This window comes from Salvelinus namaycush, chromosome 9, assembly GCF_016432855.1.
Source record: "Salvelinus namaycush isolate Seneca chromosome 9, SaNama_1.0, whole genome shotgun sequence".
NCBI classification, from domain to species: domain Eukaryota; kingdom Metazoa; phylum Chordata; class Actinopteri; order Salmoniformes; family Salmonidae; genus Salvelinus; species Salvelinus namaycush.
This window is the reverse complement of record NC_052315.1, coordinates 47,264,587-47,370,623: the sequence shown is the minus strand read 5'-3', so window position 1 is coordinate 47,370,623 and position 106,037 is coordinate 47,264,587. Positions and strand designations below refer to the sequence as shown.

Sequence of the window (106,037 nt, the reverse complement as noted above, 5' to 3'; positions counted from 1 at the left end):
GTAAGGAAATCTGGCATAGTGGATGTTTTATATCCGTTCATCTTGTAGTACCAGCTACGTCCTCTGGATGGCGACTTTTTCAAAGGATGGCTGTATCAACGTTTGCTTGGCTGTCTATAGCTACATTGTTGGCAGCAGTCAATCAGTATCATTTGGTTCAAAGTGTTTTCTTCAGGTTTGTTTCGGGATCTTAATACGCAACAACAACAAAAAACTAAACAAATTAAGACAATGCATTATACATGGCCGGGAATGTTTTTGTTTTGCAAATGAGAATTAATGCACATGGATGTCTTGACAGTTAAATTGTTTTGGTGACAGTGCCATCATGACTCCCCCTCACTTGCATAGTGTATATTTTTTTTATAAATGACATCATTCAAAGAAAAGTGGATATCCACTCTATTTTATAGAATACAAAAGACAGGTACGAGAACGCCATATATACAGTACCAGTCAAAAGTTTTAGAACACCTATTCATTGAAGGGTTTTTCTTTATTTTTACTATTTTCTACATTGTAGAATAATAGTGAAGACATCAAAACTATGAAATAACACTACATGGAATCATGTAGTAACTAAAACAGTGTTAAACAAATGAAAATATATTTTAGATTTTAGATTCTTCAAAGTAACCACCCTTTGCCATGATGACAGCTTTGGACACTCTTGGCGTTCTCTCAACCACCTTCACCTGTAATGCTTTTCCAGTAGTCTTGAAGGCATTCCCACATATGCTGAGAACTTGTTGACTGCTTTTCCTTCACTCTGCGGTCCAACTCATCCCAAACCATCTCAATTGGGTGGAGGTCGGGTAACTGTGGAGGCCAGGTCATCTGATGCAGCACTCCATCACTTTCCTTCTTGGTAAAATAGCCCTTACACAGCCTGAAGGTGTGTTGGGTCATTGTCTTGTTGAAAAACAAATGATAGTCCCACTAAGCGCAAACCAGATGAGTTGGCGTATCGCTGCTGAATGCTGTGGTAGCCATGCTGGTTAAGTGTGCCTTGAATTCTAAATAAATCACTGACAGTGTCACCAGCAAAGCACCCCCACACCATCACACCTCCTCCTCCATGCTTCACGGTGTGTACCACACATGCAGAGATCATCCGTTTACTTACTCTGCATCTCACAAAGACACAGCGGTTGGAACCAAAAATGGCAAATTTGGACTCATCAGACCAAAGGACTGATTTCCACCGGTCTAATGTCCATTGCTCGTGTTTCTTGGAAGAGCAAGTCTCTTCTTATTATTGGTGTCCTTTGGTATTGGTTTCTTTGCAGAAATTTGACTATGAAGGCCTGATTCACACAGTCTCCTCTGAACAGTTGATGTTGAGATGTGTCTGTCACTTGAACTCTGTGAAGCATATGTGACCCGTTTCAGGAAACTGTGCATATGGAGAGCCGTTTGAACGTTATTTTATTTTTATAAAAAAATTATTGGGGGGGGGGCAGAAATGCCTGCTCAAACATGTGAACATTCATGTCCTTAATAACAAACTTGTAAGCCATCTGTAAATACAAATACAATTGTTAAATTACGAGCCTTAATTAAGCCACAGAAAAGGACAGCAACTTTCCCGCTAGCCATGATTGGCTGAGATAATGAGTAGGCTGGACATGCTGAGAGAAGAGTTTGGATTGGTCTGCCACATAGCACGTTTCTGTCTATTTGAGCTGGTCAGTATGTGTAGGGTAATCTTGTCTAACGCAGCTTTAAAAAACATGTATCACGTATTAAAACTTAACAAAAATGCAAGTATCAATTTCAATAGAGTGTCACTGCAACAACACCAACACTCTGGATAACATGAAAACAGAATAACCGGCTCTGCTTGGGCTGCAATTTCTGAGGCTGGTAACTCTAATGAACTTATCCTCAGAGGTAGAGGTAACTCTGGGTCTTCCTTTCATGTGGCGGTCCTCATGAGAGCCAGTTTCATCATAGCGCTTGATGGTTTTTGCGAATGCACTTGAAGAAACTTTCACAGTTCTTGAAATGTTCCGGATTGACTGACCTTCATGTCTTAAAGTAATGATGGACTGTCGTTTCGCTATGCTTATTTGAGCTTTTCTTGCCATGATATGGAATTGGTCTTTTACCAAATAGGGCTATCTTCTCTATACCTTGTCACAACACAACTGAGAAATTTCACAAATTTACTTTCAACAAGGCACACCTGTTAATTGAAATGCATTCCAGGTGACAACCTTATGAAGCTGGTTGAGAGAATGCCAAGAGTGTGCAAAGCTGTCATCAAGGGAAAGGGTGGCTACTTTGAAGAATGTAAAATATAAAATATATTTTGATTTGTTTAACACTTTTTGTCTTACTACATGATTCCATATGTGTTATTTCATAGTTATTCTACAATGTAGAAAATAGTAAGAATAAAGAAAAACTCTGGAATTAGTAGGTGTGTCCAAACTTTTTACTGGTACTGTACGTTACACAAGGTTTTGTGTGTACTGAGCAGCAAGTTGTAACATCGGATCTATCTCACGCTCAGACATGAGCCACAGTTCCAGCTAGTGTATAACTGTGAGACTGATGCAGATGAGAGCTTTGTCCTTTAAACACCAACCAGCATCCCTTTATGAAACAGTCCAGTGTCTGTCTATCTAGTACAGCCATAAGCAGATAAATGAACGCTTGTGAGGAAAAACAATGGCATTTCATCAGAGCCCATTGTTTTACCAACCGAGCTGGGACGCTATGCATTTATTTCTTAGATTTGGTGATACATTTCTCTCTGTTTGTACCAGTGACTGAGCATAATTCCGTGTTTGTTCTGAGGCCTGTGTGTACAGTGTGCTAGAGCAACAGCTGCGAGAGATGAGTCTGTCTCATTGTGATTGTTAGCCTGCTAGCTGAGCTACTAATGCAAGCTGCCATTTGAAATCTGCTATAAGGAATGGGTCATTGTTACACGTAAGTGGTGAGCAGTGAGAAATACTCTAAACGGTTGCAATCAATAACAGCTTTTATAGCTCTATTTCTCCCAATTAACCTGTCAAGAAAATGTCAGATGTGATATAGATGATAACGTTCTTGAAAGCCTTAACTTCATGTTTAGCTACCTGTCTGTTGAGAGATCCTAATAAATGGTAATAAACTATTTGTTATGTCAGAGTGGGATTATTTTACATGACAGTTATCAGCTTCTGCCAACTGATTGAGTTAAACCTCTCTAGTCAATAAAATCTAATCTCCGAAGTGATGAGGTGACAATCACTTATAACTCAAAGTACATGTTGAAATGTCAGACCCATTTTGAAATTGATTGGTGTTAAATAAAATACATTTCAGGTTTATGAAGGCTATAGGCCTGTTGCTAATTTATAAGGCGTTGTTCACAGACATTTGCTAATATTTTTTCTAAATAATTCTCCCTTTTTTCCTGACTTTAATACCTTTTTGATACTTTTTGCTGCCATCTTAGGGCTGGATTCAATCTGTATCAACGAAGTATCGCAGAAGATCTGCATTACAGGGCATTTCCACAGAACACGTTTTGGAGCCCCATTCATTTTCAATGGAGGGAAGTGAAGTGGGCAGGGACCGTTGGCTGATGCAAGCATGGGTGAGGAACCGTGAACATGGCGGGACCAACGTTTGGGAAAGCTGAACTTCCTGCAAACACTCTGTGACATTGTGGTGCTACTGACCAATCGAAGCTCACTATAGCTTCCAGACCCTACTGGATTGGCTGTTGATAACGAGCACTACCTAGCCTGCTTGCTTGCACCCACATGAGGGCGAAGCTACTGTGGCTATCGGAATGATATTGTTATGTGGAAATTGGGCATTGCGGTTCGTATTCAAATAGAGCGGCATTGCGCAGTGAAACATCGGAAGCCATTCAAATTCATTGGAAGGAAATCAAAGATAAGCAGAGTAGGCTGGGAACCGTTGAGCGAAGTGAGCATGGAAGTGAGCATGGACGAGGAAGCTGAACAGGGAAGGACTAAAGTTGGGAAATGCTGAACTATATGCACATCCTATCGCAACGGGAGTGTCCAATCGATGCTCACCATAGCTTCCAGCCCGACTAGATTGTCTGACAATGGCTGTTGATACATACTGTAGCACTACCTAGCTTGCTTGCTAGCTTTTTAGCACCCACATGAGGGCGAAGCTAGCGTGGCTAGGCGAATGCTGCTTGTGTAGTATAACAGAGCAGTTATATCTCGATTGAAATTGAAAGGCAATGTTCCCGCGTTTCGCGGAGACTGCATTCACGGTAAACGCTGCATGTCATGTCAGCTCAATCGGAAATTCGGATTGAATCCAGCCCTTAATGCTGTGATTCACTACAAGCCATGCTAGCTTCTCCCTCATGTTGATGCTAACAAACTAGCAAGCAAGCTAGGTAATGCTAGGTAGGAACAGCCATTGTCAGCTAATCCAATTAGGGCTGGAAGCTAAGGTGAGCTTCGATTGGTCACCCGCACCGCCATATTGCGGGGGATTTGCATAGAGTTCCGTTATACCCCAACTTTAGTCTTGCCCTGTTTAGCTCCCTTGCCCATGCTTGCGTCGCTCAACGGTCCTTCCAATAAAAATGAACGGGAAGCCGCTACTTCACCGCGCGATGCCGCTGTATATTCATACAAGCCATTAGTCTTTTCAATTTGGTTTAAATATAACTTTACAGACATCTTTTGTGCTTGTTGTCCATTCAGATGCAGTGATATGCAAAAGCAAAGCCTAACTTCTCCAGTGAAAATCACCTTATAACTCCCTCTCTCTGCCTCAAGGCCTGATGGCCAGATTTAGTTAAATAACACAATGTTTATCAACGGAGAGGAATTTGAAGAAAAAAACCTTGTAAGAAAAACTTGGACATCTTGGCAAGACAATAAGAGATGAGGTTTTGACAGCTCTACCTTTCAGTGGAATAAGGGGACAGAAACCTTGCTTTTTGAAAAGCAGTGAAGCCAGAGGAATCTGCCAGTCATAACTGAAGGAGGGAAAATATGGGGGAAAATACAATCAAATTATAGAATACTTCAGGCACCCAGTCTTCAAAATGAATGTGTTGTCCCCATAGGTTTAAATGTATCTAGAGGCAGATTTCATGGATAAATTAGATTTTGGGATGTCTATTGGTACAGTGTTGACCACCAAGGAATGTTACCTTAGTATTGAGGTGTCTTTGCAAGGAAAACTCAAAAAAAGGGAAAGAACCTAGGCCTACATTACATCCTTTAAAAAAAGCAGAATGAATCAAGACATTGTTGTCTGATGTTTCTAATATTAATTCATACACTGGCTCATAAGTAAGTAGGCTGTAGAAATACATAACTGTCTGGACTGCCTCTTTAAGGTAGCTAAGGTGGGCAAGAAACTGTGTTTTTTTATGTTTACACGCCTCACTGTTCTGCAACCGTTTGGCCCCTGAGTCTGTTTCTAAGGCCCTGCAGGCCTGGGACTGGGATGTTTATGTGCCATCAGGCCCCTTCATATCTAATGACGGTAGGCAGGTGAGTCATAGGATGTAGCATGGAGCACCTGGCGCGCTCCCTGTCAGCCCTTACCTGTGAAAGAGGCAGGCCAGACAGATATGTATTTCAGCCTCGAAATGAGTCAGCCATGAATCAAAGGATTTGGTGGACAGTAGTTGTCATGTTCATTGAGCTTCAAAGGGGGAGGCGAATTCCAAACCTCTAAGGTAGTTGGTTGACTGACTCAGGTCACCCAAGTTTTTGTTCATGAGAACACTGAAAAGGTGCCAGTTAATGATATTGTATGGAAACAGTGGGCTAGAAGTCTTTAATCTACTGTAAGATAAAACGAAAACATACTTAATTGTCATTTTAAGATGAATGAGTAACCAATAGCCTTATTCGCGGAAACTGTTTCAGCCAAATGATTGCACAGATTTGTGACATTGCACCAGCAGATACACAATTCCACACAGATAGGTAGCCTACAAACACTCACAATCCATCTCTCCCCCCCCCCCCCCCCTGTCTGTTTTGATACAATAGCTTGGTTGCCAATAGCAGTGCTGGCCAGCATTGAGGACTTCAAGTCATGCTGAATACTAGAAACAGACTACAATATCAAAAACTTAACAATGAGCACAATAACAAATAGCCTATTTTGAATGCACTTCCTAAGGACTTTTCAGTGATTTAATTGAATGCAAGATCTGAATTGTAATATTGTCAAAAACAATTCAATAAAACCGTGAAGTTTGTTGAATTTCACCTTTAGATTATGTGTACTTTTTCAAGTATAGGACAATTGGTTGGGATATCAACACTACCCAGCGGCTTGACTATTATTGATAGATGGGTTGTTCCAAAGAGCACACAAGAAAACAAGTATTCCCATTTCAAGAGGTAAAATGTAAAAGAATTCTATAGTAAGTGCTGATTAAGTGCCAAATAAAGTAACAGGGTTGACCAGAACAGGGTTGACCAGAACAGGGTTGACCGTAACAGGGTTGACCGTAACAGGGTTGACTGTAACAGGGTTGACCGTAACAGGGTTGACCGTAACAGGGTTGACCGTAACAGGGTTGACCGTAACAGGGTTGACTGTAACAGGGTTGACCGTAACAGGGTTGACCGTAACAGGGTTGACCGTAACAGGGTTGACTGTAACAGGGTTGACCGTAACAGGGTTGACTGTAACAGGGTTGACCGTAACAGGGTTGACTGTAACAGGGTTGACCGTAACAGGGTTGACCGTAACAGGGTTGACTGTAACAGGGTTGACCGTAACAGGGTTGACCGTAACAGGGTTGACTGTAACAGGGTTGACCGTAACAGGGTTGACTGTAACAGGGTTGACCGTAACAGGGTTGACCGTAACAGGGTTGACTGTAACAGGGTTGACCGTAACAGGGTTGACCGTAACAGGGTTGACCGTAACAGGGTTGACTGTAACAAGGTTGACCGTAACAGGGTTGACTGTAACAGGGTTGACCGTAACAGGGTTGACTGTAACAGGGTTGACTGTAACAGGGTTGACCGTAACAGGGTTGACCGTAACAGGGTTGACTGTAACAGGGTTGACTGTAACAGGGTTGACCGTAACAGGGTTGACTGTAACAGGGTTGACCGTAACAGGGTTGACCGTAACAGGGCTGACGATTTCTGCCCTGGTCAACTACAGTGCATTCAGAAAGTATTCAGACCCCTTCACTTTTCCCACGTTTTCTTACGCTACAGCCTTATTCTAAAATGGATTCAATTGTATTTTTTCCCTCATCAAGCTATTTTCAGGTCTCTCCAGAGATGTTCGATCGGGTTCAAGTCGAAGCCGCTCCTGCGTTGTCTTGGCTGTGTGCTTAGGGTCGTTGTCCTGTTGGAAGGGGAACCTTCGACCCAGTCTGAAGTCCTGAGCGCTCTGGAGTAGGTTTTCATCAACAATCTCCCTGTACTTTGCTGACCAGTCTCCTAGTCCCTGCCGCTGAAAAACATATATTTAATAAATTTTAGAATAAGGCTGTAACGTGACAAAATGTGGAAAAAGTCAAGGAGTCTGATTACTTTCCAAATGCACTGTATAAGTGCTGTTATTGTGTTGTGGAAATGTGCAGGAGCAACAACGGCTCACCCGTGAAGTGGTTGGCCACACAAGCTCACAGAATGGGAACGCCAAGTTCTGAAGCGCATAGCTCGTAAAAATCATCTGTCCTCGTTTGCAACACTCCCTATCGAGTTCTAAACTGCCTCTGGAAGCAACGTCAGCACAAAAACTGTTTGTGAGGGTCTTCATGAAATGGGTTTCCCTGGCTGAACAGTCGCACAGAAGACTAAGATCACCATGCGCAATGCCAAGCGTTGGCTAGAGTGGTGTAAAGCTCGCCACCATTGGACTCTGGAGCAGTGGAAACGTGCTGTCTGGAGTAATGAATCTGGGTTTGGCGGATGCCAGGAGAACACTACCTGCTCAAATGCATAGTGACAACTGTAAAGCATGGTGGAGGAGGAATAATGGTCTAGGCCTCTTACTTCCAAAGAAGGGAAATCTTAACGCTACAGTATAAAATGACATTCAACATTTTGTGGCAACAGTTTGGGGAAGGCCCTTTGCTGTTCCAGAATGACAATGCCCCTGTGCATAAAGCGAGGTCCATACAGAAATGGCTAGTTGACATCATTGTGGAAGAACTTGACTGGCCTGCACTGAGCCCTGACCTCAACTCCATCAAGCACCTTTGCGATGAATTGGAATGCCGACTGTGAGCCAGGCCAATTCCCCAACATCAGTGCCTGACCTCACTAATGCTCTTGTGGCTGAATGGAAGCAAGTCCTAGCAGTAATGTTCCAAGTAGAGCACAGTATTTACAGTAAAGTAAGTAAAAGTAGAGTATAGTTCAGTACAGTAGAGTACAGTATACTGAACTGTGTTGCATGCTACTGTACTCTACTGAATTAAACTCAACTGTACTGTACTCTTCTTTGCTCTACTAAATTCAACTGTACTGTACAGTACTCTGACACACTGTAAAAAAAAACATTTTTTAAATAAATACAAATAAATTCCTCTCACCTCAATGTTTTGTAATCCTGACCTGAATTGACCACATGAATGCCCTCTCCTATAGAGGACAAACATTTTTATCTTTAAATTATTACACTGTGACAACCAAACCCGTGAGACAACCAACCCCGGTCTCCCCTACTGCGTGTGGTCAAGTGCAGACTGCTCCTTGAAAGAGAAACTGGCGGTGCACGCTCAGTCAGCTGGCAGTTAGCCTACAACTACAGAGTTCATGGGACACAAACTGGGTGGGTGGATTCAGATTCCGTAACTGATGACAATTTTTTTGTTGTTGAAGTTTTCTCTTCTGTCTGAATTGATGTTTGCGCCTTGGACATCATGTCGCGCAGGAAGCAAGCTAAGCCTCAACATGTACAGTCGGATCATAATTCGTCTTTATTGGAAACCATCGGTAAGTTTGGGACAAGACTGTAGGTTAAATGTTATTAAGGGAAACTACTGTGCAATTGAAAATGAAATGTATGTCATTTAATAGTTGTGTGCAATTCTGTACTGAGTTCGGGCAATGTTAGCCTGACATTAGAAGTTGAAATTATAATTGTTTCATTGAGTGATGACTTACAATAGAGCCTTCACATGCAACTTTTCTTTCATGAGTTTTACCATGATAAATATGATTGTTAGTCCAATTGTCTGTATATTTCATTGTTGTAGGTCTATTTATTAATGTAGACCTAATGATGCCTAAATAAAGTTTGAACAATGATCACGATTCAGTTTTCATGTCAGACAGACATTGTGTTTATGCCCCTTTTAATTGAACAGAAATGATGTATTCTGAAAAGTCATTAGAGTTCATATTTTGCACGCAAATACATCAAAATTAAATGACATTTTCAATATTTTACATAGGCAATAAGTTATTTGGCTACATTCAATTATATTGAATATATTAACTGAATTTCAAATTGATGAAAAAGCTGGGCAATTAGGCTACTTTAGGCTACATGACCAACATTATTATTCATTGTATCACTGTCCTTGTGATACTCCTAACTGAAATAATATTTATAGAGGAAAACGTGTCATTACGGGCAGAGGTTTATCATAGAGTGGGGAGGGATCTGAACAAAATATCAGAGCTACTCCTCCCTCCCCTTAGACAGGCAGTGTCTCTTGTGGCTCAGTACCTGACACCTTTCTGAGTGTAATCTCTCCTAAGCTTGTAGATTTGGAAAAGCCTTGAGCTCTGAGACTAAAGGGTTCCCTTACATTATTTTATTACTGTTGATCGTAGGCAATCGCTGTATAACATACAGTTTAATAAGTGATTACCCAATGTCACTACAAGGGGTACAAGTGCATACAATAGCTGCTTTTCTCTTCCTTTCTTTTTCGCTCTGGGTCCGTCAACGAGGTGGTGCTCTACAGAATATAGTAAATAAAGTCATAGAGTAGAGTGGGGTAAGTTAAGACATTTTTTACATTCAGCATCACTCAGTCAAGGGAAATATAATATTCTTTCTAACAAAGATATTTACATATACACTATTTCAGGATGTTGTGTATTCATGTAAACATTGTAAACATAGCTTGTCCAAAAATAGTGGTCTCTTGGCATGGGGAAGGGGTGAGTTGAGCCGCGGGACAGGGTAAGTTAAGCCGCCTACAAATTTCTGTACTGAATGAAATATTACCACTACCTTTTTATAACCATGTCTATCTTTATTTCGCAAACACTATTCAACACAATCACAATTGCTTTTTTGTCCTTTAATAATTTTCATCATCTTTTAACACAAGCGTAAAACCTAACAAACACTTTATACTTATTGTTTTTACACTTTTAACATAGACCAGGCCTGTTGTTACCTCATATCCCAGCGATAATGCCTTGCATTACACCTGGGAAGAAAACACTTATATTTGGTGAACTTGCCATTGGCTCAACCATTGGCTCAACTTACCCCATGGCCATTGGCTCAACCATTGGCTCAACTTACCCCATGGCCATTGGCTCAACCATTGGCTCAACTTACCCCATGGCCATTGGCTCAACTTACCTCAAAAGGCAAACATTTTGACTACATTAGCCCACACAGCTACAAGGATGCACTTTCACGCAAGGTTTAGGACCTCATATTGAAGCTTATAGAGAACAATCTTAAAATACATGTATCCACTCCGGGTTTAGATACAAGCATCATGAAACCTCTAACACAATAAATTAATTTGACTTGGTGAAAATCCATTTTTTGGACTTAACTTGCTTGTCACTTTTTCCTTGTGGTTTATTCCTTCACAGACTCCATGAATTTATCATCTCTTCCTAAGTACTTGGTCAAATGATTAATTTGGTGTATGGTTTCCTAGAAACAAGGGTGGCTCAACTTACCCCTTTGGCTCAACTTACCCCACGCTCCCCTAATATAAATGCTATATATAGTCATAGCTGCGGGATGTAGGGGTGCTGAGGATTCTGCAGCACCCCCTAAAAAATCCCAATAAAAAAACTTTTTTCAGCATCTCTGCTTTGGCAAAAAAAGGTGGTTGTATAATTAAGAACAGTATCTGGCAGGATTCAACAGTTGGAATTGTAAGAGTTGTTTCCCTGTCCTTTCTCTGTGATTGTCATTCTAATGGAATCCAGAAAGAACAAAACTCTGTCCTCAAACATTTACATCAAAAGATGCAAAGTCATGGGCAAAGACACAAAACATCCACATCAAATAAAATATTTTTCTTGATCAAATAACATGGAAAACAACCTCTTTTTCTGCAGTATTCACTATCCTTACAAACCACTTAATGCAAGTGTACAGTACCAGTCAAGGGTTTTTCTTTATTTTTTTCTTTACAAAAAATATTTTAGATTTTAGATTCTTCAAAGTAGCCACCCTTTGCCTTGATGACAGCTTTGCACACTCTTGGCATTATCTCAACCAGCTTCACCTAGAATGCTTTTCCAACAGTCTTGAAGGAGTTCCCACATATGCTGAGCACTTGTTGGCTGCTTTTCCTTCACTCTGCGGTCCAACTCATCCCAAACCATCTCAATTGGGTTGAGGATGGGTGATTGTGGAGGCCAGGTCATCTGATGCAGCACTCCATCACTCTCATGCTTGGTTAAAAAGCCCTTACATAGCCTGTAGGTGTGTTGGGTCATTGTTCTGTTGAAAAACGAATGATAGTCCCACTAAGCGCAAACCAGACGGGTTGGAGTGTCACTGCAGAATGCTGTGGTAGCCATGCTGGTTAAGTGTGCCTTAAATTCTAAATAAATCCCACACAGTCACCAGCAAAGCACCCCCACACCATAACACCTCCTCCTCCATGCTTTACAGTGGGAAATACACACGAGGAGATCATCCTTTCAAACCCACACAGTGTATCACAAAGACACGGTGGTTCAACCACACATGTGGAGATCATCCGTTCACCTACTCTACTTGGCCCAAGCTAGTCTCTTCTTATTATTGGTGTCCTTTAGTAGTGATTTCTTTGCAGCAATTTGACCATGAAGGCCTGATTCACGCAGTCTCCTCTGAACACTTAATGTTGAGATGTGTCTGTTACTTGAACTCTGTGAAGTCTGTTAACTGCAATTTCTGAGGTGCAGTTAACTCTAATTAACTTATCCTCTGCAGCAGAGGTAACTCTGGGTCTTTCTTTCCTGTGGCGGTTGTCATGAGAGCCAGGTTCATCATAGCGGGTTTTTGCAAATGCACTTGAAGAAACTTTCAAAGTTCTTGAAGTTTTCCGGATTGACTGACCTTCATGTCTTAAAATAATGATGGACTGTCGTTTCTCTTTGCTTATTTGAGCTGTTCTTACCATAATATGGATTGGTCTTTTACCAAATAGGGCTATCTTCTGTATACCACCCCTACATTGTCACAACACATTAAGAAGGAAAGAAATTCTGCAAATTCACTTTAACAAGGCACACCTGTTAATTTAAATGCATTCCAGGTGAGAGAATGCCAAGAGTGTACAAAGCTGTCATCAAGGCAAAGGGTGGCTACTTTGAAGATTCTCAAATATAAATATTTTTTGATTTGTTTAACTCTTTTTTTGGTTACTACATGATTCCATATGTGTTATTTCATAGTTTTGGTTTCTTCACTATTATTCTACAATGTAGAAAATAGTAAAAATTTGAAAAACTCTTGAATGAGTAGGTGTGTCCAAACTTTTGACTGGTACTGTACATTACTGTATTCTACATAGGCTGGTCATCTACGCTTATACCTGTAGACTTTCCATCACCGTGAAGAAAAACAATGCACAATACAGTACTTGAGTACATTGAGACATCAAGTGGTTTGTGATGATGTGATGATGAGGCTCAGTTGGTAGAGCATGGCACTTGCAATTCTAAATTCTAGAGTTGTGGGTTCATTTCCCACGGGGGACCAGCACGAAAATGTATGCACTCACTACCGTAAGTTGCTTTGGATAAGAATGTCTACAAAAATGGATAAAGAATGAAAAGACCATTTCAGTTTTCACAGAAAGAAGTTGCATTTGCAAAGTATTTCAAGAAACTGAAAAACATATGAAGCAAGTATTTTTATACTCCACAAGTATTATCAGATTAACTTTTTTGTACAGGCTCAAGTTACAAATGCTGGTAAACACTGAAATCCATTAAATGTTTTTTTTTCCACAAAAGTAGTACACTGGGCCTTTACTAGTCCTGTATTAGCAGACCAATATAGACTCTTCAGTGTGGGGGACTTACCCCCCCCCCCCCCCCCCCCCCCCCCTCTCTTTGGCATTTCTTTTTTTGCAGCATCCCTCCCCCCAAATACTTCCCGCCACTATGTATAACCCTTGCTTCCTTCTTGTCTGTTTCAGGGGGCACACACCAGAGTTTAGGGACTCCCCCCACCTTGGACTATTGTGCTCATGTCTGCAGTAGATGCTGTGCTGAGTTTGTTGAACTATCAGATCTGGAACTACATGTCAGGGATTGCTTTTCCAATCAGTTAGTCCTGATTGTCAATGACAATGAAGACCCTGCTGAAATGTTCCCTCTAGCCTTGTCGCCCAGTACACCAGGGGAACCAGGCGAAACAGTCAACAACTCTGAAATGGAAGAGTGCAGTGATCTGTTGGAGGAGAAACCAGAGGGGAATCAAAACTCTATGGATGTTTCCAGAAGTAAGAGAAGCAATGGCCGACTCGATAGCACCAGTAGCAGCCGGAGCAGCAGTACTGACAGCCTGACTGATATTGTCTCATGTATCTCAGTTCTCCCAATTTCACTACCTCAACCTGGCAACAACCTGTCGGAACAGCAGGGGACATTATCATGGTTCAACAGCAACGTCATCATTGAAAACCTAGAGAGCACTAAAGTGGCCGTGGCCCAGTTTTGCCAGCAGAGCCGATCGGACACCGGCAACAGTGGCAGCAGTAAGATGGCTGTCTCATCTCTGATGGAGAAACTCCTGGCTCTGCAGCTGCAACAGATCCACCAGCTGCAGCTGATGGATCAGATTTGTCACCAGGTCTTACTGTTTGCCTCCCAGAGGTCTGAGGTAGCAGAGTCTCCAACACAGACACCCACCAGCTGCCCTCAGGGTAGTCTAGCATCAACGCATGCCAGCCAGCTGACAACTCTCAGTTCTCATCTATCCCAGCAGCTAGCTGCAGCCACTGGGTTAGCCCACAGTCTCGCCACTCAGTCTGCCAGCATCAGTCACTTTAAACAATTAACAGCAACAGTACAGTTACCGCAGAGCCCCCTTAGTAGCAGCCTTGTGCACTCTAGCACCGAACCCTTACAAAGCATGGGTAAACTCATAGCTTCAGCAGTTAGCAAGCACCACTCTAGAAAGAAGTACACTCATGCTAATGGTCTGTACCCTCAACTAAATGTTTCAGCCCATAGCAAAATGAACTCACCAGCACTTGGCACAGGTATCTTGCTAAACCCATCGAATAAACCATGTCTACCTCAGCCACCATCCAGCAATCAAACACTCTCTAGCGCTGGACCAAGCATTGGTGCAATTGTGGAGGATGTGAATGCTTTGACGGCATTAGCCCAACAAAGGAAAGGCAAACCAACCAACGTGACTTCTTTAGAACGCAAAATGTCTTCTGAACAGGCTTACTTTAAACACAAATGCAGGTTTTGCGCTAAGGTATTTGGGAGTGACAGTGCCATGCAGATCCATTTGCGATCCCACACTGGGGAAAGGCCATATAAGTGCAACATCTGCGGGAATCGTTTCTCCACCCGTGGGAACTTGAAGGTACACTTCCAGCGGCACAAAGAGAGGTACCCCCACATCCAGATGAACCCTTACCCTGTTCCAGAACACCTTGACAATATCCCAACCAGCACAGGAATCCCTTATGGCATGTCTATGCCACCACAAAAACCAGTCACATGCTGGCTGGAGAGTAAATCATCCCTAGCCACCTTGACTACTTCTGTTGGCCGGTTGCTCCCAACTGTATCACCCAACTTACCCTTTCTTATCAAGAAAGAGGAGCAGCCTGTCTCAATAACCACGCTTTCCAGTCCAGGCGTACGTGAATCATCTAGTGCGGTAAAGTCTACCAAGAGTGTTAACCTTGTAGAGCCTGGAAAAGTCCCCACCATCCCCACATTGAATCTGAAAAGAGAAGATGTTAAACCCCCTTTGACCTTTGTCTCAAAGATGAGCTCGAGAAAAGAAGGATCAGCTGACTATATATCCGCCAACATCACTTCCATTAGCACAAATCCCATCAAGTCGGAGCAGTTCAAGACCAAACAACCCTTTGGAGGAGGAGTCCATGATCCCCTGCAGACATCAGAGACCTCAAAACTCCAGCAGCTAGTGGAGAACATTGACAAGAAGATGACGGACCTCAATGAGTGCATCATTTGCCACCGCATACTTAGTTGCCAGAGCGCCCTCAGGATGCACTACCGCACCCACACAGGAGAGCGGCCCTTCAGATGTAAAGTGTGCGGACGGGCGTTCTCTACCAAAGGGAATCTGAAGACGCACCATGCAGTTCATCGTGCCACGCCGCCACTGAGGGTCCAGCACTCCTGCCCCATCTGCCAGAGGAAGTTCACCAACGCTGTTGTCCTACAGCAGCATATTCATATGCACATGGGTGGCCAGATTCCCAACACCCCTCTCTCTGAACAGAGCTACGCAAAGTCAATGGAGTCTGGCGGAGGTTCAGTGGATGAAAGGAAATTAGAAGAGTTAGAGAACCTTTCTGATGATGATATGGACTTCAATGACTGTGGGATTGCAGGCATGTCCAGGTTTATTAACTCCTTATCTGTCAGCTTGTCTCCTTCTGATAGTACAGGAGCAGGCTCCTTTGATGCCCAGAAGAAACTCAACTATCTTAGGCCAGTGGAGGAGACGCAGGTCAGCTGGTTTAAGACAAAGGGACTGGCTAAAGAGGATCAACATGCCTATGACTCATCATCTCTTTGCGGTGACCAAAGTGATGGGAGACTTGCTGTTTCTGAGAATACAGCTGCAAAGCACTTTTTTTCCCCAAGCGAGAGTGTTCCAGTATGTTCTAGCCCCACAAGATGTGAGGAAAGGTACCAGAATGCTTTATCCCAGGCACATATCAATGCAAGCCCTCTGCAATTCACTGACACTGGCATGGCATCTCTTCACCACCTAACATCTTTAAACCCACTAAAGGATCCCACTAATATGGTCCACACATTCTGTGAACAACGAGGCACTGCATGCAATATTTGCAGCAAGACCTTTGCCTGCCAAAGTGCCTTGGACATCCATTATCGAAGCCATACCAAGGAGAGACCCTTCCTTTGCACAGGGTGCAACAGAGGGTTCTCCACTAAGGGGAACCTCAAGCAGCACATGCTAACCCATCAGATGAGGGACCTGCCATCCCAGTTGTTTGAGCCCTCCATTCCCAGCCTTGCTTCCAGCCCCAATTCCTCTGTACATCCTCTGGCCTCCCAAATGATCAAGCCAGAAGTTAACAGTTTCCTGGGTAGCGTCCCCTATGGGGAACCAAGGGATCTTCAAGGCAGTTTGAGTTTGAGGATGTCCTCAGCCTCCTCCTCCCCAGTGCTCGCTGCCCTGCCACCTCGACGAACTCCCAAGCAGCATTACTGCCACACTTGTGGGAAAACCTTCTCTTCCTCCAGCGCCCTGCAAATCCACGAGAGGACTCACACTGGGGAGAAGCCGTTCGCGTGCACTGTCTGTGGTCGGGCATTCACCACCAAAGGAAATCTGAAGGTACGTTCCACTTTTGCGTTTACGAGATAGGATTTAGACTGATTGACTAGCAACAAAATGTAAAAACTGTGAAAGGGATGGGCATGGATATATTGGAGGGATATATTGTTTTTTGGGCATCGTTTCATTCATTAGTGCTGCAAAATGTAGGTTATTTTTAAGTTTTTAAACAACTAATTGACTGACATCGGTTCAATTATTTGAATTCCATTCAATTCATATTTGCTCTGTGAGCTCCGTGTGCGGTTTCTGTAGAGATAAATCAGATCAAGCCTGAACTGTGCGATGTAGTAGGGAGTTTTAGTTTCCAACAGGCCAATATTCCACATAGTTTAGCTCAGAAAACGTGGTAATTAACTACAATGACCATATTCCATAGTCTATGCAGAGCAAGACATGGAGACTGAGAGAAGAGAAAATGAGCGATTGAGAGGGATAGAAAGCAGTTGCTTCACAAGACTGAAAATACATGATCTAAAGGCTTGTTCACACTTCAGGCCTTAATGTTCAAATCAGTTGTGTTTTCAAAACCATTTTGGAATACTGTCTGTCCAAATAGCAAGAGACAAGCAGCCGTTTGCTGACATGACTATGCTCGTTGTCATAGTAATGGCAGGTGTGTGCACAGAGGTGTAAGCTGATTGGTGGTTGTGCTCAGGCTTCCTATCACATTCACTCATTTGTTTGTAAATCATGAACAAGCTAAATAGGTACCACATGTTCTTGTCAAACTGTCAACAGAGCAGTTAGCAAGCAATGACATGTGCCAAATAACAGTCTAAAAACCACTCGAGGGCAAACAAATTAGATTTGACTGTTACAGACAAGTCACATGGCCAGGAATAAGATTTGTATCTGACTTCAAATCACCTACGAAGGTCTCAACATCCCAGAATAAAAATCTCGCGCCAGCTCCTCAATTAAGTTTTTGGGGAGATGTATGAGAAAATATACTAAAACGGGGAGCGGAAGCAGGGCGGTTGCTCCACCCCCCTCGCTCTGCAAGTTTTGGTCAGTGCTATGGGCCAAATGTCCCCTCCCCTTCCCAATTTCAAAAGGTGCTCACACCTGCTAAATCGTGGGAGATGATGTATATCGAATCATTACACTGTGATATTTGTCTTCATAAAAGGAGTGTAACTCACCATTGCTCTCTTCCTCATGTAGGTCCATATGGGAACTCACATGTGGAGTAGTGCCCCCACCAGACGAGGACGCAGACTGTCTGTGGACGGACCATTGATGTTTATGGGAACCCATCCTGTGAAACTATCAGAGCCACTTCAGAGGCCAGACATTAGGTCCAGTAATGGAGACTCCTTTAGTCTCTGGAACCACTGTACAGACTCCTTCTCTAAGAATTTGGCCATTAAGACCAATGATATCTCAGTCATCCAGAACGGAGGCGGGCCTTACCTCTCTGGACCATTGGGACATGGGGCCAGCTCACCCAAAGGGAGTGTAAATGTTGGTCTAGACAAATTTCCCCGTACAGAACACAATGCTTCTTTGACGCTGCCTGGGGAAAATGATACAGAAAGAGCGACTTACTTCCGTTTCACTCATTTGATGGAGGAGAGGAAGGAAATGATTGCCAATTAAAGAGACTGTGTATTATTTAAGGGAGAGGGAAGGCTGCTGTTGTTGATGGACTACAGCTTTCTTTTTTGAAGGAAATGAACTGCGATGTTGGAATAGACTGAGTTTCTTTGAGTTTGTGTATAAATGATAATAACCTTACTTGGAGTCAAGTGTCTAGTAAAGTCTCCCTGCTTTTTAGTGTGCTTATTAGAGTTTGACTATTTTTTATGACCTGGGTAAATTAGCCTATTGGTTGTGTAATTATGCTTAATGTTCCGGTTTTTATCATTCTAATATGATTTTGAGGTGTTGATTATGTTATTGAAGAGGAATTCACTTGTAGCATACTTTGTCATATCTTTGTGAAACACATGGATATATAATTGATGTGTCAATATCAATGTACTAATATACTTTATACATCGGGTGGGTCTAATCCTGAATGCTGATTGGTTAAAACCGTATTCCAGCCGGTGTCTATTCCACAAGTTACCACTGACTAAATCTATGGTGTTAAAATGCCTATTTACTCTCTTCCATCTGTCTACACAATCCACTGTCTCATCAGCCCAGCCAGGCAATTTATAAACTTGATCTCCACTATAAAAAGTATCTAGACATTATCTCACATTTCTTTTAGACTAACATTTAGTTTTCAACAGCGGAGATTTGTATAAACTCTCTCGACATTTACAACATTGTTTCAATATTCAAATTCAATCTCCAGCTGTCCCATAGTAATGAACGTTTTGGGACGTAACAAATAGGCAGCATCGTTTCTCATCCAGTCGAAATCATAATTTTTATGGATATATACAAAGAAATGTCAATTGAAAAAAAGGTAAAACAAAACAAAGTGCAGCTAGTTTGCAGTCTTTCCATCTTCAGTTTGAAGTGATTGTGTTACTGTAGCTGTGTTGTTGGCTAGCTCCTCTGAACAACAGTGTCCTGACGAGAGAGCACATTTTCTATGCCAGGCGAAATCGCAACTCATTAGCTCATTGTTATGGATGTATCAAAATAAATGTCACTAGAAAACAGCTTAAACAAATGCAAATGCAGCTACTGTTGTTATTCTGGCTGCACTGTTTGACGTGACTGTAAGTTAGCAGTATGGCAATGGAACATTACAAAAGATGAATGACTGGGACACGTCCATAGATATAGAACAAAAAGACTGAACGACTGGGTCGCATCTCTGGCAACCGAACCGATAGAACGAATGACCAGCCGGCTTGGGTAGCAACCCTAGATTTGTGTCAGGACTATATCTTGTGGTAGGATGAAATAGTATTAATAAATTAATCTAAATAAAGTTCATCAAAATATGTCAACCATTATTTGAATATGTTGGTAACCCGTTGTATAAAAGTGATAATGCCCTCGAAGCCGGTGTTTGGAGGATATATTGGCACGGTTTGCTGGCCCAAGACAAAGTCTCTGGCCTAACAATACCCGTGCCAATATATCCTACAAACACCGGCTTCGAGGGCATTATCACTTAAGTAATTCGTGTTAATTTACTATTTCTCAAACACTCACAGCAAAATATGACTAATATGCAATGATGACATTTCAAATAAGGAGGCAACATACATTGCACATGTAGGCCAACTGTAAAGAGAAGGACTGTTACTTGAGGTGCTGTAATACATTGTTAATCTTTTTACCATTGGTTTTCAGAAAATGATTGCCCATTACACCACTTCTGTGCCTCAGTTGTTGTAGAATCCTATTCTGTGATATGCTGTGGAAACTGTTATCTTTTCCCCTGTTCAATAACAATTGATATACATTCATGGTAAAGGTGGACCTCAAAATAAAATAAAAAGATTGAGATGGGTTATAGCTTTGAATCACGTTATTCTAGATGTCCTTCCTGTGGGTGGCAGGTAGCTTAGCAGCTAGAGAGGCAAGCCAGCAGCCAGAGGGTTGCTGGTGTCAAATCCTAGATGCCATTGCCTGCCATTGTGGGCACTTAAGGCATTTAACCCCCCACAACAACAGCTCCCAGGACGCCCAGTGTGACAGCCCCCAAAACCTCTCCAAAAACATATGTATGTACTCTATGTATGAACCAATAAAGTCATGTGTTTCTGTCCTGAGGTGTTCAGTCACCTTATTCAGCATTCTGGTGTGTATGCCCTCTGCTGATGATACAATTTGTTGATTTGATATGACATATCAATTTCCAGCTAACAGCTAATGGAGATATGCTACTCTGTTGTGTACTACACCTTGTCACTTTTAAAGTGTCAGTCACCTAGGGATATTATGTGTGTTTATCTTGAAAGCTGGACTCAACAATGTCATGCTATTGCTGTTACACTATCGTATTGTCAATTTCGTCAGTGTTTTAACAAAGACCAATAAGCATATTTTGGCTTTTCAAACATTGCTGCAAGTTTCATTTTACATGAAAACGTTTTCACTTTGTATATTTATTTTCACGTTGCATCACTAATTCACAAAATTAACATTTGAGTCAGGAGTCAGTACTTTTGTCTCCTGTTTTACTCTAGGGAGTAAACCTGATTCCCGCTGGTTGTGAAACACTACCCCTATCTAGCCTGTATGGCTGTAGCAGTATCCCTGTGAAAAGCTTAACAAATGCACAACACCTCTGACTCATAATGGCCACTAATATGTCCATTGACGGTAACCACATTCATCCCACATATCAAATCCCCTGTGAAAGAGACATGGTCCCTGTGCTGTCACAACCTATTATAGATATCTGACCAGCTGACAGTGCCGAAACCTTAAACCAGCCCTTCGCCATTAGCATTAGAACATGAGTAATCAACTGGAATGAACCAGTACAGAGCCCAAAACAAAGGCCAGTTGGTCCGAAGCTTTTCAAAGATACATATCTGATAGAGACAGATGAATGTCACACACACACAGGCACGCACGCACGCACGCACGCACGCACGCACGCACGCACGCACGCACGCACGCACGCACACACACACACACACACACACACACAGTCTTGTACAGCTAACCTTGTGGGGACACACAATTCCGTCCCATTCAAAATCCTATTTTCCCTAAACCCAACCCTAACCCTAACCCATACTCTTACCCTTATCTTAACCCTAACCTTAAACCTAACCTTAACCCAAAAACCTAACCTTAACCCTAACCCTAACATAACCCTAGCTCCTAACTGTTACGTATGGTACGACGTGCTGTTCGTCGTACTGTACGTTGTTTTGGTTTACGACACTGTGCTGCTTTACGGGTGAATGGGTTGTCAGAATGAGTGGCAAATGTCATTAAACGACAGAGTGATGTACAATGTGAAACTGTGCAGATGTGCATTCTTTGACAGCTAAGCTAGATATAACACTAACCCTAACCCTAAAACTAACCCTAGCTCCTAACCCTAACCCTTAACGTAATTCTAACCCAAACACTAATTCTAACCTTAACACTAAACCCCCTAGAAATAGCATAATGTCCCCAGTTGGTCAAAAAGAATGTTGTTTACTATTCTTGTGGACACACACACACTATAAACTTTGTTTAAGCGTGGTATCACTTGAGATATAACGTATGCAGTGGTGGAAAAAGTACCCAATTGTCATACTTGAGTAAAAGTAAAGATACCTTAATAGACAATTACTCAAGTAAAAGTGAAAGTCACTCAGTAAAATGCTACTTGAGTAAAAGTCTAAAAGTATTTGGTTTTAAATATACTTAAGTATCAAAAGTAAATGTAATTGCTAAAACATACTTAAGTATCAATTTTTCTTGTTTTTAAAATTTACGGATAGCCAAAACTCAGACATAATTTACAAATGAAGCATTTGTGTTTAGTGAGTTCGCAAGATCAGAGGCAGTAGGGCTGGGTATGGATGTTCTCTTTATTTATTGAATTTGACAATTTTCCTGTCCTGTCCTGCTAATCATTCAAAGTACTTTTGGGTGTCAGGGAAAATGTATGGAGTAAAAAGTACATTATTTTCTTTAGGAATGTAATGACGTAAAAGTAGTCAAAAATATCAATAGTAAAGTACCCTAGTAAAGTATACCCAAAACACGACTTAAGTAGTACTTTAAAGTATTTTTATGTAAGTACTTTACACCACTGAATGTGTGTTGAATCATTTGAATCACATGGGTCATTTGGGGAATGGTATTTTCTAGTTCTGAGAAGTTAGATACTGGCAAGTTGAGTATGTATTGTCAGACTGAGTTTGTCCTTGATGGACATGTTGACTTTGCCAACAAATAACAGACAACAAGTTGGTTAAAATGTTGAATGTACGTGACACCACACATACAATCTCTGGTGATATCAGTCTTACAAATGAGTGGTTTGTATGGGTGTGAGTGAGTGCATTTACTTTACAGTGAATAATATCCTTGGTGTTGACTCGTACCACAATAGAAACATAGAATTCTCTGGAGAGTCACCAAATACATTCCACAATGATTATACCTCTGTCCAGGGTTATTATTATTGAAATATGTACAGTGTTTTTCAGAATACATTGTAGAGAATCAGACAGAGGAGCAAGTGAGGGGGGAGTGAGAGGCTATACACAATGAACTCAACAGCTTACTTTTTAAACTCATCACAGGCAAACAAACGTGCTTTTCTAATCATTGCATATTTCACTTCAAAACTGCCGAGGTCAGCGTGCTATTTGCAAGATGGCATTTCCTTTGTAAGCATTTGAACAGCGATCCTCACACTTTTGTTACAGTGACAATGGAAATATTCAATAATAGAAGACCTGCCAAATCTCCGGCGGGGCGAAAATCTATCCCCCCCTCTACCGAACCAGAGCGTTGATAACATTGTGATTATGCCTTTGTGTCTATCTGACGTGCCTATTGCACAGATCATTTCTGATCATAAACGTGCATGGGTCAACTGTTTCATGGTGACCCACCGGCCAGCCGACTCCATTTGTGCCTGTGTTTCTAGAGACAGGTTGGGAGCAGGCAGCTTTAGCCTGAATTCATCTGTCTACATCAACCCTCTGATAGCTCACAGCCCATAGCTGGCTTAGTGCTGTAGCCTAGTACTGTATATAGCTTATCAATGTCACTTTGACAAGAATTGCCCTGTTATCTGAATAGAGTTATAGGTCCCACTTCAAATCAACTTCAACTCATAAAGGCCATATAGGCATTAGTGGTCTATGAAGGTTTGTGAAGGCTTGAAAATAGTTATATTTGTTGAAAGTGTGACTATAAGGGTTATTCCATACTAATAATAATCAGTTATTTACAATTTGTCCACAAATCACCTCATGTATGAAATATTTTATGAATAAAGCAGTTGGGATATACTAAGCTAAAATATGGAATTGTTTTAAGATACCATGGCTCATTTAGTTATTTGATTTGGAATTTTATGACCTCTGTAGGTATAGAAAAATATTTATAAAACAATTATTAATATTGTATTTGGCCTTTACTGCTATAGCCCACAGAAACGCATTGAATAACAGATGAATAAATGCCAAAACATACAATCCAAAATATTTCTTAATTAAGGTTTAGAAGTGTCTGTCCTAAATCTAGGAAAGAAAGCTCACAAATTATAAAAAACATTTATGACACATATTTTACACAAAAGAAAACTGCTTCCATACTTCCGGTTAACTTTAGATGAGTTCCGTGATACTTGTGGGGTCGTACAACAAAATGGAGAATACCATTGTGTTCGTGAGAGTCTCATCTTTCCATGGAGCGATATATAGTCTGTAGGCCAAACCGTTCGGATGCTACAAATGTTTTTGTGGGAAGACTGGTCTTTGGGATGTTTCCTGGTCTCACAAACAGTGCTGTAGCTCTGCCACTTTCAACCGCAGATGCGGAAGACCGACATAGGCGGATGAGGTGGATTGAAACAGCAGAAAAACGTTAACATAATCTTTCAAGTCTGCTTGATTCACAGGTATGTATATATCCTTCCCTCCCTGAATCAATACAACCACATTGTAGATTTGGTTAGTTAACACTAACAGTGACAAATAGCATTGTGTCGATGCATCTCTCTCTGGTCATCACTCATTCTGTAAAATCACCTCATTCATATTCTGACAATCTCTGAAACTGACTTAGATAATACCTTTGATGACACAGTGGTAGCAATACATGGTTATAACATCTACAGAAAATACAGAAATACCAAAGGTGGAGGTGTGGCTGTTTATATTCAGAACCACATTCATGTAAAGCTTAGAGAGGATCTCATGTTAAATACTGTTAAAGTAATATGGCTACAGGTTCATCTGCCTCACCTAAAGCCCATTCTGGTAGGAAGCTGCTATAGACCACCAAGTGCTAACAGTCAGTATCTGGATAATATGTGTGAAATGCTTGATAATGTATGTGATATCAATAGAGAGGAATATTTTCTGGATGATTTAAATATTGAATGGCTTTCATCAGGCTGCCCACTCAAGAGAAAGCTTCAAACTGTAACTAGTGCCTGCAATCTGGTTCAAGTTATCAATCAACCTAGGGTAGATACAAACAGCACAGGAATTAAATCATCAACATGTATTGATCACATCTTCACTAACGCTGCATAAATGTGTTTGAAAGCAGTATCCAAATCCTTCGGATGTAGTGATCACAATATAGTAGCCATATCTAGTAAAACCAAAGTTCCAAAAACTGGGCCTAAAATAGTGTATTAAAGGTCATACAATAAGTTTTGTAGTGATTCCTATAATGTTGATGTAAAGAATATGTGTTGGTCCGTGGTGTGTAATGATGAGCAACCAAACGCTGCACTTGACACATTTATGAAATTGCTTATCCCAGTTACTAATAAGCATGCACCCATTAAGAACATAACTGCAAAAACTTTTAAATTCCTGTGGATTGATGAGGAATTGAAAAATGGTATGGTTGAGAGGGATGAGCCAAAATAAATGGCAAATAGGTCTGGCTGTACAACCAATTGGCAAACGTACTGCAAATTGAGAAATCATGTGACTAAACTGAATAAAAAGAAGAAACTACACAAAGTTAAATGACATAAAGAATGATAGTAAAAAAGCTTTGGAGCACCTTAAATTATATTTTTGGCAAAAAGGCAAACTCCGCTCCATCATTAATTGAATCAGATGGTTCATTCGTCACAAAACCCACTGATATTGCCAACTAATTTAATTATTATTTAATTGGCAAGATTAGAAAACTTAGGCATGACACGCCAGCAACAAACGCTGACACTACACATCCAAGTATGTCTGACCAAATTCTGAAAGACAAGCATTGTAATTTTGAATTCTGTAAAATAAGTGTGGAAGAGGTGAAAAAACGATTGCTGTCTATCAACAATGACAAGCCACCGGGGTCTGACAACTTGTATGGAAAATTACTGAGGATAATAGCTGACAGCATTGCCACTCTCTTTGACATATCTTCAATTTAAGCCTACTATAAAGTGTGTGCCCTCAGGCCGGGAAGGAAGCAAAATGTATCCCCCTACCTAAGAATAGTAAAGCACCCTTTACTGGCTCAAATAGCCAACCAATCAGTTACCAACCCTTAATAAACTTTTGAAAAAAATTGTGTTTGACGGGATACAATACTATTTTACAGTAAACAAATTGACAACATATTTTCAGCACAAATTTATAAAAAAAGATTGTGGGGGCTGTTTTGTTAGACTTCAGTGCGGCTTTTGACATTATCGATTATAGTCTGTTGCTGGAAAAACATATGTTTTTACATATGGCTTTACATCCCCTGCTATATTGTGGATAAAGAGTTACCTGTCTAACAGAACAGAGGGTGTTCTTTAACGGGCAACAAAATCCAGGTAGAATCAGGAATTCCCCAGGGGAGCAGTCTAGGCCCCTTACTTTTTTAATCTTTACTAATGACATGCCACTGGCTTTGAATAAAGCTACATGGAACTCTATTCCACATCAAGTAACTCATGCAAGCAGTAAAATTAGATGTGAAAAACAGATAAAAATACACCTTATGGTACAGTGGGGACTGTGAAGCAAAACAAACGTAGGCACAGACACATGCATACAAACACACGATAATATACGCACTATACACACACATGTACACATGGATTTTGTGTTGTAGATATGTGGTAGTAGAGTAGGGGCCTGAGGGCCTACACTTACTATTTTGTGAAATCTGTTGCGAATGTATTGTAATGTTTTAAAAATGTATAACTACCTTATTTGCTGGACCCCAGGCTTACATAATAAATACAAATACAAATATCTCTGCTTTCATTATTCACACCATTGCCCTCTTCAAATCAGCACCTGTGATATTAGTTGACATGGATATAGTGGTGTCAGTAATACTATAGTTTGTTTCCTCACACCTCTGACTGCTGTAACTGCTCTCCTCTCACTGTTTATCACACCTGTATTATATCAATCTATCTATCTTGTCTCTCAATGCATACTCCAAAAACAGAGAGCCAACATCCTGATCTACTTTTCTCATATGTCCTATACAGTGGGGTAAGTTTACTTCTGAGTGACATTGTATCAGGTGTAGAGCGTATAGGTTATCCTTCCCTCAGGGTTGGCTAGTTCTCTGTCCAGCCTAATATCACTCAGCACCTGTCATCTCAACCTCATATCCCCACTAAACACCTGATCTCCACTCTGTTACACACAGCGGCGCCGTGCATATATGTTTTAATAAATGATTATGGGTAGCCTGTGGCTAGGAGATAGACTCTGCACCTGGAGAGCATTCCTCTAAGGTTACTAGGCTGTGTTTGTTGTTTAGTGAACGTGTATGTTTTCGTCCCATTTGATGTACAAAAGACATGACAGTATTTCATTCCGATCAGCAGGCCTCTGACCTATTATGTGTGTCCCAAATTGCACCCTATGTCTTTTATAGTGCACTAAATTTGAAAAATATAGTGCACTATAAAGGGAATAGTGTGCCCTTTGGCCATTTGGGACATAACTGGGTCCTGTGTTTAAGGAGACACACAGGGAGGGAGAAAAAATGTGGAGTTTTTGAAAAATGTGTCAAGTTCATTTTTCAACTTGGCATGTACATATAGGCCTTGAAAAATCCAGGTGAGTGCACTAATTTTGACCATAGTCCTATGAGCCCAGGTAAAAAGAAGTAGGCCTACACTATGGAATAGAGTGCCATTTGGGATACACACCTAGTATGTTTTTTCATTCTGTGAGAGAGCAGTCAGCTCTCTGAATAGTAATAGCTTGGTACTGCTGGGATATCTGTGTCACAGAGGAGCAGTCTGTGGAGGATGAAGGTGGACATGGTAGGAGATGGTGAGAAAGGTGAAACTGCCATTCACAAGGCTCTGATTCCCCCCCCCCCCCCCCCCCCCGAGAGAGAGAGAGAGAGAGAGAATTTACCCCCATTCACACCCTATTCTGCTCTTGAACTTGATATACGGTAGAGGAAATTGTCTGCAATTGTAAATTATTTACAACTTTACCCATGCATTGTAAATAATGCCTGCATTCTTAAACCTGATAGGGTATAGCCTACTGCATCCCTTTTAAAATCTTAGAACGAATTCTGTGTTGTCTGAGCAAGTGGTTAACACCAGTTCAGTTGAGGTTAATAATCAGGGGCACAACTTTCACTTGGAACGGGGGGAACATGACCCCCCAACATTCTGAAATTGCATTTTTGTCCCCCCCAATTTTATAATTGCACTGTGATTCATAACACGACAGCGGTGTGCTTTAAGACCATGCGGATGCCTCAGAGTGGTTGGGTAGACTGTTTTCCGGTTTCAGCCGGCTGGATTTAGGACCGCACAGACACCACAGAGCAGAACAAGTGGACAGGCTGTGTCAAGGCAAAGCTTCTGAGAAGCTGCCATATAGGACCAGCACGGGAGAGATGAACAGAGGCGGATGCTGTCTATGTTGCACTTTGTCTTCAAGTTTTAAAAGCAAGCAGAGCAGAAACTTGCTACTCTTTAGTTGACTGATCTAGCAGCTGAAGTAAATTCTGTTTGACAGCAAAAAATTATTTATTCCCAATGCTGAGCTAGTAATGCAACTGATATGTTACGTTAGCTAATGTTTCATCCCCTCTAAACTGAATTGAAAGAACTACTAGCAGCTAGTTAGCTAGCTAGTACAGTGCATTCGGAAAGTATTCAGACCCCTTGACCTTTTCAACATTGTATTACGTTACAGCCTTCTTCGAAAATGTATTAAATTGTTTTTTCCCATCATCAATCTGCACATAATACCCTGTAATGACAAAGCAAACTGTTTTTAGAATTTATTTGCAAATGTATTCAAAATAAAAAACTGAAATATAACATTTACAGAAGTATTCAAACCCTTTAATCAGTACTTTGTTGAAGCACCTTTGGCAGCAACTACAGCCTCGAGTCTTCTTGGGTATGACACTACAAGCTTGGCACGCCAGCATTTGGGGAGTTCCTTCCATTATTCTCTGCAGATCCTCTCAAATTCTCTCAGGTTGGATGGGGAGCGTTGCTGCACAGATTTTTTCAAGTTTCTCCAGAGATGTTCCATCGGGTTCAAGTTTGGGCTCTGGCTGGGCCTCTCAAGGACATTCAGAGACTTGTCCCGAAGCCACTCCTGCATTGTCTTGGCTGTGTGCTTAGGGTCGTTGTCCTGTTGGAAGGTGAACATTCGCCCCAGTCTGAGATCCATGAGCACTCTGGAGCTGGTTTTCATCAAGGATCTTTCTGTACTTTGCTCTGTTCATCTTTCCCTCAATCCTAACTAGTCTCCCAGTCCCTGCAACTGAAAAACATCCCCACAGCATAATGCTGCCACCACCATGCTTCACCATAGGGATGGTGCCAGGTTTCCTCTAGACTTGGCGCTTGGTATTCAGGCCAAAGAGTTCAATCTTGGTTTCATCAGACCAGAGAATATTGTTTCTCATGGTCTGAGAGTCTTTAGGTGCCTTTTGGCAAACTCCAAGCAGGCTGTCATGTGCCTTTTACAGATGTGGCCACTCTAACATAAAGGCCTGATTGGTGGAGTGCTGTATAGATGTTTTCTCTTCTGGAAAGTTCTCCCATCTCCAAAGAGGAACTCTGAAGCTCTGTCAGAGTGACCATTGGGTTCTTACTCACCACCTGCACCAAGGCCCTTCTCGATTGCAAAGTTTTGCCTTGGTGGTTCCAAACTTCTTCTATTTAGAATTGATGGAGGCCACTGTGTTCTTGTGGACCTTCAATGCTGCAGACATTTTTTTGGTATCCTTTGCCAGATCTGTGCCTCGACACAATCCTGTCTCTGAGCTCTACGGACAATTCCTTCAACCTCATGGCTTGGTTTTTGCTCTGACATGCACTGTCAACTGTGGGACCTTATATAGACAGGTGTGTGCCTTTCCAAATCATGTCCAATCAATTGCATTTACCACAGGGAGACTGCAATCATGTTGTAGAAACATCTCAAGGATGATTAATGGGAACAGGATGCACCTGAGATCAATTTCAAGTCTCATAGCAAAGGGTCTGAATACTTACGTTAATAAGGTATTTCAGTTTTTTTTATATATATATAAATGTACAACAATTTCTTATAACCTGTTTTCACTTTGTCATTATGGGGAATTGTGTGCAGATCAATAAGGGGGGGAAATTATTTTATCTATTTTAGAATAAGGCTGTAATGTAACAAAATGTGGAAAAAGTCAAGGGGTCTGAATACTTTCTGAATGCACTGTAGCTACCACAGCCAGTTCAGCTCTAGCTAGCCTCTAGCTATCTGTCAGGTACTATCTAACAGAGCTTTTGTGTTTATGGAAATGTTTTGTAGCATTTGTCTTGTCCCGTTTCAACATAAGTACATTTGATGATGTACCATTGCACCATTAGCTAGAGCTAGCCAAAAGTTAATGTTAGCTAGGTAGCTAGCTCACTAACTTTAGCTATTATTTTTGCCTCAATCACACTAGACCTGAATCAAACAATGAAACCAGCAGCTAGAAGGGCCATGGGTCATATTAGATTGTGTAGAAAGTCAAGAAATTAGCTTTAGATGCCCCCAAAAATGGGAGGACCCCAAGACCCCCCCGCCAAGTTGTCCCCCCCACTTCTGAAACCAAAGTTGCGCCCCTGTTAATAATACAGTCTGCAGTGCAGGATGATGATATTTAAGATGACAAACACATGCATCTCCTCCTATCTGCAGCTGCGCCTATTATCAGTAACCTCTAATATAAATATTTAAATCTACTGCTCGGACAATACAATCTTCACTAGAGGCAATTCGTCTCCTAAAAGATTTAATTTGCATGGGGAGAGGGACCATGCATCATCACGTCATTTCTGAAACCAAATATGAATCAATTGTGAGGAGGCCTGAATTGTCCCAAAGCTGGCAGGCTGTTGTATATACATACAGCAAGGCCATAGACTTAAACTGTGATGTACATATTCACCCCTATAGTAAGGATAAAAGTCACAAGATAATTCAGCTTTGGCATCAAAATTCATTATTAAGGGGCAAGACCTGCCCTTATCACTCTGTAGCACAGTCAGAGCCTATCTGCTGTGGACATCATGCGCCACACCGCTCCATTCAGCCAGTTGACCTTGACTGGCCATGCACCTGCTATTTAACCACAACCCTATATGGCTTCTGTCTGGGCAGAAATGAATGGGAGCAGATAATACGTAGACTACACTAATACACTGTTAATGGTATTCATTGAACAGAAACATCAAATGTATACTATTATTAAAGATCATATATATTATTGAACTTTCCTTCATTTGACTTCATTTGTCAGCGTTTTTTTCAACGTTGCTTAGTATTGCCATTAGAGGCCTTTCGTTGGCCTTTTACTGTGCTGACATCATGACACAATTACACTGTCCAGAATAGTAGTGTTACACTGTCTGAGTCCCAAATGGCACCCTATTCCCTATATTGCGCACTACTTTTGACCAGTGCCTAGAGGATATCGAAGGGCCCATAGGGCTCTGCTGTAAAGAAGTGCACTATATAGGGAATAGGGTACCATTTGGGACTTAACCACTGACTGTACAGCAGCTAGATTGTGATGCATGCAATGGGTGCAAACACACACACGCGCACGCATGCACGCACACGCACACACACACACACACACACACACACACACACACACACACACACACACACACACACACACACACACACACACACACACACACACACACACACACACACACATACATACACAAATTCACTTATCTGTGTATTATTGTAGTGAAAGGTTTAGTATTTGGTCCCATATTCCTAGCACACAATGATTACATCAAGTTTGTGACTCTACAAATTGGATGCATTTGCTATTTGTTTTGGTTGTGTTTCAGATTATTTTGTGCCCAATAGAAATAATGTATTGTGTCATGTTGGTGTCACTTTTATTGTAAATAAAAATATAATACTAAATACTAAATACTTCTACAATAATGTCAATCCTACCATGATCATGGATAGTACTGACTGAATCGCGAATGACGATGAGTGACAAAATTACAGACACACAAATATCATACCCCCAAGACATGCTAACCTCTCACCATTACAATAACAGGGGAGGTTAGCATTTTTTTTATGTTGACACGTGCGTCTGTAACTTTCTCCCTCATCATTATTCACGATTCATTCAGGACTATTCATAATCAAACACAAGCAGCAAATGCATCCAACTAGTTTGAAGAGTCACAAGCATGATGTAATCATTGCATACTAGGAATATAGAACCAGATACTAAACGTTTAATATTTTAATACACATATAAGTGAATTTGTCCCAATACTTTCGGTCCCCGAAAAGGGGGGAATATGTACAAAAAGTGCTGTAATTTCTAGATGGTTCACCCGATATGGATGGAAATACCCTCAAACCCTCAAACCTGCACTTTAACCCAATATTCATTGTATCATTTCAAATACAAAGTATTGGAGTACAGTGCCAAAATAATAATACAAAATGCTTCTCTGTCGCAGTAACTACAGAGGGTACTGTATACCCTCCTCTGCTCTGACTGATACTAAACATTATATGACCATGAAATCAGCACGCTGCCCGCCTGGCACACGCTGGCACACCATTGTTCAGAAATTATGTCTCAGGGCAGCTGGTTGATATGATAATCGAGAGTAACTGATGAACCATTGTTTGTGTTTCTGTGTGTGGTGTGTGACTCAGCACTACAAGAACAGATACAATAAATATAGATCTTACTACCACTGAACCATATTTGCATTTCATCCCCTTCAATTTCTCCTAGGGAATAGATGCTAAAATGTGTAATACTGTACTTTACAATGGTGTGCATTAGTAATCATTTCAACAAGCATACCAACCAGCATCCCACTGCTGGTGTATCTCTGAAGATAAGCAGGGTTGGTTCTGGTCAGTCCCTGGATGGGAGACCAGACGCTGCAGGAAGTGGTGTCGGAGGGCCAGTCACTCTTTCCTATGGTGTATAAACAATATCCCAATGTCCCAGGGCAGGGATTGGGGACATTGTTCTGTTTTGGGAGCCGTCTTTCGGATGGGACATTAAACAGGTGTCCTGAATCTCTGTGGTCACTAAAGATCCCATGGCACTTATCGTAAGAGTAGGGGTGTTAACCCTGGTGTCCTGGCTAAACCCTGGTCCCGTGTGGCTCAGTTGATAGAGCATGGCGCTTGCAACGCCAGGGTTGTGGGTTCAATTCCCACGGGGGGACCAGGATGAATATGTATGAACTTTCCAATTTGTAAGTCGCTCTGGATAAGAGCGTCTGCTAAATGACTTAAATGTAAATGTAAATTCCCAATCTGGTCCTCATACAATTGTGGCCACCTAATCATCCCCAGCTGCTAATTGGCCCATTCATCCCCTTGCAACTATTGCCCAGGTCTTTGTTGTAAATGAGAATGTGTTCTCAGTCAACTTACCGGGTAAAATAAATACAAGCAATGGGTCTGTGTTATTTTGTTGTTGTAAGCAGCCACTTCTATAATAGACACAACAGACAAATCTATAGGGGGAGAGATTCTGAGCACTAATTTACTTCAAGGGTGAAAATCAACATGAAAATGTAAGGTTGAGAGTGTTGTCACTGTGACACACGGGCACAGCAGCGCAAGAAAATCTAATTTTGTAGCAAGGTGGCAGGTGCGTTTTAAGTACCAAAAGTATCGGACTTGATTTGAAGAGATCGAAGGGGCTTGAGGGACATATGAAATGCTTTTATCCAATGCAGACATGGACATGGAATGATGACAATTAGCTAGAAAGAAAAATTCCACCTGAGTATAGGACGCAATAGTACAGTGGGAGCAAAAACAGAACAATGCCATTTATCACCAGCCAATAATGTCTTAGCATCGCTCTTCAGGAAGCACAGTTAGGACCATCGACTACTCTTCTCCAACACACTCTGTTCTGGGTAGTCTTCTCCAGCTCACTTCACTCCATGCCAGTTAATTACGGGTTAGCTGACGATGTCACGAAAAAGATGCGCTCTTCAAAGGTGTACTTCAAAAGTGCTCATTGTGCAACTTTATTTAATGTTTTCAATAAACATTGGAGACGAAATATAGTTTACATGTTGTAAACAATATAAGCCAACCCAGTCTGTTTCGCCCCATAGTTGCACACAAGTCGGTTTTGTTGCTAAACAACCAACCCGTCTATAAGCTTCCACTTTCAGGTGTTTCTTGGGCACCCTCTTTTCCATGTCCCCTGTGTTCCAAGTTCAGTCTCGACTAGGTTTGCACATTTTGGGGAATATTCAGAGGTGGAAACTTTCTGTGGGATTTAACGGGAATATATGGGAATTAACGGGAATATATGCCAATTAATATTAATACCATTTAAATGTAGATGTTTTTGCATTGGATATATTTACCATATCATATGGAGACAGAAGATGGAGACATAAACCTTTTACCTTATCATAAGTAGACATAATTGCAAATGATTAAATCCTTCCAATAGAAATTTTAAAAACTATTTAGTTATGAATTGAACTTTAATTAAATGAGTTGACTCTTCACATGGGATGATTTCACTGAACAACAAAAGAAAGGGAATATTGAATGATCCATCGCATCTCCAAAAAACGTTTTCAACATACATTTGTAAAATGATAGTCTAGAAACTAAAGCTTTGCTTGTCTCCCTCTCAGGCTTCCATGTCTTCTCCCTGGACCTCCTCAATGTCCACTTCTTGAACATCAGACTCTGAGGCCTCATCTTCACTGTCACTTTCCACTTTCCTTGTTGAGGATGGCTCGTTGTCAGATTCAAAAAGCCTCAAATTTGCCCGGATGACCACCAATTTTTCAACCCTTTTATTAGTCAGCCTGTTCGTGCTTTGGTGTGCTCTGAGGCAGCTGTTGTTGGTGGGATTTGGAGGATGATGGAGGCAACAGGGGAAAGAGCCTCAGATCCACAAAGTCCCTTCCACCAGGTGGCTGATGAGATCTGTTGGCACGACTGCCATATTGCATCTCCATCCCAAAGCCTTTGCTTGGAAGTGTACTTCGCCAGACTGCCAAGAACCTTGCCCTCATCCAGGCCAAGGTGGCGAGACACAGTAGTGATGACACCATAGGCCTTGTTGATCTCTGCACCAGACAGGATGCTCTTGCCAGCATACTTGGGGTCCAACATGTATGCTGCGGCGTATATGGGCTTCAGGCAGAAGTCTTCACGCTCTTTGATGAACTGCATTTTCCTCTGCTTGGAGCAACAGTGAAGTGGGCAGGGCAGTACGGATTTCTTCTCTTACATCTGCAAGCAGAGACTGAACATCAGACAGGATGGCATTGTTTCCCTCAATCCGTGCAATGGCTACTGCTATAGGTTTCAGGAGTTTCAGGCTGGTTACCACTCTCTCTCCCAAAATACATCATCCAGGAGGATCCTCTTGATGGGGCTGTCCATATCGGCAGACTGTGATATGGCCATTTCTTGGAGAGACTTCCCCTCCAGGAGACTGCCAAACATGATGACAACACCACCCCAACAGGTGTTGCTGGGCTTCAATGTGGTGCTCTTATTCTTCTGACTTTGCTTGGTGAGGTAGATTGCTGCTGTAACTTGATGACCCACCTAATCATTTCCTTGGCTCTCGTGTAGAGTGTATCCATTGTTTTCAGTGCCATGATGTCCTTGAGGAGCAGATTCAGTGCATGAGCAGCACAGCCAAAGGGTGTGATGTGAGGGTAGGACTCCTCCACTTTAGACCAAGCAGCCTTCATGTTCGCAGCACTGTTTGTCACGAGTGCAAATACCTTCTGTGGTCCAAGGTCATTGATGACTGCCTTCAGCTCATCTGCAATGTAGAGACCCGTGTGTCTGTTGTCCCTTGTGTCTGTGCTCTTGTAGAATACTGGTTGAGGGGTGGAGATGATGTAGTTAAATATTCCTTGCCCATGAACATTTCACCACCCATCAGAGATGATTGCTTTCTCTATGATTTGCTTGACCTTCACCTGAACTCTGTTGAACTCTGCATCCAGAAAATGAGTAGATAAAGCATGTCTGGTTGGAGGGGTGTATGCTGGGCGAAGAACATTCAGAAATCTCTTCCAATACACTTTGCCTGTGAGCATCAGAGCTGAACCAGTTGCATACACAGCTCGAGCAAGACATTAATTAACATTTCTCTGTCTACGTTCCTCCATTGAGTAAAACAACTTCGAGGAGGACCATGAGCTGTTTCTATTGATGAGATGTCTGATTCATCATTTTCACCTTGAATAGAAGTAAAGGGACTTTTGTCAGAGGCTGCTTGTTGTGAGCGCTGAGGGAACTTTATGCACTTGGCCAGATGATTTTGCATCTTTGTCGCATTCTTCACATATGATTTGGCACAGTATTTGCAAATGTACACAGCTTTTCCTTCTACATTAGCTGCAGTGAAATGTCTCCACACATCAGATAGTGCCCGTGGCATTTTCCTGTAAAGATTGTAAAAAAAAAAAGAAATATAAAAAAAAAAAAAGAATTTCATGTACAGATAAATAGTTAAGCAGTTAGATTAAACAACTCCTTTGTAAGATACATGTTTTAAAATGAAACATGTATGGAAACAGGTTCAAGCAAGCTAAAACCCACATGATGGCAAAAACTAACTAGCAGAAATTGTTAACAAGTTAGAAATGATTTAAACACACTTTGCTGTAGGCTACTATTTACTAGTTAACAAAAAATCGTGTATGTCATATAAAATATATTCACCCCACCAAGTATTGTAATTAAAACTTACAAGAAATCATGAAGTCCTTGGCTCAGACAGTGTAGTAGTGTGGGCTCAATAGCATCTCATTAGTGTGCAAGATCTTGAGAATCAGCTGTACACGTGATTGAAGAGTGCACCGTGCATGCAGAGGGTTGTAATTCCATTGAACTGGGGATAGTTTAATTAACATATCCCACAAGACCTAGAATTTCCTTATGTGTATCCCACAAAAAAACTTCACTGTTATAAGCTAACTTTTTTGATGAATTTTAGCAAAATTCCCCAAATTCCAGGGCTTAACTTTACCGGAAAGTTTCTGACCCTTTGCAACCCTAGTCTTGACAGCCTAAACTAGAGGCAAATAAAAACAGTACTAATTTAATAAAACATTTGACATTGTTCTCAGTACATCACTGGGTTCTCAGTACATTGCGCAGATAGGAACAAATAACCTTCCTGGAAGAAGAAAGGTGGAGGTGTATGTTTCATGATTAACTACTCATGGTGTGATTGTGATAACGTACAGAAACTCAAGCTCTTTTGTTCACCCCACAATCAAATGCCGACTGCATTACCTCCTGAGAGAATTCTCTTCGGTCATTGTCACAGCCGTGTACAGTGCATTCGGAAAGTATTCAGACCCCTTGACTTTTTCCTTTTTCCCCTTGACTTTTTTTATTAAGTTACAGCCTTTTCCTCATCAATCTACACACAATACCCCATAATAACAAAGCAAAAACAGTGACATTTTTGCAAACAGAAATACCTTATTTATATAAGTATTCAGACCCTTTGCTGTAAGACTCAAAATTGACCTCAGGTGCATCCTGTTTCCATTGATCATCCTTGAGATGTTTCTACAACTTGATTGGAGTCCACCTGTGGTAAATTCAATTGATTGGACATGATTTGGAAAGGCACACACCTGTCTATATAAGGCCCCACAGTTGACAGTGCATGTCAGAGCAAAAACCAAGCCATGAGGTCGAAGGAATTGTCCGTAGAGCTCCGAGACAGGATTGTGTCAAAGCACAGATCTGGGAAGGGTACCAAAAAAATGTCTGCAGCATTGAAGATCCCAAAGAACACAGTGGCCTCCATCATTCTTAAATGGCAGAAGTTTGGAACCACCAAGACTCTTCGGGGGAGAAAGGTCTTGGTCAGGGAGGTGACCAAAAACCTGATGGTCACTCTGACAGAGCTCCAGAGTTCTTTTGCGGAGATGGGAGGACCTCCAGAAGAACAATCATCTATGCGGCACTCCAACAATCAATCATTTATGGTAGAGTGGCCAGATGGAAGCCACTCCTCAGTAAAGGGCACATGACAGCCCGCTTGGAGCTTGCCAAAAGGCACCTAAAGATTCTCAGACCATGAGAAACAATATTCTCTGGTCTGATGAAACCAAGATTGAACTCTTTGGCCTGAATGCCAAGTGTCACATCTGGAGGAAACCTGGCACCATCCCTACGGTGAAGCATGGTGATGGCAGCATCATGCTGTGGGGATGTTTTTCAGCGGCAGGGACTGGGAGACTCACTTCCAAAACTCTAGACGAATATTACTCTTCCATCTAGGATGGCTACAAGGCCCTCCCCCACCCTACCTTCGGTAAATCAGATCACGACTCCATTCTGACCCTCCTTTCCTATAGGCAGATACTCAAACAAGAAGTACCAGTGCTAAGGTCTATTACATGGCTGGTCTGACCAATCGAAATCCAAGCTTCGAGATTGTATTGATCATGTGGACTGGGATGTGTTCCCAGTATGTTCTGAGAATAACATTGACATATACATTGACACGGCGACTGAGTTCATCAGGACGTGTATAGGGGATGTTGTTCCCTCTGTGACAATTAAAACCTATCCAAACCAAAAACCATGTATAGATGGCAGCATTCCCACAAAATGTAAAGTGCGAACAACCACAATTAACCAAGACAAGGTGACTGGGAATACGGTCAAATAAAAACAGTCCAGTTATGCCCTCCGTAGGGCAATGAAACATGCAAAACGTCAGTAGAGAGACAAAGGGGACTCCAGACAATCACTGATTATAAGGGGGAAACCAGCCACGTCATGGACACCGACGTCTTGCTCCCAGACAAGCTAAAAACCTTCTTCGCCGCTTTGAGGATAACACAGTGCCGCCAACTCAGGCCACTCCCAAGGACTGTGAGCTTTCGTTCTCCATGGCCGACGTGAGTAAGACAGTTAAGCGTGTTAATCCTTACAGGGCTGCCGGCCCAGACGGCATCCCTAGTCGCGTCCTCAGAGCGCAGACAAGCAGGCTGGAGTATTTATGGACATATTTAATATCTCCCTATCCCAGTCTACTGTTCCCCCACTTTCTTTCAGATGTCCACCATTGTTCCTGTAAACCAAGAAAGTGAAGGTAACTGAACTAAATGACTATCGCCCCGTAGCACGCACTTCTGTCATCATGAAGTGCTTAAAGAGGCTAGTTAAGGATCATATCACCTCCACCTTACCCAACACCCTAGACCCACTGCAATTGGTATACCGCCCCAATAGATCCACAGATGATGCAATTGCACTGCACACTGCCCTATCAGATCTGGACAAGAGGAATACCTATGTAAGAATGCTGTTAATTTTTACAGCTCAGCCTTCAACACCATAGTACCTTCCAAGCTCATCATTAAGCTTGGGGCCCTTGGTCTGAACCCCGCCCTGTGCAACTGGGTCCTGGACTTCCTGACGGGAGGCTACCAGGTGGTGAAGGTAGGCAACAACACCTCCACTACGCTGATCCTCAACACAAGGCCCCTCAAGGGTGCATGCTCAGCCGCCTCCTGTTCACCCTGTTCACCCATGACTTTGTGGCCACGCACGCCTCAAACCCAATCATCAAGTTTGCAGATGACACAACAGTGGTAGGCCTGATTGCCAACAATGACGAAACAGCCTACAGGGAGGAGGTGAGGGCGCTGGCGGAGTGGTGCCAGGAAATTAACCACTCCCTCATCCTCAACAAAATGAAGGAGCTGATCGTGGACGTCAGGAGACAGCAGAGGTAGCACGTCCCTATCCACATCGATGGAGCTGCAAGTTCCTCGGCGTACACATCACTGACAATCTGAAATGGTTCAACCACAGGCGCCTAAGAACCTCACAAACTTTTATAGATGCACCATAGAGAGCATCCTGTCGGGCTGTATCACCGCCTGGTACGGCAACTGCACAGTCTGCAACCGCAGGACTCTTCAGAGGGTGGTACCGTCTGGCCAATGCATCACCGGGGCACACTGCCTGCCCTCCAGGACATCTACAGCACCCGGTGTCACAGGAAGGCCAAGAAGATCATCAAGGACCTCAGCCACTACCACCCGGTTACTCAACTCTGCACCTTAGAGGCTGCTGCGCTATGTACATAGACAGGGAACACTGGTCACTTTAATAATGTTTACATATGGTTTTACCCATTTCATTAGTGATTGTCATCAGGGGTGTCATACACGCCAACCATCTGAAGGGACACAAAGTACGTGAGGATGGCTCGTCTATTTCCTGACTTGTGGTTCTTTTTTAAAATATTTTTTAAAATCTGGGTAAAAGACTGAAAGGAATGTTAGTTATTGCTTGCTTTTCATCCAACCTTTCCAGCAGGCATGCTAGCTAAGATAGACAAGCTAGCTACTCTAACTTGATTGATAGACTGAAATGGCTTCTTGGTGGCGAGTTATAAGGTTGGGAGATTGGGAACCTATCTGGGCTCGCTCAAGCCAGTGGCTAGTAGTATTACAGGGGAAAATATATGTATATGTAAACAGGAAAAATCTGAGAGCGTACGTGCCCCTGTGCCCCCTATGGGCATGACGCCTCTCATTGTCATTGACTAACATAACAAGAGGAAAATTGCTGAGGCACTAACCCATTTAGAAATTTTACCTTGTATATTCTACTAACTCTCAACAGTTAGTTGAGACCCCAACTGAGTTCTAGTGGTCGGAGGCCCTACGTGAAAGCGTATAGACAGAGGCAGCACTGCGTACACACATAACAGCAAAAGCCTCTACTTCACAACTTCCCAGATCCTGCAGAGCTACACTCAATGTCAAAAGCTGGAAAATTGACAGATTTGGATCTGGATTGAGCAGCAGCATAAAGGTAGAAAAAAAAACGCACCGCGTACTCATTTAATCAATAATTACATGGTTTATACAGTTCACCTTTTGAGTAGGGGCAATTCTCTGAAAACATTCACACTTTCTCAGGAATACATTTAATAAACCATGCAAATTAAAACATACCAAAGAAGAAGCAAAAATCACAAGCAAAAAGTGCAGCCCAGGAGACTTTAAGCTCTTTTTCCCCCCATCAAACACATCCACCACCGTGCCTCTGGACTGCATCACTTCCTATGCACAGACATTTTCTCAAACAGAGAGAACATTGTTAAATGCAATACAGGTGACCACTTAAATAGTCCATTATCGAATTACATTTTAATTGGAGGAAATGAGTCACACCTGTGCCTTCGTCACGTTTTTGTTGTATAAACAAAGATGGGGGATAAATGAAGATGTCTTACTCAGGCTATTTACCAGGCTGTTTACCATTGAAAAAAAACAGTCACAGTTCCAGTCTGCTTAAGCCAGGGGTGGCTCTCCCATACACACCAATGCGATAGCAGCTAGGTCTGGTCTGCTTAGTTCAGGGGTGTCAAACTCATTCCATGGAAGGCCTAGTGTTTGCGGGCTTTACTTTTTCCTTTCTTTTAAGACCTAGACAACTAGGTGAGGGGAGTTCTTTACTAATTAGTGACCTTAATTCATCAAACAAGAACAAGGGAGGAGTGAAAACCCGCAGATACTCGGCCTTCCATGTAATGAGTTTGACATGTGGCTAAGGTCATTGACTGTATATGAAGCTGAAAAAACATGAGGGAATGGGATATCTCGCTCTGGTGTAAATGCCTTACAGTTGTATGTCTTCCATTTCCTAATAATTGCTCCCACAGTTGATTTCTTCAAACCAAGCTGCTTATCTATTGCAGATTCAGTCTTCCCAGCCTGGTGCAGGTCTACAATTTTGTTTCTGGTGTCCTTTGACAGCTCTTTGGTCTTGGCCATAGTGGAGTTTGGGGTGTGACTGTTTGAGGTTGTGGACAGGTGTCTTTTAGACTGATAACAAGTTCAAACAGGTGCCATTAATACAGGTAACGAGTGGAGGACAGAGGAGCCTCTTAAAGAAGAAGTTACAGGTCTGTGAGAGCCAGAAATCTTGCTTGTTTGTAGGTGACCAAATACTTATTTTCCACCATAATTTGCAAATAAATTAATTAAAAATCCTACAATGTGATTTTCTGGATTTTTTTTTCTCATTTTGTCTGTCATAGTTGAAGTGTACCTATGATGAAAATTACATCTTTTTAAGTGGGAGAACTTGCACAATTGGTGGCTAACTAAATACTTTTTTGCCCCACTGTACCTCATCCCTATATATTTGTTTTTGTTTTTCTGCTCTTTTGCACACCAGTATTTCTACTTGCACATCCTCATCTGCACATCTATCACTCCAGTGGTAATTGCTAAATTGTAATTACTTCGCCACTATGGCCTATTTATTGCCTTACCTCCTTACTTCATTTGCACACACTGTATACAGAATTTTCTATTGTGTTATTGACTGTACTTTTGTTTATCCCATGTCTAACTCTGTGTTGTTTTTGTCGCACTGCTTTGCTTTATCTTGGCCAGGTCGCAGTTGTAAATGAGAACTTGTTCTCAACTGGCCTACCTGGTTAAATAAAGGTGAACTAAAAAATAAAAACTGTACAGTCATGGCTAGATGGGATACATCTTATGTCAAAGTAATGTCAAAACTTGCATGTTCGAGTCACGGCATGGAGAATGTTTGCATTTGACTTAACCCTAGCCCTTTTCACAACTTTACCCGTATTCTCCTAACCTGCTGACCGTAGCTGTATACCATGTAGTCAAAACCCTACTGTCTCTTTTGAAATCAAATTGCAAGCTTACATCTATAAAGTTCTCAAGTTTAATTTTATGGCTGATGAAAAAAATCTGACAGTTGGTTATCTCTGTTTATATTGTTTTACTATGTTTGGGTTATCGTAACCTTGACATGCTTCCGTTCAAGAGCACAAACGGGTTGTTTTACGTTCTGTGCCATTGAAGTTAAAAGATGGTACATTGCTTATGACCTGGCCAGGGTCCTGCTGAAAGCTGCTACAACCCTGGCTATTCTTTCCAGCGGTGGTCAGAATGGCCCCCATACAAATCGAATGCTTTGTAGAGAAAATGCTTATTACTAGGATCTGATTACAGATCATTGGCTCATGATATTGCTAGACAAAAGCAGTAGCACCATAAGACACGTAAAAACATTGGCATATGTAAATGTGGAGACTGTTGAATACCTAATTGAAAAGTAACAACAAAGACACATTCACATAAGCACAATCCCTGTCATCCTGTATACTTCTCACACATATTAGACGTCTACAATTACATACAATACAGTATGGCCAATTTGGCATGGGCCACTAAACTATTGTGTTGACATAGGTCTTTACAAAGTACATCACTGTCATTCTTGCAGCACCATCTAGTGGTGAAAATATAACTTACTAAAAATCATAAACATAAATCTTCTGATGACACTTGAGGTCCACAGAGGTTGCCTTTAAAATGGCGAATGAAAAAAATTGTATGACTCCTAAATATATATTTTTATTTCCAAGGATGTTTTTTTTTTTTACCAGCTAGACAAGTTAAACAAAGACATGTACATGTATAGCTTAAATGAATCGATTCAGAAACAGAATCTCACAATAAAATTCAGAAACATTGTGCACGATAAAATAATATGCTTTCTTTTTTTTCCTAAGTTGGTGATTAACAAAACGATAACATACAATTGTGACTAACACAAATATCAAATAGATTGGATACTAAAATGATTACCTTAATTAATGGTAGCTACATAATTAATTAATGGTAGCTACATGAGACTGAAAATAAATATTGTTGTCAGTGATTCTACTACTCGTCATTGTTAAGGGAAAGTTATAGTTGCTTGCTAACATATCTAAAGTTAAAAAAGTAGCATAAATATCTGACCGATTTCACACAAACATAAACGACAAATAAGAGCATAAAATGAAGTATATATAAAAAAAAATGTTTTTCTGACTTTGGAAAAGAAACCCGGGAGACTTGATGACATCATGTCATCTTCTCCGGTATTACAAAAGCTTCAAAAATACTTATTTTTGAAACAGTGTACAAAGTATTAAGAACATGGTCATTGTCAAGTGCTTTCTCTTCTGGCTCAAAAAAAAAAAAAAAAAGCTCATTATATAAACTTCTGACATATAAAATCCAAAATACATTTCTACATGACAGATGATGTAATGATGCATTTTGTCTCCAGAAAAATCTCAAAACACTGAAAGGCATTCATGCATAGTATATTGAACAGCTAAATTGCAGGCATGAGCAAGTTAGTAACATTATTTATTAGAATAGACTTTAAAATGCATGTGATTTTGAAGCATACTCCACCATATATGCACATTTGCAAAGCACCACAACACTGACAGTCCTTTCTGTATTTGCTGTGTATTTAGACAAAATACATTCCCTTGACTCTGGATATGTGTAGAAATATATAGATGGGTTAGCTGATATCACAAAAATGTCTGTGTGTTGTGATTCTGGAAGGCCAGATAGCTAGCAACAATGACAAGAAGCTGCCATGTGGGGAATCGTAGGTGGCTTGTATCAGCTACTTTTATTTTGTTCTTGATGTCTTGTTTTGAGGTGTTTTGACTGCTGTCACGTCTATGGCTAAAATGTACTAGCTAGGTAACCAACAACTAACAATGTATTTGAGAGACAACAAGTTCGCATTGTGCAAATGTATAGTTGAAGTCAGAAGTTTACATACACCTTAAACAAATACATTTAAACTCAGTTTTTCATCATTCCTGACATTTAATCCTAAAAATGACGTCTTAGGTCAGTTAGGATCATCACTTTATTTTAAGAATGTGAAATGTCAGAATAATCGTAGAGAGAATTATTTATTTCAGCTTTTATTTCTTTCATCACATTCGCAGTTGGTCAGAAGTTTACATACACTCAATTAGTATTTGGTAGCATTGCCTTTACATTGTTTAACTTGGGTCAAAGGTTTTGGGTAGCCTTCCACAAGCTTCCCACAATAAGTTGGGTGAATTTTGGAGGAGCTGGTGTAACTGAGTCAGGTTTGTAGGCCTCCTTGCTCGCACACGCTTTTTCAGTTCTGCCCACACATTTTCTATAGGATTGAAATCAGGGCTCGGTGATGGCCACTCCAATACCTTGACTTTGTCGTCCTTAAGCCATTTTGCCTCAACTTTGGAAGTATGCTTGGGGTCATTGTCCATTTGGAAGACCCATTTGCGACCCAAGCTTTAACTTCCTGACTGATGTCTTGAGATGTTGCTTCAATATATATACATCATTTTTCTGCCTCATGATGCCATCTATTTTGTGAAGTGCACCAGTCCCTCCTGCAGCAAAGCACCCCCACAGCCTGATGCTGCCACCCCCGTGCTTCACGGTTGGGATGGTGATCTTTGGATTGCAAGCCTCCCTCTTTTTCCTCCAAACATAACAATGGTCATTATGGCCAAACAGTTCTATTTTTGTGTCATCAGACCAGAGGACATTTCTCAAAAAAGTATGATCTTTGTTCCCATGTGCAGTTGCAAACCTTGGTCTTTTTTTTTATGGCAGTTTTGGAGCAGTGGGCTCTTCCATGCTGAGCGGCCTTTCAGGTTATGTCGATATAGGACTCGTTTTACTGTGGATATAGATACTTTTGTACCTGTTTCCTCCAGCATCTTCACAAGGTCTTTTTCTGCTGTTCTGGGATTGATTTAGCACTTTTCGCACCAAAGTATGTTCATCTCAAGGAGACAGAACGCGTCTCCTTCCTGAGCGGTATGACGGCTGCGTGGTCCCATGGTGTTTATACTTGCGTACTATTGTTTGTACAGATGAACGTGGTACCTTCAGGCAATTGGAAATTACTCCCAAGGATGAACCAGACTTGTGGAGGTCTACAATTTATTTTCTGAGGTCTTGGCTGATTTCTTTTGATTTTCCCATGATGTCAAGCAAAGAGGCACTGAGTTTGAAGGTAGGCCTTGAAATACATCCACAGGTACACCTCCAATTGACTCAAATGATGTCAATTAGCCTATCAGAAGCTTCTAAAGCCATGACATCATTTTCTGGAATTTTGCAAGCTGTTTAAAGGCACAATCAACTTAGTGTATGTAAACTTCTGACCCACTGGAATTGTGATACAGTGAGTTATAAGTGAAATAATCTGTCTGTAAACAATTGTTGGAAAAATGACTTGTGTCATGCACAAAGTAGATGTCCTAACCGACTTGCCAAAACTATAGTTTGTTAACAAGAAATTTGCGGAGTGGTTGAAAAACGAGTTCTATTGACTCCAACCTAAGTGTATGTAAACTTCCGACTTCAACTGTATATATGTTTTCAATAAACATTGGAGACGAAATATAGTTGACATGTCAACAATTAAGCCAACCCAGTCTGTTTAGCACCATAATCGCGCACGCATCGGTTTTGTTGCTAAAACAACCAGCTAGTCTTATTGCCATGGTGATAAAATAATTGAGCCGCTCATCACAATCTGGCCATGGACAGAAGTATGGTACTTTCTAGACACAAATCATAAGAACTACCAACCACTGACCATGATCACTAACAACTGAACCGTCCTCCTAACCTTACGCCTGTCCTTACCCCTAAATGAAAATCAAATATATACTCATAAATGTTGATATTTATTATATTGCCAAAATGTTCCTTTCTATCATGACCATCTAGTGACTAGCGACTTCAGCCTGTGGTGTGTTCTGAAGGGGTTGTGTCCTGCCTCAGTGGGAGGAGCTACGGTCGTTGGCCACGTCCTGTAATCTGCGGAGCAGGGCCGTCTGGTTGTCCGGGCACACCCTCTTGGGCGATGGCTCCTCCTCAAGCTGCATGCTGCGCTTCTTGGTGGGCGTCTCCCCGGTGCGGATCATACTGTTGATCTCCGCCAGGCGCTGCACAGACAGAGGTAGAAATCAGAGACACAGGTCAGGGAGGGTTCATCATCATCACACGTCAGTATGATTAAACTAATCAATGAGTCACTGTCAGGGTTTGAAAAGTACTGTGCTGAATCAACGTTAACCAGCATACATTGTGTGCATGAGTACTGTATGTGTATGTACTTGTGACTCACGTTGGATGGGCTGCTGCAGATGTAGTATAAGATCTTGTCCCGTGCGGTAATGGAGGGGGTGGGGGGGCTTCCAGTAGTCTTGTGGGGGGAGATGTAGATCGAGTGGTTGTGGGACAGGAGGACCCTGCGAGGGGAGCTGGTCCTCAGGGAGGGGTACGGGCACAGGGGAGGAGACTGCACCTGTCACAAAAACATTATAAGAGCATAGGCAGATACCTATTCAAAACATACATTAAATTTGTTAATGTCATTTTCCTCTCCCTCCCTTACTCTCTACCTCTATCCTCTCTTGCTTTTAACCAATAGGTTTGCAGAATAGAGTTAAGCTTGTAAAGATACTAGCAAGAGCAGTCTGCGGGATTCTCTTGTCTTCTAAGTTTGTAAACAAAACTCATACTTTTTCTCCTCTTTCATCTCTCCCTTTCCTATCTTTCTCTCTTTTCCTCCCTTGCACCCCCCACCCGCTCCCTCCCTCTCTCACTCACTCACTCACCCCTGCAGAGGGCGAGCTGGGCGAGTAGCGGAGGGCAAAGTGACGCATCTGTTTGATGTAGACCCGGTTGTAGAAGTGTATGAGGTCTCCTCGCTCCTCCTCCCCCACCACTCCCCCCTCCTTATCCTGCTCCTGGGAGGGAGGGAGGGATGAGGAGGTGGAGGGGGCCAGGGTGGGGGTGGATGGGATGCTGCCAGGCTGTGGGGCAGGTAGGGTGCTGGTGGAACACATGGGCACTGGGCTGCTGTCTCCACTCCCTGAAGGGGGTAAAGAGAGAGGGAGAGGGAAAATAGACAGAGGGAGGGGAGAAGAGGTCCAGGAAATAGTTTGCGTCTCAACATGTAACCCAGATCTAACACAGTGTGTGTGTGTGTGTGTGTTCTTACCCTGCTTCTGGCTGTTGTCTGTGGGAGAGCTCTGTGTGTTTCCCACACTGCTTCCCGAGAGACGTTTCTTCTTCCCAGAGATCAACACACTCCTGTAGACCTGGTAAATAAAATCACACACAACCAGTGGTTCCAGGGCTACCGGAAAACGTGTGGTGAGGTGTAATTTGCACTTTTCAATCACTTTTGATTCAGTTTAATACATCGACGCAAAGCATTAAAGAAAGAGGAAAAGTGCTGTTTTTTGGACCGATTTGCCTCATGATTTGTAAATTTGCACACAATTTATCTGTCCTTCACATCAGAGTGCTGTTGTAGGCTCTTTGCGTGTCTTGACCAATCAGATTCATGGAAATCGCAGGTCACGGGGGCCGGGAACAACACTCAAGGCGATCCCTCCACTTTCCTCCGGTATTTATTTAGCAAGCATCACTCCTGACAGACACAAGCAAAAACTCTTACATAAATGTAGCAGCCTATACACCTAAACATTAGCGATCTTACACGCTGTATTACATAGAAAAGAGACAATTTTTCAGTCTAATCAACTGTAGGCTACTAACAACAGCAGCTGCATAGACCCCTTTCTGTTTTTGCAAACATTCCAGCATGAGGGCGATGTGCGCAAGATGGTGGCAGAACAAGGGGGAGTTCTAATAGAACGGCAGCAAAAGAAGCCTCTTATTTAAATGTTGATTATGAGTGCATTTCACACTACTTTTGGATCATAATTGGATTTTAAGGCTTGAATGAATGTCCTGCCTAATATAATATTTGTGTCATCATTGTAAATCAACTGCATTATGCTTTTTTTTTTTTTTTTTTTTTTTTTTTTTTTAAAACACTTCAACCAGTAAAATGGCTCTTTGGCTAGCTTTTGCTTAAGCATATATCAATGAGCATTAGCATTCTAGCTAACAACTGCTGCATCCAAACTAGTTATTTTGCAAAGAGCACAACCAACTATAATCTTAGCGACTGTTCAAGCAAGAATCAAAACATCATTGTGTATGAGAAGTAATAAAAACTTAAATCTAGGCTATGTTGAATGGGCACAGATGGTGATGGCTTTCTTACTGCCACCAAGAGTCGCGCGCAGGAGTTTGTGACGTCAGTGTGTCGTGTACTGGAAAAGGGTCTATAGCCTAGCCTACTATGACAGACTGAGAACATTTCTTACTTGTCCTACAGTTGCATAGGGCAGGACTTTACGATGCAAACCTGCATAAAGCAAGCTCAGCACTCAGTTTTATTTTCCAATCATGTTGTTTTCACTGTGTCTGCATATAAGAACCCCTCTATTAAGGTCACATACCACCCCTACCATGTCACAACAACTGATAGGCTCAAACGCATTAAGAAGGAAAGAAATTCGACAAATTAACTTTTAACAAGGCACACCTGTTAATTGAAATGCAATCCAGGTGACTACCTCATGATGCCGGTTGAGAGAATGCCAAGAGTGTGCAAAGCTGTCATCAAGGCAAAGGGTGGCTACTTTGAAGAATCTCAAATATAAAATATATTTAGATTTTTTAAAAACTTTTTTGGTTACTACATGATTCCATATGTGTTATTTAATAGTTTGATGTCTTTACTAAATAGTAAAAATAAAGAAAAACACTTCAAATCAAATCCCATGTTATTGTCACATGCTCCAAATAAAACCTTAACGTGAAATACTTACTTGCAATCCCTTAACCAATAATACAGTTCAAGAGTTAAGAAAATATTTACTAAATAAACTAAAGTAAGAAAATATTTACTAAATAAACTAAAGTAAAAATAAAAAGTAACACAATAAAATAACGAGGCTATATACAGGGGGTACCGGTACCGAGTCAATGTGCGGGGGAATAGGTTAGTCAAGTTATTTTGTACATGTAAGTAGGGGTAAAGTGACTATGCATAGATAATAAACAGCGAGTAGCAGCAGTGTAAAAACAAAGGGAGGGGGGGCGTGTCAATGTAAATAGTCCTGGTGGCCTTTTGATTAATTGTTCAGAAGTCTAATGGCTTGGGGAAGAAGCTGTTAAGGAGCCTTTTGGTCCTAGACTTGGCGCTCCGGTACCGCTTGCCGTGCGGTAGCAGAGAGAATTGGCTATGACTTAGGTGACTGGAGTCTTTGACCATTTTTTGGGCCTTCCTCTGACACTGCCTAGTATAGAGGTCCTGGATTGTAGGAAGCTTGGCCCCAGTGATCTATTGGGCCGTAGGCACTAGCCTCTGTAGTGCCCTATGGTCAGATGCAGAGCAGATGCCATACCAGATGGTGATGCAACCGGTCAGGATGCTCGATGGTGCAGCTGTAGAAATTTTGGAGGATCTGGGGACCCATGCCAAATCTTTTCAGTCTCCTGAGGGGTAAAAGGTGTTCTCGTGCCCTCTTCACCTTTGGACCATGATAGTTCATTGGTGATGTGGACACCAAGGAACTTGAAACTCTCGACCCGCTCCACTACAGCCCCATCGATGATAACGGGGGCTTGTTCGGCCCGCCTTTTCCTGTTTCCTTTTCCAACTCCTTTGTCTTGATCACATTGAGGGAGAGGTTGTTGTCCTGGCAGTGTGTCTCTGACCTCCCCCTATAGGCTGTCTCATCATTGTCGGTGATCAGGTGACCACTGTTGTGTCGTCAGCAAACTTAATGATGGTGTTGGAGTCGTGTTTGGCCATGCAGTCGTGGTGGAACAGGGAGTACAGGAGGGGACAAAGCACGGACCCCTGAGGGGCCCCAGTGTTGAGGATCAGCGTGGCAGATGTGTTGTTGCCTACCCTTACCACCTGTGGGCGGCCCGTCAGGAAGTCAAAGATCCAGTTGCAGAGGGAGGTGATTAGTCCCATGTTCCTTAGCTTAGTGATGAGCTTTGTGGGCACTATGGTGTTGAACGCTGATCTGTAGTCAATGAACAGCATTCTCACATAGGTGTTTGTTTTGTCCAGGTGGGAAAGGGCAGTGTGGAATGCGATTGAGATGGCCTCATCTGTGGATCTGTTGGGGTGGTATGCGAATTGGAGTGGGTCTAGGGTTTCCGGGATGATGGTGTTGATGTGAGCCATGACCAGCCTTTCAAAGCACTTCATGGCTACCAACGCTTCCTTCAGCACATGGACTATAGTGATCTGCTTGAAACATGTAGGTATTACAGACTCAGTCAGGGAGAGATTGAAAATGTCAGACACTTGCTAGTTGGTCCACGCATGCTTTGAGTACTCGTCCTATAAATCCGTCTGGCCCTGCGGCTTTGTGAATGTTGACCTATTTAAACGTCTTGCTCTCATCGACTACCGAGAGCGTGATCACACATTTGTCCGGAACGGCTGGTGCTCTCATGCATGCTTCAGTGTTGCCTGCCTCAAAGCGAGCTAAAAAGGCATTTAGCTCATCTGGTAGACTTCTGTCACTGGGCAGCTCGTGGCTGGGTTTCCCTTTGTAGTCTGTAATAGTTTTCAAGCCCTGCCACATCCGACGAGCGTCAGAGCCGGTGAAGCAGGATTGAATGTATTGACGCTTTGCCTGTTTGATAGTTCGTCTGAGGGCGTAGCGGGATTTCTTATAAGCGTCCGGATTAGTTTCCCGTTCCTTGTCTGAGGGCATAGCGGGATTAGTGTCTCGCCCTAGCCTTTAGCTCGAAGCGGATGTTGCCTGTAATCCATGGCTTCTGGTTAGGATATGTACGTACGGTCACTGTTGGGACAACGTTGTCGATGCACTTATTGATGAAGCCGGTGACTGAGGTGGTATACTCCTCAATGCCATTGGATGAATCCCGGAAGATATTCCAGTCTGTGCTAGCAGTCCTGTAGCGTAGCATCCGCGTCATCTGACCACTTCCGTATTGAGAGAGTCACTGGTACTTCCTGCTTTAGTTTTTGTTTGTAAGCAGGAATCAGGAGGATATAATTATGTTCAGATTTGCCAAAAGGAGGGCGAGGGAGAGCTTTGTATGCGTCTCTGTGTGTGGAGTAAAGGTGGTTTAGAGTTTTTTCCCCCTCTGGTTGCACGTGACATGCTGGTAGAAATTTGGTTAAATGGATAAGTTTGCCTGCATTAAAGTCCCCGGCCACTAGGAGCGCCTGTTTGCTTAAGGCCTTATATAGCTCGTTGAGTGCAGTCTTAGTGCCAGCATCGGTTTGTGGTGGTAAATAGACGGCTATGAATAATATAGATGAGAACTCTCTTGCTAGTGTGGTCTACAGCTTATCATGAGGTACTCTTGAGACTTCTTTAATATTAGAAATCGCACACCAACTGTTATTTACAAATAGAAACACACCCCTGCCCCTCGTCTTACCAGACGTAGCTTCTCAGTCCTGCCAATGTTAGGAATACCCAGCCAGCTCTATAGTGTCCGTGTCGTCGTTCAGCCACAACTCGGTGAAACATAAGATATTACAGTTTATGTCCCGTTGGTAGGATATTCTTAAATCGTAGATCATCCATTCTATTTTCCAGTGATTGCACGTTGGCCAATAGTACAGACGGTAGTGGAAGTTTACTCACTTGCCTACAAATTCTCAGAAGGCAGCCTGACCTCCGCCCCCTTTTTCGCCATCTTTTATTCACGCAAATGTCGGGGATTTGGGTCTTGTCTCGAGAAAGCAGTATATCCTTCGCGTCGGACTCATTAAAGAAAAAATCTTTGTCCAGTTCGAGGTGAGTAATCGCTGTTCTGATGTCCAGAAGCTCTTTTTGGTCATAGAAGACGGTAGCAGCAACATTATGTCCAAAATAATAAAAAATAAAAAAGTTACAAACTAGACGGAAAAAAAACTACAAAATAGCACAGTTAGTTAGGAGCCCGTAAAACGGCAGCCATTCCCTCCGGCGTCATTATTTGTCGGAGGGGATGAATGAGTAGGTGTGTCCAAAATGTTGACTGGCACTGTATATACACACACACACGTGTCTGAATACTTTCCAAATGCACTGTACATCATTGCATAAGGCCCTACTAACAGTACTCACGCTGCTGCTGGCCTGGGGCTGAGAGCGGTAGCACTTCATGATGTTCTGGAAGGACTTGTCCTCTTTGGTCACCTGCACAACAGTAGAAACACATACTACACACACTTCCTGCGACCTTACGCACCCACAGTCTATACACACCATGCACGCACGCACGCACGCACGCACATCCATATCCCCCTTCCCACAGAAACATCCCAATCCGTCCAGGATTTTGCGATTCTGCGCAATTTACCACATATTTTGCGAGGGCTTGCAAATTTGACCAATCGCCACACTATTACCACATAAAACAGTCAAATCATCGCAATATTATCGCATATAACTGTCGGATCACCACACTACAAAAAGAGGGCTCGCAATTCTAACCAATCACCACACTTTTACCGCATAAATGGTTCAATCAAGCAATACGTCAACAAATGTTTCCCTCGTCAGTGCATTTGTGACAAAAATGACAAAATCCTTTCAAATTGCCGCAGCAAAATCAAGTTTTTTGGCCCGCAACGATCACAAAAAAATCTCAACGAAATCCTGGAGGGACTGACACCCCCCCCACACACACACTCTAACCCTACCTTGGTCATGACGTAGACTGCACACATGAGGAGCTGGTCTAGGTGTCGGTCCATCATGAGCTCTGTGCATTGCACCAGGGAATACTCAAAACACGTCCAGATCTTCCTCCTCAGCTCACTAGAGATGTCCAGCTTGGCACACAAGTCTCTCAGACGCACACTGGCCATGTGGTACACCTGTTGGTGGTACAGAGCAGGCACAAAATAGTACCAGGGTTTAAGTCTTTAAACTCAAGCAAAAATCCATAATTTATGGTATGAAATAATACAGTTGTCGGGTTTTTAAAAAGGTAGAGTTGAAACTGGCCACATATGGCCCAGAGGGCAGAAACAGAATACTAGGATGGATTTAAACTATACTGAACAAACATTTTAAACGCAACATGCAACTATTTCAGAGATTTTACTGAGTTACAGTTCACATAAGGAAATCAGTCAATGGAAATAAATTAACTGGGCCCTAATATATGCATTTCACATGACTGGGAAGGGGTGCAGCTATGGGTGGGCCTGGGAGGGGATAGGCCCACCCACTTGGGAGCCAGGCCCAGCCAATCAGAATAAGTTCTAACCCACAAAAGGGATTTATTACAGACAGAAATACTCCTCAGTATCATCAGCTGTCTACGATCCTGCAGGTGAAGAAGCCGGACGTAGAGGTCCTGGGCTGGCGTGGTTACATGTGGTCTGCAGTTGTGAGGCCGGTTGGACGTACTGCCAAATTCTCTAAAACAATGTTGGAGGCGGCGTGTGGTAGAGAAATTAACATTACATTTTCTGGCAACAGCTCTGGTGGACATTCCTGCAGTCAGCATGTCAATTGCATGCTCGCTCAAAACTTGAGACATCTGTGGCATTGTGTTGTGACAAAACTGCACATTTTAGAGTGGCCTTTTATTGTCCCCAGCACAAGGTGCACATGTGTAACGATCATGCTGTTTAATCAGCTTCTTGATATGCCACACCTGTCAGGTGAATAGATTATCTTGGCAAAGGAGAAATGCTCACTAACAGGGATTTAAACAAATTTGTGCACAACATTTGAGAGAAACAAGCTTTCTGTGTGTATGGAACATTTCTGGGACCTTCTTTTCCAGCTCTTGAAACATGGGACCAACACTTTACATGTTGCGTTTATATTTTTGTTCAGTATACTTCCTCCCTATCCAAAAGATGAGATGAGTTAGATTTGTAACGTGCCTGAACTATCCCTTTAAATTCAGTGACCAATAGAGATTATGTTTGTGTGCCCTTACCTTGCGGAAGAACAGCGAGAGGGAACCCTTTTTCTGAGGCTTGTTACTGGACGGGACCTGGGCTGCCAGCTTCTTGATTGGTTTACTGGTGGCGGGGCTGCCTTGTGGGGCAGGACTGTTCAGGGTGGTGGTGGTCTGTGGTTGGCTGGTCAAAGTGCCAGTCAGGGACTGGGCAGACAGGGGCTGGAGCATGGCCGTGCCTTGTCCCGTCACACTCACCTGGACAGGGATGAAGGTGATGCCTCCGTTCTCATTGGCTATTCCTGCAGAGGTCAGAGGGCATGAGAGTTCTCATTAATAACCTGCATCAGTCAGAAACCCCACTATACAATGCATATAGGAGTATACAGTATCATTTGGCAGTAAGGGCGTGTACAAAAGGTGTACAAAAAAACATAATGTCATACTGTACAGTAATGAATCTGCAAACGTCACCTTGCACAGGTATGGTGACCGTCTGTCCGTTGTTAGCGGTAACCGTGGCCGTTGCCATAGTGACCACTGTCTGTCCGGCAGGGATGGTGGTGGTGACGATGGCCTGGGAGGTCCTGACGGTGGTGGTAGTGGTGCTGGTGGAGGAGGGGTCTGATGAGGTGTCGAAGGAAGCGTCCACAAACAGCCGTCTCCTGGCCGAGCCCGTGGGGGGGGAGCTGTAGCGGTCCAACAGGGTGGTGGGAGAGGGAGAAACACCTGGGGGCGAAGTGGGGAGAGGAGAGGGGGAGGGAGGGTGGAGTTAACCAACTGACTACAACCCATTGACTGACTATTTGAATGAGTTATTGCACAACTGACAGACAAATTGACCTCCTGACGAGCTAACAAGCTAAATGACTAACCTTTCCCACCACTGTTGGTGCTTAGGTCAGTGCCATGGATGTTAGGGATGAGAGGGGCGCTGCCAGCACTGCTGTCTCCGTTCCCATCCTCCAGGTGCTGCGGTGGCATCACCTGAACATCAATGAGAAAGATTGTTATTTTGTTCTGATTTCAGTCCAGTCCATCTTTTTCAAGACATTGAATTCAGAGTTACTTTGGGGCCACATGATTCAGTATGTGTGTGAGAAGTGAAACTTGGCACCATTTTCTTAGCTGTGCATGTGATGAGTAGGGTGGGGATAAGGAGGGGTGCTGTGGATGTCCTACCTCTTGGCAAGCTGGTGGCTGGTTCTTGGCCTCCCTGACGCTGTCCCACAGCGGGGATCCCCCCCTCCAGGCCAGGCTCTCCAGGACCTGTTCCTCCACCTGGTTCAGATGCTTCACTACCTCCCTGAACAAGCCCTGCTCTGCCCGTACCAGCACCTCAATCACCTGAGATAGATTACACAGATATGCATGAGCGCACGCACGGAAGCACACATGCACAAACGCACACAGACAAAAGGGGAGAAAGTTACATACTGTCAGGTCACACACACTCATGACTAACACACACACACACTCATGACTAGGACAATCACACATACAAACACGTAATACAGATAGAAATACAAGCATGTACCTTGTAGAAGTGGTATGCGGGGAGCTGGAAGATGTGTATGACTCGTGGGAAGTCCCCTGGGGGTCGGTAGGAGAAGATGACAATCTCTAGACAGCAGGCCAGCAGAGAGCGCTGGAACACATCCTGCTCCAGAATACCCTAAGGACACAACAGAACAAAAGGTTTATTGCTCATCCACCATAGAGAACAAATTATTTTCCATATTTTTACAAGCAAGACTGGCAGAGATGAAAGTGTCATAACATGCAATATCTCAACGTAGAGGCCAATTTAAACATATACGGTGTACAAAACATTAGGAACACCTTCCAAATATTGAGTTGCACCCCGTTTTGCTTTGAGAACAGCCTCAATTCGTATGGGTATGGACTCTACAAGGTGTCGAAAGCGCTCCACAGGGATGCTGGTCCATGTTGGCTCCAATGCTTCCCACAGTTGTGTCAAGTTGGCTGGTTGTCCTTTGGGTGGTGGACCATTCATGATACACTCGGGAAACTGTTGAGCGTGAAAAACTCAGCAGTGTTGCAGTTCTTGACATACTCATACCGGTGCGCCTGGCACCTACTACTATACCCCATCCAAGGGCACTTAAATATTTTGTCTTGCTCATTCCCCCTCTGAATGGCACACATACACAATCCATGTCTCAATTGTCTCAAGGCTTAAAAATCCTTCTTTTACCCATCTCCTCATCTACACTGAATGAAGTGGATTTAACAGGTGACATCAATAAGGGATCATAGCTTTCCCCTGGATTCAACTGGTCAGTATGTCATGGAAAGAGCAGGTGTTCCCAATGTTTTGTACACTCAGTGTATATGTGAACTGAAAATACAATACCGTAACTTGGACCTTTGCATAAATCATGCTTTGACGTCAATGGGAAATGTGTGTGAAATTTCTAGTTAGCTACAGCAAACTGAGCTGAGCTAGCAGGGCAGCGCAGCGCAGGTGAGACTCACAGAGAGGTCCGTGTCGCCCAGTCTCTCCTTCTCCTGGTCAATGACGGCCTCCAGGGTTTTATAGTAGAGCGCCTCTGCCAGGCGGAAGTACTTCACTGCAATGTCTTTCCCCAGTCCTGCGTTCTCCTCCCCTTTGCCCTCAAAGTGCTGACAAAAGACCTGGCACATGTCCTTCAGCCTAGTGGAGATGGTCTCACTTGGGTCTCTGGCACACGCCCTGGAACAAGACAGACACAGTTACTGATAAATCACCCTCCAAACTCATACTTACACCCCAAAACTGTTATAACACCTTTCACGGCTCAAATACTAACAACCTGAAATGAAAATGGACAACTGAACTCTTCCGTGTGGTAACAATATAAGAATGGGTGAGTATTTGAAAAGGTAAAGCCTATCCAATACATAAAACACTAAATAATAACAATCTGTATGTGGTTCACACACACACACACAGAATGTGGAATCTGACTGGCCACCCAAGTGGCCCCCCAGAGATTTTGAGTTAGGTTGTCTCTGAATATATTGATAATTTTGACAAAGATGCACACCTTCAGCAAGACTCATCAATCTCACCGGAGAAAGAATACAATACGTGCAGGGGCAAACAGTGCCCCTCTGTCTTTGTATGTGTAGCCCATGTATCTGATGCCATCTGGCCAAAAAGAGTATGACATGCCACATTATTTTTGACCAGACAGCATCAGATACGTGGGCTACAGATACTAAGATAGAGGGGCGCTGTTTGCCTCGCTCGGATGCTTTCTCTGTTGAATTAGACTCAGCTTCTTGCAAATCGAAGGAAAATTATGAAACATGGATAGACACAAATGAGAAATCACATTAGAAAAAGTTAATTTCTTTTTTTATTGTAACATTTTTGGGGGAAGCCTGGCTTCCCTTGGCATCCATGAATACACACCACTTTATAGGCTGAATGTCATTACACTGATGGTGTTTGTAATAGGATGTCCCTTTCCATTCAAGTGGTGGGTGCACAGTGCACTGTTCGGATGCTAGACTTATTTTGGAGTAGACGAACGTGCACAGGTAACCTAAATTTTGAAGTGATTTGTTAGACAATCAGGGGAAAACATCCTGACTGGTTGTGTTCATGACACATTAAAAGGTAACACATTTGTACAGTTAAATTACATGTCTTTACCATGAAATCCATCAAAAACAAAGTGCACACATAGGAGGTCCTGTTAAAAAAAATAGAGACCCCCTAAATGTCACAGTATAATAAGCACTTTGGATGCCACTTAAGAGAATTTACTACTGTATGCTAATACCCTTATATAAAATCACAACCTTGAATGCAAACACTGTAACAAGGCTTTTGGTTTAATTGATTTAGGATTTATTGAACAGGGAAATGTACCAAACCTAAGCTGAAGCATTTAATGCGTTGAACCATCAGAATTATATATAGGGGGAAAAAAATCCACCTTGCTTCGATTAAGGTTAAAAATGTTTTGGCCCCACAAAACTGGGTCTGTGCTCCACCTTGGCCACCCCATTAAAAATGTTCTGGGCCACTGGTGTGGTTGTGTGCAGCTTAGAATACATGTTATTATTTGTATTGTGTGCAATACCTCAGTAAGTCTGTGAGTCTGCCACTGGGGCGGTGTTTGAGTCCTGTGAGCAGGCTGTGGAGTCGGCCAACACTCTGCATGGCTGTAGATACCGGCGTGCCCAGACAGTTGTCCTGGACATACTTAAGACCCGTCAGAGGAGTAGACACCTTCAAGGCTGAGGCCTACAGGACACACAAAGGGGACATAGCAAAGGGATTACTGTACATTTGCATTGAATTCAAACTCAAAGACACAAGACGTGCATGTGCGTTTGTGTGTTACAGTAATCATAATAACAGCAGCACATTTCATACATAACAAGCAATAATGTATAATAATAGTATAATAATGTGTGTGTGTGTGTGTGTGTGTGTGTGTGTGTGTGTGTGTGTGTGTGTGTGTGTGTGTGTGTGTGTGTGTGTGTGTCTTACAGTCAGACTGCTGTAGAGTCTGTATGCGGAGGCGTCCTGGTTCTTTACTCCCACACAGAGACAGGGGCCTGGTGTGCCAAGGTCTTCATTGGCCCCCTCTCCCAGGAAGATCCTCTCATCCAGACCCCCTGTGGCTAGAACATGCTCCTCGTACACACGCCCCATGGATGCACTAGACACACACACACAAATACACTGAGTATACCGAACATTAGGAACACCTTGACCCTCAGCCTAAATTCGTCTCAATTGTCTCAAGGCTTAAAAATCATTCTTTAACCTATCTCCCCTTCATCTACACTGATTGAAGTGGATTTAACACATGACACCAATAAGGGATCATGGCTTTCACCTGGTCAGTCTATGTCATGGAAAGAGCAGGTGTTCTTAAATGGTTTCTACACTCAGTGTATATGAGTAATGAATATTACTCAAAAGACTATCAATATCTGCTCTGTGAAGAGAGACAAGATAAGGATTGACTTACAAACTGTCTCCAAAATTCATAGGATCGAAAAAGCCAGTCAAACTATCTTCTTTCCCTTTGAGAATCTGTTGATGACACAGAAAATACATGATGAGACAAGGCAGACAAGTAGATTGTGTAGGACTGAGGTGTGAGTGTGTGTGTGTGTGTAGGACTGAGGTGTGTGTGTGTGTGTGTGTGTGTGTGTGTGTGTGTGTGTGTGTGTGTGTGTGTGTGTGTGTGTGTGTGTGTGTGTGTGTGTGTGTGTGTAGGACTGAGGTAGGTGTGTGTGTGTGTGTGTGTGTGTGTGTGTGTGTGTGTGTGTGTGTGTGTGTGTGTGTGTGTGTGTGTGTGTGTGTGTGTGTGTGTGTAGGACTGAGGTGTGTGTGTTTGTGTGTGTGCCAAACCTTCTTATGGAAGAGCCTCTTAATGAACGGTTTCCAGAAGTGTTCCTTGACCCCCTTTGCCTCCAGCACCAGGCCATCATGCAGTTCACACAGCTGTTCTATGAAGCAGTAAGGCCCTGCAGTAGGCTTGTAGTCCTTACTGTTGAAGTCCTCAGGAAGGCCTGTAGATCAGATGAGACATAGCAGCTTCCTGCATTAGATGCAAGTGATGAGGTATTACAGTAACTATGCAGTAACACGGAAAAGGACCACAGAGATTGAACATACTCTACGTACGGATCATGTGAGTAACCACACATGTATGCATTCCTAGCCACCGTGCTTCTACACCTGCATTGCTTGCTGTTTGGGGTTTTAGGCTGGGTTTCTGTACAGCACTTCGAGATATTAGCTGATGTACGAAGGGCTATATAAAATAAACTTGATTTGATTTGATTTGATGCCTGCACACACGTACACATGCACGGATACTGGTTGGATACTATCAATTTTGCTATCTATAGGAAGATAGGGAGGGTATATACAGTGCATTCGGAAAGTATTCAGACCCCTTGACTTTTTCCACATTTTGTTACGTTACAGCCTTATTCTAAAATGGATTACATTGCCCCCTCCCCTCATAAATCTAAACAGAATAACCCATAATGACAAAGCAAAAACAGTTTTTTTGCCATTTTTTCAAATGTATAAAATTTTTTAAACTGAAATATCAGATTTACATGAGTTTTCAGACCCTTTACTCAGCACTTTGTTGAAGCTTGGCACACTTGTATTTTGGGAGTTTCTCCCATTCTTCTCTGCAGATCCTCTATAGCTCTGTCAGGTTGGATGGGGAGCGTTGCTGCATAGCTATTTTCAGGTCTCTCCAGAGATGTTCGATCGGGTTCAAGTCCGGGCTCTGGCTGGGCCACTCACGGACATTCAGAGACTTGTCCTGAAGCCACTCCTGTGTTGTCTTGGCTGTGTGCTTAGGGTCGTTGTCCTGTTAGAAGATGAACCTTCGCCCCAGTCTGAGGTCCTGAGCACTTTGGAGCAGGTTTTCATCAAGGATCTCTCTGTACTTTGCTCTGTTCATCTTTCCCTTGATCCTGACTAGTCTCCCAGTTCCTGCCGCTGAAAAACTTCCCCACAGCATGATGCTGCCACCACCATGCTTCACTGTAGGGATGGTGGCAGGTTTCTTCCAAACGTGACGTTTGGCATTCAGGCCAAAGATTTCAATCTTGGTTTCATCAAACCAGAGCATATTTTTTCTCATGGTCTGAGTCCTTTTAAGTGCCCTTTGGCAAACTCCAAGCGGGCTGTCATGTGCCTTTTACTGAGGAGTGGCTTCTGTCTGGCCACTCTCCCATAAAGGCCTGATTGGTGGAGCGCTGCAGTGATGGCTGTCCTTCTGGAAGGTTCTCTCATCTCCACAGAGGAACTCTGGAGCTCTGCCAGAGTGACCATCGGGTTCTAGGTCACCTCCCTTACCAAGGCCCTTCTCCCCCGATTTCGCAGTTTGGCCAGGCGGCCAGCTCTAGGAAGAGTGTTGGTGGTTCCAAATTTCTTCCATTTAAGAATGATGGAGGCCACTGTGTTCTTGGGAACGTTCAATGCTGCAGAAATGTTTTGGTACCCTTCCCAGATCTGTGCCGAGACACAATCCTGTCTAGGAACTCTACGGACAATTCCTTCGACCTTATGGCTTGGTTATTGCTCTGACATGTACTGTCAACTGTGGGACCTTATATAAACAGGTGTGCCTTTCCAAATCATGTCCAATCAATTGAATTTACCACAGGTGGACTCCAATCAAGTTGTAGAAACATCTTAAGGATGATCAATAGAAACAGGATGAACCTGAGCTCATTTTCTAGTCTCATAGCAAAGGGTCTGAATACTTACATAAATAAGATATTTTAAAAAATAAAAATAATAATGTACAAAAAAATTCTAAAAAACGATTATGTCATTATGGGGTACTGCGTGTAGATTGATAACGTAACAAAATGTGGAAAAAGTCAAGGGGTAGGAATACTTTCCGAATGTACCGTATGCATAGAGAGATGGGAGGATAGGGAGGGGATATAGGTTTGGGCCGGGAGGTCACCTTTGAAGTTGGGGTTGAGCAGCTCCTTCCTGGTGTTACACAGTAGAGCGTTGGAGAAAACCAGGTCCAGAGCACACAGCAGCAGGTGGTATGAGTTCACCAGGTCATCACTGATCATAGGGAAGTTTCCTGGCAGGGGAGGGAGAGAAAGACATTGAAATAATCATAATAATAATAATAATAAGTAGGATTTTACACTGCTTTTCTAAGACACAAAGATAGTTTGACACAATGATCTGGTCCTAACAATAAAGCTTGTTGAATTGAATTGATCTGAAAGATAGAGCAGAGTAGTGCTGGTAGCCTCAAACCTCGATTGTGATTATTTCAACTACGTCCAAAGAACAATGGATATCACAGTATACTTACCAAAGTCACCTTTCACCTAATTCAATTAACAAACACGAGTAAAATCAAATCAAATTCAGTGTAGTATGTGTGAGGACACTCTTAGAAAAAAGGGTTCCAAAAGAGTTCTTCGGTATTCCCCATAGAAGAACCCTTTTTTGGTTCCAGGCAGAACCCTTTTTGGTTCAGGTAGAACTCTTTTGGGTTCCATGTAGAACCCTCTGGGGAAAGAGTTCTACATGGAACCCACTAGGGCTCTACCTGGAACCAAAAGGGTTTTACCTGGAACCAAAATTATTTCTTCAAAGGGTTCTCCTATGGGGACAGCCGAAGAACCCTTTAAGGTTCTAGATAGCACCTTTTCTTCTAAGAGTGTAGAGTCTAGTGAGTGTGCATAGAGCCAGTGCAAGGAAGTCAGTGCAAAATAATTAAGATAAATAAATAAATAATAAAGAGGGTCAATGTAAATTGTCTGGGTGGCCATTTGATTAACTGTTCAGCAGTCTTATGGCTTGGGGGTAGAAGCTGTTCAGGAGCCTTTTGGTCACAGACTTGGTGCTCCGGTACCGCTTGACGTGTGGTAGTAGAGGGAACAGTCTATGACTTGGGTGGCTGGAGTCTTTGACAAGTTTTAGGGCCTTCCTCTGATACCGCCTGGTATTGAGGTCATGGATGGCAGGAAGTTTGGCCCCAGTGATATACTGGGCCGTATGCACTACCCTCTGTAGCAACTTCCGGTCAGATGCCGAGCAGTTGCCATACCAACCAGTGATGCAACCTACCACCGCCGTGTCGCCGGCAAACTTAATGATGGTGTTGGAGCCGTGCACGGCCACGCAGTCGTGTGTGAACAGGGAGCACAGGAGGGGACTGATCTGGTTGTGTGTGTGCGTGCGTGTCTTTTGAGTTCTTATTAAGGATTAAGGAGATATAAAAATGACATGTATTTGCCCTGGCCTCTGTTCTCCTGCTGATGCCAACAACTCAGTGCAGGCCTTGGCATGCCAAGTGCCCAATGTAGAGTAGCTAGCCCTTGTCACTTATACTTTGTGAGTAACCAAGTAGTGATCACTTCACATAGCCTTCAAACTAGCCTTTTCTCAGGACCCCACTGATCCCTAGTCCTTTCCCCTCTGTCCTCCCCCTCTTTTCCAGTCTTTTGCCATGAACGAAACAGAAGTACTCACCTTTAGCGTTGACAAACAGAATCCAGCAGAAGTTGAAGACTTCAGCGACGGTGCAGGGATGGCGTCTAAATCAGAATAAGTCAGCGGTCAGTCTGGTCAAGGAGACTGACCGCTGTGCTCAGAGATCTCACGATCTGGCTGGCACCAGGATAGAAGCAATTCCATTTGTACATTCTAGCCATTTAGCAGATGATCTTATCCAGAGCAACTTACAGTAGTGAGTGCACACATCTACTTGGCTTTGTTCAAGAGCAGTCAAACTATTGTAGAAAATAGTGAGATGTCAGAACTGCATAGCGAGCTACAGTATCAACAATAAACTCACCTCTGTTTGCGGCTCCTGTGGACTCTGGGTGGGTCGTCAGAGGGTGCCTTAAAGATGGCTTTGAATATGGGGATGTATTTCTTGAAGATGACAGCGGAAATTGTGAAATTCCTCTCCAGCTTCTCCGTGCTCTGGCAAAAGTCTTGGGGCAGACTTGCCATGTCCTGCCATTTTTTCATCTTGTTAAAGAACTCAATGAGGCTGCAATCAGAAACAGGGCAACTGTTTGAGAATTGACAGTATTTTCCAGTTCAATAAATGATATATTACATAGGACAGTTATGTTGTTAGTAGATGTGTGGTTCCTTGTTCAGCATTACACAAATAACCATGTTGGAATCAGAATCCAAGAACTAAGCAAGAAACCATATGGACTGTTATGCAAATCTATGGAGGACTTTGTGTGAAAGTCCTTTAGTAAGTTATATATGAAGTGGGGCAGTTTTAGGGCCAGTTTCCTGGACACAGATTAAGCCTAGTCCTAGACTAAGAGGCCCGTTCAATGTATAATTTCCATTGAACATGCATTATTAGTCTAGGATTAGGCTTAATCTGTATCCGGGAAACCGGACCATAGGGACTAGTGCCTGGGCATACGCACCTTTGTTCTGAACAGCTGAGGATCCTGGTCAGAGAGACATAGTTTCCCTCCGCGGTGCCCTTACCCACCGTTGGTATGGCTGTCCTGCAGGCCACATAGAGAGCACAGGCTAACCAGTGTAGCTCACTGCCCTGTAAGAAAAGGGGATGAGAAAGAGAGAGAGCGGGGGAGAGAGAGTGTTACTTTTTCTGTCCCAGGCTCTATCTCACTATTAAGGATACCAGTTAGAGCTGGTGGGGCCAGAGAGGAGATATGTTAGAAATTCTCCCCTCTAGTGGTTTCTTCTGTTATCCCTATTCCTAATTTTCTGTCAAACCACCTCCAAATAAACCATACACAGATACAGCAGATGGCTATCCCTTATGAGGAAAGGTTTGTGAATAAGGCACATGCACAATGCAGATGTTATTAGAACAACCCTGATATCCATAACTATACCATATTTTAAAAGATCAAGTAAGTTGGATCATTCAGTGTTATGACCAAAGAGCAGCGCCCCCTTTTCTAGACCAGGGGTTGCCAACTTAGGGGGTGCGCCCCCCATATGGGGCGGCAATGTTCCGTTGCGAGGTGCGGGACCTTCCTTGATTTGAGGAGTAATTTTTTTATTTGTTTTTATACGGAACTAAAAACAATAAATAAATCTGTGATGCTTTAGGCTAAAACCAAGAGGTAAAATGACAGAGGAAGACTTGACTCTAATGCACATGGGGGAATATATTTGTCTCAATGACATTCAGAAGCAGAGCAACAACCTTCTAAAGTCAAGGAGTCAAAGAAATGGGACTTTGCATGGGAAGCAATCTTATACAATGTGTGACTCTGTCGCTATCAATTGATCTATTCACTTTATGTAAAAGAGAATATGCATCATTAAATTGAGGGTTCATATAAATGATCTTAATAAACATATTTGGTTGCGGAATAACATTTGGGGAAATAGGGTCTTGAGTTTATTTTCAGTATGCATTATTATTATTATCATTAAAGGGCCTACCTACATAAAGAGCCTACCTAAAATATGTCATGATGTCTTGTTAAACTATGTAGTTTGCAGGAAATTAGCTTCAAAAACATTTTCCTTGGTCCCTCAAATAAATTAAATAAATCAAGCTGGTGGTGTATTTAGTATAAGCTATCTCAATAAACAACATTTTGTAGTGACATTTTTTAAATGTGAAAAAGGGCGCCCTGGAGAAAAAAGGTTGGGAACCCCTGACCCCAGTTAACCTTGTCCTATTCTAAACCATGAGATTGGTCCGCCTCTAAATCTGACACACCCCGGTAAATTCAGACCGGTAAACTCCTCCCCTTTCCACAGAAAAATATCACAAATAATGGAGTTTTATATCAAATATTTATGTAAAACTACAAACGTTATTCAAGCTGCGTCTTTAAATATGAAATGAGACGACGTAAAATGTCGGTCGTGAAAGGTAGAGGCAATGCTACTCTTCAAGTGAAGCCTGCGGTAAAACGGTTGCCAAAATGGCTAAATGTATATTACTGTACAATATACAAAGCAAAACATATTTACCTCTAATGTGTAATTTTTGCTTATGTTTTCGTAGCTCTTCCATGCTTCGTTGCTCGCCTCCTCGTCCATATTCAAAGCTCGACAGAGATCTTCAAACCCCTGCCTTGTTTTCTGTAAAAAGTCTTCCTCCTCGTTCATTTTGACTGTTCCAAAGGGTACACAGCAAATAGATTCGGGTCCAAATTACAACGTAGTTGCAAAGCAGAGTCGACTCAAGCGCGGTTTGTTACAACGTACATATAAACAATGTTACTATTCGTATTGTGCGATCCAATATACAGTGGGTGCTATACAGTGTAGCCATTTAAATGTCCTTTGAGTGAAAGCAACTATCTCGCGTAGCAGATTACGCAAAAGACTTGCGTAGAGTACATGAGCGATAGAAAACGTGACATTGTTGACGGTATTTGCTTGGTGAATACGATATCAACCGTACTGGAGGTTTCCGCCCACAAAAAATGCGTTTCCAACCTTTAATGGATGAATACCAGTCATTCAATAAAATAATACTTCCGGCTGATTATATCATTCATACCAGTTTGATGTGAGATTTTTGTATCATTCATGCAATGTTCAACAACGTAAACCAAATCACTGGCGATTTTAGCATGTAAATCTTGGTGGCGCAAAAATATATATTTTTAGATGCATGCCAGCAAAGCCATTACACCACAGAGCACTAAACAATACATGCATTGCCCTATAACGGTGACAAACGGTACCCACAGACTGTTAGGCCCTACATAAAGCTGTCCCAACGGCAGAGTCCCATCAGCAGTCCCAACTCCTTACCACTGCTACACCTGGCTATCAGCGGAGCCTTGTCTGGCAGCGAAACAGTTCCTTCAGCCTAATTTACTGCCCTTAAAAAAAAACATAGCTGATATGGCTGACTTGCTTAAACAAATGTGGTTTCTACTGACAATTGAGATGTAGAAAATATGGCATAAGGAGACGAGGCAATGCATAATTTCGATTAAGACATTAATGAGCGAGCTAGTACGGACATAGTAAATATAACTATTTGTTGAGCACTTTTTAAACAAACAGTGACAGAATTCAGAACATGGAACATTCTTACAGTATTCTTCCTGTACACCAAGTCAGAACCGTATGATAAATAAAGGGGCCATATAAGCAGACAATGAAAGCTCTTACAATATTCGATGATTACATTTCTCTAAAACAGGCTATAGGCTACATGTGCACCACCAAGTCAGAACAGTAGGCAAAATTAGCAGGGGAAAAGGGACCAAATTATTAGGGTGAAGTTTACATACACCTTAGCCAAATACATTTAAACTCAGTTTTTCACAATTCCTGACATTTAATCCGAGTACAAATTCTCTGTTTTAGGTCAGTTAGGATCCCCACTTTATTTTAAGAATGTGAAATGTCAGAATAATAGTAGAGAGAATTATTTATTTCAGCTTTTATTTCTTTCATCACATTCCCAGTGGGTCAGAAGTTTACATACACTCAATTAGTATTTGGTAGCATTGCCTTTAAATTGTTTAACTTGGGTCAAACGTGTCGGGTAACCTTCCACAAGCTTCGCACAATAAGTTGGGTGAATTTTGGCCCATTCCTCCTGACAGAGCTGGTGTAACTGAGTCAGGTTTGTAGGCCTCCTTGCTCGCACATGCTTTTTCAGGTTTGCCCACAAATTTTCTACGGGACTGAGGTCAGGGCTCGGTGATGGCCACTCCAATACCTTGACATTGTTGCCCTTAAGACATTTTGCCACAACTTTGGAAGTATGCTTGGGGTCATTGTCCATTTGGAAGACCCATTTGCAACCAAGCTTTAACTTCCTGACTGATGTCTTGAGATGTTGCTTCAATATATCCACATAATTTTCCTACCTCATAATGCCATCTATTTTGTGAAGTGCACCAGTACCTCCTGCAGCAAAGCACCCCCACAACATGATGCTGCCACCCCTGTGCTTCAAGGTTGGGATGGTGTTCTTCGGCTTGCAAGCCTCCCCCTTTTTCCTTCAAACATAACGATGGTCATTATGGCCAAACAGTTATATTTTTGATTCGTCAGACCAGAAGACATTTCTCCAAAAAGTATGATATTTGTCCCCATGTGCAGTTGCAAACCGTAGTCTGGCTTTTTATGGCGGTTTTGGAGCAGCGGCTTCTTCCTTGCTGAGCGGCCTTTCAGGTTATGTCGATATAGAACTCGTTTTACTGTGGATATAGATACTTTTGTACCTGTTTCCTCCAGCATCTTCACAAGGTCCTTTGCTGTTGTTCTGGGATTGATTTGCACTTTTCGCACCAAAGTATGTTCATCTCTAGGAGACAGAACGCGTCTCCTTCCTAAAAGGTATGACGGCTGCGTGGTCCCATGGTGTTTATACTTGCGTACTATTATTTGTACAGATGAACGTGGTACCTTCAGGCAATTGGAAATTGCTCCCATGGATGAATCAGACTTTTTTCTGAGGTCTTGGCTGATTTCTTTTGATTTTCCCATGATGTCAAGCAAAGAGGCACTGAGTTTGAAGGTAGGCCTTGAAATACATCCACAGGTACACACCTCCAATTGACTCAAATTATATCAATTAGCCTATCAGAAGCTTCTGACATCATTTCTGACATCATTTTCTGGAATTTTCCAAGCTGTTTAAAGGCACAGTCAATTTAGTGTATGTAAACTTCTGACCCACTGGAATTGTGAATTATAAGTGAAATAGTCTGTCTGTAAACAATTGTTGGAAAAATTACTTGTGTCATGCACAAAGTATATGTCCTAACCGACTTGCCAAAACTATAGTTTGTTAACAATACATTTGTGGAGTGGTTGGAAAACAAGTTTTAATGACTCCAACCTAAGTGTATGTAAACTTCCTACTTCAACTGTATCTCCCTGACATATTACATAATTTATGCAGCTTCATACAATGCATTTTTGGACTCACCTTGTTGTGTTGTGCTCACTTGAACAGGAAGGTGGCGCGGCGGACCTTCGTGGACACATTTTGTCACCAAACTTTGTCATAAGTCTGGCATTCTCTGGATTTATGGTGCTTTCATGACAACTGTGAACTCGGAAAAGAACAAGGTCGAATCGTGATGACGTCAGTGATCGTCAGGTTGGAGGTATTAGGTACATTTCATATTAACAAATGCAAATGGTCTAATTCAAAACCTAACTTAAATGAATTTAAACAATATGGCACTACTTGAACTAAAATGAAAAACAAAAAGGCTATTCAACTTGTATTTTTTATTTTACCTTTATTTAACTAGGCAAGTCAGTTAAGAACAAATTCTTATTTTCAATGACGGCCTAGGAACAGTGGGATAACTGCCTCGTTCAAAACTACAGATTTTTATGTTGTCAGCTCGGGGATTCGATCTTGCAGCCTTTCAGTTACTAGTCCAACAGTCTAACCACTAGGCTGCCTGCCGTATTATTAATGATTATGGGATTTCTAAACAAACACAATGAATCCTCTTGTAGCGATATGTTTCTTTTGTTGCACAGAATTTAACCTAAATTGTTTAAAAATAGCATCTTATTTCTTTGGCAACTCCTTGTTGAAAAACATGCCACTGCACACAGCACTGCCCCCTAGATTAGATACATATGCAATCAGTGGCATGGGAAAGGACAATCATTGATTGCATTTTCTACACAGTGGATGCATATTATTACTTTTTAAAATATAGTCTCAGATGAGATGCATCAAATCAGCACTAGATGGTACTGTAGTGTAAGTCAACATCCCTTTCATAACCACAAAATACTTTTTCTGGTTTTGGATACCATTCTTCTATGGTGTAATCAACACTTAATTCGCTTACAACTACAAGCATTGAGCAGAAGGTTAGGATTTTGCTTATAGGACTATGATCCTCTTTTCAAAGGGCTTCATAACACACAAATTAGTGGACACTCAATTGCCTTGACCTCTGGGGCAGATATTTAATATGTCACAGGAAATTGAGCAAATGTTATCAGAGCCAGTGAACCCTGCAATATTAAATCCTGCCAAATACTTTACATTTCAAAAGGACGTTTGCAAATAGAGGTTGTTCTGGCAATCATTAAAACTAAACAAATGAAGGACAGGAATCAATACAAAAAAATAAGGAAATGTAGAAACTAAACTCTTTATTATTCTAACACAGGTAAAAATAAGATATTTCTCAATGCTTTGGACATTCTATAACTCTACTGAACACCCTCATTTCAGATATAAAATATATTTTTGAGGTACACATTTTCACAGTCCGTACATTACTACTGGTTTGTGCTAATGTGCTAATTATAACCAGAGCCAATGTCACAAGGCAGTATAAATACACCATTTTTTTTACTTACACAATTTCACACATCACGCCATTGACATGGAGTGCCATACTGCCTCATAAAATAATCCCTTTCAACTATAAAAATATATAAATAAAATACATTACCTAAATACAGTATCATTTGCAAATGACTAATTTGCATACATAACAGTATCAGAACATAGAAAAGTGTGTCCATGGACCATATTAGCCATTACACCTTCCAAGTTTAACTTCTTGTAGCTCCCGGAATAAATAAGTGAAGTGATGAATGCTTGTGTAAACAGCAGTAAAATGTATTTCTAGCAGTCGGCTGGTGGGAGGAGCTATAGGAGGACAGGCTCACTGTAGATGCTGGAATTGAATGAAATCAAATATATGGAAACCACAAGTTAGACTCCGTTCCATCCCATCCATTATAATGAGCCCGTCCTCCTATAGCGCCGCCCACCAGCCTCCACTGATTTCTAGTGTTACAGCTGTGATTGTGAACCATTTTTATGTGATGAGTAACCTTGTCTGAGACCAGAAGACTTGTGCTAGCTAATGCCTAGGCTTTAGCTCAGTGAGCTAACGCAGTCTTGTGGCGTGCAAGGCTAAACACCCAAGTACATATTCTTTATCCCTTTACACTTGTGTGTATAAGGTAGTAGTTGTGGAATTGTTAGGTTAGATTACTCGTTGGTTATTACTGCATTGGTCGGAACTAGAAGCACAAGCATTTCGCTACACTCGCATTAACATCTGCTAACCATGTGTATGTGGCAAATAAAATTTGATTTGAAGTCGTTCACACTAGTAAAATGTCCGTTGCGAGTTAACCCTCTGCCTTTTGTTCCAGTGAGGAGAGGGGCGTGTAGTCATGGTCTGCGTCCTCCATGATAGACTGTAGTGCCTCCAGTCCCTCTACAGACACACACAGACTGCCCACCACCAAACTGCTGTCCTGCACATCCACAACTACACACTCAGAAAGAGAGACAAAGAGGGAGAGGAAGTAAAAGTAAAATAGAAGGAGCGAAAGAGAAAGAGTGATAGAGATGCACACATAAAAAGAGAGGGTTGGGGGTGAGAAAAAACACAAATGTTTTACTTCCTGTTGCACAAGTTGACATAAAGACACAGTTTTCTACACAATATACATACACAATACTCACTGTTCAGGCTGGTCTCAATCACGTCTTGCTGTTGCTCCAGGATGTCAGGGATCCTGAAGAAGGCCACGCCTACATCTTCACACTCTTTCTCCTGCTCCTCCTCCTCCGGTGGCTCGCTCACCACCGTGAACCTGATACTGGCCAATCACAACACACCAGAGGTCAGACAGGACCAATCACAGCAGGTTAGTGGTCAGGCAAGGTTAATATGTAATCTCTAGAACGGTGTGTACATTTCTAGATCTACACTGTCATTTCTAGAACCGTTCAGTCTACAACAGTCCTGTCCTCATCTTCTTACCTTCCATGACCAGCGACACCATAGAGAAGTACATAACTCATCACTATCTGGTCTAATCATTTAGGCTATTTTTTAGCTGACAGTAATGTTGCGTAATGTTAAAGGGAAATCCCAGCTACGCCTCCTTTTTTACTACCAGCATGCATGTACAAACACACACACACTCTTAAAAACTTCTTATGGCTGAGATCCCGTTAACGGGATCGACTTGACAACAGCCAGTGAAAGTGCAGGGCGCCAAATTCAAACAGAAATCTCATAATTAAAATTCCTCAAACATACAAGTATTTTACACCATTTTAAAGATAAACTTGTTGTTAATCCCACCACAGTGTCCGATTTCAAAAAGGCTTTACGACGAAAGCACACCATCTGATTATGTTAGGTCAGTACCTAGTCACAGAAAAACACAGCTATTTTTCCAGCCAAAGAGAGGAGTCACAAAAAGCAGAAAGAGATCAAATTAATCACTAACCTTTGATGATCTTCATCAGATGACACTCATAGGACTTCATGTTACACAATACATGTATGTTTTGTTCGATAAAGTTCATATTTATATCTTAGTTTACATTGGCGCGTTATGTTCAGTAATGTTTTGCCTCAAACATCTGGTGATTTTGCAGAGAGCCACATCAATTTACAGAAATTCTCATAATAAACATTGATAAAAGATACAAGTATTACACATGGAACTTTAGATAAACTTCTCCTTAATGCAACCGCTGTGTCAGATTTCAAAAAAGCTTTATGGAAAAAGCACACCATGCAATAATCTGAGTACAGCGCTCAGAGACCAAAACAAGCCATACAGATACCCGCCATGTTGTGGAGTCAACAGAAGTCAGAAATATCATTATAAATATTCACTTACCTTTGATGATCTTCATCAGATTGCACTCCCAGGAATCCCAGTTCCACAATAAATGTTTGTTTTGTTCGATAATGTCCATAATTTATGTCCAAATACCTCCTTTTTGTTCACGCGTTTAGTTCCAAAATCCAAATTGATGACGCGCAGGCCAGACGAAAAGTCAAAAAATTCCATTACAGTTCGTAGAAACATGTCAAACGATGTATAGAATCAATCTTTAGGATGTTTTTAACATAAATCTTCAATAATGTTTCAACCGGAGAATTCCTTTGTTTGTAGAAATGCGATGGAACGCAGCTAACTCTCACAAGGGCGCGCCTGAGTGAGCTCGTGGCACTCTGCCAGACACCTGACTCAATCATCTCTTATTCCCTCATCCTTCACAGTAGAAGCATCAAACAAGGTTCTAAAGACTGTTGACATCTAGTGGAAGCATTAGGAAGTGCAATATGTGTGCACTGTATATTGGAAGTGCACTGTATATTGGATAGGCAAACCTACAAACCTCAGATTTCCCACTTTCTGGTTGGATTTCTTCTCAGGTTTTTGCCTGCCATATGAGTTCTGTTATACTCACAGACATCATTCAAACAGTTTTAGAAACTTCAGAGTGTTTTCTATCCAAATCTACTAATAATATGCATATCTTAGCTTCTGGGCCTGAGTAGCAGGCAGTTTACTCTGGGCACCTTATTCATCCAAGCTACTCAATACTGCCCCCAGCCATAAGAAGTTTTAACAACCTTTTTCTTACCTTTCCATTTGGGGGTTGCGTCCCTCTAGTACCCCCCTTAGAATCTCCCGTCTGGACTTGTTGTTCTCCATGTCCACATGAATCACTGTCAGGAGAAACAAGGCATGGCTTACTGAATCACATCTGACACTCCAAGTACACACACATACAGACTCAATGGAGGAAACATTTCAGAGTTGCTCCATCAAGCCTGTCAGTTTCTCTTTAGCTACTTAATCTGTAGCTGAAATCCTACACTGGTAAGGCCTCAGTAAGACTGACAGTGTACATTGTATGAGTATTTGTTTGTGTATGTATGTATGTATGTATGTATGTATGTATGTATGTATGTATGTATGTATGTATGTATGTATGTATGTATGTATGTATGTATGTATATGTGTGTGTGTGTGTTTGAGAGAGTATATGTGTGTGTGTGTCAGTGGAGGCTGCTGAGGGGAGGACGACTCATAATAATGTCTGGAACGGAGCTAATGGAACGGCATCAAACACATGGTTTCCAGTAAGCCATGCCTTGTTTCTCCTGACAGTGATTCATAATAATGTCTGGAACGGCATCAAACACATGGTTTCCAGTAAGCCATGCCTTGTTTCTCCTGACAGTGATTCATAATAATGTCTGGAACGGCATCAAACACATGGTTTCCAGTAAGCCATGCCTTGTTTCTCCTGACAGTGATTCATAATAATGTCTGGAACGGCATCAAACACATGGTTTCCAGTAAGCCATGCCTTGTTTCTCCTGACAGTGATTCATAATAATGTCTGGAACGGCATCAAACACATGGTTTCCAGTAAGCCATGCCTTGTTTCTCCTGACAGTGATTCATAATAATGTCTGGAACGGCATCAAACACATGGTTTCCAGTAAGCCATGCCTTGTTTCTCCTGACAGTGATTCATAATAATGTCTGGAACGGCATCAAACACATGGTTTCCAGTAAGCCATGCCTTGTTTCTCCTGACAGTGATTCATAATAATGTCTGGAACGGCATCAAACACATGGTTTCCAGTAAGCCATGCCCTGTTTCTCCTGACAGTGATTCATAATAATGTCTGGAACGGCATCAAACACATGGTTTTTAATACCAATCCACCCATTCCGCTAGTCATTACCACAAATCCGTCCTCCCCAATTAAGGTGCCACCAACCTCCTGTGGTGTGTGTGTGTGTGTGTGTGTGTTCAGCATTTGTGAGTGTATTAGTGTGTGTAGGCGCTCTCTGGTATCCCTTACCATTGCTGTAGTTGTAGTGGCTGGTCTTACCCGGTGAGGGTTTGGGCAGGGACTGTGGCGTCTCTTCAGAGGGCATGTCCAACAGGGAGTACTCTACAAACAACCTGACCACACTCCCGTCTGCTGCTGCCCGCGACTCAGGCCTCAGGCTCAGAGACACGATCTCCACACGCACGCGCTCAGAAGGCTGCAGAGACAAACAGGACGCTGTCACGTAATAAGACTCGGTGACATAACGCCACTGGAATAAACAAGGGTGGATCATCATTTAGGCTTTACCCGCGGTGGGATTTTGGAAAGTCTATTGGCTAATATTCATGCTGTGGATCCCATTTACTAGGCTGAGGGGTCTATAGGAACACACAGTAGAATCTTAACCTACCAGGGCAGTAATGACTGAAGAATTCCAGATAGTCAATTACTGGAGATCATTTCTTATACCTCCTATGTTTGGAAGGGTCAGACATAATTGTACTGAAAAACATTACTAAAATAATGAGTCATCTAAAATAGCAAAGTCAATTGTACATTTACTTTAAAATAACATCCTTAGCAGATGTGAGAGGAATATGTAAGTAACTCACTTGCAGAACAATCTTTTTTTCTATCCATCAACAATAATAATGCAGCTAATATTGAACTGGATATCATATCTGTACAGTTCAAATCCACACCATTAATGATGAATGAATGCTTGTGTTTTGTGCTTTCAATAAAGAATCAATAATCCCATCTGACAAACTGGTTAAAGATGATCAATAGAAAACCTTGGCACAGTAAATATACTTACAGCACTAGTGGTTTGTCCAAACAATGGGGGTTGGCAACATAAGCAATACAAATAACTTAAAGCAAACTAGACTTGTTGGGTAAAACTTTTACTTGGATGCTGCTGTTAAATTCCCATGATATAAACACAACAAGCCCAATAACCTTGATGCAGTACTTTCTATCCAACTGTACTGTACTCCTATCCTCTATGGACTCTGAGAGTACAAGGCAAACGGGCTGGGTTCTTTCCTCTATGCCTGGTTCACCCACCTTCCGTCCCATGGAGGACTGGCCAGGAACAATGCAGTCATCACTGTCTGAGAGGATAGATTCACTCTGTTCCTCGTCCTCTGCCACAGGGGGCTCCTCCAAGTCTGGGGGAGGGGAGAGAGGGATAAAGAGAGGGGGAGAGAAGGAGAAAAAAGAGTCAGTCATAACCAAGAAGAGCATTTCAGGCTTGATGTGTTGCAGAAGGAAGCAAGGGGGGGGGGGGGGGGGGGGGTTATACTGAGCAATAGAGTAGGAGAGGATTCAGAAGTGTTGCTGTGAGCGTGTGTGTGTGTACACTGCATGCGTGTTTTGAAAGAAACTGGGGAGAATGATAACAGTTGACATGACATCACCTATTCTTATTGGCATTGACGTGTTGACAGCAAGTTTCATTGATGCAGGCTGAGTGATATGTACCACTGCTGAACAGTGAAGGGGGGGGGTCTCTCCCGTACTACTCAAGGTCAGCATTAACATTGATGGGCTCAGCTATCCCCAGCCTGAAGACTATTGGCAGCAGAACTCAAATATTTATGGGTTTTCTGGTGAAGAAACATGTCAACAAACAATAACATGGACTGTTTGCACTTGAAAGAGAATACAATAGTAAGTATTTGTTTCCTACGGATCCATAGGGGATTTGGTCCCGTGGGGCTCAGTTGGTAGAGCATGGCGCTTGCAACGGCAGGGTTGCAGGTTCGATTCCCACGGGGGACCAGGACAAAAATGCATGCACTGGATAAGAGCGTCTGCTAAATGACTAAAATGTAAATGTACATTTGGCTATTAAGGCTGAAGAGCCAGAGCTGACCTGCAGCCCTAACCCTATCCTAACTCAGACTAAAAAGTAGGTACTGTACACTAAAGTCATACTTAAGAGAGTTACAGTACAGGTTTGGGTTTTGTTTGTAAATTAGGCCTTGCTGGAAAATGATTCAGATTGATGCAAGAAGTAGAAAAATTGGTTGCAAATCTAAACAGAGTGTAGCAGCTGCACTCCAAAACACAAGACAGGGAGAGCAGGGAAAACAAACATATCCTTCCCAATTCCGATAGGACCTTGATACAAATTATTAGCATTATCATTGGACCAAGGAAACTGGTTGTTGATGTCAGTGAGGTGCTTACCTTCCATCTGTTCGAGAATCTCCTCGGAAATGTCTGATTCGTCTGAGGTAGACTGAGAGCTGGCTACGATCACTTGTCCCTCAGAGAAGTGAGACTCTTCCTCATCATCCTCTTCCTCTGTGGTGCTCTGAGGAGGCTCTGGTGCTACCTCTGACCCTGTGACCACCTGTGGAGCACATCACCGTTCTATGCATGTATCCCTTGCATAATCTCACAGTAGATAGTAACTCTAAATAAAGCTTAATCATCACATTGAATTGCCTCATTACAGGTCCAGTGTACAGCTGAAGTCGGAAGTTTACATACCCTTAGGTTGGAGTCATTAAAACTTGTTTTTCAACCACTCCACAAATTTCTTGTTAACAAACTACAGTTTTGGCAATTTGGTTAGGACATCTACTTTGCGCATGACACAAGTCATTTTTCCAACAATTGTTTACAGACAGATTACTTCACTTATAATTCACTGTATCACAATTCCAGTGGGTCAGAAGGTTACATACACTAAGATGACTGTGCCTTTAAACAGCTTGGAAAATTCCAGAAAATTAGGTCATGGCTTTAAAGGCTTCTGATAAATTATGTCAATTAGACTGAGTCAATTGGAGGTGTACCTGTGGATGTATTTCAAGGCCTACATTCAAACTCAGTGCCTCTTTGCTTGACATCATGGGAAAATCAAATAAAAACAGCCAAGACCTCATAAAAAAAAATGAAGACCTCCACAAGTCTGGTTCATCCTTGGGAGCAATTTCCAAACGCCTGAAGGTACCACGTTCATCTGTACAAACAATAGTACTCAAGTATAAACACCATGGGACCATGCAACCGTGGAAGGGGGAGACGCGTTCTGTCTCCTAGAGATGAACGTACTTTGGTGTGAAAAGTGCAAATCAATCCCAGAACAACAGCAAAGGACCTTGTGAAGATGCTGGAGGAAACAGGTACAAAAGTATCTATATCCACAGTAAAACAAGTCCTATATCGACATAACCTGAAAGGCCGCTCAGCAAGGAAGAAGCCACTGCTCCACAACCGCCAGAAAAAGCCAGACTACGGTTTGCAACTGCACATGGGGACAAAGATGGTACTTTTTGGAGAAATGTCCTCTGGTCTGATGAATCAAAAATAGAACTGTTTGGCTTAACGACCATCGTTATGTTTGGAGGAAAAAGGGAGATGCTTGCAAGCCGAAGAACACCATCCCAACCGTGAAGCACGGGGGTGGCAGCATCATGTTGTGGGGGTGCTTTGCTGCAGGAGGGACTGGTGCACTTCACAAAATAGATGGCATCATGAGGTAGGAAAATTATGTGGATATATTGAAGCAACATCTCAAGACATCAGTCAGGAAGTTAAAGCTTGGTCGCAAATGGGTCTTCCAAATGGACAATGACCCCAAGCATACTTCCAAAGTTGTGGCAAAATGGCTTAAGGGCAACAAAGTCAAGGTATTGGAGTGGCCATCACAAAGCCCTGACCTCAATCCTATAGAATATTTGTGGGCAGAACTGAAAAAGCGTGTGCGAGCAAGGAGGCCTACAAACCTGACTCAGTTACACCAGCTCTGTCAGGAGGAATGGGACAAAATTCACCCAACTTATTGTGGGAAGCTTGTGGAATGCTACCCGAAACATTTGACCCAGGTTAAACAATTTAAAGGCAATGCTACCAAATACTAATTGAGTGTATGTAAACTTCTGACCCACTGGGAATGTGATGAAAGAAATAAAAGCTGAAATAAATAATTCTCTCTACTATTATTCTGACATTTCACATTCTTAAAATAAAGTGGTAATCCTAACTGACATAAAACAGGTCATTTTTACTAGGATTAAATGTCAGGAATTGTGAAAAACTGAGTTTAAATGTATTTGGCTAAGGTGTATGTAAACTTACGACTTCAACTGTATATACACACACAAGCTAAAATTACAACTATAACATGAAGCAAAATAACCCCATAGTCACCAAACTAGAGGTCGACCGATTAATCGGAATGGCCGATTAATTGGGGCCGATTTCAAGTTTTCATAATCGGAAATCGGTAATTTTGGACGCCGATTTTATTTATACATTTATTTAACTCGGCAAGTCAGTTAAGAACACATTCTTATTTTCAATGACGGCCTAGGAAAGGTGGGTTAACTGCCTTGTTCAGGGGTAGAACGACATATTTTTACCTTGTCAGCTCAGGGATTCAATCTTGCAACCTTACGGTTAACTAGTCCAATGCTCTAACCACCTACCTCACGAGGAGCCCGCCTGTTACGCGAATGCAGTAAGAAGCCAAGGTAAGTTGCTAGCTAGCATTAAACTTATCTTATAAAAAACAATCAATCAATAATAATCACTAGTTAAAACTACACATGGTTGATGATATTACTAGTTTATCTAGCGTGTCCTGCGTTGCATATAATCGATGCAGTGCGCATTCGCGAAAAAGGACTGTCGTTGCTCCAACGTGTACCTAACCATAAACATCAATGCCTTTCTTAAAATCAATACACAGAAGTATATATTTTTAAACCTGCATATTTAGCTAAAAGAAATAGAGGTTAGCAGGAAATATTAACCAGGTCAAATTGTGTCACTTCTCTTGCGTTCATTGCACGCAGAGTCAGGGTATATGCAACAGTTTGGGCCGCCTGGCTCATTGCAAACTAATTTGCCAGAATTTTACGTAATTATGACATAACATTGAAGGTTGTGCAATGTAACAGGAATATATAGACTGATGGATGCCACCCGTTAGATAAAATACAGAACGGTTCCATATTTCACTGAAAGAATAAATGTTTTGTTTTTGAGATGATAGTTTCCGGATTTGACCATATTAATGACCTAAGGCTCGTATTTCTGTGTGTTATTATGTTATAATTAAGTCTATGATTTGATAGAGCAGTCTGACTGAGCGGTGGTAGGCAGCAGCAGGCTCGTAAGCATTCATTCAAACAGCACTTTCATGCGTTTGCTAGCAGCTATTGCGCTGTTTATGACTTCAAGCCTATCAACTCCCGAGATTAGGCTGGTGTAACCGATGTGAAATGGCTAGCTAGTTAGCGGGGTGCGCGCTAATAGCGTTTCAAACGTCACTCGCTCTGAGACTTGGAGTAGTTGTTCCCCTTGCTCTGCATGGGTAACGCTGCTTCGAGGGTGGCTGTTGTCGATGTGTTCCTGGTTCGAGCCCAGGTAGCGGCGAGGAGAGGGATGGAAGCTATACTGTTACACTGGCAATACTAAAGTGCCTATAAGAACATCCAATAGTCAAAGGTATATGAAATACAAACCGTATAGAGAAATAGTCCTATAATTCCTATAATAACTACAACCTAAAACTTCTTACCTGGGAATATTGAAGACTCATGTTAAAAGGAACCACCAGCTTTCATATGCTCTCATGTTCTGAGCAAGGAACTTAAACATTCGTTTTCTTACATGGCACATATTGCACTTTTACTTTCTTCTCCAACACTTTGTTTTTGCATTATTTAAACCAAATTGAACATGTTTCATTATTTATTTGAGGCTAAATTGATTTTATTGATGTATTATATTAAGTTAAAATAAGTGTTCATTCAGTATTGTTATAATTGTCATTATTACAAATAATTTTGTTATTATTATTATTTATTTTTTAAATCAGCCGATTAATCGGTATCGGCTTTTTTGGTCCTCCAATAATCGGTATCGGCGTTGAAAAATCATAATCGGTCGACCTCTACACCAAACCCCAGAAAAGGTATGTGTTTAATATAACATATAACTCAGAGACAGAGACATAAAGTACCTTTGTTAGGGGCGGTAACTTTGAGACTTCCCTTTTCTCTGTTCCAGGCAAAATAGAGGGACATGAAACATTTTCAGCTTCTTGATTTTCGGGTGCTGTGACATCCACGAATGAGACTTTTTTGCTTGCCGTTTTTTCTTTCACCAAGGTCCGTAGTCTAGGTTTTGGTAACGGTATCTCGGGAGACAAGAATCAAACACAATTTCATGACAAATCAAGAACCAAATTGCCTTTCAAAAGGTACATTGTAGTAAATACTATTTCTGTACTGGAAGCCACCTCAAAATCTATCAAACCATCCCAGACCAAGCTAACATTACCCTCATAGTACCTGTACTTACCTCAGATGCAGTGGAAGTAGTAGGAAGAGGAAGAAGAGCTTTGGCCCTTTTCTCTTCCTTCACCACCATCCTCAACTCCTCTTTCTTCCCCTCCCTCTCCTCCTCCTCTTCCCTCTTTTCCTCCACTTCCACCTTCTTCTCCTCTACCTTTCGTGTTGTTAGCTTCACTGGTCTCTCTTTGGGTACAAACTTGGCCTGCTCAACTGTCATGGTAGAGCCAGGAGGGGGCAGGTAGGTGAACTTCCACTTCAGCGTCACATCAATATGGCCACTGGGGAGGCCGGACGGGTCAGTCAGCTCAAATGTACCTGAGATGTGGACACACAGAGGGCATGTCGATGGTTGGAGTGGCCCAACTGGTCCCACTCAAACAAAAAGAGTCGTGTGTGACTAAGATTCAATAAAATAGGCAAAACATGGAAGTAATGTACGCAGTTTGAAGAGACAGATAAAAGTATCCATACAAACACACTCAAAGTCAATAATTACCAGTATAGTTGCTCTAACTAACCACCCTGACTAACTACCAAACTAACCAGTGATGGCCTTGTCGTGGGCCAGAGACAGGAGGGGCACCCTGGCCTTGCCCAGGTACATCTCACTCTGGGTATCGTGGTCATCGAACACGTAGAGCAGCAGAGCCCCTGCCTTCAGGTAGCTGTCCAGCTCTGCCTCCATGGCCACTGGGAAGGACATGTTGTCCTCAAACTGAGGCTCGCTGCAGTCGCCCACGATGCAGGTGTCGTGGTCAGGGAAGTCATAGAACTGGTAGACCACGTAGGGGCTGGGTGGGTGGGCATGGCGGGATGTCAGGTTGCTGCAGCATCGGACGGTGACGTTGAGCTCATTCAGGTTCATGCCTCCGTCGGCTGACACTGAATTGGGGGTTAGGGTTGAGGTTGAAACCTGAGGGATTATAGAAAAACAGAGTGGGGTTAGTAAGGATTTACGGGCCAAATAGGAAATAAGTATTTTAACAAAAGTTTTGTGAAATTGAAGCACCAACATTGAAGCACCAAAATAGGGTAGACATTACATTTTTCTAGTTCTGTGTTGTGGTATGGTTATGAATCTTGTTTAACCCGGAACTAAAATCTCATAGAATTTGGTCAGATTAAGTTCTGGGTTCAAGCACCGGAAATACTGCTGCTGGTTATGCGATGCATCCAAAAGTATGTAGACACCTACTCGTCGAACATCTTATTCTAAAATCATGGCCATTAATATTAAGTTGGTCCCCCTTTTCCTGTTATAACAGCCTCCACTCTTCCGCGAAGGCTTTCCACTAGATGTTGGAACATTGCTGCGGGGACTGGCTTCCATTCTTTCACAAGAGCATTAGTGAGGTCAGGCACTGATGTTGGGCGATTAGGCCTGGCTCGATGGGGTTGAGGTCAAGGCTCTGTGCAGGCCAGTCAAGTTCTTCCACATCAATCTTGACAAACCATTTCTGTATGAACCTTGCTTTGTGCACAGGGGCATTGTCATGCTGAAACAGGAAAGCACAGGATTGTCTAGAATGTCATTCTATGCTGTAGCAAAGATTTCCCTTCACTGGAACTAAGGGACCTAGCCCCGAACCATGAAAAACAGCCCCAGACCATTATTCCTTCTCCACCAAACTTTACAGTTGCCACAATGCATTGGGACAGGTAGCATTTTCCTGGCTTCCGCCAAACCTAGATTAGTCCGTAGGACTGTCAGATGGTGAAGCGTGATTCATCACTCCAGAGAACGCGTTTCCACTGCACAAGAGTCCAATGGCGGTGAGCTTTACACCTCTCCAGCCGACGTTTGGCATCGCACATGGTGATCTTAGGCTTATGTACGGCTGCTCGACCATGGAAACCCATTTAATGAAGCTATACCGATGAACAGATCTTGTGCTGACGTTACTTCCAGAGGCAGTTTGGAACTTGGGAGTGAGTGTTGCAACCGAGTACAGATGATTTTTAAGCGCTTCAGCCCTCGGTGGTCCTGTTCTGTGAGCTTGTGTGGTCTACCACTTCGCGACTGAGTCGATATAGCGCCTAGACATTTCCACTTCACAATAACAGCACTTTCAATTGACCAGGGCAGCTCTAGCAGGGTAGAAATTTGACGAACTGACTTGTTGGAAAGGTGTCATCCTATGACGGTGCCACGTTGAAAGTCACTGAGCTCTTCAGTAAGGAAATTCTACTGCCAATGTTTGTCTATGGAGATTGCATGGCTGTGTGCTCGATTTTATACACCTGTCAGCAACGGGTGTGGCTGAAATAGCCTAGTCTTGTCATTTGAAGGGATGTCCACATACTTTTGACATATAGTGCATGTATGGTACCATTTTTTACGTAGTCTGTCCAAGAAAGATTAGTTTGGTTACATTGTCCACTAGCTACCTGCTGTTCCGCATTGAAAGCAGAGCTGAGGTAGCCCAGGGCTTTCACTCTCTCCTTGTACAGCCGGATGGCCTGCTCCATGGGCACCCGCAGCCTCACCCAGTACTCCACAGAGCCAAACGACTGCACCTCGCCAGCCACACCTGAGGAGCAGAAAAGAGAAAGCAGAGTTATTGTAGGCACTGGATATGCAGTAGATACCTGAGAATCTGAGTTACATACCCTGGTAGAAAGAAGTCCATATTAAAACCCCTCCACTCACCAACCAGCTGTACGGTCCCATGGGCTTTGCTGTCGTTCTCCAGGAGCTGCGACAGCCTGAGCTGCCCCACAGCCACTGTCGTAAAATCCATGCCCCGGGCCAGCTGCAGCTCCAGCGTCACCGAACCCGTGTGGAGGTACTGCAGGAATAGGTCGTCCACCCTCACCACGTACTGCGACGTGAAGCCGTATGCCGGCCGGGCTCCCCTGACGACGGGTGTAGCCTGCAGCTCGAAATCGTAGAAGGCGTAGGTGCAGAAGGTGGAGGGCTCGCGGTCGCTCAGTGTCTCCAGGGCAACTGGGGTGAGGGTTGCCATGCCGATGTGGATTTCCAGAAGGTTCTCTCCACGCTCTAGGTGTACGGTCTCGTCGAACTCGTCGGCCACGTCGTCGTCGGTAACCTCGGGTTTGAAAACGTGTGATTTGGTGCCATAGGCAATGTCTTTCAGTTGGGCTGCGGGGTGAACGGAGAGAGTACAGTACAACAAGGAAATCAGTTAAAATGACAATAAAGACAAAACCAGACACGACCAAACACCACAAAACTAGACATAACAATAAAATCACCACAACACACAGTAATCGTGACAGAATAAATACACACCCTCTAGTTTCTTGATCTTGGCAGCCCTCATGTCCAGCAGCTGGGCAAGGCGTTCCAACTTTAGCTCGTACTGCAGTTTGGAGTCATCCATCTTACGTGTCACCGCTTCAACTTCCGCCTGAGACACAAGAATACGATGTAACTTTAAAAAAGTGAAATACTACGAATTAAGACCATTTCTAAAGTATGTGTCATGTAAGACACCATTCAATTGTCCTTGTTGCAAATGTTATGGAATATCTAGTTATTTTCCTAAGTGTAGTCCAAGTGATTCATGCTGTGTATAACCACGTACCTGGTAGTCCTTGTTGATCTTGTGCTGGACTATGAGCATGTTCCTGGTCTTCTCCAGCTCATGGATGGTCTCAGCGTGCGTGGCCTGCAGCTCCCTCATGGAGTGCTCCGTGTCGCTACGCACCTCCTCCTCCACCTGCTCCAGGAAGCCCAGCTCACCACTCCTCTGGGACTTACGCACCTGAGGGAGGGAAGAATGGTTGTCACTAGTTACCACAGCAACAAATTCATAATTTTGTCTAAACCCCACCTATTGCTATAATTTACAATTATTATAAACCTAACCCTAACCTGATCCCTAACATTGACCACACTGCTAACCTTATGACTAACCTTAAATTAAAACCAAAAGAGGTATTTTTTGTTTTCATACATTTTTACAATATAGACAATTTTTACTTTGCAGCTGTGGTAACTAGTGACAAACGGGAAAGGTGTTCATTTCAGTGTAAACTGTAATGCACGGTGCCCCCTTGTGGATGGGAGTATTAACATATGGTGATGCTGCATATGGTCAAAGTGGACCTTACAGTAGGGGCTGCCCAACCCTCTTCCTGGAGACCTAGGGTTTTCAGTGTGGGTTTTCAGTCCAACCCTAATTTAACACACCTGATTCTACTAATTAGCTGCTCAACAAGACCTTAACTAGCTGAATCAGATATGCTAAATTAGGGTTGGACTGAAAACCTACAGGACAGTAGATCTCCAGGAAGAGGGTTGGGCAGCCCTGCCTTAGAGCATGATTTCAGGTAGAGATAAGAGACCGATCTGGCCATGTACTCTAATCGCCACCCGGCACAGCCAGAAGAGGACTGGCCACCCCTCAGAGCCTGGTTCCCCTCTAGGTTTCTTCCTAGGTTTCTGCCTTTCTAGGGAGATTTTCCTAGCCACCTTGCTACTACTATCTGCATTGCTTGTTGTTTGGGGTTTTAGGCTGTGTTTCTGTATAAGTACTTTGTGACATCTACTGATGTAAAAAAGGCTTTCTAAATACATTTGATTTGAGGTAAAATGACCAATTACCTTGATTAGCATCAGTGCCTCACTGAGCTCTGCCACATCGACCTCACTCTCCTGGAAGAGAAAAAACACGAACGCACATCTATAACCACATTGGTCGAGGTACACACATTAAAAAACACATTCATTTATATATGGAGTGAGAACCGGCTCCTGTACCTTGGTGTAAAACTTTATTCGATCCCTTATTTCATCTAACTGCTGCTTTTGTTCCAGGAACCGAAGCTGAATGTCTTCCTTATCTTGGCTCAATTTTTCGTTCATATCTAAAAGAGTAACACAATTAAAACATTTCAATGTAAAATGTTTCTGAATGGACACAAAACGTTCTGGTCGACAGTTACCTCTTTCAACCTTGATCTTGTCCAGAATCTCGTTTTTGTCTGTCAGGTCCGACTTCAGTGCCAACTCTAGCTGGGCTATCTGTAGTTTCAGCTGCTGCTCCCGCGTCCTAAATTTCTGATCCTGGCTTACATCGAAAGCACTGGGAACACAAAACCATATGTCATACTCACAAAATGATCGTACAGAGAAGAGTTTTTCAATATAGGATTTCAACACACAAAGCAACGTACAAACGTGGTGTCCAATCCCTCACCTGTTCACCAGTTTATCACAGTTCTCCTTCAGCAACACCCTCTCCTTCTCCAGGTCAAAGATTTGCTCCTGCAACTGTGTTTCATTAAAAAGAGGATCGTTTATTAGCCAAAGAGTTTAGCCAAGGGTTTCCCTACAATGTTATGAGATTGTTTCAATCTCATCAAATTGCTCTCGATAAGAGAGCCTGCTAAATGACTAAACCATAAGGCCCATTTTCCCCAGACAGATTAAGCTTAGTCCAGGACTATAAAGCACGCTCAATGGAGAATCTCCATTGAAAGTGCTTTTTTTAGTTGAGGACTTGGCTCAATCTGGGTCTGGGAAACCAGCCCCAAATGTATCGGAAGGTTACCTCCTCTGTCCTTCTCTTTGAGAATGAGTTGGCCTGTAGTTGGCTCTCCAGGCCCAGACTCCTCAGTCGCTCGTCTTTCAGCTGGCCCATTAACTCATCCACCTTGGCCATCACAGCTTCGTGACTGGCCTTCAGGGTCCTCTGACTCTGCAATCACAACACGGTGGTCATTACCATGGTGACTGGGTTTGAATAGTATGTGATTGAAAGAACAAGATATTTGAAGTTTCCATGTCGACTATTGATTAGAATGTGCGGTGGAGACCAAAAAATATTCTGAATCCCATTTATTTCTATCAGCTCAAATATTTTATTAAAACCTCAATCTGGTGCAGTACTAATGCCACCTGCATTTCCCAAATAATCCACACTGGACATTGCTAGAGCATTGCTAATGAACTAGTGTCTCCTGGAACTTGCAGTTGTATTTTACCTCTTGGAGTTGTAGGAATCGTCCCTCGAGCACAGTGAACGCGTTGCCCTTCTCAACAAGCTGCTTCTGCAACCTGATCATCTCCACGTTGTCCTTGATAGTAGATCTGGAGACACCACAACACAGAGGCATGGTTTTGATCACTATTCCCCATATAGTGTGTGTGTGTGTGTGTACGCCGTTACTGAAAAACAACTGGAGATATACAGGTACGTGAACACTACCACTTATTGCGGATGTGAATCTCCACCAAAAACAAAATCAATCAAAAGTTGAAACTTATGTGCTCAATGCAGTTGATTGAGGAGTGTGTTGTTAGGATGCAGAGTAGCTACTTCTGCACGGTGTGCTACCTCTGCCCAGTGGTCTGCTGCTCTCGCAGGTGAAGGAGCGACTCCTCAAATTTTCTCTCCTTCCTCCTCAGCTGGTCCCTCAGCAGCTCTGCAGCTCTGTCCATCTCCTCTATGTGAGACCGTTGACTCTCAATCACATTCTCACTGACAAAGATTCAGATTAGTTTTATTAGAATGAATGACAAGGCTACTGTTGCTCAAGCAAAGTGAGAATGACAATAATAACAGTAAAAAATATTAAATATACAGGTAGCTGCCAAAATAATGGAACCATTTGAGTAAATGAGGGATAAGGTATGACGAGCTATATTGAAAGCAGGTGTTTCCAACACAGGTGTGGTTCCTGAGTTGTTTAAGTAATTAACATCCCATCATGCTCAGGGTTATGTATAAAATTTCTGGGTTATGTATAAAATTGCTGGGCAGGCCATTATTTTGTCTACCAAGGTTATAAACCCAAAGGATGACAATGACCATATCCACAGGTCACAAGTAGTCACTGAATGGTTTGATGAAAACGATGTAAACCATATGCCATGGCCATCGAAGTTACCAGATCTCAACCCAATTGAACACTTATGGGAGATGCTGGAGCTGTGCCTGAGACAGCGTTTTCCACCACTAATAACAAAATACCAAATTATGATATTTCTCTTGGATAAATGGTGTCGCATTCCTCCAATAGAGTTCCAGACACTTGTAGAATCTATGCCAAGGTGCATTGACGCGGTTCTGGCTCGTGGTGGCCAACGCCCTATTAAGACATTACGTTGGTGTTTCCTTTATTTTGGCAGTTACCTGCCTCCTGGGCTTTTCACGCAGGACAGTGTCTATCTAGGGTTTACCGAGAATGGTAAGACAAAAAATATATACAACATCCAATCAGCGGCAGTCCTGTGGGCGAAAACAGCTCGTTGATGAGAGGTCGAAGGAGAATGGCAAGAATCATGCAAACTAACATGATTCCATATGTGTTACTTCATATTTTTGATGTCTTCACTATTATTCTACAATGTAGAAAACAGTAAAAATAAAGAAAAACCCTAGAATGAGTAGGTGTGTCCAAACTTTTGACTGGTACTGTACATTGTTTTAATATATTTATTTGTTAGGGACAGATACAATGATTTAATGTTTTAATTGTATATTTCCCTAACAGATTGTACTATTATTATCTACTTATCTATTATTAACTCTATTCCCTAAAACTCTTATAAACCATCTAATAATAACAACAAGTCAGTGTCGTAACAGTTTTACAGTGAACAAAAATATAAAACGCAACATGCAACAATTTCAAAGATTTTACTGAGTTACAGTTCATAAAAGGAAATCATTTAATTAAAATAAGGGCTGTGTTTCATGTAGGCTTACCCTGATAACCATGTACATCTCTCTAGGACAAGGTGACTTTTATCAAATGTTGGAAAAACAATTGGGACCATTGTCCTGTTTGACTGCTAGATTTTATGACACCACTGTGGGGCTCTATTATAATTTATACAACGGGTGAGTCTATTCCTGAATGCTGATTGGTTAAAACCGCATTCCAGTCTGTGTCTATTCCACAAGTTACCACCGGCTAAATCTATGATGTTAAAATGCCTATTTACTCTGTTCCATCTGACTGCGCAATCCACTGTCTCATTAGCCCAGCCAAGCAATTTATAAACTTGATCTCCACTATAAAAAGCATCTAGACATTATCTCACATTTCTTTGAGACTAACATTTAGTTTTCAACAGTGGAGATTTGTATAAACCTTGCTGCCTGTCTCTCATGTAATTTGCAACATTGTTTCAATATTCAAATTTGATCTCCATGTGTCCCATAGTAATGAACGTGTCAGGAGTCGGGACGAGACAGCCAGGCGGTGTTTCTCAGCCAGTTGAACTCGTGAATCAGCTGGCATAATTTTTATGAATATATACATAGAAATGTAAATTGAAAAAAAGTCAAACGAAATTAAGTGCAGCTAGTTTGCAGTCTTTCCACCTTCAGTTTGAAGTGATTATGTTAGCTGTGTTGTTGGCTAGCTCCTCTGAACAACAGTGCCCTGACATTTTCTATGCCAAATGAAATCATGCCTCATTAGCTCATTGTTATGGATGTGTCCAAATAAATGTCACTAGAAAACAGCTTAAACAAATGCAAATGCAGCTACTGTTGTTATTTGGGCTGCACTTTTTGATGTGACTGTAAGTTAGCCGTAGTTGGCTAGCTAGCAAGCAAGGGATAAGAATTTTGCCAGCCAGTATGGCAATGGAACATTTAGAACGAACGACTGTATCCATAGATACAGAACAAAAAGACTGAACGACTGGGTCTGGCAACCGAACTGATAGAACGAACGACTAGCCGGCTTGGGTAGCAACCCTAGATTTGTGTGGGGACTATATATTGTGGAAGGATGAAATAGTATTAATAAATTCATCAAAATAACATTTTTTATGAAAATGTCAATAATTATTTGAATATGTTGGTAAAAGTGAAAATGCCCCCGAAGCCAGTTTTTAGAATATATTGCTATGGTTTGCCGGCCCTAGACTTCGTCTCGACCCTAACAACACCTGTGCCAATATATCCTCTAAACACCGGCTTCTTGCGCATTATCACTTAAATAGATATAATGAAATATATTAATAAAATGAATTTAAAAAATACAAACGAGAGGGAAGGGGAGAGAGAGATGGAGAGAGACAGAAAAAGACTGAGTGAAAGAGAGACAGATAGATCGAGAGGGATGATAGAGAGAGAAAGAGAAAAAGAGAGAGAGCATTGCAATGATGGAGGGGATGTTGCTAATATGGTGCAAAAAGTACAGTCCCCCACAGTCTAGCTAGCTGATAAAAACAGTACATACAGGTTGCGGATCTCAGCTCTGGCATCGTCCAGCAAACTGTGTCCGTATCTGGGCAGCAGACCCTGAGGGGCCCTGCCACTCATCTCTACCTCCACACTTCTAGGGCCTGGGAGACACAAACAGACACAAAAGTTAAGGCTAACAGAAAACTCGCTCCAAAATTTGAAAATGAGGCTAAAGCCATATTGCTTTTCTATTCAATCTACGCCTAGGGAGTAAAGACTAGGAGTTCATTTGGGATTCAGTGTCAGAGTATAAAAGAGCTGCAGTAAAATGTCAAAGGTCACCTCTGGGGGCAGCAGGGGGTAGCTGAGCCAGGCTGAACGTGTCCTCCCTCAGTTTCCGCAGGCCTGTATTGACTCGTGATTGGACATGGCCATAGGGGGTAGGCCGTTTGCTCTGCGTCTGCAGCTGCTGTTTGGCGGCCAACAGGCGCTGCTTCAGGCCCTCATTCTGCATCTGCAGCTCCTGGACCTAGAATTGAATTACACTCTATTTTGGGTTGCAAATAAAGAAAACGTACATCGACAAGATGCGCATTTGAAATCCCAGAGGGTGACATAAAAGCATTCATGAAAACACTAGCATTCATGAAAACAATGTCCCAAATGGCACCCTATTCCCTACACTACTTTTGACCAGAGCCCTTGTAAAAACTAGTGCACTATATAGGGAATAAGGGTGCAATTTTGGACGCATCCACTTATTTCCAAAGTGGTCCACCTTCTCCTGCAGCTCTTCCATCATCTCCTCCAGCTCCACGTCCCGGCCCCCTGGACGCACCCCACCTGCAGCCACTTGTTCCACACGCCGACGGTCCTTCACCAAGCGCACCAGCTTGGTGGCCATCCTGCGAAAAGCCAAGAGAAGTTGGAAGTTCAATAGAATGGGAGCAGATGTAAGGGTCAGAAATCCACATGAAGAGTTGTTGAACTCTAAGGTTTGATACTGTAGGGGTATGCATTGAGGTTGAAACCTTAGCTAAATGTGTGTGCGTGTGTTGCGTGTGTGTGCATACATCCAGGTGCAGTTCCCACCTCTTGATTTTGTCCTCCTGTTTGTGTGTGTGTTGTTTGAGGAGCAGGTTTTCCTCATGGAGCCGTAGGAACCTGTCCTCCAGCTCCTCCCTGCTCACCCGCAAGATTGCCTGCCTCGCCCGGGCATTCTGGGCTACCAGCATCTCTGCAAACAGAACCAGGAAGTTACCACCAGTTTAGTCCCAATTGTTAAGGTCCATAGGGTAGAGTAAAGTAAACTAAAGTCAAGTAATGGCATTAATAACCTGATAATCCCACTCCAACCTTAGTGAGGTTTAGGGTGATGTCTTTAACGGGCACATCTGCTGCAGTCTCGTCAGCAAACGTTGACATGGTTCAATCTGGAAACAAAAGGTTGAGACATTACAGCTATCCATCAATGAAAGACAACTAACAGGACACAGCCTCCTGTGGCTTGTTTTAGCTAGGAAGGTCAGATGAAAACCATGCAACTAACTAGTACTAACTAGTTGCTATCAATGACTAGAATAGGCGTACATCTTACTATTGTTCTACTACCTTAGCTAAATGTTTCTTTCTAGGTCAAAATAGCTCACAAATAGGCTAACTAGGTTCGTTTGGCTACATACGTACAAAAACAAGCGGCTCGTCTGAAGCCAAGTCTCAATGAACTAGCTAACGTACGTTTTAGAGTGGAAAGGCAAGCTAACAAGTTAGCTATCGTCCAGTTTAAAAGTGTCTATCCAATAGTAAAGCATGCATGCATAATGTTCACAATTAACTATTAATTTCCTACACATTTGTTACCGTTTCACATAAACACTTCACTCCTCAGCGACTGTTGCTAACAAACAATCGACTTCCTGTTCCCATGTGCGCATGCGTTTCAAAAGAATCATGGGATACGTAGTTTCAGGAGAAGAGCAGTAGTCAGAAAAGACTGAGCATTCCATAATATTATGTACAGTGAGTCAGTATCTAAAAGGTATTTGGTGCAGTAACCTACTTTGCAATGCTGATAGGCATTATTTCAGTAAATGTTCCTATGCACTGTGTCTTTTACACTGTCTCTTTTCATGACCATGTTGACAAGCCTTAATCTAGCCCAAGATGGAGTTTACTGTTAGCCTTAAGGTCCAAGGACCAAAACAGCCAAATACTCCATCTAAACGTGAATCGATTCTCAATTGCGATGCGGCTATAGAAACATAAAGATCCTAGACTTTCATATCACATCAAAATAATTCACAAATACAAAATATAAAATTACTGTACAATGTTTTAACCGGCTTTATCACACAGTTGCAGCCGAGAGTATTTTTCAGTGACGCCACGTTTCTGGCGATGGGGTTCCAGCTGCTGCGACATCATCTCAGAGTAGTCATCCCTCGGGGTCTCTATGCTGCCACCTACTGCTATGTCCTCAGTACAGCGCATCTCTCGGGAAAAGTGTAGGTTTCGAAAAGAGTGGACGTTTCAAAATGAACCATATGGAGAAGTGGGGGTTTCGACACGTTTCACTCAATATGTCGTTTGGGTTATCGGACATTAGTAATGGTATGCAGAGATGACAGTGAGGCATTTCATTTATGCAAAAAAAGTATATTCACTGACTAAGCTGTTTCTTTAAATGTTACCTACAGGTAGTATGTATGTAACATTACATTTCTCGTAAATGCTAGCCAACGTTACATTTACGTAATTTAACAGACGTACAGTGGTGAGTGCATACATTTGAATACTTTTTTCATAATTGGTCCCTCGTGGGAATCGAACTCCCCAACACTGGCGCCATGCGCCTCCAAAATACTCTATCACCTGAGCTACACAGGACTAGCTACCTTAAAACAAATTGGGCCATTAATGTATTATTTATTATTGAATAATAATAATTGAAATACCAAGTCATGGCAGTGCTAGTAGTTATGGAATTCCAGCGCTTCCACGTCTTATATGGTTCTTTCTAAATGCTCTCACCTATCGACACCCCCACTTTTCCTGAGAGATGCACTGCACTGATAGATGACATATCAGTAGGTGGCAGCATAGAGACCCTGAGGGATGACTACTCTGAGAGATGATGGCGCAGCTCGACCCTATTGGGGCTTCCATTACACACAGGTGTTCGCAGCATGCTAGATAGCAAATGGCGAAAGTTCATAAAGATGGCGGCCCCCATGTGCATACAACAAATGCCTCGTTTGCGAAGTTCGCTGTATTGTACATTGCTCTCAGTTTTTTTTGTATAGGCATTAGCACAGTATACATGATCCCAATTCTAGGTCCAAGAAGGCGGTAATTGAAAAAACGAAAAAGTAGATCATACTGATTTAATGTCACATTGAACCATGTTGCTAGCCGTAGTTTAAGAACGCTGTGGGTATTGTTAAAAACAATTATGTAATATCTGAATTCCTCAATCTGTATGCACGTTCACCATTAGCACAGGTGGTCCCTCTATCTTACGTCTTTCTTCCCTAAACACGCGCTGTAACATGGAGATATGGCCGTGTGGGAACAGTAACCCTATACCCTATAAAGGTGTGTATCAATTTAACTTTTTATTTTATATTATTATTTCTCGCTGATATGAAAGATAAGGTCCTTATGCTTCCAAAACCGTATCACAAGTGATGCGTGTTAATGTTCAGACCGAGTGTCGGGGCTTAACAAAACTCCCCTGTACAGAAGACAACTTCGCACAATGACTTATTTGTAACGTAATGGAACTGAGAGTTATGATCCAGGGCTAGCCTTTACCGTGATACCTGCAATGCAAAATCAAATAAGTGTATTGGTCTTATACACAGTTTAGCAGATGTTATAGCGGGTGCAGCGAAATGCTTGACTTACTAGCTCCTAACAATGCAGTAAAATGCAATTAAGGTCACAGTTATGAAAACTTAGGACACTAAAGAGGCCTTTCTGCTGACTCTGAAAAACACCAAAAGAAAGATGCCCAGGGTCCCTGCTCATCTGCGTGAACGTGCCTTAGGCATGCTGCAAGGAGGCATGAGGACTACAGATGTGGCCAAGGCAATAAATTGCAATGTCCGTACTGTGAGACGCCTAAGACAGCGCTACAGGGAGACAGGACAGACAGCTGATTGTCCTCGCAGTGGCAGACCATGTGTAACAACTAGAGGTCGACTGATTAATCGGCATGGCTTACAATCGGTAATCTGCATTTTTGGACACTGATTATGGCATTGTACTCCACAAGGAGAATGCGTGGCAGGCTGACCACCTGTTACGCGAGTGCAGCAAGGAGCCAAGGTAAGTTGCTAGCTAGCATTAAACTTATCTTATAAAAAACAATCAATCTTAACATAATCGCTAGTTTAACTACAAATGGTTGATGATATTACTAGTTTAACTAACTTGTCCTGCGTTGCAAATAATCAATGCGGTGCCTGTTAATTTATCATCGAATCACAGCCTACTTCGCCAAACGGTGGTGATTTAACAAGCGCATTCGCGAAAAAAGCACTGTCGTTGCACCAATGTACCTAACCATAAACATCAATGCCTTTCTTAAAATCAATACACAAGTATATTTTTTTAAACCTACATATTTAGTTAAAAGAAATTCATGTTATCAGGCAATATTAACTAGGGAAATTGTGTCACTTCTCTTGCGTTTAGTGCAAGCAAAGTAAGGGTATATGCAGAAGTTTGGGCCGCCTGGCTCATTGCAAGCTGTGTGAAGACCATTTCTTCCTAACAAAGACCGTAAGTAATTTGCCATAATTATGACAATACATTGAAGGTTATGCAATGTGCAGCAATATTTAGACTTATGGATGCCACCAGTTAGATAAAATATGGAACGGTTCCGTATTTCACTGAAAGAATAAACGTTTTGTTTTCTAAATGATAGTTTCCGGATTTGACCATATTAATGTCCTAAGGCTCGTATTTCTGTGTGTTTATTATATTATAATTACATCTATGATTTGATATTTGATAGAGCAGTCTGACTGAGCGGTGGTTGGCAGCAGCACGCTTGTAAGCATTCATTCAACAGCACTTTCCTGCATTTGCCAGCAGCTCTTCGCAATGCTTGAAGCACAGCGCTGTTTATGACTTCAAGCCTATCAACTCCCGAGAATAGGCTGGCAATACTATAGTGCCTATAAGGACATCCAATAGTCAAAGGTATATGAAATACAAATGGTATAGAGAGAAATAGTCCTATAATTGCTATAATAACTACCGGGAATATTGAAGACTCATGTTAAAAGGAACCACCAGCTTTCATATGTTCTCATGTTCTGAGCAAGGAATTAAACGTTAGCTTTTTTACATGGCACGTATTGCATTTTTACTTTCTTCTCCAACACTGTGTTTTTGCATTATTTAAACCAAATTGAACATGTTTCATTATTTATTTGAGACTAAATGGATTTTTATTTATGTATTATATTAAGTTAAAATAAAAGTGTTCATTCAGTATTGTTGCAATTGTCATTATTACAAATATATATATAAAAATCGTCCGATTAATCGGTATCGGCTTTTTTTGGTCCTCCAATAATCAGTATTGGCGTTGAAAAATCATAATCGGTCAACCTCTAGTAACAACACCTGCACAGGATCGGTACATCCGAACATCACACCTGCGGGCAAGGTACAGGATGGCAACAACAACTGCCCGAGTTACACCAGGAATGCACAATCCCTCCAGGAACGCACAATCCCTGCATCAGTGCTCAGACTGTCCGCAATAGGCTGAGAGAGGCTGGACTGAGGGCTTGTAGGCCTGTTGTAAGGCAGGTCCTCACCAGACATGGGCACAAACCCACCGTCGCTGGACCAGACAGGACTGGCAAAAAAGTGCTCTTCACTGACGAGTCACGGCTTTGTCTCACCAGGGGTGATGGTCGGATTCGTGTTTATCGTCGAAGGAATGAGCGTTACACGACGCCTTTACTCTGGAGCAGGATCGATTTGGAGGTGGAGGGTCCGTCATGGTCTGGGCGGTGTGTCACAGCATCATCGGACTGAGCTTGTTGTCATTGCAGGCGATCTCAACGCTGTACGTTACAGGGAAGACATCCTCCTCCCTCACGTGGTACCCTTCCTGCAGGCTCATACTGACATGACCCTCCAGCATGACAATGCCACCAGCCATACTGCTCATTCTGTGTGTGATTTCCTGCAAGACAGGAATGTCAGTGTTCTGCCATAGCCAGCGAAGATCCCGTATCTCAATCCCATTGAGCACGTTTGGGACCTGTTGGATCGGAGGGTGAGGGCTAGGGCCATTCTCCCCAGAAATGTCCGGGAACTTGCAGGTGCCTTGGTGTAAGAGTGGGGTAACTTCTCACAGCAAGAACTGGCAAATCTGGTGCAGTCCATGAAGAGGAGATGCACTGCAGTACCTAATGCAGCTGGTGACCACACCAGATACTGACTGTTACTTTAGATTTTTACCCCCCCCCCCTTTGTTCAGGGACACATTATTCCATTTCTGTTAGTCACATGTCTGTGGATCTTGTTCAGTTTATGTCTCAGTTGTTGAATCGAATGGTCATACAAATATTTACATATGTTGAGTTTGCTGAAAATAAACGCAGTTGACAGTGAGAGGACTTTTCTTTTTTTGCTGAGTTTATTAGAATGAGCTATGCCGAGAACACAGTATATAAATACACAGCGTGAAAAACAGTCTAAAAGAAATGGAAAGTGTCCAGTGTTTAATGTCTCTGTGTACATGGGACAGCAGCCTTGGCTGTGTTTGTGAGTATGTTTGTGTGTTGTGAGTATGGGCACATGCGTGTATGTGAGTGCAGGAGTCTGCATGTGTATGAGGTGTGTGTGAACTTGTGTGTGTCTGGGAGTTTGTGTGCAAGAAAGTCTCTAAGGTGCAGGACAGTACCGGGCAGGTAGCCGGCTAGTGATGGCTGTTCAACAATCTAATGGCCTGGGCCCAGTTTTTAAAAAGTTATCTATCTGTATTTCGTCTATCAGATAGGGTTAATGCATAGAAATAGAATCAATAAAACGGACGAATCATTGAATTGAATGGGGACGCCAGTTCTAGTCATTGTATTTCTATGCATTTAATCCTATCCGATAGCCGAAATAGTTCATCCGGATAGATAACTTTTAAAAAACTGGACCCTGGTAATATCACATTTTATTTGTCACATACACATGGTTAGCAGATGTTAATGCGAGTGTAGCGAAATGCTTGTGCTTCTAGTTCCGACCATGCAGTAATATCTAACAAGTAATCTAACCTAACAATTTCACAACAACTACCTTATACACAAGTGTAAAGGAATGAATAAGAATATGTACATAAAAATATATGAATGAGTGATGGCCGAACGGCATAGGCAAGATGCAGTAGATGGTATAGAGTACAGTATATACATATGAGATGAGTAATGTAGGGTATGAAAACATTATATGAAGTGGCATTGTTTAAAGTGGCTAGTGATACATTACATCAAGATGGCAAGATGCAGTAGATAGTATAGCGTACAGTTTATACATATGAGATGAGTAATGTAGGGTATGTAAACATTATATAATATAAAGTGGCTAGTGATAAATTGATTACATACATTTTTCCATTATTAAAGTGGCTGGAGTTGAGTCAGTATGTTGGCAGCAGCCACTCAATGTTAGTGATGGCTGTTTAACAGTCTGATGGCCTTGAGATAGAAGCTGTTTTTCAGTCTCTCGGTCCCTGCTTTGATGCATCTCTACTGACCTCGCCTTCTGGATGATAGCGGGGTGAACAGGCAGTGGCTCGGGTGGTTGTTGTCCTTGATGATCTTTTTGGCCTTCCTGTGACATCGGGTGGTGTAGGTGTCCTGGAGGGCAGGTAGTTTGCCCCCGGTGATGCGTTGTGCAGACCTCACTACCCTCTGGAGAGCCTTACAGTTGTGGGCGGAGCAGTTGCCATACCAGGCGGTGATACAGCCCGACAGGATGCTCTCGATTGTGCATCTGTAAAGGTTTGTGAGTGTTTTTGGTGACAAGCCGAATTTCTTCAGCCTCCTGAGGTTGAAGAGGCGCTGCTGCACCTTCTTCACCTCACTGTCTGTGTGGGTGGACCATTTCAGTTTGTCCATGATGTGTACGCCGAGGAACTTAAAACTTTCCACCCTCTCTACTATTGTCCCGTTGATGTGGATAGGGGGCTGCTCCCTCTGCTGTTTCCTGAAGCCCACGATCATCTCCTTTGTTTTGTTGACATTGAGTGTGAGGTTATTTTCCTGACACCACACTCCGAGGGCCCTCACCTCCTCCCTGTAGGCCGTCTCATCGTTGTTGGTAATCAAGCCTACCACTGTAGTGTCGTCTGCAAACTTGATGATTGAATTGGAGGCGTGCATGGCCACGCAGTCGTGGGTGAACAGGGAGTACAGCAGAGGGCTGAGAACGCACCCTTGTGGGGCCCCAGTGTTGAGGATCAGCAGGGTGGAGATGTTGTTACCTACCCTCACCACCTGGGGGCGGCCCGTCAGGAAGTCCAGGACCCAGGTTCACAGAGCGGGGTCGAGACCCAGGGTCTCGAGCTTAATGACGAGTTTGGAGGGTACTATGGTGTTAAATGCTGAGCTGTAGTCGATTAACAGCATTCTTACATTCCTCTTGTCCAGATGGGTTAGGGCAGTGTGATTGCGATTGCGTCGTCTGTGGACCTATTGGGGCGGTAAGCAAATTGGAGTGGGTCTAGGGTGTCAGGTAGGGTGGAGGCAATATGGTCCCTGACTAGTCTCTTAAAGCACTTCATGATGACGGAAGTGAGTTCTACGGGGCGGTAGTCATTTAGCTCAGTTACCTTAGCTTTCTTGGGAACAGGAACAACGGTGGCTCTCTTGAAGCATGTGGAAACAGCAGACTGGGATAAGGATTGATTGAATATGTCCGTAAACATACCAGCCAGCTGGTCTGCGCATGCCCAGAGGAGTCGCAATTCAACGGCTCAGACACGAGAGGTATGTGGCAGGGTCTACAGTCAATCACGGACTACAAAAGAAAAACCAGCCCCGTCGCGGACCACGATGTCTTGCTCCCAGACAGACTAAACAACCTGGGGATGTCGTCTGGGCCTGCAGCCTTGCGAGGGTTAACACGTTTAAATGTTTTACTCACGTTGGCTGCAGTGAAGGAGAACCCGCAGGTTTTGGTAGCGGGCCGTGTCAGTGGCACTGTATTGTCCTCAAAGCGAGCAAAGAGGTTGTTTAGTCTGTCTGGGAGCAAGACATCGTGGTCCGCGACGGGGCTGGTTTTTCTTTTGTAGTCCGTGATTGACTGTAGACCCTGCCACATACCTCTCGTGTCTGAGCCGTTGAATTGCGACTCTACATTGTCTCTATACTGACGCTTAGCTTGTTTGATTACCTTGCGGAGGGAATAGCTACACTGTTTGTATTCGGTCATGTTTCCGGTCACCTTGCCCTAATTAAAAGCAGTGGTTCGCACTTTCAGTTTCGCGCGACTGCTGCAATCAATCCACGGTTTCTTGTTGGGGAATGTTTTAATAGAAGCTGTGGGTACAACATCACCGATGCACTTGCTAATCAACTCGCTCACCGAATCAGCGTATTCATCAATGTTGTTGTTCAACGCTATGCGGAACATATCCCAGTCCACGTGATCGAAGCAATCTTGAAGCGTGGAATTAGATTGGTCGGACCAGCGTTGAACAGACCTGAGTGCGGGTGCTTCCTGTTTTAGTTTCTGTCTATAGGCTGGGAGCAACAAAATGGAGTCGTGGTCAGCTTTTCCGAAAGGAGGGTGGGGGAGGGCCTTATATGCGTCGCTGTTTCTCAGTCTCTCTGTCCAGGATCTGATGCACCTGTACCGTCTGTCTGCTAGATGGTAGCACAGTGAACAGACTGTGACTGAAGTCCTTAACGTGGGCAGGCAGCGAGCCCCCGATGGTGCGTTGGGCTGATGGCACTGCCCTCCGAAAGAGCTTGGCGGTGATTCAGCCTGACAGAATGCCCTCAATGGTGCATCTGTAGAAGTTCATGCGGGTCTTAGTGGCCATGATGAATTTCTTCAGCTTCCTGAGGTTGAAGAGGCGCTGTTGTGCCTTCTTCCCTACGGAGTCAATGTGAAGAGACCATTTCAGGTCCTCAGTGATGTGCACGCGAGAGACTTGAATCTTTTGACCCTTCCAACTATGTCCCTGTCGATGTGGATGGGGGAGTTTTCCCTCTTCTGTCTCCTGTAGTCAACAATCAGCACCTTGGTTTTATTGACGTTGAGGGATAGGTTATTGTCCTGGCACCACTCTATCAGGGCTCTGACCTCCTCCCTGTCGGCTGTCTCCTCATTGTTGGTGATCAGGCCTACGACTGTCATGTTGTGAGCAATCTTGATTATTGCGTCTTGCGTGGCCACGAAGTCATGGGTAAACAGGGAGTACAAGAGGGGGCTAAGCACAAACCCCTGGGGGGGCCCTATGTTGAGGATCAGCGTGGCGGAGGTGTTGTTGCATACCCTCACCTCACGGGGTCGGCCCGACAGGAAGTCCAGGAACGAGTTGCAAAGGGATGAGTTCAGACCCAGGGCCCTGAGCTTAGTGATGAGCTTGGGGGGCTCTATGGTGTTGAAAGCTGAGCTGTAGTTGATGAACAGCATTCTCACATAGATATTCCTCTTGTCCAGGTGGGATAGGGCGTTGTGTAGTGCATTGGGGATTGTGCAAGATCAGTCGTGTTGTAGCCTACATGTTTAGGGGATTTTACAATGAAGTTAATGAATGTCCCCATTTTTTTAATACAATATGCTTCTTCATGTTTATCGTTCGTTTAACTTTTTTATCTGAAATGGAACCATTTCTTTCCCTCTGACCATCCTCTGTGAAGGGAAGTAGCAGGGCTATCACTCAGGTCCTGTTCTATGCATAATCCCAAACTTTGCATGTAGGAGTATTTGTGATCTGAGATGGGAAAAAGAGCTCTGGTTTACAGTCTGGGATTTGACAGTCAAGCTGTCAGCTCTCTGCCTTTCATGAATTGGCAATGAAACTAATTTAGAAGGCTGAGATGGGAGCTGGACCGGACAGAATGAGTTCACTCTGCATGCTCCGCTCCTGGGTTGTCACGCAGAGAGTGCTGGGGCATGACAGTCTCCTCTCATGGCTGCCTCCTTAAATCCTAACCTTTGACCCCCTCCTCCGCCACCCCCCCATCTCTTTATCGGAGAGTTGGAGTGGGTCAGGGTGCTTTTTTGTTTTGGCGGTCAGCAAAGGCAAGGCGTGTCTGTCTGTCAGGTCACTGTCAGAGCTGGCCTGTCGTTGAGTTCCATGATGCTTTTCTAACTTTTGTTCAACAAGCACTGCAGAACAGAACTGTCAAGCACATGATCAGACGAGCATGGAAAGGGCACTTTTTTCACGCCTCAATTCCCCTACCTCCCTCCCATTGTAAAAGGAGGAGATTTCCCTCCCAATGTCTCCTACCGGTCTGGTTTTATTCTGAATGAGTTTCTCCAGCTAACAATTTTAGGGAGAGAACGTTTTTGTAACGTTACCCGTAATGTTCCCGTAATGTTTTCGTGTCCAGTTTTACATTAGGGGAACATTGTATCCATGATAGCAAAGACCTTCTGAGAACCTTTTTAACATGTTTTGGTGTTAAAGTGAGGAGCATATTCCCTTAATATTCCATCAACCTCCCACCAAACATACACAGTACATGGTTACCATGTTCTCAGAATATAAGACATTAATGTTCTTGACACGTTTCATGGGAAAATTGCAAGAACATCTATGTGTATCAGTTGTCAGGATGTCCCCTGATGGTCAAAAAGAAATGTTTTCAAAAAAATATTTTGTTTCATTACATATCACACCCTGTTACTGTTTCCAAGCCGACCAAGGACCTGATTGGTTAACCACTGATCCATTCACAGCTCTTTTTGCCTGTTGGCAAGGTTAGGGATACTCCCACACACAGTGCTTTTAACATAGTGTTTTCAACTTGCATATTTGACACACATGATTACATTGTGCATGTTCATTCATACAGTAATTATTATTCCACATTTACTCAACCTCTTGGTTCACAGTATTCATAGCTTCTTGCCAAGTGTACATGTCTGATCATTTGAGAGGTAGTGGAAATGTGGTCATTATCTTACAGATTCCCATCTTTCAATTACAAACATTTTTTAATTAGATCAGATATGTGTGTTGCCAAATAATGTCGTTAACATATGTTGCTAAGAATGTGAGAGTAGGGCGGCTCCCCTAGTGGGTCTCAAACCCAGGCCACCAGCACCAATGACAAACAACCTAACCACTGTCCCAATAAAGGATATCTCTAGCTATAGCTACAGCTACCAACCCGTCAATCTTCTAGGCACTCCTAGTCTATCACCAAACATTTCTGTAGAAAAGCCAACGATAAAAACTTGCTCTCTGTTATTATTATTATTGACTTTGCGCTTTTGGCGGAAGGTACACTTGATTCAACCCGGTGCTCCTGGTACGCAAAGTGTTCCCATTTTGAACAAAGGATGACCAGGTTAGCTATGGCTAAATCAAGTGCGCCTACTGTGCTGGTCAAATGGATAGCTCAAATCACCGTGCCTACTGCCTAGTACAGCTTCAACGAACCTACAGCAAAGTTTGATACCAGCCAATGTGAGATTTCATGACATTTAAAACCATGACCAGAGAGAAACTGTCAAAGCAAAGAGCTGTATGTTTAAGTTTTTATTCAGCACTGTCAACACTGTTTTTATGAAACATAAAGCGCGGTTCTCTCGACTCTCGCACTTGCTTTTTGACTGCGAAAGTGATCTCGACTCAGAAAAGGTTGGTGACCACTGCTCTAGGGCATGTGCTTATGAGTCCTGTCCAGAAAAAAACTCTAAACACTCCTCCCTAGGCACATGTGTCGATCTAAAACCACTTGATAAATGTAAGCAATAGGGTGAATGCACTTTAAAGTAAATCTCAGCTCTGTTAAAGGTACACTCAGGAGTATCATTAAAACAGGTTAATATGTCACACCGACATTAGACAACTATACAGAAAGCCCTTAAATTGTTGAAATAAGTCAATCACATTAATGATGAGAGAATTGTCAAATTAACTGATACCTGACATGGACATGGTGGTATAGTAGGAAGATTGGTGTACAGTGAGCCAAGAGGTCGGGAGTTCAAATCCCAGGTGAGGACATGTTGAATAATAATTACTGATTAATTGAACATGCACAATGTTTTCATGCATGTCAAATATTTTAGTTGAAAACACTATCTTAAAAGCTACGTGTGTGTGATTTATCCCTATCCTTGCCCAAAAAAAAGCTATGAATGGAACAGTTGTTCACCAATCAGGGTCTTGATTGGCTCGGCAACAGTAACAAGACTTGATGTGTAATGATTATTTATTGTTTTTGCAACGTTCCAAAGAAACGTGTCTAGAACATTAATATCTTACGTTCTGAGAACATGCTAACCATGTTCTGTGTTATATTTGGTGGGACGTTGATAGAATATTCTCCTAACCCACAGAAAATGACTGTTTTTGCCACGTTCCCATGAAACGTGTCTAGAACATTTCATATCTTAAGTTCTGCGAACATGGTAACAACGTTCTGGGTAAGTTCAATTTGACATTAGGGGAATAGTCTCTTGGAAACATTCCTTGCACATCACAGGAACATTTCTATGAAAACGTAAGTTAATGAAATTTCTAAATGTTTCAACTTCATATCTCCAGCACCACCCCAACATCAACATATGTGAAATGGTGTGTTTCTATGTTTTGTAGTAAAAAATCTAGGTGTTTCCAATGACATCATCAACCAATTAGTAGGCAATGCCTACTCATAATTGGTCAAAATCACAAGACGCACACCGACTACAAAACATAGAAATGTGCAATTTTCACATATGTTAATGTTGGGGTGGTGCTGGAGATTGTGAATATTCATTTAATCATGCAAATTCATACATTTTTTGTAGCTAGCTCCAACATGATGGAGCTAGCGCGCCCTATTTAGTTTATTTTACGCATACAAAGCTGTACATTTTTATGTATTCAAATGAACCCCATTTCGATGGAAACAAACACTCATTAAGAGCAGGAGGTGTGTCCAATTAGTGGGCGCGGTCAACACACTTAAGATAGAGGCTAGAATGTTTTGTCAATGCTGAGAATGGAATGTACAGTACATGTTTTTAAATGAAATTCCCACAGAATAACTTAACGTTCTTTGAACAATTTGAAAACATTCCCAATGTCAACCCAGTTGAACGTTCCTAGAACATTACCAAAATTGAAATTAAATGTAATCATGTTTGAACTCTTAGGAAACGTTCTGTTAAAGTAATGAAGTAACAAGATTTATTTTTTTGTCAAATTCCTTAAATGTGCTGAGAATGTTCCAAAGGCAAGCAACTATCCTGCAACATTCCCAGAAAGTAGTGGGAAGGTTGTATTAAAAATATCTGAATCAAGCATAAATTGGCTTTTAGAGGACAAAGATGGGGCCGAGAGACTTGGGGTTTTGGTTTAGAGAGTTGCGGCTCCCATTTTTATTTTATCCTTTCAATTATCCATCTCATTTCCATAAGTGTGTGCTAGAAATAAACAAAACAAAACATATTTGCATCAGCATATTTTCATATCATGAACATAAGATTTGTCAAAACAATTATCAAACCCATTATTTCCATTTGTTTTTTCATAATTCTCATTATTAAATCATCATTCTCCAAAGCATATACAAAATATTCATTATTAATGTCCTTACGTGACATGTGGCAGGAACTCAAGAGTATACCACTACTGATACAACAGTGCATCATTATATGCAAATATATTCACACATGAAACAAAGTAAAATGTAAACAATATTGTGGCTACTCATGTTGGGTATTGGACGCACAGATAACAGAAATAAAAGGGAGAAATGCTGGAGAATTTCTTCAAGAGGCATGGCTTGTTTGGCACTGACCTAAAAGACAAAAGGAGCTCAGGTATTTAATAAAATAATTGGTTGCAGGTGCTCTTAGACCATAGAGGTCTACAGTGCCCAAAATCCTATATTACATGGGAACGCCATTGAGGACTGATACATTGTGATCTCTATACATTTCTATGGCTCAGACGTGCCTTCAGTTAAAGGGACAATTAACCAAAAAAGTGCAATTAAAGGGACAGGTAACTAAAAAGTTGAAGAAAAATGATAGCCTTTTCTACACACACTCACAACCCCCATGTGACACTAGATGGCACTTGGTTACCAGTCTCTGAGAGGCTACAGCCCACACTCCCTCATTCACCCTCTTGGTGGCATAGCCTTTCGTTCTGTTATTGTTTCTGTTTGTTTTCATGCAGTGCAGGGCCATGGCAGCCTTATGTTACCATAGGTCATAGTGATGAATATTCATTCACCTCTGTCACAGCCCACAGTACATCTGCTAGACATGTTTTGAAGGTGTCTTCGACAACAGTCTAGTTTAAATTGGTTTCATAAAAAAAAACTGTTGGTTTCATATTAACAGAAACCTATAAATAACACTTTGGTTTAGCATTATTATAGTGCTTTATTTACATCAGTGGAGTGATCTAAAATGACTCCACCCGGCACAGCCAGAAGAGGACCACCCCTCCGAGCCTGGTTCCTCTCTAGGTTTCTTCCTAGGTTTCTGTCTTTCTAGGGAGTTTTTCCAAGCCACCGTACTTCTACATCTGCATTACTTGCTGTTTGGGGTTTTAGGTTTCTGCTGATGTAAAAAGGACTTTATAAATACATTTGATTTGAGTGTTTCGGAGAAGCTACTGCACACTAGGGAAGGTTAAGTTATTCATGTCTGGCTAGAATATTCACTCATGTTACTGTGGGGTCCATAATTATTGGGAACCTTTAATAAAGATGAGCAAAAAAGACTGTATGAAATAAATAATACAAATACTGAGCTATATTGTATGTTAAAGAAATTAAGAAAATAAAATATTTTATACTACATTTGCTCAGAGAAAGAGATTTTGTTTAACAAGTCATAAAAAAGCTAGGGGTCCAAATTATTGGCACCCAGGGTTCTAAAGTG

The 106,037-nt window shown here is 42.4% G+C and overlaps 3 protein-coding genes across 3 annotated transcripts; 1 reads left to right on the top strand and 2 right to left on the bottom strand.

Moving 5' to 3' along the window:
- The first annotated feature begins 13,503 nt into the window (after window positions 1-13,503).
- Window positions 13,504-18,324, top strand: LOC120053298 (sal-like protein 1). The gene is made up of 2 exons (XM_039000431.1): window positions 13,504-16,722; window positions 17,890-18,324. Exons 1-2 carry the CDS (start codon window positions 13,504-13,506, stop codon window positions 18,322-18,324), a joined length of 3,654 nt encoding a protein of 1,217 aa, XP_038856359.1.
- A 27,630-nt stretch (window positions 18,325-45,954) lies between these two features.
- On the bottom strand, window positions 45,955-66,216 carry LOC120054144 (retinoblastoma-like protein 2). Its single transcript, XM_039001564.1, has 21 exons — window positions 65,904-66,216; window positions 64,367-64,497; window positions 63,766-63,966; window positions 63,441-63,505; window positions 61,906-62,034; window positions 59,814-59,974; window positions 59,428-59,492; window positions 58,941-59,112; window positions 58,528-58,691; window positions 56,930-57,146; window positions 55,968-56,105; window positions 55,613-55,777; window positions 55,306-55,417; window positions 54,905-55,159; window positions 54,470-54,732; window positions 53,214-53,390; window positions 52,636-52,707; window positions 47,667-47,766; window positions 47,281-47,537; window positions 46,788-46,967; window positions 45,955-46,605 (listed from the first exon to the last, which is right to left on the bottom strand). Exons 1-21 carry the CDS (start codon window positions 66,039-66,041, stop codon window positions 46,438-46,440), a joined length of 3,330 nt encoding a protein of 1,109 aa, XP_038857492.1. The 5' UTR covers window positions 66,042-66,216; the 3' UTR covers window positions 45,955-46,437.
- Window positions 66,217-70,017: 3,801 nt separating this feature from the next.
- LOC120054143 (protein fantom-like) lies at window positions 70,018-91,864 on the bottom strand. Its single transcript, XM_039001563.1, has 26 exons — window positions 91,803-91,864; window positions 91,280-91,375; window positions 91,035-91,179; window positions 90,721-90,847; window positions 90,285-90,471; window positions 89,998-90,103; window positions 87,135-87,278; window positions 86,782-86,887; window positions 86,349-86,495; window positions 85,995-86,068; window positions 85,741-85,880; window positions 85,556-85,662; window positions 85,400-85,450; window positions 84,378-84,557; window positions 84,083-84,200; window positions 83,480-83,932; window positions 83,218-83,360; window positions 81,373-81,742; window positions 80,837-81,144; window positions 80,496-80,672; window positions 76,706-76,871; window positions 75,578-75,681; window positions 74,537-74,723; window positions 73,300-73,384; window positions 71,371-71,507; window positions 70,018-71,173 (listed from the first exon to the last, which is right to left on the bottom strand). Exons 2-26 carry the CDS (start codon window positions 91,365-91,367, stop codon window positions 71,031-71,033), a joined length of 3,993 nt encoding a protein of 1,330 aa, XP_038857491.1. The 5' UTR covers window positions 91,368-91,375; window positions 91,803-91,864; the 3' UTR covers window positions 70,018-71,030.
- Between the last annotated feature and the right edge of the window lie 14,173 nt (window positions 91,865-106,037).

Excerpts from the sequence above, each read along its gene's own strand:
- LOC120053298 (XM_039000431.1), top strand. The coding sequence starts at position 13,504 with ATGTTCCCTCTAGCCTTGTCGCCCAGTACACCAGGGGAACCAGGCGAA. Across the intron at positions 16,723-17,889 it reads CCACCAAAGGAAATCTGAAG|GTCCATATGGGAACTCACAT; the intron begins GTACGTTCCACT and ends TTCCTCATGTAG.
- LOC120054144 (XM_039001564.1), bottom strand. The coding sequence starts at position 66,041 with ATGAACGAGGAGGAAGACTTTTTACAGAAAACAAGGCAGGGGTTTGAA. Across the intron at positions 62,035-63,440 it reads TCTGTTTGTCAACGCTAAAG|GAAACTTCCCTATGATCAGT; the intron begins GTGAGTACTTCT and ends CTCCCCTGCCAG. Across the intron at positions 59,975-61,905 it reads GCTCAACCCCAACTTCAAAG|GCCTTCCTGAGGACTTCAAC; the intron begins GTGACCTCCCGG and ends TCTGATCTACAG.
- LOC120054143 (XM_039001563.1), bottom strand. The coding sequence starts at position 91,367 with ATGTCAACGTTTGCTGACGAGACTGCAGCAGATGTGCCCGTTAAAGAC. Across the intron at positions 90,848-91,034 it reads CAGGAGGACAAAATCAAGAG|GATGGCCACCAAGCTGGTGC; the intron begins GTGGGAACTGCA and ends GGCTTTTCGCAG. Across the intron at positions 86,496-86,781 it reads GATTCCTACAACTCCAAGAG|AGTCAGAGGACCCTGAAGGC; the intron begins GTAAAATACAAC and ends TTGTGATTGCAG.